Source organism: Arachis hypogaea, chromosome 6, assembly GCF_003086295.3.
Source record: "Arachis hypogaea cultivar Tifrunner chromosome 6, arahy.Tifrunner.gnm2.J5K5, whole genome shotgun sequence".
Taxonomy (NCBI): Eukaryota; Viridiplantae; Streptophyta; class Magnoliopsida; order Fabales; family Fabaceae; genus Arachis; species Arachis hypogaea.
Window position 1 is genome coordinate 90,935,539 of NC_092041.1, and position 144,179 is coordinate 91,079,717.

At 35.3% G+C, this 144,179-nt stretch overlaps 5 protein-coding genes, 1 long non-coding RNA gene and 1 pseudogene across 13 annotated transcripts; 3 read left to right on the forward strand and 4 right to left on the reverse strand.

The window, feature by feature from the left end:
- Positions 1-2,302: 2,302 nt before the first annotated feature.
- LOC112696913 (uncharacterized) lies at positions 2,303-6,674 on the reverse strand. Its single transcript, XM_025749854.3, has 10 exons — positions 6,440-6,674; positions 5,443-5,665; positions 5,111-5,268; positions 4,860-5,005; positions 4,682-4,744; positions 4,483-4,575; positions 3,898-4,062; positions 3,539-3,630; positions 3,193-3,338; positions 2,303-2,847 (listed from the first exon to the last, which is right to left on the reverse strand). The coding sequence occupies exons 1-10, from the start codon at positions 6,549-6,551 to the stop codon at positions 2,525-2,527; spliced, it is 1,521 nt and encodes a 506-aa protein (XP_025605639.1). The 5' UTR covers positions 6,552-6,674; the 3' UTR covers positions 2,303-2,524.
- Positions 6,675-24,526: 17,852 nt separating this feature from the next.
- LOC112805719 (UMP-CMP kinase 3-like) lies at positions 24,527-27,625 on the forward strand (annotated as a pseudogene).
- A 550-nt stretch (positions 27,626-28,175) lies between these two features.
- Positions 28,176-30,603, reverse strand: LOC112696914 (UDP-glycosyltransferase 73C1-like). The gene is made up of 2 exons (XM_025749855.3): positions 28,869-30,603; positions 28,176-28,701 (listed from the first exon to the last, which is right to left on the reverse strand). Exon 1 carries the CDS (start codon positions 30,376-30,378, stop codon positions 28,897-28,899), a length of 1,482 nt encoding a protein of 493 aa, XP_025605640.1. The 5' UTR covers positions 30,379-30,603; the 3' UTR covers positions 28,176-28,701; positions 28,869-28,896.
- Positions 30,604-36,745: 6,142 nt separating this feature from the next.
- Positions 36,746-37,124, forward strand: LOC140173368 (uncharacterized). The gene is made up of 2 exons (XR_011861995.1): positions 36,746-36,803; positions 36,889-37,124. It is a non-coding gene; the product is annotated as an uncharacterized lncRNA (long non-coding RNA).
- Positions 37,125-45,057: 7,933 nt separating this feature from the next.
- LOC112696916 (uncharacterized) lies at positions 45,058-51,532 on the reverse strand. Of its 4 annotated transcripts, none has more exons than XM_072197282.1 (9): positions 51,393-51,532; positions 51,164-51,314; positions 50,232-50,460; positions 49,908-50,065; positions 49,668-49,810; positions 48,007-48,177; positions 47,267-47,349; positions 46,983-47,035; positions 45,058-46,099 (listed from the first exon to the last, which is right to left on the reverse strand). In XM_072197282.1, the coding sequence occupies exons 2-9, from the start codon at positions 51,273-51,275 to the stop codon at positions 45,843-45,845; spliced, it is 1,206 nt and encodes a 401-aa protein (XP_072053383.1). In that variant the 5' UTR covers positions 51,276-51,314; positions 51,393-51,532; the 3' UTR covers positions 45,058-45,842. The 4 variants fall into 4 exon arrangements, with proteins under 4 accessions (XP_072053383.1, XP_025605644.1, XP_072053384.1 ...); XM_025749859.3 differs by having other exon boundaries at positions 46,983-47,053; XM_072197283.1 differs by adding an exon at positions 50,925-51,060 and having other exon boundaries at positions 46,983-47,053; positions 49,908-50,460; positions 51,393-51,492.
- A 3,290-nt stretch (positions 51,533-54,822) lies between these two features.
- LOC112696917 (uncharacterized) lies at positions 54,823-61,526 on the reverse strand. 5 transcript variants are annotated; one of them, XM_072197285.1, is made up of 8 exons: positions 60,648-61,359; positions 60,274-60,341; positions 59,934-60,162; positions 59,624-59,781; positions 58,292-58,462; positions 57,202-57,284; positions 56,891-56,967; positions 54,823-55,884 (listed from the first exon to the last, which is right to left on the reverse strand). In XM_072197285.1, the coding sequence occupies exons 4-8, from the start codon at positions 59,663-59,665 to the stop codon at positions 55,562-55,564; spliced, it is 696 nt and encodes a 231-aa protein (XP_072053386.1). In that variant the 5' UTR covers positions 59,666-59,781; positions 59,934-60,162; positions 60,274-60,341; positions 60,648-61,359; the 3' UTR covers positions 54,823-55,561. The 5 variants fall into 5 exon arrangements, with proteins under 5 accessions (XP_072053386.1, XP_025605651.1, XP_025605649.1 ...); XM_025749866.3 differs by lacking the exons at positions 60,274-60,341; positions 60,648-61,359 and adding an exon at positions 61,366-61,526; XM_025749864.3 differs by lacking the exon at positions 60,274-60,341 and having other exon boundaries at positions 61,139-61,526.
- Positions 61,527-118,572: 57,046 nt separating this feature from the next.
- On the forward strand, positions 118,573-123,051 carry LOC112805720 (zinc finger BED domain-containing protein RICESLEEPER 2-like). The gene is made up of 5 exons (XM_025848061.1): positions 118,573-118,584; positions 118,667-118,720; positions 120,578-122,540; positions 122,653-122,694; positions 122,864-123,051. The coding sequence occupies exons 1-5, from the start codon at positions 118,573-118,575 to the stop codon at positions 123,049-123,051; spliced, it is 2,259 nt and encodes a 752-aa protein (XP_025703846.1).
- Positions 123,052-144,179: the final 21,128 nt, after the last annotated feature.

Consider the following 144,179-nt stretch of genomic DNA (forward strand, 5'->3'; position numbering starts at 1 on the left):
GGTGTTGAAATCATCCACCCCCATATTGGAAAATGGATTTATCCCATGCATCGCATCCAAATCCAATGTATGATAGTGGTTGTCACTACTTTTCATCTGACAATTGGGATACACCATCACAACAAAGAAATCACTACCACTAGATATTTTTACTAAGTTTTTTGAAGCAAAACGGAAGAGAAAAAGGATTGAGAGTTTTGTGGAAGAATACCAATAGTTTGAAGATTTTTTTATAGCTAATTGATTTTTGTCATACTATATCTCATTTACAATGTCAACATTTTAAGTTACAACTTATCTCGTTTACAGTGTAAACAAAATAAATATAGTCGTATCTTGTTTACGCGAGATACGTGAACTCTGTTCTTTTTCACGTAACACGTGTGCACATGTGATACGTTGATGTGGGTTTGTGTCTTATCTCATTTATAGTGTAAAAGAGATACGACTGTACTTATTTTATTCTCATTGTAAACGAGATAAGTAAGATTACAAAAATTGGTAAAAACTCTACAAATGATTTATTTTCATAATTAAAATATTTATTTTATTTATTTAAAAAATCCTAGATAAAGTAAAAGTTCATGTTTTTTTCTATCAAAAGCCAAAATATTTTCTATCAATAAAATAGAGTTCATCCTTAAAGTAAGTGTCTTTTACGAAATATGAGTTAATACTTAATAATCAATTTGATCCCTGAAATTGTATACGAGTTTCAATTTAGTCCCTACAATTTCAATGGCCTCTCTTTAATCTCCAAATTTTACAAACATAACTCACATTGGTCCCTGGATAATTTTCGACATAAAAACGTTAAGGAAGCGCTGACATGGACAACCAATTGCCACATTAGAACTTGTAAAACGACGTCATTTTGGTTTTAGCGCTCAAATGACTAAAAAATGACACCAAATCACTTGCTATAAATACCACTTACGATTTTTTTTGGGCTATTTGAGGGACAAAACAAAAATGACGCGTTTTACAGAATCTAACGTACCATTCAACAGTCCACATTAGCATTTTGTTAAGCTGCGTTTGTTTATGAGAACAAGATAAGACAAGACACTGAAAACAAGATAAAGGATAGAGACACAAAATTTAGTGTTTTTATATTCTATTTGGTGATAAAATAGAACAAATTATGGAAATCTAATTTATTCTTATTTTTTATTAAAAAAATTTGAGAAGAAAATATAATAATAAAAAATATAATTATTAAAAATTAACAAGAATAATAAAAGAAAAAATTAAAAATAGTTGTGTTCTTTGTTAGTGTTTTTGTGTCCTTCCTGTTAGGATGGACATAAAATACACTAATTCAATGTCTCTTGACACAATGTCTCTGTCCATGTCTCATCTCTCAAATATGATTTTATGTTTCAGTGTCCTGTCCCTGTAAACAAACGCAGCCTTAATGTTTGTTCGTCGAAAATTATCTCAGGGACTAACATGAGTCATATTCGCAAAGTTTGGAGACTAAATAGAGACAATTGAAACTTTAGGGACTAAATTGAGATTCACGTGCAAGTTGAGAGACCAAATTGAGTATTATCTCAATATAAAAGTGTTCTATTCTCGCGGTTAGAGATCGAATCTATAAGACTTAATACTCAAATTGACCCCTAAAATTTGAAGTCAGATTTAATTTGAACCTTAAAATTTCAATGGACTCAAATTGGACCCCAAAATGTATAATCGTAACTCACATTAACCCTTAAACTAATCTCCATTAACAATGTGTTAATTTGGCATATTAACTTTTGATGTAAATTCCTCACCTAAGTTCCATGTGATCAAAATTTATTAGAGCTCTAGAAGCTTTATTGTTGCTACTAAAGCCGCAAAATTTTCAAATTGAACTTGTTATGTATTTATGAGGATGTTGGAGAGCCAATCAAATTTCTAGGAGATCTAGTAAATCTTAGTCACATGAAATCTAGACGAGAAGTCCAAATTTTAGCAAGTTAACATGCAAAATCAATATACTATTTACGAAAATCAGCTCCTAAATTTGAAAGCCGAATTGAGTTCATTATAATTTTAGGGATCAATTTGAATTGGATCTCAAATATCAGGTCAAATTTCTCCATTTTGTATAGATTTGTATAAGATTAGGCTTTTTGTTCTGCGTGTGGGCGTAAGACTTGTCTAAAACTTGATCATAAAAATATTTCATTGTCACTGCTATAATTAAATTTTCATGGTAGGGGAAAAAATAGTATAATTGATCATGCACAAATCCTGTCACCATTTCTATCAAGTCCAAAACTCGAGATTAAAAATAAAATAACACACGAGAAGCAACAAATGATTGGTAATCATGCAATAACTAATGGATTCAGTAAAATTACCCAGGGTTACAATTTGGAAAATTAAGGCAACTATCAAAATTATATCTACATGCTCGTTACAATAAACATAGTACCCAACTACTTACACTACTGTCACTGCTCACTAGCTCTAACAAAAAAGAAAAAAAAAAGGTGCATGCTGATTAGTACATTCTTCTTCATACTCATAGTCACCACCAATTGAAGATTCTACATCTAGTTTCACTTCCTACTTCTGTGGAATCTGACTCGCTTCCCATTTCTTCATCTGAGCTTGCGGTCGGAAGGAGTTTGATTCTGTCTGCATGGTCAATTATCCAGTCGGTGAATTCTGGCGATGCTACCAACTCCGATATAGCTTGCCTAGTGGAATCTTGCGTGAACTCATCCCACTCATTCTTTGTGAACTTCTTTCTGTTGCGGGTCTTGTGAAAGGTGGAATAGTAATCCTGCCCAGCTCGCGACCCAGAAGAATGTGGAGTGATACTAGGCGTCGGTGATAATGATACCACACCTGAAACAGATAAGCGGATCCTTTAACATAATGTTCCAGAAACTTCACAGGTTTTGACTTACAGGAAAAGTTTATCAGAAAAAACAAGTATTTATTGTAAGCATTGGATCTTATGGCACATTTAACCGGCAAGTTGAGCCATCTTGATCTCCTCTGTTCTTATTACCACTAAATATTTACTTAATCAGTCAATTTAGTTTGATTTCTTTTAACTATTTCCCAGGAGATATTGCTTGATTCGGCAAAGACTTGCAAACAAAAGCAAAAGGAAAAGATTAGGTGAGGGGATTTGATTAAAGCATATGCAGTAAACTTACATCAGAAAAGTTTGAACATAAAACATACCTCTCACGGGAGAGTCGAACAATGGAGATCTCTTAGGGTTTCTCCAAGCTTTCCCTTTAGGGGGCGTCTTGCTAAGGAATTCAGCACGACCATGTCTTTCTCTCGCCCACTGCTTTGAATAGCTATCATTCCTTGACGTTTCATACCTGCATGAAATCATAATGTCATGTTTCATGTCGATAACTTGATGGCAATGTTTTGACATCCAAAGAAGTGGCCCACAACAAAAAAGGAAAAAAAATCTTTGGACATTCAAGCAACCAGAATAAAAAGCAAATATGTTAACAGTGTCCAGTAGAGGAGACTTTACAAGAACAAAATAACTCGCAGAAAAAGCTATACTTACCAGTCATAAACCCACATTATCAAGGAAGAAAGCTTGCAAACAGCACCGCAAGAGACCAATGCTCCTATTGCTAGAGGAAAATCAATAGTGCTCTGACAAAAATGAAAAACATAAATTCAGAATAAACATGTGAAATGAACATTCTCAAATTAATTGTATGCAAGAGTCCAAAATTCTCAGACAACAGTTCAATTTGTATTTTATCCCATTATGCATCTAGCATTATGTAACTGATTTTCAGGAAACAACAATGATAATTTACACAAGGTGATCCCACGGTGACCTAGCACTACTTGTATGGGAAAGTATTAGATAACAGCAATATTGTTCTTCCCATTATCTATTGAATAAATGCAAACCTGAAAAATGGAGGTGACTCCCATGATGTACATTGCAATTTTCACAAATTGTGCAACCCCAGCATCCACAGTGCCATCTTCTTTTGAAATAACAAATCTCCGAACAATCCAGTAGCCCAAAGCAGCTCCAGCCAAGATGACACCCAGTAGTACAAAAACAGCAACCTGTAGAAGCATTGGCAAAATATGTTACATGAGAATTTAAGATGCGATAGACTAGCCAAGTCCCATAAGGACAGAGACACACAGATGGTCAAAAATTTCAGCAAGAGTTATCCAGCATGAAATACAGGGGAAAACTAGCGATGGGGGATGATAATAATTAGACAATAACCAACTAAAAATATATGGGTTTAAAGAAGCCTACAAAAATATATTTCTCGTCTTATGTAAAAAGTAAAAAAAAATAAACAAATAACATATATGGGTTTTAAGAAGCCTCCGAATATGATTAAGAATCTTGGTCCATATAGATGTTGGCCATTAAATATGCATTCCATGACACAACATAAGTATCGCACAACATAAAAATATAGATAGGCGCCAAGCATGTCCAAAAAAGAATTAGATGGATGAAATACTTACTGGATTGTGCATATCTTCACTCAACCCAAAACTCTGAAGTATTGAATTTACAAATAGAGAGAACTGGTGCAAAAGGAATGATCCAGCTCCAAGCTGAAACAGCACATTGCAATCAATTAGAAGAATAATATAATAATTACATGAAACATGAAGAGACTAAGACTCAAGTTAACAAAGGCCAAAATTAAATCAAACTCACCACAGATCCATATATGGTAAGGTAGAAGATATTTTTTCTTCCAGTTGGCAATAATTTCATGCCCTAGATCACAATTAGGAGAGAAAAAGGTCAGTCGACATGTTAAACAAACCAAGGCAAAAATAGAATAAATAAAACAAAATGCAATCCATATATATAATGAAAATACTTGGTTTACCTGGAAAAGAATGATTATAACAACAAGAAAGATCCCTATAGCCATTGAAGTGCTATAATAAAATGGAACCCAGCTACTAATAATTGGAGCCAACCACAGCAGTGCCAACCCCAGCACAAGAAAAATGAGGCGCCACTGCTGAAAATCTGCAAAATTTTTAATAACACACATATAAGCACCAGTTTTTACAAAACTTGACAAAACACAATAATATAATCTTATTCTTTTCTTATGAGATGGAAGAACCATACCTTCTTCAAGAGCAACTGTAACAGAACCTGAAACTTGACCATTAATCCCCACATCAATGTACTTGGTGTCATAAGGTGACATAACAGAATTCCATATCCCCTTTTGGATCCTCTTCCACTCATCCTTTTGACACTGGCACAATCCAAGAGAATTATTCCTGAACATAGTTTGCAAATTAGTAAAAACACTCTTCATATAGCGTTTTGCAAGAAGTTGAAACGAGATGCATGTTTGCGTGGGTGTGTGCACCTAAGAAGTGAGATGTTTGTAACACTAAATTAATAAGAAAAGTACTACGATGATTGATGAATAATCAAAGTTATGCACATACCTGTGAAAACAAACCTGAATTTTGCTATGTAACCTCTCCGGGATTGCAGCAGAGGGGGCCACAGAAACATGGAATGAACTGGCATAGCTACCAAGTTTCAACCTTGAGATACCAGAAACTTGAACACGTTCGCATCGAAAAGTGTCTTTAGCCCCATGAGCAGCCGAATGCCCCAAAAGTGGGGCAGGGGTGATATCCAGAATCGGCTTTTCAATATCAATACCTGCAGTTGTAAAGCATTCAGATTATTATCAAATACAACAATGATGGATTAAAAATAGAAAAACAGAACAGAACAATTAGAAGACTAATGATACTATAAAATAAAGTGACCATTTCACTATAACACAATCACAATATAAAAAAAGGGGAGTGATTCTAGTTATTGTCTCAGGAAACAAGAACACAGCTCCCTAAGATTTTTCTGGAAACCCATCAACAAAAGCACCTTTGGACTAAAACAACTATATATTGCGATATCTTGAGTACGTAGTATAGTAATGGCATTTTCTCTTTTCCCAAAACCAAAAAAGAGGACTCTACCCTGTGAAACAATAGAAGTTCAGTTGCAATCAAATTTCCCCAACATAGCTACGATGATCAATGAGACTCAACACTTGACTAACCCAAACTCCACTATATCCAATCAAAGACACAGACCAAGACACGTCAATAACACCTAACCCAAAATTCATTTTCCCCTCGGGCAAGTAGAAAACCGCCCAAAAATAAGTTATGTTTCAAATTAAGAAAAACCCTAAACTCAGATACTCATTAAAAAAAATAAAAAAAGAGAAAGCTTCAATTAAATATGCTTAGAAGTTAGAACCCATTGCATTGGTGACCAGTGAAGTATGTGTGGGGTTCCCAGCGAAAACCAAAGTAGGAACAACTGAAAAGCGAGTACACCAAGTAAACAGAAAATCGAAGAATGGGAACAGAGTAATAAATAAAAAAACATATAGGAAGAAGAGGTAGAAGAAGAAGAAGAAGGGACCTGAGAGTGTAGATGGATTATGGTGATCTGGGTCGGCAAGTGAGGAAATGAAGAGCAACAGGAAGAGGAGGGTGGTTGTTACGGTGGCGGCCGCCGTGGAGAACCACCCCATGATGGCAAAAGCAAAGGAGAATTAGACCCGCGCTCTTTTTGTGCCTTGAAAATTGAAAAGCTTGAATTTTGATTAAAGACAAAGGAAGGACTGAAGGAGTGGTAGTAATAATAGTCTGGTTGCGCTACTGTGGCAGTGGCTTATTTATATTTCTATTTTTTGGGGATTTGATTTGCACCGCGTCGCGTTTGTTTAAGGCAACGATTTTTATTTTTTATTTTTTCCTTTTACGCGGGTAATGGATTTTGGAATGGGATGAAAAGTTAGGGTGTCCGGAACTTGGGATACATGTTAAGTAGAAAATAATTTTTGTAAATAATGTTAATAATGGGGTTTTAAAATTGATCAAATAAAATAAAAATATATTTTATTTTTAAATTATTTTTAAATTTTAACATTAGAATAATTATTTACACACTTAGTGAATTGAACATCTAGTTATTATTAATTGTGTATGAGTAAACCAAATCAAAATTAATAATCACCAAACAACTAAAAATCAACATAATCATCTGTATATTTATTGAATTGAACATTCAATATATCCATTATTCACATTGTTTAGTATTTTTATTGTCTCCCTATACTTTTTCTTTAGATCAAACTCAATCTTCTTGATTTTTTACTCTTGTTTTTTTTTTTTTTTTGCATTTTGCTAACTAACCACACGTTAAGAATACTATAAAAGAAAATAAATGTTATAAAAAAATCTTGGTTCACATATGTATTGATTAATTTATTGCAAGTAAACGTATACTAGTAGGAAATAGAGAAAATGAGCGGAAGAGCGAGCGGAGGAACGAGGATTTGAGGGTGAAACACGATGAAAAAGATAATAATGACGTCGGAAGAGATAAGGAAAAAAGTATGGAAGGATATATATCAAGTGACAAGGAAGATACTTCTCAAGAAGTGATTTAAAGAAACCATCGAAAGTCTTTTTCAAAGACAAGATTGTAGGTGCAACGAAGGCTAAGACTTTTGCCCTAGTAAGAACATTGTCTGGAGATGGTATTACAGTATTGAAAGGCAAGAAAGGTGATTCTCAGCCACTTAGTGTAACATTCACGAAAGAGGCAAAAAATTTTCTTGCAGAACCATACAGATCAAAATCTTGGATAAGCATTATAGTTATGCTACTCTCTCTCTCTCATAAACTTAGAATAATTTGCACATTAAAGGCGGTTTTGATCTGTTGGACGTGGGATTTGGATACTTTCTGGTGAAATTTGATGTTGCTGAGGATCGATATAAGGTCATGCTTGGAGTTCCTTGGTTGATCGAGGAACATTATGTGGCAATGAAATCATGGGATGAGGAGTTCAAACTGTGTGGACAATTTTTTGGATCAACACTGATGTGGATTAGGGTTTCAAGACTTCTAATTTAGTGCTACTAGGAGCAGGCAATGCTTCGTATTGCAGCTGTAATAGGGAACCCGATCAAAGTGGATTTAGCTACTAAATTGGCACAGAGAGGTAAATACCCCACGTTTGTGTTGAAATTAACCTAACCAGTCATAAAAAGATTATTGTGAAAAGCGTTACTCATGATGTGGAATATAAAAGTCTTAATCTTATTTGTGATTCTTATGCATGATATGGTCATGATAAATTAATGTGCAAGGAGTTATGATGCTTGGTGGTGATATAGGTGACGGTAAGGTCCATCTAAGCATACAGCCGCCGGGGAACTCAAGTCCTAAAATTCAAAAACAAGTTGAAATGAAAACTTGTGATTTAGGCAAAATTTCAAGAACAAATCATGGAACTGATTCTAGTGCAAAATCAGCGGCTGATCGTTTGCATGAAATTCATGTAGACTTGCCATGCAAAGGAGATGAGGAAGGATGGCAGCAAATAAACCATAAGGATAACTTCAAATTGTTATAGAAGCCCAATTTTAAGGCCTGAGTCAAAAGTCAAAGCAAACATTCTAAAGTATTGGGTCAAAAGCCTAAGTATCACTGATGACTAGGTGCTCGATGATGCAGTATTGCTGAACTTCCAAAAAAATTCTGTTTTGCTTAAAACTAGGTCGTCACAACTCGTGCCTCTTTCAATGAAGTTTTGAATAAGATTAGGGAAAGGCTGACCAGCTGGATACTTAACAGGGCTGGATGACTTTGCTTGGTTAACTTAGTAATAACTACTATTCCTACATACCACATGTAAGTTTTTCTCTTCCCAAAAGGAATAACAGACAAATTAGAAGCTATGATGAGGAATTTTCTTTGGAAAGAGTAGTTAAATGGTACAGGGTTAAATCCGATTTGTTGAAAAGTTTTGATCACTCTAAAGAAGTATGGAGATTTGGAGATTAGAGATCCTTATTCTACTAATATTACTTTACTTGGGAAATTAATGTGGCAATTTTTTCATCAATCGGATAAGTTATGAGTACAATTGATGGTTGCCAAATACCAATCTTCTCATGATGATAGTTTTGATTTCTCAATGGGTAAGGGCTTTCATGTTTGGAATAGCTTGTGAAAAGCTTTAGGTGTTTTGAGGAAGGGTTTTGCTTGGTGTATAGGTGATCTTAATCAGAATTTCTGGTTTGCTAAGTGGAGGAAATAAGGGCCGCTATCTAATACGATGGACTATATTCACATTTTTAATTCTAACCTCTATATTTCGAACATTTGGTCACATGGTAAGTGGCACTTTGAGAACATATATTTACCCTTTAACTCATAATTTGAAAGTCAACATGCTTTCTTCCAATTCGAATGCTCAAGCGGGTTTGGAATCAAGTTTGTATTGGTTTGGGTCAACTTTGAAGATTTGTAATACGAGTAATGGCTATTTGTGGTTGAGCGAGAAAAAGTTCGGCTAGGGCCTGAAAGGAGAGGAAAAATTGGCTTTGAGTTTGGTGTCAACTTATTCTGGAAAATTATAAATTCTTGGCTTGGCTATGTCTTAGAGATGCTCTGCCCATTACAGTTTTTAGATTCAAGAAAAGTATGCCAAATTTAGATAGGTGCCTAAGGTACCTTGCCTCCCAAGAATCAGTATTACTTTGCATTTAGGATTATCCAAAAGCTCAATTAGTTTGGTAGAATTTAAAGATTACTCAACACCCCTTGAATTTGATTGATTGGTTCTTTAAGCATAGTAAAGAACACCCATTTAGATTCTTTTTGGGGATTTGGTGAATTTGGCGAGTGAGGAATATGATATTTTTAAAGTAGACGAACCTTGATCCTGTGAGAAAGTGACAGGTATAGCTTTAGCTTCAGAGAAGGAACTTATGCATATTCGTTACAAAAAAGGTCAAAAATTGTCGAAATTACCGACAAATTCTCAAAAAAAAATTCGATGGTATAAACGTCATTGGTAATGACTTATCAACGAATCTTTGGTTACCGACACTAATTACTGTCAAAATTTTTTGATGGTAAGTGTTTGCAAGACAACCAACTTGCGGTGACGTTACTGTCAAATATTTTCTGTAATGTTGGCGCCCTTTTTAATGTTTTCCCGCCTTAACTACCATCGGAAATTTCAATTGGAAATTCTGATAGTAATATTATTTAATAAAAATATTTAAAAAAATTAAAATAAGCCATCGAATTGATTCCATGCAAAATCCAACGGTAATATTTTTTAATAAAAAATTTTATTTAGTTTTTTTAACTATGATTATCATAATTATAACCTGATTAAAACTAGTTAAAAATTAATAAAAAACAATATAATAATGTAATCTCGTCACTGAAATAACAAATAATGATGTGTAACTATACAAAATAAAACACTAGACCTTGCAGGTCCCATAATCATTGTGGTCCTCCTCCTTCTGATGGTCCCACTACTGGGTCCTAAAGTCGAATGCACAGTGGATGTAGAGGGTGACTGAGTAGTCGTCGGGGGATGAGTCACCTGCCCTCTACCCCGACCATTAGGGCAACTCTTAGCATTATGTTTCCTGGTCACGTCTACTTAAAACAAATAATTAAAATAGTTAAAAACATCATAATCCAAATTCAATATATAATATAGAGAATGATTACCACGCATATAAATCTAGCATATGACATGCAATATAATATTTGATCTAAATCGAACATATAACATAACACAATTGAACATAAGTTTACCCTCATTCAGATTCCTCTTTTTCTTCTTCTTCATCCCCAATAACCCCTTGTTTCATTATCCTCTTTGAATTTTACTTTTTGATCATCGAATTATTCTTCTTCGTCGTCCTCATCATGCCCTTCTTCTTCTTTGACGTCCTCTTCTTCTGGTAGATGAATGTCATTATCAACCCTAAGATTAATGATTTCATCAACCATAAAAGGTGACATTATGGTGATAGGATTGTTGATGTCAACCACTAACCTAGAAGGAATCAGGTCATCAACTTGGTAAGGTTGTTGGTCTTCCGTCCAAACTCGGTACGACCTCTTAGTTTAGTCTTAATTATTACCGCCCAACTAGACTTACACTTTCTGGGTAAGACAAATAGTATACTTGTCGTGCATTTTGGGGGGTAAAATGAAAGGGTCATAATGTCTATATTTCTTGGACATATTCACTTCAGCGATATTGTAATCTTTATCCTTCCATGTTCTGTATTGCAAACTTAGATCAAATCACTCACATTTAAACACAAATATTGCGTATATAGTGAAACAAAAATATTGTGGTTGAATTATATTGTGAAACATACCAAATCAATCTGAATGACCACTACTTATGTCTTCGCGGACCCAAACCCCAGTGTTATCTATTTTCTTACCCACTAACCATTTAAAAGAATGAAATCGATAACCATTGACGTTGTAAATTGGATAGCTCATCCCCTGGCCCCAACTAAGTGTGACAAGTTTAGCATCTGTTGTGTCATACAGATTCGACTAAATGTATTCCTTGAACTAAGGTGGAAACTTATCGAGTGAAGAATCAGGATTTGTTTTTTAAAATAACCTATGTTAAAGGAGTATTACACAATGATTAATTACCTAAATAAATTACACTAATCCTTGAAACATATAACAATTTATGTTAATAAGTTAGCATACTTACCTTACATATAGTGAAATTTGATCATATTTTAGCAATACATGCAGATGTGCAACCTCGACTTCCTTCTAATTTAACTAGTGTTCACTTCCTGCGCCCAGTGCATTTCCTTCTTAATCAAAGATCGAGTATTTTGGTCCACTGAATGAGGATTCTCCTCTATCATCATTCCTACCAATTCTAGTCATCCGGATTTTAACATGTGGCTAAAAATAGAAAGAATAAAATGCTAAAGTCTCTTCAGAAAGAAATGTTCTATTTTTCACAGTTCACTTGAGTGACCTTATCAATTTTTCAAAGGGATATATCCATCTAAATTGGACTAGCCTGCACATTTTTGCTTCATAAGGCAGGTAAATTAGTAAGTGTTCCATAACATTGAAAAAACTAGGGAAAAATATTCCCTTTAGCTTACACAATATCAGAGGGATGTTCTTTTCCATCAATAAAAGATCGTCAACTCTTAGTTTCATAACACACAACTCCCTAAAAAACTCACTTATCTCTGTGAGAGATTTTTAGATATTACTAGGAAGTTCTCTAAAGGCAACAAGAAGCAACGACTCCAAAAAAATATGGCAGTCATGACTCTTCAACCCAGCAAGCTTGCCTTGAAAGACATTTGCACATCTCCCCAAGTTAACGACAAAATAATCCAGAAATCTAATACCTTAATCCACATACAAATATTCTGTCTTTGTTCCTTTGTTAAAGCATACACATGCTTTGGCTTAAATCACCATTCGTTATCAAGTCTCTTTAAGTTTAAATAAGGTTGCTTGCAAATTTCTCCCAAGTCTAACCTAACATTATCATTATCCTTGTTTCGATCATCATTCATGATCGTGTGCATGATGTTATCAAACATTTTTTTCAATATGTATCACATCTAGGAAATGGCAAACTAAGTTATCCTTCCAGTAATGAAGTTCCTAAAAAATACTTTGCTTCGTCCAGTTATGCTCTTTCTCGTGGCCTTGAGTTTGAAAACCCCTTCCATTATCAATGGTTCTTGGGACACGACATTCTGCCTTGAGTAGACTAACCTGAAAATATCCTATATGTAGGAAAGTCATTGATGGTCATCAATGCAGCATGTGTTCGAAAGTTTATTTTAGTTGAAATATTGTACGTTTCTACTCCAACATTCAACAATTCATTCAGCTCATCAACCAAGCTAAGGGTTGTAGGAAAACATATATTTTGGCTTTAGGGTTGCTTAGACCAAGAATGATACAAAATAGGAATATGTATGGATCTTTCATGCATATTTTGCGAGGTAGATCATAAGGAGTCACTACAATAGGCCAACAGGAATACGGGTTACCAAAGTTAGAGTTCAGTACGAATCCATCAGAACACAATGCTAATCTTACATTTTGAGGCTCGCTGGCAAAGAGAGGGTGAACTCGATCAAAGTGTGTCCAAACTTCTCCGTGTGCTGGATACATCATAAAAATCATCATCTCTCTTATTGTTATAATAACTTATCATATGAGGTGCCAAACTCATGGACGCATACAATCTTTTTAGCCAAGGGATTAGGGATAAGTAGTGCATTTTTTTAGTAGATTTACCAATCGTCTCCGTTTCTACTAGATACCTAGGTTGACTCGCAAACTTTGGAAGTCATGAGTTCTGTATCCACTCGTAATAAAGCATGCAACCTTTTATGCAGCAATAAATTTTCACCTTATTTTAGTCCTAGCTTTGACGTTGGTTTCTTTGCCTCATAATGGTTACGGGGGGATCCCAATAGTTCCGACTGGTATTAGTTTGTTACAAAGGGTAGTCCATTTATTAAATGACTCCTGAGTGTGGTTTGACTCGAACGTAATACTCATCATTTGGGCATAGGCAGGCAATTTAGAATGAACACAACCGTCAAACATTGATTACGCGACGGACTCTAACATATGATAAAATCTAGTCGCATTTGGGTTAGAAGCTTCCTCGACACTTTTCATAGCTTGAAGAGAGACAGAGAGAAATATATATATATATATATATATATATATATATAGAGAGAGAGAGAGAGAGAGAGAGAGAGAGAACTCGCGGACAAATGGGTGCAGACTCGAACTTAATACTCATCATTTGGGCATAGGCAGGCAATTTAGAATGAACACAACCGTCAAACATTGATTACGCGACAGACTCTAACATATGATAAAATCTAGTCGCATTTGGGTTAGAAGCTTCCTCGACACTTTTCATAGCTTGAAGAGAGACAGAGAGAAATATATATATATATAGAGAGAGAGAGAGAGAGAGAACTCGCGGACAAATGGGTGCAGTGATGGTGGCCACGACAGATGTCACTGACAGCGACAATGAAAGCTGGTGATGGTGAGAAAAGAAAGAGAAGAGAGAAGAGAGGAGATAGGGGGAAGATTCAAAAATGAAGGTGAGAATTCAAATTTAATTAGGTTCACCGTCAAAGTTTTTGTTAATATGAACATCCAAAACCAAAACTAAACTAACCCTTAGAGTTCCTATAACACCCCCATTAATGAGTAGAGTTGTTACACTAGTATTTTGTGCGTATAGCTACCTTTGAAGGAAACAAGGTACGATAGAGTTAAAGTGCACTAGAACCCTCGGTCAAACTTACATATTTAAGGCTAGAGTGACCATAAAAATGTAAAAATTAAGCTGAGGCCATGGTTCTACAGAGGATGAATGAACCTAATCTGGGGTGGAACCCTGAAAGTAAATAAGAAAATAAAGTTAAGGTTCAATGAAAGATATTCAAAAAATAACAGAATAGGTTATGGTGTGCGGCAAGGTATAACCCACTTGCAAGTAGTAACTAGAGTTTCAGCATAGCCTCACGCAGAGGATGACGAGACACCCGAAGGAGGCAGAGACCGGCAACCAGAAACATAGCGTGGAGGAAGGATAATGGAGACAGGCAGCGCAAAAGGAATGCAAAAGGAGAAACAGAGGATTACAAGTGAGGGTAATTATTGGAGAGGCAGCGACATTTGAGGGAGGAGCAACGATTGAGGGCTTGCGAGAGACAGTGAACACGGCGGAGGGTTTGCAAGAGAGAGAGAGTGAGCGCTGAGATGGATGGAGCGTCGATGGAGGGAGCGCCGAAGGAGGGGTTGTGAGAAAGGGTTGCGCGATGAACTCTGTGTTTAGCGATGAAGAGGGTTAGAGGCATTGGATGCGCAGTGAAGAAGTTTGGAAGTGTGACGAAGAGGGTTTGGAAAATAAAGCCCTGTGTTAGGGTTTCGTCAGTAACTAGTTTAATGAATAGAGAAGAGTGAATAATAGTAAAGTGTTTTTCTCAATATTTTAACATAACTCTATTGGCACGCTTTAACAACATCACCGTAATGTAACTCTATTGGCATGTTTTAAAAGCGTGCCTGTTGCTCTCTATGACCACATTTAATAAGTGTGACATCAAAAAGCATGGCCAAATCTCTAATATATCACTGCCCTCATAAAAGCGTGGCCGTTGACCTTTTTAGGCCATGCTTTTGAAGCGTGATAAGAAAAAGTGTGGCCAAATTCTAAGTTGTTGATTTTAGACTAACTTGATTGAACTTGGTTAACAAAAATACTTGGATGTAAAACATTATTCGTTTCTTAATTAACCAATATGAGTAGAAATTTTACATCCTTATCTTACCTCTGTAAGAAAATCGAGTGCCAATAGAATTACGTTACGATGATGTTTTTAAAATTCTGTCGACATGTGCTTCAAAAGTGTGGCTTAAAGATATGATTAGTTGAGATAAGAAATAATAGTATTTATCTATTAATTAATATTCTTCATTTTAAAATTATATAATACTTTTTAATTTTATCTCTTAAATAATCTTGCTTGTAACAACTATTTTGGATTAAAAAATATTTTATGCCATAAAAATCATAACAAATAAATTTTCTAATTAAATGAGAGATAATTAATATTTGAAAATTATAATTAGTAGTAGAACAATTGTTTAAAAGCATAGAAGTTAGTTTTGATATATTAAAATATGTATATTTTTTTGCATAGTCATTTAATTACATTTATTCTTTTAGATAATTATTTACATAATGAAGGTAAAAGGTAGGTTTTTTAATTACAATACATAATTAAATAGATGCATAAAATCTTTAATCTGACAATATATCAAAATTAAATTAAAAAACAGATAAAAAATTTTAATTATTTTAAAAAGAAAGAAAGAAAAATTATTGTAAATTAAGTTTATGTTATTTTATATAAATATACTTTTCGTATACAAGTTTAGTTTTTTTTTATATTTTTATATAATTCTAGTTTCAAATTATAAATACTAGTGTATCAATATGTACTAACGCGCTAATTAATTTAGTCTTTTATTATCAATACGTTATCTATAATTTAATTAAAATATTTTAAGTTTAACTTTTAGAAATAAAAAATATTTTTTATAAATTATATATGATAAATAGTATTTTAAGAATAAAAGTGTTTATAACTCTTTTTAATTTTCATATTTTAATTATATTTTTAGTATAATTAATAATGTTCAACAAAATTTATTTTAGGAAAAAAGACAAATTAGTCCCTGAGCTTTTATTTCATGGACAAATTCGTCCCTACAGATCTTAAAATACAAAAATGCCCTACTATTCAAAGCGCATGACGGATCGATCCTTCGGAGACAGGTGATGTGGTAATTAGTTGGCGTTGTATTTGTCTATGTGGCGAGACGGGATGGTTGAAGAAGGTTTATGTGTCCATTGGGAAAAAAGTCTTGGACAAATAGGTCCCTGTGGCTTAAAACGGCAACGTTTGAGAACATTGCGTTTAAACGTAATTCCAAAGAAGCCCATATAAATCTCACACAATTACTTGATACCCTAGCACACATATGTATGATCTTTTCCCTCAAAAAAGAAAAACAATATTTGATCTTCTCCGGTTCTTCATTTTTTGTTAAGGTTGCATCAGTGAAGCTTCGTTGGTGGAGTTAACTGTGTCGTCTATACCGGTAAGTACCTTTATAATGAAAGTCATTGGGTTTGTGCTTTCAAACATTATTTGCTATGCATGTCGTGGGTTATGGTTTCTGTGTAATGTAGTTAGTGAGGGACATGGAAGATGGGTTGTTTGGGTTTTAGGGCTTAGGTATTTCTCTGATTTGCTAATGCTTAGTGCTGATCATGGTAGACAAGTTTGGTAAAGTGGTCCATATCTGAGTATTTTCTGCCGAACAATGTTGCAGATGGACGATATTTTTGTGGTTCCTATTTTTTTATCACGGGGGGCTATTTTTCAAGGGTCCCTACTAGTGAGTTAGTTTACCTACATGGTAAAGTTGAGAGGTTCCCACTGATGGACTTGGATTTTGTAAATTTCGGTGATTTGATAACATTGTTCAGAGGACTAAGATATCAAACTTACAAGGAGGCATACTGGTATGATCCAAAGAGTAAGGATATAGAGTCATGGCCGCATGTATTGAGGGGAGATGCAGGAATCATCCATATGCGTCAAGCTAAGATGAAAAACAAATACACTGATGAATTCTATGTATTTTTTATCACCCTATTGATGACCCAAAGCTTGCAGATGGTGCTGGTAAGGAAAATGATGAGGTAGTGAAAGATGTCGTTCGTGTTGAAATGGAGGAATTGGATCCGTCGTTGACTGAGCATGATAGTTACGAGAGTGCAGAGGATGAATTGTATGCATCTCCACCTCCCGATTATGAAAGAAACAGTGATAGTGGGGAATATGGTGTCAGTAGGACTATATCTGGCAAAGGAAAGAGGAAACAAGTGCCTGGTTCCTCTAAGAGAACCAATCAGCCCAAGAAGCAACCCAAAAAACAAGCAAGACGTGTGTCTTAGAGAATAAGGTCTAATGCAAGAAAGAGTGGGCTTGCGTCTGAGCCCGAGACAGGTAGGCCTGCAAGACAGTCCAATAGGTCTAATCCTGCAAGGGAGCCCAATAGAACTAGAGGGGCAAGGCCAGTACTAGTGGACTATATCCGTGATATAGACACAGATGATGATGATATTGTATGGGAGTATGAGTCTGAGGAGCTGCATACACCCATTTCTTCTGAGGATGAGGGAAGCAAACATCGTTGGCCTGAGTTCAATGACCAATATAGTTTCGGAGAAGGAAGATTGAAGCTTGGAACAAGATTTTCTACAGTTGAGAGGTTCAAAGAGGTTGTGAGGATACCTTTATTGTTGAAGGCAGGGAGTTGATTTGGATCAAGAATGAGAGAGAAAGAGTTAGGGTTGGGTGCAAGGATGAAGAGTGTCCTTGGATTTTCCACTTATCTTACAATAGGCAATTACAATGCTTCCAAGTCAAGACTTATAGAAATGAGCACACTTGTGCCAGGGACCTTGAAAGTAATATAGCTGATCAACACTGGATCAACATGAAGGTGGAGAAAAGGATGCTAACACACCCGCATATGACCACTCATGAAACTATTGATTTTCTGAGAGAAGACTTTGACCTTACTGCACATTCAAAGATGGTGTATAGAGCTGTGAAGGAGGCAAGAGAGAGGATGATGGATAATGAAAGGGAACAGTACGAAAAATTGCAAGACTACTTATTGGAGATACAAAGAAGTAATCATGTGTCTTCTTCATTGCTAGACCTAACTCCTCAACCTCAAGCACCCCCTACATTTGACAAGTTGTATGTTTGTTTCGAGGCCTGCAAGCTGGAATTTAAAAGTGGCTGCAAAACATTGATCTACCTAGATGGAGCATTTCTTAAAACCTACCATGGGGGGCAACTACTTTCGGCCATTGCACAAGATGCTAACAACCAGTTCTACGTAGTTGCATATGTAGTTGCAAGATATGAAAACAAAGAATCATGGAGGTGGTTCCTAACACTATTGCAAGAGGATATTGGTGATGTGAACAACCACGGTTGGAATTTTATGTCGGACCAACATAAGGTTAGTTCCCTTTTTGTCAATCCTTATTTGTTGTGTTAGTGATTTAGTAGATTAAATTTGTTTGTAAACTTGGATTAATTCATTCATTGTTATTAGGGCCTGCTACCTGCACTGAAAGAGGTAATGCCTAATGCACATGTCAGAAATTGTGTCATGCATATGTGATGAGCGGATAATTTATACGCTTTTTGGCATTATTTTTAGGTAATTCTTAGTAGGATCTAGCTACTTTTTGAGATGTTTTTATTAGTTTTTATGCAAAATTTATATTTCTGGACCTTACTATGAGTTTTTTGTGTTTTTCTATGATTTCAGATATTTTCTGGCTGAAATTGAGGGACCTGAACAAAAATCGGATTCAGAGGATGACAAAGGACTGCTGATGATGTTGGATTCTGACCTCCCTGCACTCAAAGTGGATTTTATGGAGCTACAGAACTCCAAATGGTGCGTACTTGATTGCGTTGGAAAGTAGACATCCAGAGATTTCCAGCAATATATAATAGTCTATACTTTGCTCGAGTTTTGACGACGCAAACTAGCGTTCAAACGCCCCTTCTCTGCCCTATTCTGAAGTCAAAACACCAGAACTGGTATAAAAGTTGGAGTTAAACGCCCAAACTGGCACCAAAACTGGCATTTAACTCCAAGAGAGGTCTCTACACATGTAAAGCTCAATGCTCAGCCCAAGAACACACCAAGTGGGCCCGGAAGTGGATTTCTGCATCATTTACCTATTTTTGTAAACCCTAGTAGCTAGTTTCATTATAAATAGGACCTTTTACTATTGTATTTTCATCTTTGGATCATCTTTTGATCTCTTGATCACATTTTGGGGGCTGGCCTCAAGGCCATGCCTGGACCATTATCACTTATGTATTTTTAACGGTGGAGTTTCTACACACCATAGATTAAGGTGTGGAGCTCTGCTGTTCCTCGAGTATTAATGCAAAGTACCATTGTTCTTCTATTCAAATTCATGCTTATTCTTGTTCTAAGATATTCACTTGCACTTCAACCTGATGAATGTGATGATCCGTGACACTCATCATCATTCTCACCTATGAACGCGTGACTGACAACTACTTCCGTTCTACTTAAGATTGAGCGTGTATCTCTTAGCCTCCATTCTGAAAGATCGGAGTCTTCGTGGTATAAGCTAGAATTATTGGTGGTCATTCCTGAGATCCGGAAAGTCTAAACCTTGTCTGTGGTATTTTGAGTAGGATCTGGGAAGGGATGACTCTAAAGAGCTTCAAACTCGCGAGTGTTGGGCGTAGTGACAGACGCAAAAGAATCACTGGATTCTATTCCAACACGATCGAGAACCGACAGATGATTAGTCGTGCAATGACAGCGCATTTGGACCATTTTCACTGAGAGGACGGGAGGTAGCCATTGACGCTGGTGAAACCCGAACATACAGCTTGCCATAGAAAGGAGTATGAAGGATTGGATGAAGGCAGTAGGAAAGTAGAGATTCAAAAGGAGCAAAGCATCTCCATACACTTATCTGAAATTCTCACCAATGAATTACACAAGTATATCTATCTTTATTTTATGTGTTATTTATCTTTTCACTTATTAAAACTCCATAACTATTTTTATCCGCCTGACTAAGATTTATAAGGTGACCATAGCTTGCTTCAAACCGACAATCTCCGTGGGATCGACCCTTACTCACGTAAGGTATTACTTGGACGACCCAGTGCACTTGCTGGTTAGTTGTGCGAAGTTGTGACAAAGAAGTGAGATTACAATTGTGCGACCAAGTTGTTGGCGCCATTGTGTATCACAATTTCGTGCACCAATATGTGGATGAATTTTATAAACCGATTCAAGGATTTGTATATAAGAGAAATAGTGTGGGACTGTGCAAGATGCACAACCATCTCTGAATTCAAGTCAACCATGGAAAGACTGAAATAAGTGAACAAGGATACTTGGGCCTACCACATGAAATTTTATCCTGCTACCTGGATTAGAGCATACTTTAGCCATGGTCCCAAGGTCGACAACCTAACAAACAACATATGCGAGTCATTTAACGCAAAGGTGTTGAAGTATAGATGCAAGCTGATACTTACAATGTGAGAGGTATTACGGTGCTATATGATGCGGCGAATGGTTCAACACCAGAAACTGCTGGGGACTCATGAAGGGAAACTCGCGCCAGTACAAGAGAAAAGGCTGAAGAGGCTTATCAAACCAAGCAACAAATGGACAGTGGAGTGGATTGGTGATAACGATCGCAAACGTTTTGAAGTCACGTACATGGGCTCTAAAGTTGATATGGATTTGATTAAGCATAGCTGCTGGTGTAACAAATGGCAACTCACTGGTCAGTCAAAGCCTGAAGTTTTAATCATGCTGTGAATTTCAATTTTAATCATACTGTAAATTTCAATTTTAATGATGTTGTGAATTTCAATTTTAAACATGCTGTGAATTTTAATAATGATTATGCCATTTTATTGTTGTGATACTGTTGTCTTGCTATAAAGGGATGCCGTGCATTCATGCTATAGCTGCAGTAAGAAAAAGACATGATAACCCTGATGATTATATGAATCCATGGCTATGTATGGAGTCTATTAAAAAGACATACGAACGCTTCATCCAGCCAGTAACTAGTAAGGAATACTGGACAAGGTCTGAGTATACTAAACCTGCTCCATCCGTGTTAAAAAGACTAATTGGACGTCCCAAGGTGTATAATAGACAGAAAGACCCAGCTGAGACTGTTATTGATGATGACAAGTTAAAGATGACTTTCTATGTCACGTGTAGCAAGTGTGGTAAGAGGGGACATAACTACAAGATGTGCAAAGGGGCACCATCCAACCCAAACTGGAAGCCAAAAATGAAAAAGCCAAGGAAAAAGCCCAATGAATGCCTCTCACTTGTGGTGCTTCCATTGTCACAGTCAGCCCCTCAGGAAGAGGTAGTACTTAGTTACTCAGGGATGTAACTGTCCCCGCGATAATAAATTCAGGGGTTTAGTTGTCTATTTCAAAATTACTTAGGGTTTTATCTGACTTTACATTAATTCATTAGGGTTTTAAACGTCTTATTTTATAATATGCTTCATTGAGACTGTTAATACTAAATGCCATTCCAGACTGTGGAGCAGAGTGACCCTGCTGCAACTAACCCTCCTCATGTTGAACAGAATTCTACTAACCGTTCATTTGCTGATGAGGTATCCTCTCATGGACTTTGGTGACTTTTGCTTATTGTTTTTGATGCATTCATAATTCTTTCGACCTTTTTGTAGGGTAATTCGAATACAAATGCTGCCCCGATGTCTGAACAAGAATCTGGACCCTCAGTAGCAGTGGTTACGACACCATCAAGGCCTCTCCAAGCACCATTTAGGCCTCTAACCTAGTCTTCATCATGCCCTGCTCCTAGGCCATTTAGACCTAAGCAAACCATAAAGAGAAAGCCTGTGGCAAACAAACCCTCTCAACTTGTACCACCTCCCTAGCCTGAACAACTGCTGCCTTCTCCATAACAACCAACTACATCAGGAGCCTCTCCACAGACTTTGGCAACTGTAAGTAAAGCAACTCAACGGCTTTTTAAGTTCATCCCTACTCTAGGACTAAGCAAGCCTAGTAGTTAACACTACATGTTTAAGTACATCAACATCCTTTTTGGAAATACTGTGATTTACAACACTCTTTTTGGAAACAATGTGATTGTATAGCTTGCAGGCTTAAGTTATGCCTTATTTTGGCAATAGACATGTTTAGACTTCTTTGATGACATTGATAAACCACTATTTCATGGTTTATATTGTATTTAATTGAGTGGTTTTATCAAGCTTTTCATCCACTTATTCATAAGATTTGCATGATTTTACAATTCCTTCCTAGTTTAGTTCTATGATTGAAAACATGCTTCTTTGGTCTTAATTTAGCTAATCTTAATCCTCTCCTATTACCGTTCGATGCCTTGATCTGTGTGTTAAGTGTTTCAGGCTTCATAGGGCAGGAATGGCTTAGAGAATAAAGAGGAAGCGTGCAAAAATGGAAGGAACATAAGGAATTGAGGAGATGACCAGCGAGAAGTCACGCGGTCGCATGGCTCACACGACCGCGTGAAATGGAAGAAATCAGAGTGACGCGATCGCGTGCCTGACACGACCGTGGGGATTGGAAGCTGCACGAATGACGCGAATGCGTGGATGACGCGCACGCGTGATACGAAAAACGCTGAGTGACGCGATCGCGTAGACGACGCGGACGCGTGACGTGCGCGATCTGCAGAATTACAAAAGTCACTGGCAAAGATTCTGGGCCGCATTTCAACCCAGTTTTCGGCCCAGAAACACAGATTAAAGTCAGGGAACTTGCAGAGACTCAAGAGGCTTTCATAATTCACAATTTTAAGTTTTAGATGTAGTTTTTAGAGAGAGATGTTCTCTCCTCTCTTTTAGGATTTAGGATTAGGATTTCTCTTAAAGGATTTAGGATTTATTATTATTTCAACTTACAATTCTTCTGAGCTCCAGGTTTAATATTCCTTTATTTTGACTTCTCTTATTTTTAATTATATATGTTGCCAATTTGGCTTAATGACATTCATGTTATGATTTTCTTAATTAATATTACTTGAGGTATTCCAGATATTTATGATTTCAATTTAGCTTTCCACATTCTTGGCTTTGGTTAGGAAATCAGTAACTCTTGAGTTATTAAACTCAACGTGATCGATAACCGCTATCTTTACTAATTAGCTTGAACTTCTATAATCCCAATCTTTTCCTAGGAATTAACTAGGATTTGAAGATCAAACTAATTAGCCACTTGACCTTCCTTTGCAACAGCAGAGGTTAACTAAGTGGAGTCAAGATTCAATTTTCGTCATCATTGATAAGGATAACTAGGATAGGCCTTCCAATTTCTCATACCTTGCCAAGAGTTTATTTTACAGTCATTTATTTATTTTACTTGTCATTTATTTTATTTGTTCCTCATTCTCAAAACCCCCAAATTACAAACTCATAACCAATAATAAGAACACCTCCCTGTAATTCCTTGAGAAGACGACCCGAGGTTTAAATACTTCGGTTATCAATTTATTTAGGGGTTTGTTACTTGTGACAACCAAAATATTTGTAAGAAAGGTTGATTGCTTGGTTTAGTAACTATACTTACAACGAGAGTTTACTATAACTTCTAAAACATCAATCTTCAGTTCTTCAGACATTAACATCTCTTTCATGAGATTAATATATGCTTTACTTATCTAATCATATCTCTATAGATTATGCCATTAACTTTCTTAGGGCAATAGCTTCATACACATTTTTTCTTCACTTTATTGGATATAGCATCGTTTAATACAATACTTTTGTTCGAAAAGCATACAACTCTTGGGAACTCATCCCATACCTCATTACAGCATTTTTTCTGACTTTTCTACTTGTCAGCCAATTTTGGCAATAACGGAAGCAAAAATTATACTAACCACTACAAGAATAACTAAATACACATTAACATTTTTCTTCCTCTCTAGATGCAATAGCTTCTTCTCCAAATCCATTAGTCTCTGTTCTACTACCTTCTTCCCCAAATACACTTTCAGATCATCAACCTATTTCTCAGTTATAAACTTGTCAAGGATTCTTATTGTTGAAACATGGTCATCCAGCCATAAGAAGAACTTGCAATGACTGGAATTTTTCAACTGCATGTTCATCATTCCAAAACAAAAATCACATAAACAAAGCCCGTATAATCAAACTCACTAAAACAAAATCATCAACTTACCTTAAAGAATGAACATCCAAAGAACAATCTATTAGGGTTCGTCGTCATCCTCGATTTGTACAATACGGTGTACACTCCACATTTACATGTCGGAGCAATCTCGTCTTTCTCCTCTGCAGCTTCCACGCATTTAACATTTGACGGCAGTGGAATGGGTCGTGTGCTAGATGAAGCTCCATCGCTGACCATTGAACACTGCACAATACCACCACTCTCAACCTCTCACAGAAATGACAACAGCAATGGCGACTAGGTTCCATTTGAAGACATAGGGCACATAAGCAAAATGACGTCGTCTTTCCCTCCAGGGATGCATTTGTCCCTAACATCAATCCACCTTTACACCTATATACCATTACGGTGGAGGTCACCTATCAGCGCCAACTAAGCGACACATCACCTGTCTCCGTTACGTTTGGGGGAGCATTTTGCACGGAAAGATCGATCCGTCATGCCTTTTGAATAGTAAGGGGCGATTTTATATTTTTAGATCTTCAGGGACGAATCTGTCCACGAAATAAAAGCTCAGGAACTAATTTATCCTTTTTCCTTTATTTTAATATACATATTTTTGTCTTTATTCCTAAATTTTTTTCGGTACATCACTGCTTGACTCCTTCTTTGTTCTCAGTTGGTTCTCTGAATCTCTGCATCTAGAATGCTATGAGCAACAAATGAGCAACTGAAAAGTATTAAACCAGTAATATGAAAATGTACCGATCTTTAGCTGTCCCAAATAATGGAGGTATTAATTAGTTGATTGCACTATTATTGACTTTCGTTAAAGCCAGCATCCGATTCTTTTCTACCTTTTCCTAGGGCTGCACATGGATCGAATAATACCCGCATATCCATGGTAATTATCTGTATCCGATCCAAAATTTAAGGATATTATCCGATTCGCAGAGCCATCGGATCGGATCGTATCTGATCTGTACTATGGTTGGATCGAATTGCGAATTTGGCAGTGATATCCGCAGATCCAATCCGCATATCCGCACGTCTCATATAAATATCATACTCTCATAGTTTAAGAAAGTAAACCCTAATGTGATATGAATTTTAAGTGTGTTGTTTTATGAATTTTATAATATCTTGTTTTTAATTTTTATGTTATACTTTAATTTAGAATAATTAAACTTAGATCTTGTGTTATTATTTTTCTTTTGTAATTTAAGAGAACTTTTATTGATAATATTTTAGGAGTAAATAGGCTTAAACATGTGAAAAAATAGATTTTCTAAAGCCAAAAAGGGCCTTAAAACAATGTTTTTGAATTATGCGGATATACCTAATATCCGATCGGATCGGATCAGATCCAACTTGAAATAATGTGAATATCATATCCGATCCTATCCGATGAATGCAATGCGGATCAGATAGAATTATAGGCTATATTTGATCCGATGCGTGTGTAGCCCTACTTTTTCCCCTTCCTTGTGTTGTTTTTTTTTTCTTTTAAATCATTATGTACTGTTCTAATTAATGCTCATACAACGTAATAACAATTATTCTATATTGCGACATAAACCTTCTTGTTTATTCACGTATTCATTCATGCTGTTCGCAACTTTTTTTTCAATTTCAGGATGCTTGAGAAGAGGAGTTTGAGCTATTGTGATGGCCCCATTCCTCTCCCCATGGACGAACCCTTTCTCGCCGATAATGTCCACAGAATTTGTATTTGTGAAACAGGTACTACCCTATTAATTTATTTGTCACTTCCAACATACCAACATCATTATGATGCTGGCTCTTTGTAACCATGTGTGTCAGATCTTCTCTATGTTTAACTTAACATCAGTAAGATTCTAATGGATAATAAGATTATCCATTCTTTATTCGAATTATTATAACCTACATAACATGTTGTACTGTGGGATCTGGATTGTCTTTTCAATACCTGTCTTTCATGTTTGTTGTTGCCAAACCTTTCAATGGCCTTTTTTGGTTACTTCAAATTCACACATTTATTACTCTGTGGTTGTTATGAACTTCAACTAGAGTAGGTCTTTTGATCCTTTGAAAAACTGCTTTTATTGTTGCTTTGTTTTGTTTATGAAAAGCGGCTTTGTATCCAAAACAATAGAATTTAAGAAGAAAAAAAAATTACAGCCTTCGATCTTAGTTTGACATTGCTTCCCATGGGATTGAGCAAGTTATAATAAGTATTATTTTCTACAAGTTACGAAGTCCCAACTGTGTCTATTTATCGATAACCATATATAGAGAATTACTTATCACCAGTTTATGATCTCGTGCTCATTTATGATTGACATTTTCTGACTTCTAAGTTGATTTTTGACCTGATACAGGTGGGCCAGGAAGTGGAAAGGGCACCCAATGTGCTAACATTGTGCAACACTATGGGTATACTCACCTAAGTGCTGGTGATCTTCTACAAGCAGAAATAAAATCTGGTTCTGAAAATGGATATAGTTCCTTTGCTCCGTTTGATATGATAGTGAATTAGCGTTAGGTTAATAGTTACATTGTTTTGAACTTAATCTTCTTGTCTCTTTACAAGAATAAGAGATTAGATCTGTAGGTTGAGCCTTGGCATAATGATAGTTTGTCTCCTTTTGGGGTTAAGGTTGTATATCTACACAACCAAGATCTCATCGTGTCGGGAAATGAGTTCATTGCGCTACTAGTCCTGGGATACACTTGTTATTTTATAATTTTGTGCATTTGAATAAATCTTGGTAGAATTGGAACAGAATGTGTAGAATGAGAAATAATTATAGTGAAATGGTATCTTATAATTCAACTAAAAGTTGTGACTTTTTGTCAATTCTGATGCTAGTGCCATCTCTTTTTGTTGAGTTTGTGTTGCCTACATCTCTTATCGTTTTCATATTTATTTTCTGACATTTGAAAATTGATAGTACAATGATTCAAAATACGATTAAAGAAGAAAAAATTGTTCCATCGGAAGTTTTCCTCGTAATGAGGAAAACCAAGCAGCATTTGAGAAAGTGGTAATTATTAATTCTATTAAATATCTTTTCATTTGTGATTGTTTCCAGTATGGTTGTGAAAACTTGTAACTTTGAGAATAAACTGTGGTCTGCAAACAGGAATGGAACCATCATTGTCCTATTTTTTTATTATCCAGAGGAGGAAATGAAGAGGTGACTTTTAAGTACGAACCAGGTTTGGGCTCTTTTTCCCTTTCCTTTATATATATATATATATATATTGGTTATGGTTCAGTACTAAATAGCAAATACTATCTTTTGATATTAAAGGGTAGAGAAGATGACAATATTGAAACAATAAGGAAGCGGTTCAAGGTTTTCTTGAAGTTAAAATCTTTTCTGGTTGATCTTTACTTTTAACTAATTAGCTTGGTTTGTCCACAGGGAATGAGTGGGAGGTCCTTGAGAAAACTTCCATTTTTGGCACATGCTGCGCTTGCCAATCCTTTCAATTGCAACCCTATTAAGTTTTTATGTACAATGAGAGTCCCTAGGAATTAAATTATTAGTTTTGTTATAGAATTGTAATTTTTAATTATAATTATAACATGTAAATAATTCATATAAATCAATAAAAAATCAATTCTTTTTAAATTTTCTAATTTTCTCCTTTTTTTTTAATTTGACAAAGAAATAGTCAACACTTTGAAAGCGTGGCAAAAGGTTCTAGCTGACAAGCCACAGTTTTGAAGGGTGGTTGTATGTCTTCTATTGGTACGCTTTCGAACGTAGCCAAAATCAATGCACACGTTCCTAAAAGTATGTCAACAAAAAAGCGTGCTAATAGATTAAGAAAAACGTAGCAGTAGAGTGTGTTGTAACTCAAAAAGCGTAGTGAAAATTATTGTTACGCTTTTTTCAACTTTTTGCCAAAAGCCTGGTTATCTTGTAGTGCATTCACAAGAAAAACTACATTTCAATCAATTATATAGAGCATTTGAAGAACAAAAGTTATAGTCATCAAAGAAACATAATAATGGTTGGTTTCATGCATATCACAAACCAAGCAATCAAAGTTCCAAAAAAAATGATAAAAAGGAAAATAATTAAACACTATGTAGCACTTCTAGAGATTTCCTATAATAGAACAAGCAATGAAGATTGAATTTTTATAATAATGGAGGGAACAGAAAACCAGCCACTAATAAGTGGCGACAGTTACAGTAACCCTTTAACCGCTACAATGATAATGAGCGGTGACGGCTCAAAGTAACCGTAGCCATTCCCTTGAAATGCGAAGCACCTTCCTTCTCCTGAGCAAGCACTGCTTGCCATGTTCCCTAGTTCCATTGGTCTTTTCCTCTTCCTCCTTCCCCTATTCACTACTCATCATGTACTTCTCTACAGCTTCAACCAGTCTCTCTCTTTTCATCATCACTTCAGCTTTCTCTTCATCACCGGAACACCAATGCGAATAATTCAAAAGACAGTATTTTCTACAAGATTTTAAAATAATGTTCATCAAATTATAAAAACATTCACCTAATAAAAAAAGCACTGCCTCCATGAAGCATTAATTTCTTCCAACCATTTATTATAGTACTTTGCAATTGATCTATGTAGTAATAACGGAAGAAAATTAGATGAGGGGAAAAAACTTCACTCTGCATTTGATAAATGAAGATAAATCTTCAGTCTTTCTTGGACAGTTCCATTTCCATGATATCTTGGATCAGAAGATTCACGTTTTGGTGTGAAGAACCTCCTCCTTCCACAGCACTCTTAGCCATCTCCACAAGCTCTTTTGCCCTTCTTCTTCTCTCTTCAGTCTCCGTGTTCTCTTCCATTAACTCTTTTATGGCATTCTTCACTTCTTCCTTCTTCACCAAAACCCCTGTTTCCTCTTCACCCCAATTCACAGGACTCTCCACTCCAACACTGACACCAACTCTCAATATTTCCACAACAAATATCTGATTGAAGAATTGATCGCCGAACAATGGCCATGTTAGCATTGGCACCCCGTCACATATTGCTTCTAAGGTCGAATTCCAACCACAGTGTGTTAAAAACCCTCCCACAGAAGGGTGGGACAGTATTAGTACCTGTGGAGCCCAACCTCTGATCAAGAGGCCACGACCATTAATTCTATGGTCAAAACCCGATTGCTTAATCCATTCATTCAGTTCTTCTGATTGGTTCCTTTCCCTGATGGCCCAAATGAATGGCCTATTAGATTCTTCCAAGGCCATAGCAAGCTCTATGAACTGCAAGGGAGTTAAATTGCACATGCTTCCAAGGCAGACATAAATAACAGAATTTGTTTCTTGCGAATCAAGCCACTTCATGAAACGTTCCTCGTCGATAGAGGCCCTGTTTCCTCTCCAAGCCTTGTCCGAGTGATCCTTGTTCCTAAGCGAAACCGGTCCGATGCACCACACTTTTCCGTTTTTCGCCTTCTTGAAGTCCCTTGCATAAGGTGGCTCCAACTCCTCGAAAGAATTTACCACCGTTCCATAGGCCGCCATTTCAGCCACTCCCATTTTATCAACAAACTCTTGCCACTTCCAATTCGTCGTAGCTCCCGGAAGCTGAGCTTTGGTGACCATAATTTTGTGAGGGATTCCAGGTATGGGAAAGTACTCTGAATCCTTGGCTACGCTATCTAGAATGTTGGAGGTTAGAACATTTATGTTCCACGATAAACAGAAGCAACTAACCCCGTAGAAAGAGATTCTTGGGACGTTGAATTTGGCGGCTATGTGTGAAGTATATGGCAAACCTACATCAGAGATTATGCAGTTTGGTTTTGGTGTCAATTCCCCGAACAGCTTCTCTGCTGGTTCTTGAAGTAGGTCACTTGCAGCACTGAAGAAGCTATAGGCCATGGCCATTGAAGGAAGCATGTCGAAATTCTCACAGCCTTGTGGAAATCCAGCTTTTTCCGATGGGAACTCGATCTGTTCCAAGCGGAGATTGAGGCCAGAATCCGAAGCCCGAGAGAATGTTTGCGAGACGCGAGAAGCGTTGTGAGGGGTTGTTACGACGGTTACAACAACGTTGTCTTGGTGTGATAATACTGTGGCGATGTCTATCATTGGGAGCATATGGCCTGGGGACATGAGTGGGAACACCACAAAGTGAAGCTGCTGCTTATGTGTTTGGGATGCCATTTTTTGTGTGGTTGGATACTGGAAACTATGGAAGAAGGAAATTGATGATTGTTCCACCTTATAATGTTTCCAGAAAGCAAGATGGTAGTGGGTGAAGACTAAAACAAGAAGTACTCATCCGATTGAAGACTGAAGCAGCTTCCTAGCTGTTTCGGACGTCAACAACTTTTTTTTTTTAATTATAGAGTAAATAGCCAATTTGGATTCAGTTTTGAAAAAATAGACTTTAACATTTGTTTATGATAGAATAACTCCCAATAAATAGGGAATGGATCTCTCAATTATTGAAAAAATTGAGGAAGTAAAATGTGATCTATAATTTTTTAATATATTCTCTCTTATATTTTTTTTAATTCCACATATAATAATTAATAGTGAAAGATTATACTTCACTTTTTCAATTGTTAAAAAACAATTGAGAAGATTCATTTTTCAAAAAATATATTTCATTTGATAAAATAACCTAAACGTTTGGTTAATAGTTAATTTATTATAAAATTTTTACTATTCTCTCTCTCCACTTTTCAGTTTATTACTATCCCATCATATTACTATTGTAACAGTTTCTATCAACAACCTAATATTGACACTTGTTTCTTCTATCGCAGCTGCCATGACCTTTTTCTCTCTCTCCTACAGCCAACCACAACCACTACAAAAGGACTTTCACTTTATCTATTGTTGACATGGTCGATTCTACAAAAGGACCTCCACTTCATTGGTAGCCTCGCCTCGTGACTCATCGTCGCCTCTCTCTAATCATCAGACGCTATCGTCATTCTTTGTTGTCACCTTGTGTTTCATCATCTCCCTCTATTCTTTTGAGAAAATTATAGAATAAACTTGATTGAAACTAAATTCTCTAAAACCCACACCTTTTTCATTTTCTATTCTAAAACAACTTTTTTTTCTTTCTTATCAAGTATTTCTCCCTTGTTTTATTATTTTTCATCATCATCTTCAAATTGTTCATTTTTTTTTATTAAAATTTTGGGTTAAGATTTATTCTTGGTTTCTCCATAGCCTACAATTATGAATGTCTAATTTAACAATCGGGCCTGCTACACATACAAGTTTACAAGCTTACAAGTTGGCCCAACCCAAATAGAACTCACGCGCATGAAGAGAGATAACATGGCGCATCAAAATCACGCGCTCAACACTCAAACGGTTACGTATGGCAGACTCTTCCACTTCTTCCACTTCTCAAAGCACGAAAACAAGGAAACCCTCCCATTTTCGAGCGAAAATCAAAGTTCAAAATATACAAATCGTTGTTCGAAACCTCCATCAAACTCTCCGTGAAGAATCTGAAGAGAAAACAAAGCAACAATACTCAACGTAAGTTCATTAAGATTCCTGTATAGTTTACTTTTCTTCTACATCGTTCTTCTAGGGTTTACTATTATTCTTGCTTCTTTGTTACACTATTCTAAGTTCTACGTCGTTCGTCTAAGTTCTACGTCGTTCTACGTTGTTGTTCTAACTTCTCCTGCTATTGTTGTTGATTATTGGGGGGTTTATTCCGTAGATTGGGGGGTGTATACTGCTTAACCTTGTAATGTGGCTTGATATTGAAGCATGGTTGAGTGATATCTGACTAATATCTATATGGATGTATCTGAATAATATCTATGGGTGTATCTCACTGTTATCAATAGGTGTATCTTGCTGATATCTTTGGGTGTATCTGACTCATATATACGGGTGTATCTTACTGTTATCAATGGGTGTATCTTATTGTTATTGATGTGTGTATCTGACTCATATATATGGGTGTATCTTACTGATATCTTTGGGTGTATTTTTTGTTTCAGAGAAAATGGCAGCAAGAAACCAAACAAAAGACCTTAAGTGTGCCACACATCTCCTGAGTGATAAGTTCAGAAACATGACTGAGGAGAAGAAGGCGATTGTGAGGGATCTCGGATTCGGTGGGTTGATGCACATCCCACCACTAAGGGTGGATCACCAACTCTTAAGGGAGCTGGCAAACAACTTCAAACTTGGGGAGAACAGACTGAAGACAGGATATGGTTCTTTCCAAATAACACAAAAAAAAATAGGTCATGCGCTTGGCATCAATGCAACAGGTAACTAGCTTAAAATTATAGGTGTATATTAAGTTGATGCTTGGGTGTATTTAAACCGACTTGGATACTTTGTTGTCTTCCTTTTTGTAGGAGATCTATTTCCTGAGAAAGTTGAGTATAAGAAACTTTCTGATGATGACAAAATAATTTATAGAAGATTCCAGGGTAAGACCCTCAAAAGTCTTACCGATGAAATGATGGAAATCGGCGTTTGCAACGAAGAGGAACGCCTGATGTTCAAGAGGATATTCATCCTCTACATACAGATGGCGTTCCTTTTGCCAACGACGATAAACAAAATATCGCCCGTGCACCTGGCCCCAATTTTTAAGATGGACGGCATATGGGAGAGAAACTGAGGGGGCATGTTTTGACCTTCATGGTCAAGGGCATCACAGACTACCAGGAGAAGAAGAAGAAGGCAATTAATGGCTGCCTCTTCGCCCTGATGATAATCTACTTTCATCTTTCAAAAAACAAAGGTAAGAACAGGACTGAAAGACCACCAAAGCCCTGGATTGCCAACTGGACTAAGGAGTAGTTAGTGGAAAGAATGACTACAGAAAGAGAGGAAATTTTGGTAAGTAAACATAATAAGTTGGGTGTATTTTATTTACCAGAATGCTGCTAACTAAAATATCTCATGTTTCAGGGGATTGTGAAGATGGCAGAGACAAGAGAAAAAATGAAAAAAAAAAGAAAAAAAAGAAAAAAACAAGAAATAAAAAAAAACAAAAAAAGGAAGGCGAGTCCAACATCGTCTTCGGAGACAGAAATTACTGACAGTGACACTTCTACCTCTGAGTCTGAGGCTCAAGAAGACTCAGAGGATTCAGGAAGAAAACACCCCAGCAAAAAGGGGAAAAAGTAAGTACCATACTTGGGTGTAATTTTTTTTTCGAGTTGGGTGTATTTTGTTTGATCACGTTGGGTGTATGTAGCTTATTAAGCAGGGTGTGTTTCGTTTGCTGCGTTGGGTGTATCTCGTGAATCCATTTGGGTGTATCTCGTGAATTCATTTGGGTGTATTTTTAGTATGTTCTAAATGACAATTGTTTGCCTTCCAGAATGGACTCCAAAAAAAGAAAGCAGAGGTAAGAGGAGTCAGATTCTGATTCAGAATCTGAATTTGAACCAAGTGATGAGTAATGTCCTGAAATTATTACTCCTTTCTTTTGGCTTCATTATAAAGATTTCGTGTATTAACTGAAGTGTCTATTATTAACTTATAGGAGCAAAGAATCATCACCTGCGGAGAAGGAGAAGAAAAAGAAAAAAACAAAAATAACACCAAAAAAGTAAGCACTTCTTTGGATAATATTATGTGATAAAATTAATTTTTTATTTCTGATTGTACTCTTTTTTTCCACCCAGAACACAACAAAAAAAGAAAAAAGTTGTTGTGGAGGATTCACCTCCTGAAGAAGATCAATACTTTGACGGGTACAGTACTTCGTAAGCTATATTACGGTCTATCATCGTAATTATTTTTGTTAACATCTTATTTTATGAATGTAGTGAGAGATATGAAATATCAAGTGACGAACTCGATGAATTGCTAAGGAAAAACGTTGATAAATCTGCTGCAGAGGGGTATGTCTTGCTGGGCTGTGTATTTGAGATTTTGGTGTGTTTTGTTTGCTAATAATTGTATCTTGTTTCGCAGGGAGAACCAAGCTGACCTGCGATTAACAGAAGGTCGCTATGTGTCCTCTGAAACGTAAGAAGCTTTATTATTTAATAAAATCTTGTTATTATTTGAGATTTGGATGTATTTTGTGAACCATTTGGGTGTATTTTGTGGATCAAGTTGGGTGTATGTTGTTTACTAAGTTGGTATATTTCGTTTGTTTTGTTGGGTGTATATTGTCCATTCGGTTGGTTGTATCTCGTGCATTCATTTGGGTGTATTTTATACCTGTATCTTATTTTGTCTGAATAACATGAAATCTGTTTAGACTACCGGCTGTGAACTTGGGAAGTGATGATCCTTCCTCTCAAGGACGCACAGAACAGAGTAGTGTAAACCATCCGTCACAGAGCATGTAATTTCTCTTTTAAATAACCGTTACTTTTGTTCTTCTATTACCTTCTACTTCTAATTCTGTATATATTTTTTTAGAAAAAAAAGCCCTTTATTATTTTATTCAAGAAAAAAAGGCAGCAAAAAAAAGCAAAAACTGCAAGTATGTAAGTTCTCAAAAAACAAAGCCCGTCTTCTTTTTGAATTGTTCGGGTGTATTTTTTGACCTTCTTTGGGTGTATTTTAGGTTGATTCCGACTGATTCGAATATGATGGTTGTGAGGGAACAAACACCGTCGGAAGCGCTTGCAGTGTGAGTTTTCCAAGAATATTTCAACCTTATAACCTTATTATTTTCAAATACGTTGTTAACCTTTCATTTTTTTTCTTGTTTAGAGTCCCGATCCAGGTTTTTGTGCCGGCATCCCAAACAATCACTGACACAGATTTCGAACCAACCCCTATGCTACGGATTGAAGGGACTACAGAAACGTAAGAAATAGTATTGGGTGTATATTTGTTTAGAGTTTGGGTGTATATTTGCTAACAGTTTGGGTGTATATTGTTCCTGATCAATTTTTTTTACGCCATGATTAATTTTGTGTAACTGTGCAGCACTCCTGAACCCCCCAAACAACTTCAAGAAACCACACCCATGCTTCCCCCAACTCCAACTAAAATGTAAGTTCATCAGACTAAAATCAATCTTTGCTTATCATCCGTATATTCTTATTCTTACTCTTATTCTTATACATCATGACGCAGTCATCCAGCCACAGAAGACGCTGCTGCCTTGTTGATGATGGCACGGACAGCAACCTATGTTCCTAAAACAGATCCAGGGATGCCATCATTCAGCCTTGGATTGACTGATTCAAGCCAGGAGGGGGCGTCAACACAGGAGACAGAAAGGGAAAAATCTCCAGAAACTGCAAGTATGCTAGAACAATTAGACAGTTTGGTGCAAAAATTAGCAAGCAGTGCGGCGAAGGGAAAAGACGAAAGTCCACAAATTCAGAGGGAGACTGGGGGAGAAAGTTCTGCAAAGTTTGAAACTCCTGGGGGAATAAATCGAATTCCAGATGATATGAAACAAAAGTGCTACATTTGGGGACGAGACTGAAGGAAGACGCAGATGGCAATACTAACGAGTATGAGGAGATGTGCACTCTGATCGGCCAAGGAGAATACATTTTGATAAGAATGCACCTTGCATCCCTCCAGGCAAAAAGTGATATAGAATCTCAGGTAATATTAGACTAACATTAATGTTTTTACACCAAAGTCAACTGCAATGTTTATTAATTTAAAATTGATTTCGGCATATATTTCTAGATTGTATCTGCCATCTGCCTCATCCTAAACCAGAAAATGAAAAGAGGTTTCAGGAACAAATATACTGTCTCCCCCCATATTGTGGTAAGTGTTACTTCTACGAACTTTGGGTGTATTTTCTGTATTGATTTGGGTGTATTTTTTAGGTTCGATTGGGTGTAAGTTGTGTATTTTCAGTATTTCATTTCTTGTTTCGCAATTCTTGCAGAGCATGGCACTTTCGGATCACCCAAAGGGGGAATTCATATCCCCGAAAACGAAAAAGGAATTCAGGGTGGAAGCCTACCCGAGTTTCATTCCCTTCATAGATAGAAAAAAATTAACTTCGCATCCATATGTAAGTTTTCGTTTGCTAAATTTGTTAGTTCGCTTATTTACTTATATGCCAAATAAAATAACACACTGTTGAAATGTGGCAATCCTTCAGATTTTTGCTCCTGTTTGCCACTCGGGGCATTGGTGGTTATGGCTGATAAATAGAACAAAGCGGAAATGTCAAATACTTGACCCGCTACACAAAAAAGCTCAAAGCGATGAGAGAAAGGACATTAATAAATTCACTGTAAGTTGCCTCTGTCTTCATTACTTTAATAGATAGGTCTATTTCGTTAGTTGTGTTGGTTGTATATTGTGCATTCAGTTGGGTGTATCTTGTCCATTCATTCGGGTGTATTACTGATTTGTTTTGGTATTTAAGGGATATGTATTTTCAAGATTGATAACATATGCCGGCGGGGAACCTCTGGAGAAAGGGGATAACGAGAAGAAAATTAAAGCATCATATGTTAAAATATCAGGCCAAAAAACAAGGTATAAATTTGTGACTCTGAACATTAAACTTTCCTAAATGAGATTTGTAATTTATTTTCTTCGTTTTCAGCTATGACTGCGCTATCTACGTAATGAAGTGGTTTGAGTTAATTGAGCCGGAAAACATTAAAAAGGGGAAGTATGAATGGGATAATTGGCCACAGGTAACTGTCTTTAGAACTATATAACTCTGTATTACTTTACTGAATTAATATTTCTGTTTAAACATAACATACTTTTTAATTGTAGGAGGAGGTGGACCACTATAGAGTGGAGTATGCTTCCCGGATACTATTCAGTGAGATGAATAAACAGAGAGATCGGGCAATTAGAGAGAGTAGTGCTATAAGGCTGTCGAAGCCATCCTCTGTATTATTGAGTCCGTTTTGTCAGATTAATTCTGCTGATATAGAAACTGGGTAATCCAACTGCTGGGTAGTTTGTAAATTGAACAAATGATGTAAATATTTGCCATTTATCAACAACTTCTATTCCATGTATATTTTTTCCCATAGTTAAACTATCTGTGCTGGTAAACTGCCTGTGATGTATTCAAAAGCTGTATTACAGGTGGTAAAATATGAAGCAAAAAATCAAGGCATATATAAACGTAAATTATAAACTGTTACACCCAACACAAGTCTAATAATACACCCAAGATTGAATAAAATATACACCCAACTGTCTGTGCTGTATTCAAAATGTATGAATTACATGTACTAAAATATGAAGAAAAACATCAAATGAAATATACGCCCATAACCTGCGAATTTTTACAGCTTTTGTTCTATATGTATCTATATATGTGTCTATATGTAAATTGTGAATTAACAAAAATACACCCAAAAAGAACAGTGCTTTTACACCCATATTCTATAAAACTATACACCCAAAGAGTTATCCCCTGCTGCTGGTACCCTGAACTGATAATTTATAACGTGTCCTTGATATTGACTGCAATTTGAATGCGCCGCTGATGCAGCATCAAACAGGTTTATCTGAATATAACACTCACACATTAGCTAAACTATTAACGAGAAAAATAAACTCAATTGCCACAAATTTAAAGAACATTACGTTTACCTCGCTTAAAACTTTCGTCTTCTTCTTTGTGGCATTTGCAATTTGTTTCTCCAGCTTTGAACCTAGCCTGTTTTTTGGACGTCCTCTTGTTCGAATCCTTGGCGGGCTTTGAAGCTCGTTAACGGATTCCAAGTTGGCATCTTCGTGGGATAAAGAAGATGTCCCCTTCCTTTTGGCTTTTAATGCTTCCATCTCGGCCATGGTGTTATCGTACGCACGGTGCAGAATTGCAGTCAGCTCCTCCGATTCGGAGGCAAATTCGCAAATATTTTGCGAACGAAAAACCAATTGGTCGAACCTCTTGCTTCTTGGCTCCATCAGTGGCTCGTCGTGGCTGCTCTTGATGTGTGTGTGTCGCCTCTTTACCTTCTTGCTCCATCGTTCCAGTATATATCTAGGGGACACTTAGCTTACTTGTTCGAAGCTTAACACGCTTAGTGCGTGATGGCACAGTATCCCTCTCAACTCGAATAATAAGCATTGGCATTTTACCTCGGCTGCAACTGAGTCGTAGGTAACCGCGAACTTGTTGAATATTGAGCTGGAAACTTGTTCTACGACTTCGTATACTGAATAGCCTAGAGCGGAATTCTTTAATCTGGTGATGCAATTCGCTTTTCCTCTGAATTGCGCTTGGACTTCCCTAAACTTTGCATGAGTGTACGCATCTTGAAACTGAGCTTCAATGGAGGATTTGGTTGCACACGGTATGACCGTATAAAAATCTGCAGCATCTGATTCTCTCTCTGCTTGCTCCCTGCTTCCGAGGCAATTATCGTATTGTTTGACGAACTGAATAAGCGAGCTGTTCCGGGTGATGTACTTGTTAAAAAATGAATGCATGCTCTCGCTCCTTTGTGTGCTTCTCATCCCTTCCCAGAAGTGGTGATCCAGATAGATAGGAACCCATATGTGACGGTCTTCGTACAGATCTGCATAATACACCCAAACACAGACTGTAAAATACACCCGAGAAAACGTACAATTTACACCTCTGCTGCAGATTTTAAAAACACATTACCTGAAAGCCACTTGTTGTCCGCAAGACCAAAATTCAGCAGAAAATCGTTCCAATTCCTATCGAATGAGTCTTTGCTATGAGAGTTCCAAACAACATGGCTCATTTCTTGTTCGATATCGGCATGTCCCTTGTACCCGTTTAATTTGCTTGGAATCTTCTTCATGATGTGCCAAATACACCAGCGGTGAACTGTTGTTGGCATACAGGCCTCTAAAGCCCTTTTCATTGATACGCACTGATCGGTGAGAAACCCTTTCGGAGCGTTTCCTCCCATGCAATGAAGCCAGCATTGAAATAACCATTTGAATGATTCAATTTCTTCGTTCTTCATCAAAGAGCATCCGAGAAGTGTTGACTGACCGTGGTGATTCACCCCGACAAAAGAACCATAGACCAAATTATACCTGAAACAAATTACCATGGTCCAGAATGCAAAATCATTAGGTACACCCCCAACAAATGCTTAGAATACACCCAACGAAACAGCCAATATACACCTCTGCCGCGGATTCGTAAAAATAAATTAATTTAGCATCATAAACAGGGACAGTTTGTTACCTGTTTGTATTGTAGGTGGTGTCGAATGAAATGACGTCTCCGAAATACTCAAAGGCGGCTCTGCTTCTTGCATCGGCCCAAAAAGCCAGCTTAATCGATTGATCCTCCTCGAGTTCGAGCTCAAAAAAGAAATTCGGATTCTTCTCTTTCATTCTTAAGAAATATTTCCCGAATTCCTTTGCATCTTCTTGTTCGGAAACATTCCGCACTTCCCTGGTAATGTAATTCCTCACGTCCTTTTCGATAAAATTTAACTCGCGGTGACCCCCGGCAGCCGCAACAAATGATTGGTAGGTTTTGCTTGGTCTGATACCGGCCTCATTGTTATTCTCTATCGTACGACGAATGGACATGCTTAGTTCCCTGTGCTGTTTGAGCATCTCTGCTTTGCTTGGACAGCAGGGGTGTGAATGATCCAGCACAACCTTTGAAATGATCCAAGCACCGACATCCTTCAATGTGTGTATATAAATTCTTGCAGGACAGTTTACACCGGCTGTCGGATTAGTCTTCTCGGTTGGAGAAATTTTAGATTTCCATTTTCCCTCTCTGCTACATGTAATCAGTTGATTCTTAATTTCGTTTCCCTTCCTATTTGTGCACCGAACTCTTGTAGAGAAACCTGCAGCCTTGGCGTAGTTCCTGTAAAATTTTCCAGCATCTTCAAGGGTGGTAAAGGTCATTCCGACCTTTGGAACAAGCTCGTCATCAACAACCGAGAGAGGCTGCACAATACACCGTGTCAGAACTGTGAATACACCCATAGATATGATTCAAATACACCCAATCATGTCTAATATGATACATCCGAACCGCAACAACTCAACTACAGAATGACCTTTAAAGCCATAAACTGTCAATACATAGGCTGCAGAAACACCATGTCAAAAACTAAAAACACACCCAATCATGTCTGATATAATACACCTGAACAACAACAACTCAATTAAAAATAACAAAAAACCAGTAAAGTATAGATACACCCACACTTCTAGCTAAAATACACCCAAAGAAGAATTGATCTACACCCGAGCGTCTGCTATAAATTCCAGGTAATTAATCACAACTAATACATTGAATCGACAGATTCATGTTAACGTGTTACTTTCACAGTCAATGTTCAGCAATTTTTAAACTACACAATGCTATACAAATTACTGAAAGAAAATTCATACTAATCCTATGTAAATCAAACCTCAGGAACTTCGTTAGATTCAAATTCATAATCCACTTCGCCTGGATTCAGCTGACAATCTGAGGTTGAATGATCCATTATCTTCAAAACGAGTTCAAACTTTGATTTCAGAAAACAACAAATCAAAATAGAAAACGAAGCTCGAGTTGCAGAGAGAGAAAAAGGTAACGTAAACGAAGAACATACCAGTGAGAAAAGGAGAGGAAAAGATCGATGGAGAAGAATGAGGGAAGACGCGCGAGAAGAAGAACAACCAAATCTCAAAATAACAAAAACGAAGAAGGAAACAAATATTTTAAATTTGGTAGTTAGATATACGCGGGATGTTATATAGCGCGTGTAATCAACGTACGTGGAGCAGCGCGTATTTTGATTTTATTGTTTAATAAACTTGTAAAGCATACAAGCCCTAATGGCTTGTATGCAGAGCTTTTCCGTTTAACAATATCTCACACTACTCTTTATTGTTAGAATTTATTGTGTTTTGTCCCTATTTGATTATTGAATTAGATTTGATAATCTATTATTTAATTATTGTGAAATCAATTTTTGAGATTGTGTTTTGTTCCTTTGTTCATTGCTATTTGGGGATTTTCTAGTTGATTTAGAGGTGATTATTAGGTTAATATTTTACTCATTTTGGTTGATGCATTAGAGAATTGGAGATTGATTAGGTAGTGACGAAAGTAGAAGTGAGGGCAGGGAAAGGATGTACAGTGATGTGGATGAAGTGTAACACTCTTATTACTAGAATGTCACGCTTCTGGCTATACCATTTTGATAGTTAGGATATTATGATGACTATGATATACTCAATAATTAAAATATGAGCATTTTTAATCTCGAATCCTTATAAACTTTTGTTTTAAAAAATCGGAAATATTTTTTCTTAAAAACGTACATACATACATGCAAACTAATTACAACACTTCATATATATATATATATATATATATATATATATATATATATATATATATATATATGTGTGTGTGTGTGTGTGTGTGTGTGTGTGTGTGTGTGTGCAGTAAGAACCAGAGTTTCCTATATAACAACTTATAAACATTAAACATTACAATCAGGACTCCTATCTCTCATTATAAAAATATAATATTAAAGGTGAGAAAAAAATAATAAATAAGCTAATACAATAATATCATATAAGCAAAATAAACTATTCATGAGCTTTTTTGTCCATTTCCTAAAAAGACAAGGTTGTAGGGGGTGAGAACCTAGTCACACGGTCTCATTGTAGGAGTTTCAAAATTGTCATAATAAGATATTTAAAAGAAAACTAGTTTCAACTGCAGTGATCATCGCTCGTCTTATGCATCTTTCTGAAAACCAACAGTTTAACATCCAAAAATTCAAAACCTTTTCAAAAACCATCAATTAATTATCCAAAATCCAAAACTCATATTTTTCTTATACAAATCTTAAAAGTTACCTAGACATTATGAATGACCAACCTGTTCCAAGCATAGGTTCATTAAGTCTATGCTGAACCGGCTTTTTCATACTCTGCTAAAACTCAAACACAAATCAATCACGGCCTCCGACCCATGACATAATCAATCACGGCCTCCGTCCCATGAAACTCAATCAACACCCAATTCACCATAATCCAACCAATCAGGCACAATCACAAATAATGAAATTTAAACACAAACAAGAGCACTTATATCAAGTATAGCAATTAGCAGTTAAATAGAATTATTCACGTAGGCAAACCAAATACAATATGCACACTAAAATAATGTCACATAGATGCATATGATGCATTCCTATCCTAATGGCCATGAGCTCACGTGTCGGTTAAACTGTCATAACCCGACACATCCGGTAGCTAACCCAAACATTGTCTCTCTGCCGTGCATCTCCGTAAGGAATATAATAATTTTGACTTCATCAAGCCGGTCTAAAAATGGTAGTGCCTGCCCTTGAACCTCTCACCAAAGGCAACGCTATCTGGGATGCGTGCTCGGCTACCCTTACAACCAGAGAGAACCACAAAAAAGAGGGATTAACCAAACAGACATTCTTCGAGTTGTCATACTTATCCAGGAAGAATTAGGAATAGGATCCTAACCTTCCACCATGTCTCTGGAGGCGACCTTGCATTTTCAGGAGGAGTAAAGAAGGGGATCCTCTCCTTCCACCATCTCACTTGGGTCGCATTTCTGACATATACAACTGGGATATAATGTCTATGTACACTCTTGGGATATAGTGCCCGACACACTCTTCAATCTCAATCAAACTCAAATTCATACTCAACTCAATTCATAAACAAAATCAAACCATAAATCTTTATACTCATCTTTATTTCGGTTCAAAAATCATTCTTGGTCCATTCACTTTCAAATAACAAAATCCATTTAATTCATTTCACACCAAGAATCCCTTTTTTCTCAAATCGTCTTCCTTTAAAACAATACCACTTTTGCAATATTTTTCAAAACATTCAAAACAACTTCAATCTAAACCAGTTCAATGTTAAACCTCTTTTAAAAGACTTAAAAATCACCTATTCTTAAATTAATCACTTTAAATCAGAATTTATTAATAAAATTCCATGGCAGAGTCTCAAGATTTTAGGGGAGAACAACCAATCTCATTTTTATAAATGCATTAAAAATCCTTAAAATCGTAGCTTCTTAATTTGAATCAATCAAAATAAAATTTAAACTAGAACTAACTTATTTAAACCAAAACCAACTCATTTAAACAAAAACCAAATCATTTAAATTAAAACCAGATCATTTAAACCAAAATTTTCAAACCAAATTCAAAACCATTCTAAGCTTTAAAACCCCTTTTCAACAAGGTTCAAGGCCATACAAATTGAAAACTCCAAAAGCATTTATCTTCAAATCCATTACTTTAATTACTCTAAAATCTTTAAAAGTACTCAAAGCATATCTCTTTTGATAAAACTAATCAAACCAAACTCATTTTTCTTTAACCAAAACTTCCAATCTATTTTCAAAATCATAGATGAATCTTTATTATTGTTATTGTTGAGCTTTAATTTAGTGAGAGTCAACTGCTATATTGATTATTTGTAGAGTTGCTAATTACTACTTGCAATCAGAATATCAATGACTATTAGAATTAAAGGAAGGGAATGAAATGCACTTTTTTGAACAATTTAAAATATGAAAATCAGTATCAAGTCGTTTATGCAATGACTTAATTCTCAATTATGGTTTGAAATCCACACTGAGGTGTAAATAGAAAAGAGATGGTAACAACATTCTTATCCATGCTTGGACAAGGAACTTCTTATACAATATTGTAGGAAAAATTTCAACATTCAGATGAAATCATATTTCGTCAATTTCATCATGTCCTATCATGTATGAAGAAATTGTCAAAAAATATAATTAGACCTATTGACCCTAATTTTGAGAACACACTTAAATATGTTATAGACAATGATAGATATTGGCCATATTTCAAATATTATATTGGAGCTATAGATGGCACGCATATACCAATTCATATTCATCAAGATGAGTACGTGCGATTTATTGGTAGGAAAGAAAATACTATAACAGATGTAATGATTGTGTGTGATTTAAATGTGTTTTACATTTATATGGCTGGTTGAAAAGACTTTGCACATAATACAAGAATTTTTATGAAAGTTGTTCGAACAAAAAAAGCTAAAGTTTTTCCATCCACGAGAAAGTTAGTTGTATCATTTAAGTTTATTTTGAGGTATATTAATTTTCATGCTAATATGTGACTTGATTTTTGTATATATTTTAATGTATTTTAGGTAAATATTACTCAGTTGATACTAGTTATTCAACATTTAAAAAACTTTTAGGACCTTATTATCATACAAAGTATCATATTTTATGATTGAGACTAACACCAAACTTATGAAAAATTCAAGTATTGTCATTCAAGTTTAAAGATAGTAATTGAAAGAACTTTTAGATAGAAGATACTATAAAATATGTCATTATAAGCTAAATTTAAAACCCAACATAATATCATTATTGCATGTTTCACTTTTTATAATTTTATAAAAATAATGGATTCTAATGACAAATATTTTACAAAAATTTAAAAATATTATTCCATTACATATCAATAAAATTATGGTACTATTATAAATAATAGATCAACAAATGGGTAATAAAAAAAATAAAAAACAATATAAAAAATTAATTATCAGATCAAACGAATTAGTATAATTAATTTTTTTAATTATTATTAATAAATTTTTTTATGATTGAATATTCTTTTAAGTGATTTTATTATTATAAAAATACTTTAATATTTTTGTATTCAATTTCTCTTAAATAAGTACTTTTAAATAAAATATTTAAATATAAAATTATTTTTATTTTTGTAAAAAATCTGTTAAAAAAATATTATTAAAAAAGGATATTTTTTTAAAAAACTCAATCAAACAATTTCTAATTGACATTTTGTCACTTTTTGTCAAATTTTTAAATTTTTTAAAGACTATTTTAACATTTACATCTTTTAAGATTATTTTTGTCTACCACTAAAATTTGAGGTAATGATTTACAAAAAACACCCACACACAAAAAAGATTATTTATTCAATTAATAAATAGAGAAAATATATAATCTTATCCATGTATCACAAAGACAGCTTACACAATTACAAGATACACTACATATATTGACATGTGTGGTATCCTTCCACCTCCACTTTATCATTCTATTCATTTCTTTAGCTCTCCAATTCCAAGGTGCGGCTACATGAGGCAGAGAAACTGTCAAGACAACAGTAATAATGTATACATCCCCTAACCCCAGAAACACATTCTCACTGCTATTCCCCTTCCTTCAAAACCCAACCTTTTCCCAGACAGTTCCATCATCTCATCAGCGTTATGTGGTGCAGATGCATAAGCAGAAAACTATAACAATGCATGTGTTGGACAATAGAAGGTGACCAAGTCTTGAACAATGTGGCAGTGGAAAACATAGGCTGCTGTGTGGGTGGTCTGATCACTTTGTACAGAAGAATCTCAACCAAAACCAGACCAACATAACCAACGATAAAACAAAATTGAGCAACTCATAATGAACACAACATTATTCAGCCCAAAATGATGACCTATGCAACTGCAAATCAGAACAAGAACCTATACACTAATCACAAAAGACCAAGAACCACCTCAATCTGTAAACCCATATTCAAGGAAGCGATGGAGCATCAAGTGTACGGCCATGCCAGATAAACGACAAGCATCCCATTCAAATTTTACCATCCATCAGGCTCATCAGCAGTTAATGATCCAGACCAACTCTCACAATCTTTTAACTTCTCCAATCAGAGTATTCATTTTTCTCATACTTAGATTTCTGAATCTTCTTGAAAAGGCCATGGCCATGGAAGTAAGTTCCTTAATGCTCCTAGCCTGCTAACATTCTTGGCTGGTTCATGTGGATCAACTCGTATCCGGCCTGTACTCTCAGTCAACCAGGCAATGAAAGCCGGAGATGCCATCAAGTCTGCTAAGGCTTGCTCAGTGTATCTTTGAGTCGACTCAACCCACTGATTCTCTGTGAACATCTCTCGGTTTCCCAGGTTGTGATAGGTTGAGAAATACCCTATTTGCATAGAAGGTGAAGACACGACATGAAACAGACAATGGATCAAACAATCTATCACAACATTCCAGAAGATTTACAGGTTTCAAGTGATAGAATAAACATCTGATGATCTGACTGAAAATCACTACTTTGGAGACTTCCCCAGAGTTTATTAGAGAACCATACAAAGCATGTGCATCCTTTTCTTTCCTCTTTCTTTTTTTCCTCTCGACAGGTGAAAGGAAGGCTTAAGCCCAACGAGAGCAAGGAAATAAATTAAATGCAACAAAAGCGCATAGACTCAACAATGCAAAGCATGTTCATGTGTATGGAAGCTTATTATATACACCATGGATGAAGAATATAACAAGGAGGAAGAGTAATTCTTCCCTCAATTATTTATTGCCACAAATATTTAAGAGAAAAAGCAAGAAAATATAACTAAAAACATGAATGAGATAAGTGACTGGTTGAAAGTGATGTGGAGTGCGAGTTTCTTCCACCATAGAGGAGGATAGAATAAACGTGCCAAGAATCAAAAGAACAGAAAGTGCAATACTGCAATGCATAAAAACATCCCTTGTATGACAATAATAACATGAAAAAACATGCAGAAGCAACTCATCATAGTTCTTAATTTTAATTTAGTGATTTTCGTACAATTAGTACTAAACTTTTGACAAATTTAACCATTTTCTTTCCCTCTTCAACATTAACCATAATGATCCATAAGAAATTTAACCATTTTCTTTCCGGCACATGGATCTCAAGATGCTTTAATATGCCGCATACATATAAAAGACTTAATTGTTCAAGGTATCTTATGAGCAAGTTAGCTTTGAACAAACAAGTTGGATTTTTCTCAATGGGAAGAAATCTTTTCCAGCTTAGTAAACAATACCTCTCGTGAATTCATCAGTATCAGCTGTTCTACCATTTACTGAACCTTCATTCCTGCTTGAAATGAATGGCCTGTTAACAAGTGGAGAAGGATGCAGGAAATATCTTTTACATCAAGACCAATAAATAAATAATAAATAGAAACCAAAAAGACCAAGAGAAAAATGATATGAAAACCTCTTTGGAGTGCAGTAGTAACCACAATTGAAGCAAATATAGGAGTGGTATCCAATAAAAATCATTTATCTTAATAATAATAATAAACAAAAGAGAAGTCAAACTTACCATACACTAAGACACTTAACAACAATATAAACAACTGCAAAAGAGGCCAAGGTTCCTTTTGCTAAAGGAGGATCAATAGTACTCTGACCAAAACAAGAAAAAAAGAGTGAATTCAGAATATACTAAAACATTCTTGCTAACAAGTTCTCTAAGGATACCAAATTAAAAAGTTTACATAGAATAGAAAATTCAAGTGAAATGTAACTATTTTAAGTTTTCTATGTATTAAATGCATTGAAAGAAATAAAAAATTTCTACTTTCATCCTCTTAATCAATGTCCTTAGGGCACTTTTTAGCTAAATCCAAATAGGAAAATGACCAGCATTTCTAAACTAATTGCATGTATCATACAAAAATGGTCAGGCAGCAGAGTTTTTATTTTTTATTTTTTTTGTAGTCAATTTATATTTTCATTTTATCTTTTTATTTTGCCTATGTTTAAAGTATTCTGTAATTTTTATTATTTCCCATCTAAACAATATAGTGAACAATTACAGAAATTGGATTTTTCATATATTGAACATTTAGATTCCATATACTACTTAAAAATATTTATGTGGAAAATTCAAAACAAATATTATAATGGAAAAATAATTACATAAATTGGTAAAATAATGTAAAATAAATTAAAGTCAAAAGGCAAAAGTAAACTTCAAAGCATTCAGTTAAGACAGGGTGAATTTTGATAAGGCTATAGAGTATTCCATTATATCTAAACTCTAATGACACGAATGCAAACCTGAAAAATAAAGGTGGATCCTATGATGCGCATTTCCCACTTCAGTATCACAAACCGAGCAACCCCAGCAGCCTTAGTACCATCTTGTTCTGAAAAAACAAACCTCCTAACAACTGAGTAAACTAAAGCAGCTCCAGCCAAGATGATGCTCAGGATTACAAAAATAGCAACCTGTAATAGACAATTGGAAGTGGAATCAGAAAGTGGTGTTCACAGATGAATTACAATTGTAGTGACTAGTGAGGATATTAAAGCGACCTAGCAACTCTCCTAACACTCCCAATTACTCAAATGAATAGACAAGGGACACACTGTCATCCAGCCTATCACCTCCATTTACACTAATCAATAACCAAGTGTAACTAACTAAGTACTCGTAACTAGCACATACTAATAAAAACTAGAACATAAACCTAACATAGACAACCTAAGCCAAGCCGTACAGGATGAGGAAAGCGTTGATAAAATGTCTCATAGTCAAGCAATATGGTCAACATTCTGTAGGAGTCATACAGCATGGAGTCACCTTCCTAACCCACTTTCATCTATTGTTGCTGCTGTTGCTGCATAATGCCAATGCCATCAAACTGACCTTGTGGGTCAACTATCCAACGAAGAAGGCAAGAGTAGAATCGGAAGGCTGGTTGGAAGAGTATGGCTAAGATCAGGAAGGGAAAAGGGTTGAGCATTTGAAGAAAGGGTAGAGGACGTCAACAAATAACGTGGCTACCATGTGGGATACACAATAATTTGTTAGTCACATCATCATTTTCCATAGTTGTGTTAGGGAACATATTCATCACATTTGAGGTAGAAAAAAAGGAGAGCCAGAAGCTAATAAAAATTAGCAAGGAACAAAAAATTAAGCCTTATTGATAACATAATTTATTTATTTTCAAGGTTTAAAAATTACAAAATGCTTGATTTTTCGAAAAATATAAAATTACTTGGGATCTAATGAGATCCGATGCCACCAAGGAAAACCGATGGGAAGATCGTCGGAGGGGACCATATTCTTAATCAAAATCGTGGATCTGAATCGGAGGGTGGAATTTCCACCTTTCAACGGTGAGGGCTGATCTGTGTGGCTGGCTCGTTAGAGACTTGGGTATTATGAGGTGCCCAAAGTCCTATATTGTGTAATATGGGATGCTTGATGATGTATTTAAAGGGTTTTTCCCTCTAAAAGCTAGCTTTTATAGTGTGGTTTCCTACTTTCTGAGCCTTCCTTGTCGGCACCATATAAAGTGCTACCTAGAGACTGGATTAAGGTGAATATTGAACACTAATAGTCCATAGCCTTGGCTCCATGGAAAGGGATACCTATAAGTTGGATTAAGGTGAATACTGAACTGATAGCCTATGGCCAAATGGCTATCAGTGGGTCAATGGCGATCAAGTGAAGTCGCCATAGACGTCAGGTCTCCCAAAACAGTGTATTGTTAGGAACTTGGTATTAAAGGGTGCCCAAAATCCTACATCGAATAGCATGAGATGCTTGATATTGTATTTAAATAATTAAATAGTGGTTTTTTCCCTTAATAACTAGCTTTTAAAGTATAGTTCTCTACTTTCCTTAGATACTCATTAGAGATCCATAACAAATGAACTGCTATGGTAAAATGGAACATCCATATGTTTTAGGATGGAACTTTATGCACCTCAAATAGTTGAATTACAATGACAGGAAAGATCACTGTAACCAATGAACTGCTGTGGCAAAATGGAACCCGACTGGTAATAATTGGAGCGAACAGCAATGCCAATCCAAGTAGAAGACTAGTAAGAGACCAATCCTGAAGATCTGCAACAAGATTTAATAACATGTATACATACATGAGCACCATCAGAAAATAACATTAAAACAAAAAAGGTGGTTTTATGAGATGGATGGGGCATACCTTCTTCAAGAGCAATTGTAACAGAATCTGGTATTTGACCATTGATCCTGACATCAACATATCTGGTTTCGTAGGGTGACATAACAGCACTCCAGATCCCCTTCTGCACACTCTCCCATTCATCCTTTTGGCACTCACACAATCCAAGTGAAATGTCCCTATCCATTATTAATAAGAAAAGGCAATCTTCATAGATTTTTACAGAAAGTTGAAACCATGTCCATGATAGTGTTTCTATTCCGGGAATGCACCAACAAGGAGGAATGCATTGACAGAAAATAAATATAAACATACTATGTACGTTGAAAGTTATGCACTTATCACCTATGTAGACAAACATGAGTTTGGCTATGTAACTTCTCTGAGATTGCAGCCGAGTGAGCCACAGAAATATGGAACGAACTAGCATAGCTCAGAAGATTCAATCTTGAGATGCCATAGACGGGAACACGCGCACATCTTAAAGTGTTTTGAACACCACCATCATAAGTAGCTGAATGACCAGAAAGGGGGCTAGGGGTGACCGGTAACACCGGCCTTTCAATGCTAACTCCTGCAGGTGTAATGTCTTAGATTTTTTACAATATACATTGAAGAGGAATGGAAAATATAAGAACAAAACAATTAACAATATACAAAAGAAAATTGAACGAAAGAACAAAAACAAAATAATCAATAAATAAATAAATAAGAGAGAAAGAAAGAAAGAAGTGGCTATACATGCATTGTTTCTGTTCATCCAACATAACAGCACAATACTGAAACTACCCATCAACCATGACAAACTTCATGAAGGTCAAAATAAACATAAAAGACAAAGCTTTTGAAATCCATCTACCATCATGTGCAAAAATTATTCGACATAGGGACACCAATAACATAAACCAATAAGATCTGAATAAACAACACGATACAACAATGATCATATCCAAGGACTCACCCCCACATAACTAACCTCAAACTGCACTTCCCTACAACTAAAACAAAAGCAAAGCAAATAGGAACCCCGTAACACACCTACAGGCCCAATGAGGCAATGAGCTATTAGGAATTCCTTGTGGAGTTAGCAATCGATTCCAAGAGGTAAAGTGAAAGTAAGATATGAACTGGGCGCTTGCACTTTGCAGCAGAAATTGAAAAGGGGGAAGCAAACCTAGAGATAATTGATATTGAGAAGCGAGAGAATCAACGAAACAGTAATAAATGAGGTAGTGGGAGTGGAAGGAGGAAGAGGAGAAAATATCTATTTTTGGGACCTGGGAGTGGAGGAGGATTCTGATGATCCCGGGCGACGAAAGAGGGGCAGATGAGGAAGAGAAGTAAGATAGCGACGGCGGCGACCGCGGCGGAGAAGAAGAACCACCTCATTTTGATGGCCAAATGCAATGAATCAGACGAATGCAAATTCTGCAATAATAATAATAATAATATTGGAGAACACTCTCTAGGCTTTAACTTTTATATATATCCATTCAGAAATAGTACCTTCTAGAGTAGAAAGCTTTCTGGTTTTCTGGGACCCTCCTGACGCTTTCTAGTTTTCTTAAGGAAGTACAATTGCAAAACTGAATCTTTGAATTTGGTTGTCTTCTCTGATTATTCGCATCTTCGCTTTAGAGCCAAAGTGGTGGGTCCGCCCATTTTCACTGTTAGATTAGATTAGATGATCGAAAATAAAAAGAAAATATATATATATTTTTTTATGTGCGATTGTTTAAATGAAGGAAAAATGAAAAAAATAATAAAATTAAATAAAAAATAATAAAATAAAATTATATTAATATATTTATTTATATTATATGTAAATTATAATTTAAATTTTTATTTTTTATTAATTAAAAAATAAATTAATAATTTTGTCAATATTTTTATATTTTCTCTTTGTTTTCATCTCATTTTTTAGCAGAAAAAAAATTTGATGGACTCTATACTATTTTTTTCTTTTATTTTCAGTTTTTTCTTCTAATCCAAACAACAAAAAATCTATCTTTTCATCCTGTTTTTCCCTTCATATTCCCCATATCTAAACAAACAGTTGAGGTCCTTTTCTTTCCATCTTCTTACTTACTGCTGAGCATGAATCATTGAATATCCGTTGCCCAAAACTAAACTACCACCAAATTTAATAACTCATGTCATTTAACGTATAAAATTATGATTTATAATATATAATTTGTTAAAAAAAACTTAGTATGTTTGTCATATAAATTATAATTATATAATATGTATTGTGCATTTTTAATAGTGAATATACAATATATGGTTAGCGAAATATAATATGTAATGTTCATTTTAATATCTATTGATAAAACTACAAATTTAAATCTGATTATGAATTTAAATTGAAATTAGTCAAATTTTGCAACAATATTGTAAATATTAGCTGGAATTAACTGATCTATTATTTTTTAGAATAATATTATATATTATTTAAACCCCACTCATAAACCATGATAATTTCTATACTAACTTCATCCATAGAAGTTCACGTGCCACAACTCAAAATTCAATCACGTTTTTTTATTAAGAGCATTTTTAATGTTAGTTTTAATTTTAATTTTATTTTAAATCTTACAAAAATATTTATGAAATCTTTTAATATTTAGTCTTAGTTTATTTAAAATTTTATATATTTTATCAACATAATTATATAAATAACAAAATTTTATTAATTTTTTATTGAAGTAATATTGTATTCTTAAAATAATATCAATTTCGTTTCATATATCAATTCAATGCAGATTTCAATTATAAATCAATTCATTTCTTAACAATATCAAAATTAATACTCTATAAACACTTAATTGGAGATACTCTAACCCCCTCCTCTCTTTTATTTTTTTTTTATCTTCTCTCTCTCCAAAAAAAAAAAACATACAGTATCCAGATGCCCAAACGTCTATCAATAATAGAACCTGCAAAGGTTATTTGACTCATTTAAAATTTAGGGCAAAAAACAGAAATAAGTCAAGAGAGAAAATAATTTACGTGAATCAGCCAAAATGAAAACTGCTTTATCAATCCATCAATGCATATTTATATGTAGTTCGAACCATCTTGATTCGAACTCTATTTCTACATAATTCGAACCAGTTTGGTTCGAATTATACACAAACATATGCACATACTAATTCGAACCAAGTTCGAACCAGCTTGGTTCGAATTACACCCAAACACACGCATATACTAATTCGAACCAGCTTGGTTCGAATTACATGATATAATTCGAATTATGCTGTTAAAAAATTAATAATTTATTAAAAAATGTTATTAAAAAATTAATAATTTAAAAATTAAAAAATATATTTTATTCTATACAAAATAATTTTAAAAAATAGCTTAAAAGATGTTATGAGTACTATAAAAGTTTGTAATATTCTAGTGATTTAGGTAAATACATGATAAAAATATTTTTTCTTTAATTTCTAAATTATTAGTGACTATGTGGAGTATTTCTTTAATGTCTTAAATCATTAGGACATTACAAATTTTTATAGTACTTCTAACATCTTTTAAGCTATTTTTTAAATTATTTTGCATAGAATAAAATATTTTTTATGGTATAATTTAAATAAATTTATTAAAAAATATTCATGATAATTTTTTAATAAAATTATTTAAATTATATGGTGAGATATTACATGATTTGAATTACGCATGGGGAAGTTCAAATCACTCTGATTCAAATTATATGGTGAGCAATTCGAATTCTATACAATACTCTTCTGCTCATTCTTGATAGCTCATGAATATTTTTTTAATAAATTTATTTAAATTATACCACAAAAAATATTTTATTCTATGCAAAATAATTTAAAAAATAGCTTAAAAAATATTAGAAGTACTATAAAAATTTGTAATGTCCTAATGATTTAGGACATTAAAGAAATACTTTACATAGTCACTAATAATTTAGAAATTAAAGAAAAAATATTTTTATCATGTATTTACCTAAATCACTAAAATATTATAAACTTGTATAGTACTCATAACATCTTTTAAGCCATTTTTTAAAATTATTTTTTATAGAATAAAATATATTTTTTAATTATTTTATATGGAATAAAATATTTTCTTTCATTTCTAAATTATTATTGACTATGTAGAATATTTTATTTAAAATTTGAGTACATGCATATATTTACCTAAGTTATTATAACATTACAAATTTTTATAGTACTCTTAACATTTTTTAAGCCATTTTTTAAAATTGTTTTGCATAGCATAAAATATTTTTTGTAGTATAATTTAAAAAAAAATTATTAAAAAAATTTATTAAAAAATGTTCATGAGCTATTAAAAATGGACAGAAAAGTATTGTATGGAATTTGAATTGATAGCTCATTAATATTTTAAAGAAGTCTCGTAATTAAATATTTTGTTAGCTTTTTTTTAACGTATGAAATAAAAAATATATTTTTTTAATTTTTAAATTATTATTTTTTTAATAAATTTTTTAATAAAATTTTTTAATAAATTATTAATTTTTTAACAGCATAATTCGAATTATACCATAAATTACTGTGTGTAATTCGAACCAAGCTGGTTCGAATTAGTGTGTGCGTATGTTTATGTATAATTCGAACCAAGCTGGTTTGAATTATGTAGAAATGGAATTCGAACCAAGCTGGTTCGAACTACATATAAACATGCATTGGTGAATTCATGAAGCAGTTTTTGTTTTGGCTGATTCACGTAAATTATTTTCTCTCTTGGCTTATTTCTGTTTTTTGCCCTAAAATTTAACTATGAACTTCGTGGGTATTTTTTTTAGTCTTTTTGAAATCAAATTCAAATGTGTAATATTTCATTTAGTCAAACAACATTGATTAATCATATAAGTGTATAATATTCATTGTAGATTACTAGATTGGATTGATTAGAATTTTCCATTAGATAATATGTAGACACTACATTTAAATCTAAATTTTATTTATTTTACTTTGGTTAAGAAAATATATATCAAGGCCGTGGATCTCAAACACACAGCTTACACAATTACAATATACACTACATATTGAAATGTGTGGTTTCCTTTCCCCTCCAAAATACAACTCAAAAATGCATCTCTAGCTCTGCCATTCCAATAATAATATATACATTCCCAAACCCAGAAACACATTCTCAGTGTCATTCCCCTTCCTTCAAAACCCAACCTTTTCCCAGACAGTTACATCATCTCGTCAACCTTATGTGGTGCAGATGCATGAGCAGCAAGATTGTAAACAATGGAGGTGTTCAACAATAGACGGTGACAGATGGCAACTAAGTTGTGAACATAGTGGTCGCGGAAGATACAGGTGGTTGTGTGGGTGGTTCTTGGTGCATTTGATCACATTGTACAGAAGAATCTCTGTCACACACCCAGACCAACATAACCAACAACTAAATAAAATTGAGCAAGTAAATGCTGAACTATTTCCCTCTATTCAACCCAAAATGATGACTTATGCAGATACAAATTAGAACAAAAACCTGTACACTAATCATAAAATACAAGAATCGCCTCAACCCATGAACCCATCTTCAAAGGGAGTGGTAGAGCATCAAGTGTAGAGTAGATAAGAAGTTTGAGAGTATTTTTAGAATCTGGAGACTTCTGCAGTGAGATTAAGGTCATACTGGATTAGAATGTCAAGCATGTTGTACTGGTTTTACCCTCCAGACCAAATCGCATGATCTGTAATTATTCCAATCAAAGTATTTGTTTTGCTCATACTTAGATTTATGACTCTCCTCCAATAGGCCATGGCCATAGAAGAAAGCTCCTTTAATGCTCTTAACTTGTTGACATTCTTGGCTGGTTCATGTGGATCAACTCGTATCCGGTCCGCATTCGCAATAAACCAGGCACTGAAAGCTGGAGATGCTATCAACTCTGCTAAAGCTTGATCAGTGAATTTTCGGGTTGACTCAACCCGCTCATTCTCTGTTAACCTCTTTCTGTTGTTGTAAAAGGTTGAGCTATAAACGTGCCCTACATACATAAGAAATGAAGATACAACATAAGAAACAAAAAATGGATCAGACAGCGTATCACAGCTTTGTTATTGCAAGAAAAGCTGTGCTCCAGAAACTTCACAGTTTTTGAGTAATAAATATCTGAATGAAAATCAATAATTTAGACAGACTTCTCCAAGGTTTATTAGAGAACATAATCCGTGCAAAGTATGTACATCTTTTTTTTCCTCTTTTCTTCTACTTTCTTTATTGATATAGGTGAATGAAAGGCTTAAACAAAAAATAGAGCATGAAAGCAAAAATGTAACAAAACTACGGAGACACAATAATGCAAAGCATTTCCATATGCGTGAACAGGGGACTCTTGAGAAATCAATTCAATGCAGCAAATGAAGTGATCCAGCATTCAAGTAGCTTTTAGTAGTGTCTGTTTAGTACATGCCAAATATTGAAGCACTGAGTGCAATGCATAAAACAGAGATTAACATCCCTCACATGACCCATGAGGGATCATCATGCTTGCAGAAGCAACTTATTGCAGTGCCCAACTTTTATAAATAATTAATCATACATTTAGTACTAAACTTTTAACCATTTTCTTTCCGTCAATCCTACATACGGATCTCAAAATGCTATATTATGGCACCAGAGCATACATATGAACTATAAACAACTTAATTGTTGTATATATAAAGGTATTTTATGAGAAAAATTAGCTTTCAACCAACAAGTGAGCTTTTCTCAATGGAAAGAAATCTTTTCCAGCTTAGTCAACATGAAAGCATAGCATTTCTTCCCTAAGTTGGAGCATATTGCACATTTTTACTGCTAAATATTCGCTCAATCAGTTCCACAGATTCCATACACTATTGTAAGTAAAATGTTCAATTTCTTTTATTTAATTACTAGTTTACACTTAGTAATTCCCCAAAAATATAAAAAATAGAAGCCAAAAAAAAAAAAAGTTCTGTTGCAGAATATGTAGAAATCTTACTCAAGAAAGATTAGAGCATGAAACATACCTTCCATGAAGCTGTCACTACCATCTGTTCCTCTATTCCACTGCTGAGGGGGATTACCATTCACTGAACCTTCATGCCTGCTTGAAATCAATGGCCAGTTTACAAGTGGAGAAGTTGAAAATGAAAACGATATCTTTTATCCTCCCCCCCCCCCCCCAAAAAAAGAAAAAAATTCTGCTTTTTTTATAAACGAAAACGTAAAAGGGACGAACACCCAAAAACCAGAGAAAGACAAACACTGTTTTGGACAGGATCCAATTAAAAATCATTTTATGCGATCAAAAAAATGGAGAAAGAGAAGTCAGACTTACCATGTGTGAATACACTTTATAATAAGATAAGCAGCTGCAAACGAGACCAAGGCTCCATTTGCCAAAGGCGGATCAGTCGTGCTCTGGCAGAAAAGAAAAAATTGTAAAATCAAAATATGTAGGAAAATGAACAACAATCTTAAAATAATTGCATGTGTCACTATGTAAGGAACTGGCATCTGGTAAGATGATAGAACAGTAGCCGAAACTGAAGGATGAGATACAATTAGTATGGTTTTCCCTCCCTCAGGTGTATGGCTTCCAACAGATTATTTTACCTACAGTTATTTTAAGGACAATAGAATTTTGTTGTTGTTGTCAATGTATATTTTTGTTTTTCTTTTCTTGTGTGTTTAGGGTACTTTTAAATTTTATTATTTTCATCTGAACCAACATGGTGACTGATTAAAGAAACTAAGATTTTTCATATATATTGTAATATTGTACATTTAGATTCTATAAACAGCAACATTTGCAAAGTTTGTGTGGAAAATTTTTTAAAACAAACATTATAATTGGTGAATAGTTAGATAAATAGGTAAATTAATAAAAGGCAAAAGGCGAAAATAAAATTAAGTGCAAGCCACTCTCTTGATGAACAATTACCTATTAGATTAAACAATAAAACAATATATATCAACATAATAGTAAAACTAATATTCTAAAATACTATTAAAACAGTGAAAAGTATATTAAATATTTGAAAACAGTATAAAAATAAACTGAAAATCAATAGACGGCTGGTTCACCTAATAAATAGATAATGGAAGGTTAAAAAGCTTTCCCAAAAAGTCGTTAAAAAACTTTCCCAAAAAGTGGTACAGCTTGGTAATATTTTCGAGTGACCGAGTTTCATAGAGATGCTAGACAAAAAAAGCTAGGCTATTAATTCCAGTGAAATGACGAACAAACATTAACATGTTACATACTTTCCGTGAAGAAAATTTGTTCATCTTGTCATGCATCAATAAGAAATTACACAAGGTGACATATTGACATAGCAAAATTTGTCATATACGACAGGGTGAGTTTTGGATAACAACCATAGCGTAGTTCATGTTCTCTAAACTATAATTACATAAATGCAAACCTGAAAAATGAAGGCGGATCCTATGATGCGCATTCCCCATTTCAGTATCACAAACTTAGCGACCCCAGCATGCTTAGTACCATCTTGTTTCGGGAAAACAAATTTCCTAACAATTCTATCACCTAAAGCAGCTCCAGCCAAGATGATGCTCAGTATTACAACAATAGCAACCTGTAAAACCATTATGAGAAATATTTTATGACAAAGAATGTAACATATCACTGATCGACTGTTATTACTGGAATTGGAATGCAGTGTTTTATTGATTAGTTAGAATTATAGTAAGGATATTCAAGAGACCTCTCAACTCTCCCAACATTCCCAATTACTCGAATGACTAGATACTCTTCCCTCTACCCTATCTCATCTGTTTATATTAATCAAGTGATGAGTAGCACTTACTAATGAAAACTAATTCGTATGCTAATGGATCCCTATAATAGACAAGTCATGCCAAGTCATATAGGATGAGGGAGGAATTCACAATATTTGTGATAACCAGAAAAGATGGTCCACCAACATTCAGCAGGCATTATGCAGCATGGAGGATCGACCTTTATTAAGCCACATTGCTGCTGATCCATAATGTGAATGCCAGTGCCATTAGGCTGACCTTGTGGTTCAACTGAGGAAAGAAGGAGGCAAGAGTAGAATGGGAAAGTTGGTTGAAGAGTATGGCTAAGATCAAGGAGGAGGAAAGAGTTGGAGATTTGGGAAAAAGGAAGAGGAGGTCAAAGAAGGAAAGTGATGTTGTGGCTTCCATGTAGTATGTACAAGAAAAATACCATTGATGACTCAATAATTTGACATTGTTTTACTAACTGTAGGAATCAAACTGGTGACATTTAAACAATAAGAGATTAACAGCTGAACAAAATAGAGAGGACCCAAAATTTAAGCCTTCCCAACACCATACTTTATTTAATTTCAAGGTTCATCATTAAAAATTGCCTGAATGTTTTAAAAAAAAATGTTGCTTGGAAGTTTAAAAACAAAATAATGATAAAAATCAGAATAAATATAACAAAATGAGATCTGTATATTTTAGGAAATAATTTTATACACCTGAAATAGTAGAATTATAATGACAGGAAAGATCACTATAGCCATTGAACTGCTATGGCAACATGGAACCCAACTGCTAATAATTGGAGCCAACAGCAGTGCCAATCCAAGTACAAGACTAATAAGGCACAAATTCTGAATATTTGGAACAATTTTAATAGCATGGACAAATCAGCACCATTAAAAATAGCAATAGTAATAAACAAAACACTAATAATAGAATAACTATTTGCCTTTAATCCTTTTTATGAGATAGAAGGAGCATACCTTCTTCAAGAGCAATTGTAACAGACACTGATGTTTGACCATTAATCCTCACATCAGCGTACCTCTTGTCATATGGTGACATATCGGCACTCCATACGCCCTTCGACACGCTCTTCCATTCATCCTTTTGGCACTCACACCATCCAAGTGAATTGTCCCTGTACATACTTTATTAATAAGAAAAAGCAATCTTCATAGAATTTTGCAATAAGTTGAATCCAGGAGATGCACCAATGAGGTGGAATGCGATGACAGCAAATAAATATAAATATACTATCACCATGTACATTGATCAAAGCTATACACTCACCTATGCAGACAAACCTGAACTTGGCTATGTAGCCTCTCTGGGATTGCGGCTGAGGGAGCCACAGAAATGTGGAATGAACTAGCATAGCTCAGAAGATTCAATCTTGAGATGCCATAAATGGCAACACGGGCACATCGTAAAGTGTTTTGTACATCAACACCATAAGTAGCTGAATGACCGGAAAGGGGGGCAGGGGTGACCTCTAACACCGGCCTTTCAATGCTAACTCCTGCATTTGTAGTGTCTTTAGATTCTTCACAACATAGGAACGGAAAGTATAAGAACAAAATAACTAATAATATAAAAAGCAATTTGGTTCTAATATATTTGCGAGTTGTGCCTTTTGATTTTGGAGTGGAATACCCATCCCTTCTTCCCCAGAGGACAAAGCCAGCTTTCACCCTGATTCTTTTCTTTCAAGAAAGAAAAAAGAAAAATAAAATAAAACAAAATAACATAAAGCAGAAGTGACTATGTTTCAATCATGTTCTGTTTCTGGTTATCGAACGTAATAACAGAACAGGCATTGATCATGGCAATCCCCAAGAAGGGAAAAAGGTCAAAATAAACAAAAGACAAAGCTTTTGAATTTTGATAGCTAGCTACCATCATCAGCTCCCAAAATCCTTCAACAATCAGACCACAGAAACATACTGAGGCACCAATCACACAAAAACAACACAGATCATACCCAAGACTTGCCGCATAACTAACCTGAAACTTCACTTCCCTACGAGACAGAAAGCAAAGAGAAACACCTTAAAACACGCCCAGGCCCAATAAGCTATTCACTTAGGATTGAATGGTGAATTGACTGAATTCTAGGAATTCATCGTGGAGTTAGCATCTGATTCGAACAGGTTGTACTATATCACCATAATCCCACATCCCACCAACAGTAACAACAACAATTTCTTGTTTTTTTTTTTTTTTTTTTTGCCAAATAAAAACAGCCTGAAGTCAAAGAAAATGAAATTGTCTTGAATGTGTTGTTTATAACCCTCGACATTAGTACTATCGAACCTGGGATTTGTATTTTTTTTTTAGCGGAATTTGAAAAGGGGCAAGTTTGCGAGAAACCCTAGGACCTTTTTTTGTGAGAACCCTAGGACCATTTGAATAGCGAGAGAATCAACTAAACTGTAATAAATGAAGTAGTGCATGTGGAAGTGGAAGAGGAGGAAGAGAAAATCCATTTTAGGGACCTGGGAGTTGAGGGGGTTTGTGATGATCCAGATCGACAAGTGAGGGGCTGAAGAAGACGAGGAGAGTGGCGGCCGCAGAGGCGGAGTAGAACCACGTCATCATTATCACAGGGCAATGAATGTGATGAATACAAATCGCGTAGGAGTAATAGTAATATTATTCGGTATTCGGAAACAGGGCCTCTTTTAATTGTTATATGATGATCATGATGAAAAAGTTGACATACACAAATGTCTGAAGTGGCGTGTGCTACCAGATCAGAATGCTTCCTCGGCTTCTAGAAGGTTCGGTTTCCTTAAGTAGGCAGTGCAAGTACAATGCAAAGTGCAGCTTTCTTCTTGGATGGCGCCGACTCATCATATGTTCTTTTATGACTTTATGTTTCTTAGGATTGCGATTCTTTGACTGAAATAATAAATACAGTAACAAGACAAAGATAATGCATTTATTAATGTACGTAGATAAGCCAAATTTACTCTTTAGTCCCTAGTCTATCTCCATTCTCCGGTCCTCCCGCTACCAGCCTTGAGCTTTGTTCTCACTTTCACAAATTTCGCCAACCAATCATGCCTCCCATTAGATGCGATATTTACACATCAAGGAATATTCTGTTTATCCACACATCTCTAATGTAATAACGATATAAATAAGAGTTAGTATTAAAACGGAAAGCGGGCCTGCTACACATACAAGTCTACAAGCATACAAGTTGGCCCAGCCCAAAGAGAACTCACGCGCATGAAGATAGATAACATGGCGCGTCAAAATCACGCGCTCAACACTCGAACGGTTACGTATGGCAGACTCTTCCACTTCTTCCACTTCTTCCATTTCTCAAGGCGCTTTGAAAACAAGGAAACCCTCCCATTTTCGAGCGAAAATCAAAGTTCAAAATATAGAAATCATTGTTCGAAAACTCCATCAAAACACCATCAAACTCTCCGTGAAGAATCTGAAGAAAAAACAAAGCAACAATACTCAACGTAAGCCCATTAAGATTCCTGTATATTTTACTTTTCTTCTACGTCGTTCTTCTAGGGATTACTATTATTCTTGCTTCTTTGTTACACTGTTCTAAGTTCTACGTCGTTCTTCTAAGTTCTACGTCGTTCTACGTTGTTGTTCTAAGTTCTCCTGCTATTTTTGTTGATTTTTGGGGGGTTTATTCCGTAGATTCGGGGATGTAAACTGCTTAACCTTGTAATGTGGTTTGATATTGAAGCATGGTTGAGTGATATCTGACTGATATCTATATGGATGTATCTGAATAATATCTATAGGTGTATCTCACTGTAATCAATGGGTGTATCTTGTTGATATCTTTGGGTGTATCTGACTCATATATATGGGTGTATCTTACTGTTATCAATTGGTGTATCTTGTTGATATCTTTGGGTGTATCTGACTCATATATATGGGTGTATCTTACTGTTATCAATGGGTGTATCTTATTGTTATTAATGGGTGTATCTGAGTCATATATATATGGGTGTATATTACTGATATCTTTGGGTGTATTTTTAGTTTCAGAGAAAATGGCAGCAAGAAACCAAACAAAAGACCTTAAATGTGCCACACATCTCCTGAATGATAAGTTCAGAAACATGACTGAGGAGAAGAAGGCGATTGTGAGGGATCTTGGATTCGGTGGGTTGATGCACATCCCACCACTAAGGGTGGATCACCAACTCTTAAGGGAGCTGGCAAACAACTTCAAACTTGGGGAGAACAGACTGAAGACAGGATATGGTTCTTTCCAAATAACCCAAAAAAAAATAGGTGATGCGCTTGGCATCAATGCAACAGGTAATTAGCTCAAAATTATAGGTGTATATTAAGTTGTTGCTTGGGTGTATATTAAGTTGATGCTTTGGTGTATTTGAACCGACTTGGATGCTTTGTTGTCTTCCTTTTTGTAGGAGATCTATTTCCTGAGAAAGTTGAGTATAAGAAACTTTCTGATGATGACAAAATAATTTATAGAAGATTCCAAGGTAAGACCCTCAAAAGTCTTGCCGATGAAATGATGGAAATCGGCGTTGGCAACGAAGAGGAACGCCTGATGTTCAAGAGGATATTCATCCTCTACATACAGATGGCGTTCCTTTTGCCAACGACAATAAACAAAATATCGCCCGTGCACCTGGCCCCAATTTTTAAGATGGACGGCATATCGGAGAGAAACTGGGGGGGGGGCATGTTTTGACCTTTATGGTCAAGGGCATCACAGACTACCAGGAGAAGAAGAAGAAGGCAATTAATGGCTGCCTCTTTGCCCTGATGATAATCTACTTTCATCTTTCAAAAAACAAAGGCAAGAACAGGACTGAAAGACCACCAAAGCCCTGGATTGCCAACTGGACTAAGGAGCAGTTGGTGGAAAGAATGACTGCAGAAAGAGAGGAAATTTTGGTAAGTAAACATAATAAGTTGGGTGTATTTTATTTACCCGAATGGTGCTAACTAAAATATCTCATGTTTCAGGGGATTGTGAAGATGGCAGAGACAAGAGAAAAAATGAAAAAAAAAAGAAAAAAAAGAAAAAAAACAAGAAATAAAAAAACAAAAAAAGGAAGGCGAGCCCAACATCGTCTTCGCAGACAGAAACTACTGAAAGTGACACTTCTACCTCTGAGTCTGAGGCTGAAGAAGACTCAGAGGATTCGGGAAGAAAACACCCCGACAAAAAGGGGAAAAAGTAAGTACCATACTTGGGTGTAATTTCTTTTTCGGTTTGGGTGTATTTTGTTTGTCCACGTTGGGTGTATGTAGCTTATTAAGCAGGGTGTGTTTCGTTTGCTACGTTCGGTGTATATTGTATATTTAGTTGGGTGTATCTCGTGAATTCATTTGGGTGTATTTTTAGTATGTTCTAAATAACAATTGTTTGCCTTCCAGAGTGGACTCAAGAAAAAGAAAGCAGAGGCAAGAGGAGTCAGATTCTGATTCAGAATCTGAATCTGAACCAAGTGATGAGTAATGTCCTGAAATTAATACTCCTTTCTTTTGGCTTCATTATAAAGATTTCGTGTATTAACTGAAGTGTCTATTATTAACTTATAGGAGCGAAGAATCATCACATGCGGAGAAGGAGAAGAAAAAGAATAAAACAAAAACAACTCCAAAAAAGTAAGCAATTCTTTGGATAAAATTCTGTGATAAAATTAATTTTTTATTTCTGATTGGTACTGTTTTTTTTTTCCACCCAGAACACAACAAAAAAAAGAAAAAAGTTGTTGTGGAGGATTCACCTCCTGAAGAAGATCAATACTTTGACGGGTACAGTACCTCGTAAGCTATACTACGGTCTATCATCGTAATTATTTTTGTTAACGTCTTATTTTATGAATGTAGTGAGAGATATGAAATATCAAGTGACGAACTCGATGAATGGCTAAGGGAAAACGTTGATAAATCTGCTGCAGAGGGGTATGTCTTGCTGGGCTGTGTATTTGAGATTTTGGTGTCTTTTGTTTGCTAATAATTGTATCTTGTTTCGCAGGGAGAACCAAGCTGACATGCGATCGACAGAAGGTCGCTATGTGTCCTCTGAAACGTAAGAAGCTTTATTATTTAATAAAATCTTGTTATCATGATTTGGATGTATTCTGTGAAACAATTTGGGTGTATTTTGTGGATCAAGTTGGGTGTATATTGTTTACTAAGTTGGATGTATATTTCGTTTGAATAACATGAAATCTGTTTAGACTACCGGCTGTGAACTTGGGAAGTGATGATCCTTCCTCTCAAGGACGCACAGAACAGAGTAGTGTAAACCAGCCGTCACAAAGCATGTAATTTCTCTTTCAAATAACCGTTACTTTTGTTCTTCTAATACCTTCTACTTCTAATTCTGTATATATTTTTTTTAGAAAAAAAAGCCCTTTATTATTTTATTCAAGAAAAAAAAGGCAGCAAAAAAAAGCAAAAACTGCAAGTATGTAAGTTCTCAAAAAACAAAGCCCGTCTTCTTTTTGAATTGTTCGGGTGTATTTTTTGACCTTCTTTGGGTGTATTTTAGGTTGACTCCGACTGATTCGAATATGATGGTTGTTAGGGAACAAACACCGTCGGAAGCGCTTGCAATGTGAGTTTTCCAAGAATATTTCAACCTTATAACCTTATTATTTTCAAATATGTTGTTAACCTTTCATTTTTATTCCTGTTTAGAGTCCCGATCCAGGTTTTTGTGTCGGCATCCCAACAAACAACCACTGACACAGATTTCGAACCAACCCCTATGCTACAGATTGAAGGGACTAGAGAAACGTAAGAAAATAGTATTGGGTGTATATTTATTTAGGGTTTGGGTGTATATTTGCTAACAGTTTGGGTGTATATTGTTCCTGATCAATTTTTTTTTACGCCATGATTAATTTTGTGTAACTGTGCAGCACTCCTAAAACCCCCAAACAACTTCAAGAAACCACACCCATGCTTCCCCCAGCTCCAACTAAAATGTAAGTTCATCAGACTAAAATCAATCTTTGCTTATCATCCGTATATTCTTATTCTTACTCTTATTCTTATACATCATGACGCAGTCATCCAGCCGCAGAAGACGCTGCTGCCCTGTTGATGATGGCACGGACAGCAACCTATGTTCCTAAAACAGATCCAGGGATGCCATCATTCAGCCTTGGATTGACAGATTCAAGCCAGGAGGGGGCGTCAACGTAGGAGACAGAAAGGGAAAAATCTCTAGAAACTGCAAGTATGCTAGAACAGTTAGACAGTTTGGTCCAAAAATTAGCAAGCAGTGCGGCAAAGGGAAAAGACGAAAGTCCACAAATTCAGAGGGAGACTGGGGGAGAAAGTTCTGCAAAGTTTGAAACTCCTGGGGGAATAAATCAAATTCCGGATGATATGAAACAAAAGTGCTACATCTGGGGGACGAGACCGAAGGAAGACGCAAATGGCGATACCAACGAGTATGAGGAGATATGCACTCTCATTGGCCAAGGAGAATACATTTTGATGAGAATGCACCTTGCATCCCTCCAGGCAAAAAGTGATATAGAATCTCAGGTAATTTTAGACTAACATTAATGTTTTTACACCAAAGTCAACTACAATGTTTATTAATTTAAAATTGATTTCGGCATATATTTCTAGATTGTATCTGCCATCTGCCTCATCCTAAACCAGAAAAATGAAAAGAGGTTTCAGGAACAAATATACTGTCTCCCCCCGATATTGTGGTAAGTGTTACTTCTACGAACTTTGGGTGTATTTTCTGCATTGATTTGGGTGTATTTTTTAGGTTAGATTGGGTGTAATTTGTGTATTTTCAGTATTTCATTTCTTGTTTCGCAATTCTTGCAGAGCATGGCACTTTCGGATCACCCAAGGGGGGAATTCATATCCCCGAAAACGAAAAAGGAATTCAGGGTGGAAGCCTACCCGAGTTTCATTCACTTCATAGATAGAAAAAAATTAAGTTCGCATCCATATGTAAGTTTTCGTTTGCTAAATTTGTTAGTACGCTTATTTACTTATATGCCAAATAAAATAACACACTGTTGAAATGTGGCAATCCTTCAGATTTTTGCTCCTGTTTGCCACTCAGGACATTGGTGGTTATGGCTGATAAATACAACAAAGCGGAAATGTCAAATACTTGACCCGCTACACAAAAAAGCTCCAAGTGATGAGAGAAAGGACATTAATAAATTCACTGTAAGTTGCCTCTGTCTTCTTTACTTTAATAGATAGGTCTATTTCGAAGGTTGTGTTGGGTGTATATTCCATATTCAGTTGGGTGTATCTTGTCCATTTATTCGGGTGTATTACTGATTTGTTTTGGTATTTAAGGGATATGTATTTCAAGATTGATAACATATGCCAGCGGGAAACCTCTGGAGAAAGGCGAGAAGGAGAAGGAAATTAAAGCATCATATGTTAAAATATCAGGCCAAAAAACAAGGTATAAATTTGTGACTCTGAACATTAAACTTTCCTGAATGAGATTTGTAATTTATTTTCTTCGTTTTCAGCTATGACTGCGCTATCTACGTAATGAAGTGGATTGAGTTAATTGAGCCGGAAAACATTAAAAAAGGGGAAGTATGAATGGGATAATTGGCCACAGGTAACTGTCTTTAGAACTATATAACTCTGTATTACTTTACTGAATTAATATTTCTGTTTAAACATAACATACTTTTTAATTGTAGGAGGAGGTGGACCACTATAGAGTGGAATATGCTTTCCGGATACTATTCAGTGAGATGAATAAACAGAGAGATCGGGCAATTAGAGAGAGTAGTGCTATAAGGCTGTCGAAGCCATCCTCTGTATTATTGAGTCCGTTTTGTCAGATTAATTCTGCTGATATAGAAACTGGGTAATCCAACTGTTGGGTAGTTTGTAAATTGAACAAATGATGTAAATATTTGCCATTTATCAACAACTTCTATTCCATGTATATTTTTTCCCTTAGTTAAACTATCTGTGCTGGTAAACTGCCTGTGATGTATTCAAAAGCTGTATTACAGGTGGTAAATTATAAACTGTTACACCCAACGCAAGTGTAATAATACACCCGAGATTAAATAAAATATACACCCAACTGTCTGTGCTATATTCAAAATGTATGAATTACATGTACTAAAATACGAAGAAAAACATCAAATGAAATATATGCCTATAACCTGCGAATTTTTACAGCTTTTGTTCTATATATATTTATATAACTGTTACACCCAACGCAAGTCTAATAATACACCCAAGATTGAATAAAATATACACCCAACTGTCTGTGCTGTATTCAAAATGAATGAATTACATGTACTAAAATATGAAGAAAAACATCAAATGAAATATACGCCCATAACCTGTGAATTTTTACAGCTTTTGTTCTATATGTATCTATATATGTGTCTATATATTAATTGTGAATTATAAAAATACACCCAAAAAGAACAGTGCTTTTACACCCATATTCTCTATAACTATACACCCAAAGAGTTATCCCCTGCTGCTGGTACCCTAAACTGATAATTTATAACGTGTCCTTGATATTGGCTGCAATTTGAATGCGCCGCTGATGCAGCATCAAACAGGTTTATCTGAATATAACACTCACACATTAGCTAAACTATTAACGAGAAAAATAAACTCAATCACCACAAATTTAAAGAACATTACATTTACCTCGCTTAAAACTTTTGTCTTCTTCTTCTTTGTGGCATTTGCAATCTGTTTCTCCAACTTTGAACCTAGCCTGTTTTTTGGACGTCCTCTTGTTCGAATCCTTGGCGGGCTTTGAAGCTCGTTAATGGATTCCAAGTTGGCATCTTCGTGGGATAAAGAAGATGTCCCCTTCCTTTTGGCTTTTAATGCTTCCATCTCGGCCATGACGTTATCGTACGCACGGTGCAGAATTGCAGTCAGCTCCTCCGATTCGGAGGCAAATTCGCAAATATTTTGCGAACGAAAAACCAATTGCTCGAACCTCTTGCTTCTTGGCTCCATTAGTGGCTTGTCGTGGCTGCTCTTGATGTGTGTGTGTCGCCTCTTTACCTTCTTGCTCCATCGTTCCAGTATATATCTAGGGGACACTTGACTTACTTGTTCGAAGCTTAACACGCTTAGTGCGTGACGGCACAGTATCCCTCTCGACTCGAATAATAAGCATTGGCATTTTACCTCGGCTGCAACTGAGTCGTAGGTAACCGAAAAATTGTTGAATATTGAGCTGGAAACTTGTTCCACAACTTCGTATACTGAATAGCCTAGAGCGGAATTCTTTAATCTGGTGATGCAATTCGCCTTTCCTCTGAATTGCGCTTGGACTTACCTAAACTTTGCGTGAGTGTATGCATCTTGAAACTGAGCTTCAATGGAGGATTTGGTTGCACACGGTATGACCGTATGAAAATCTGCAACATCTGATTCTCTCTCTACTTGCTCCCTGCTTCCGAGGTAATTATCGTACTGTTTGACGAACTGAATAAGCGAGCTGTTCCGGGTGATGTACTTGTTAAAAAATGAATGCATGCTCTCGCTCCTTTGTGTGCTTCTCATCCCTGCCCAGAAGTGGTGATCCAGATAGATAGAACCCATATGTGACGGTCTTCGTACAGATCTGCATAATACACCCAAACACAGACTGTAAAATACACCCGAGAGATCGTACAATTTACACCTCTGCTGCAGATTTTAAAAACACATTACCTGAAAGCCACTTGTTGTCCGCAAGACCAAAATTCAGCAGAAAATCGTTCCAATTCCTATCGAATGAGTCTTTGCTATGAGAGTTCCAAACAACATGGCTCATTTCTTGTTCGATATCGGCATGTCCCTTGTACCCGTTTAATTTGCTTGGAATCTTCTTCATGATGTGCCAAATACACCAGCAGTGAACTGTTGTTGGCATACAGGCCTCTACAGCCCTTTTCATTGATGCGCACTGATCGGTGAGAAATCCTTTCGGAGCGTTTTCTCCCATGCAACGAAGCCAGCATTGAAATAACCATTTGAATGATTCAATTTCTTCGTTCTTCATCAAAGAGCATCCGAGAAGTGTTGACTGACCGTGGTGATTCACCCCGACAAAAGAACCACAGACCAAATTATACCTGAAACAAATTACCATGGTCCAGAATGCAAAATCATTAGGTACACCCCAACAAATGCTTCTAATACACCCAATGAAACAGCCAATATACACCTCTGCTGCGGATTCGTAAAAATAAATTAATTTAGCATCATAAACAGGGACAGTTTGTTACCTGTTTGTATTGTAGGTGGTGTCGAATGAAATGACGTCTCCGAAATACTCAAAGGCGGCTCTACTTCTTGCATCGGCCCAAAAAGCCAGCTTAATCGATTGATCCTCCTCGAGTTCGAGCTCAAAAAAGAAATTCGGATTCTTCTCTTTCATTCTTAAGAAATATTTCCCGAATTTCTTTGCATCTTCTTGTTCGGAAACATTCTGCACTTCCCTGGTAATGTAATTCCTCACGTCCTTTTCGATAAAATTTAACTCGCGGTGACCCCCGTCAGCCGCAACAAATGATTGGTAGGTTTTGCTTGGTCTGATACCGGCCTCATCGTTATTCTCTATCGTACGACGAATGGACATGCTTAGTTCCCTGTGCTGTTTGAGCATCTCTGCTTTGCTTGGACAGCAGGGGTGTGAATGATCCAGCACAACCTTTGAAATGATCCAAGCACCGACATCCTTCAATGTATGTATATAAATTCTTGCAGGACAGTTTAAACCGGCTGTCGGATTGGTCTTCTCGGTTGGAGATATTTTAGATTTCCATTTTCCCTCTCTGCTACATGTAATCAGTTGATTCTTAATCTCGTTTCCCTTCCTATTTGTGCACCGAACTCTTGTAGAGAAACCTGCAGCCTTGGCGTAGTTCCTGTAAAATTTTTCGGCATCTTCAAGGGTGGTAAAGGTCATTCCGACCTTCGGAACAAGCTCGTCATCAACAACCGAGAGATGCTGCACAATACACCGTGTCAGAACTGTGAATACACCCATAGATATGATTCAAATACACCCAATCATGTCTAATATGATACACCCGAACCACAACAACTCAACTACAGAATGACCTTTAAAGCCATAAACTGTCAATACACAGGCTGCAGAATACACCATGTCAAAAACTAAAAACACACCCAATCATGTCTGATATAATACACCTGAACAACAACAACTCAATTAAAAATAACAAAAAACCAGTAAAGTGTATATACACCCACACTTCTAGCTAAAATACACCCAAAGAAGAATTGATCTACACCCGAACGTCTGCTATAAATTCCAGGTAATTAATCAATGTTCAGCAATTTTTAAACTACACAATGCTATACAAATTACTGTAAATCAAACCTCAGGAACTTCGTTAGATTCAAATTCATAATCCACTTCGCCTGGATTCAGCAGACAATCTGAGCTTGAATGATCCATTATCTTCAAAACGAGTTCAAACTTTGATTTCAGAAAACAACAAATCAAAAGAGAAAACGAAGCTCGAGTTGCAGAGAGAGAAAAAGGTAACGTAAACGAAGAACATACCAGTGAGAAAAGGAGAGGAAAAGATCGATGGAGAAGAATGAGGGAAGACGCGCGAGAAGAAGAAGAACCAAATCTTAAAATAACGAAAACGAAGAAGGAAACAAATATTTTAAATTTGGAAGTTAGATATACGCGGGATGTTATATAGCGCGTGTAATCAACGTACATGGAGCAGCGCGTATTTTGATTTTATTGTTTAATAAACTTGTAAAGCATACAAGCCCTAATGGCTAGTATGCAGAGCTTTTCCGAACGGAAAGTGTATTAATGTATTACATGGGCATAGTATAACAGATTTGTTACACATACATCTAAGTTCTCTTGACAAAAGTTTAAACAAATTGATTTAAATTTAACAAAAACAACTCTCAAATTAAAATACGTATAAACACGCACTTTAAAAATTATCAAATAACACGAATGTCATTATAAAAAACAATTTTTTACCCTCAATCAAAACTGCAACACTCAAAATTTAAATAACAATCAAAAACTCTAAAAAAATCTCTCAAAATCGTCACAAAAAATAAAAAAAATTTCAAAGCTGAAGAAATCTTAACCAACAAACACAGAAAAAAAAAAGACAAAAGATTATTGAAGATAATATTCACTAATCTTACAGTTTTCTCACTTTTCCCTTTCTCATTCTGGTCACAAAACGCTACATAGTAATATTGCAGTTTATTTTGTGTTCTTGCGTTACTGTTCTCCTTATACGCTTCATTTGGTGATAACTGTATTAGGTCGGTATAAAAATGTTACATAGTGTTGGCTGTATAGTTTAACCTATATTTGCATGTGTTTGAAGGATTTGAATGTGTTTTTGTACATGTTTCGAAATAAGTGTCTATAGTGCTTCTGGTATCATTGTATTCATGTTTGTGTTTCAGCCTATTTAGTTTGTCTTTCGGTGTATTTAGTCTGTCTTTTTGTGTATTTTATCAGAATTTAGGTGCAATTGGTGGTGTATTATTTATGCTATAACAAGAAAATATAATATTCTTATGCTTCTGATGTTATTATGTACATATTTAAGTGATTTGCAACTATTTTTGTCTGTTTATCAAAAGTTTTGTTTATCGATTTCTTGTAACAAACCATCGAATTTTATTCTAATGCTTCTGGTATTATTTTATGCATGTTTGATTCAATTGTATGTCTTTTTAATCTCACATTGTATGATATAATCGAAAAACAATAGCGGCGTATTTAGTTTGTATTTCAGCGTATTTGGTTTCTTTCAATATATTAACCTTTTTTTATTCCTTACAGAAAAAATAGCACCAAAATATAATGTAAGCATATATATGTTTGAACAACTCAATTTATTTTGTATAAATATAGTTTATTTACATGATTCTCGTTTATTTACAGAAAATCCATGATTTGAGATGTTCCATAAGATCAATTCATGATAAATTCCAAAACATGAGTGAGGACAAAAAAGCAATTGTTCGAGAACTGGGATTTGGTGGTTTAATGTATATCTCTCCAATGAATGTGCCACATAAGCTATTGAAATAATTGACATATTCATTTGATCTGTCCCGTAACAGACTGGACACATGGTATAGTATAATCAACATCACCCAAGAAAATATAGCAGCTGTCCTTAGCTTAAGTATAACTGGTAAAAATCCATTTCCTAATATATTCTGTGAATCAAGTTTTGGTGTATTATCAAATTAAATCTGTGTTATTGAAATATTTCTTTTCGCTTTTGCAGGGCCACGCTATCCAGCAAAAATTAACTTTCAAAAACTTAGTGAGAAGAATAAGAAAGTTGTTAGAAGCTTCCAAGGTAAGACCTTGTCACAATTATCAACCTCTATGATGGAGATGAATGTCGATGGAGAGAAAAACCAGATAAAATTCAAGAGGACATTCATCCTATACATTCAGATGTCCTTCTTGTTGTAGACAATGGTAAACAAAATTTCTCCGGTTCACATGCCGCTCATTCTTCACGTGGATGCAATATTTCAATGAAATTGGACTGATCATGTGCTTGATGAGCGGATAATTTATACGCTTTTTGGCATTATTTTTAGTATGTTTTTAGTATATTTTAGTTAGTTTTATTATATTTTTATTAGTTTTTAGTTAAAATTCACTTTTCTGGACTTTACTATGAGTTTGTGTATTTTTCTGAGATTTCAGGTATTTTCTGGCTGAAATTGAGGGTCCTGAGCAAAAATTTGATTCAGAGGCTGAAAAGGACTGCAAATGCTGTTGGATTCTGACCTCCCTGTACTCGAAGTTGATTTTCTGGAGTTACAGAAGCCCAATTGGTGCGCTCTCAATGGCATTGGAAAGTAGACATTTTGGGCTTTCCAGCAATGTATAATAGTCCACACTTTGCCCGAGATTTGATGGCCCAAACCGGCGTTGCAAATCAGCTTCAGAATTCCCAGCGTTTAACGCCGGAACTGGCATAAAAATTGGAGTTAAACGCCCAAACTGGCATAAAAGCTGTCGTTTAACTCCAGAAAAAGTCTCTACACATGAAAGCTTCAATGCTCAGCCCAAGCACACACTAAGTGGACCCCGAAAGTGGATTTTTACGTCATTTACTCATTTATGTATACCTTAGGTTACTAGTTCACTATTAATAGAATCTTTTGACATTGTATCTACACCTCATGACACTTTACACGTTTCTCATTGTATCTTCTACAGCATGAGTCTCTAAACCCCATGGTTGGGGGTGAGGAGCTCTGCTGTGTCTTGATGGATTAATGCAATTACTACTGTTTTTCATTCAATCATGCTTGCTTCTATTCTAAGATATCACTTGTTCCTAAACCTGATGAATGTGATGATCTGTGACACTCATCATCATTCTCACCTATGAACGTGTGCCTGACAACCACCTCCGTTCTACCTTAGATTGAGTAGATATCTCTTGGATTCCTTAATCAGAATCTTCGTGGTATAAGCTAGAATTGATGGCGGCATTCAAGAGAATCCGGAAGGTCTAAACCTTGTCTGTGGTATTCTGAGTAGGATTCAAGGATTGAATGATTGTGATGAGCTTCAAACTCCTGAAGGCTGGGCGTTAGTGACAGACGCAAAAGAATCACTGGATTCTATTCCAACCTGATTGAGAACCGACAGATGATTAGCCGTGCTGTGACAGAGCGCGTTGAACATTTTCACTGAGAGGATGGGAGGTAGCCATTGACAACAGTGAAACCCTACATACAGCTTGCCATGGAAGGAGTCTTGCGTGCTTGAAGAAGAAGACAGTAGGAAAGCAGAGATTCAGAAGATAGAGCATCTCCAAAACCTCAACCTGTTCTCCATTACTGCAAAACAAGTACTTATTTCATGTTCTTTTACTTTTTACAATCAACCCTGATAATTATTGATATCTTGACTAAGAGTTACAAGATAACCATAGCTTGCTTCAAGCCGACAATCTCCGTGGGATCGACCCTTACTCACGTAAGGTATTACTTGGACGACCCAGTGCACTTGCTGGTTAGTTATGCGGAATTGCAAATGTGTGATTGCAATTTCGTGCACCAAGTTTTTGGCGCCGTTGCCGGGGATTGTTTGAGTTTGGACAACTGACGGTTTATCTTGTTGCTTAGATTAGGACTGTTTTATTTTTGTTAGTTTAGAGTCTTTTATTTGAGTTTAGTTTCATATTTTAAGTTTGGTGTCTTCTTTGTGTTTTCCTTTAGATTTTGGAAAATTTGTGTTTGATTTTCTAAAAATTTTAAGTTTGGTGTCATTTTGTTGTTTTTCTCTTTCCTCACTTCAAAAAAAAATTCAAATCTTTTTCAAAATCATATCATTTTTTTTAGTCAAGTCAAAATTCTAATTTCAAAAATTGATCTTTTCAAATCTTTTTCAAAAATCAAATCTTTTTAATTTTTCAATCATATCTTTTTAATTGCTAATTTCAAAATCTTTTTAATTAATTAATTAATTTAGTTTTCAATTTGCTTTGATTTTATTTTCTTTTCCATTTATTTTATTTTATTATTTTCGGTCACTTAAAAAAAATTCTACTTGCAATCCATATTATCTCCCTTTCTCCATCATGGACCTAAGTGGAATTGAGCAGTCTAGAAGGACTCTGGGGTCATATGCTAACCCTATTACAGCTGCATATGGGAGTAGTATCTGTATACCTCCCATTAAAATAAGCAGCTTTGAGCTAAACCCTCAACTCATTATCATGGTGCAGCAAAATTTCCAGTATTCCGGTCTTCCACAGGAAGAACCTACTGAGTTTCTGGCACAGTTCTTACAAATTGCTGACACAGTACGTGATAAAGAGGTGGATCAAGATGTCTATAGATTATTACTGTTTCCATTTGCTGTAAAAGATCAAGCTAAGAGGTGGTTGAATAACCAACCTACAGCAAGCATAAAGACATGGAAACAGTTATCAGACAAATTCCTGAATCAATTTTACCCTCCAAAAAGGATGACACAGCTAAGGCTGGACATCCAAGGCTTTAAACAAGAGGATAATGAATCCTTTTATAATGCCTGGGAGAGGTATAGAGGTATGCTAAGAAAATGCCCCTCTGAAATGTTTTCAGAGTGGGTACAGTTAGACATCTTCTACTATGGGCTTACAGAAAAAGCTCAGATGTCTCTAGACCACTCAGCTGGTGGATCTATACATATGAGGAAGACGATTGAAGAGGCTCAAGATCTTATAGATACTGTTGCTAGAAATCAACATTTGTACTCTAGCAATGAGTCCTCTACAAAAGAAGAAGTTATGGCAGTAGCCACTGATCCTAATCCTCAAGAACAGATGGTTGAGCTTAATCAGCAACTACACCTGATGACAAAACAGTTAGCAGAATTTAAAGAGATGCTCCAAGAAACTAAAATTGCTAACAAGAACATAGAATCACAGTTGAATCAGACAAAACAGCAGTTATCTAAACAGATAACAGAAGAATGCCAAGCAGTTCAACTGAGAAGTGGGAAGACATTGAATAACACTGCTCAAAGTAGCAAAAAGCCAAGAAAGGAACAGTTAACAGAGGATAACCAAACCACTGCTCAAAATTCCTCTGAGGACAGTAAGAGCCCAGAGAGGAGTACTCCTGGCGTTCAAACGCCAGAAAAGGGGGAAAAGCTGGCGTTAAACGCCCATTCCCTGCCCAGTTCTGGCATTCAAACGCTAGAAAAAGGGGAAAAAGTGGGCGTTAAACGCCCATTCTTCACCCAATCCTGGCGTTCAAACGCCAATGAGGAATCAGACATCTGAGAGTGCTGATAGTAACCCCTCTAAAAAGGCTTCTCCAACCACTTCTGTAAGGAATAAACCTGCAGCAACTAAGGTTGAAGAATATAAAGCCAAGATGCCTTATCCTCAGAAACTCCGCCAAGCGGAACAGGATAAGCAATTTGCCCACTTTGCAGACTATCTAAGGACTCTTGAAATAAAGATTTCGTTTGCAGAGGCACTTGAGCAAATACCCTCTTATGCTAAGTTCATGAAAGAGATCTTAAGTCATAAGAAGGATTGGAGAGAAACTGAAAAAGTGTTTCTCACTGAAGAATGCAGTGCAGTCATTCTGAAAAGCTTACCAGAAAAGCTTCAAGATCTAGGAAGCTTTATGATACCATGCACATTAGAAGGTGCTTGCACCAAGACAGCCCTGTGTGACCTTGGAGCAAGTATCAATCTAATACCTGCATCCACTATCAGAAAGCTTGGGTTGACTGAAGAAGTCAAACCAACCCGGATATGTCTCCAACTTGCTGATGGCTCCTTTAAATACCCATCAGGCATAATTGAGGACATGATTGTCAAGGTTGAGCCATTTGCCTTTCCCACTGATTTTGTAGTGCTGGAAATGGAGGAGCACAAGAGTGAAACTCTTATTCTAGGAAGACCTTTCCTAGCAACTGGACGAACCCTCATTGACGTCCAAAAAGGGGAATTAACCCTGAGAGTCAATGAGGATGAGTTCAAGTTGAATGTTGTCAAAGCTATGCAGCATCCAGACACATCAAATGACTGCATGAGCGCTGATATTATTGACTATTTGGTGGAGGAGGTCAATATGACTGAAAGTTTTGAATCAGAGCTAGAGGACATCTTTAAAGATGTTCAGCCTGATCTGGAGGAACTAAAGGAAATAAAAGAAATTCTGAAAATTCCTCAAGAAGAAGATAAGCCTCCTAAACCCGAGCTCAAGCCACTACCACCATCCCTGAAATATGCATTTCTGGGAGAAGGTGACACTTTTCCAGTGATCATAAGCTCTACTTTAAATCCACAGGAAGAGGAAGCACTAATTCAAGTGCTAAGGACACACAAGACAGCTCTTGGGTGGTCCATAAGTGATCTTAAGGGCATTAGCCCAGCAAGATGCATGCACAAGATCCTATTGGAGGATGATGCTAAGCCAGTGGTTCAACCACAAAGGCGGCTAAATCCAGCCATGAAGGAGGTGGTACAGAAAGAGGTCACTAAGTTACTAGAGGCTGAGATTATTTATCCTATTTCTGATAGCCCCTAGGTAAGTCCTGTCCACATTGTCCCCAAGAAGGGAGGCATAACAGTGGTTCATAATGAAAAGAATGAACTGGTTCCTACAAGAATAGTTACAGGGTGGCGTATGTGTATTGACTACAGAAGGCTCAACACAGCCACCAGGAAGGATCATTTTCCTTTACCATTCATAGACCAGATGCTAGAGAGACTAGCAGGTCATGAATATTACTGCTTTTTGGATAGGTTACAACCAAATTGCAGTAGATTCTCAGGACCAAGAGAAAACAGCATTTACATGTCCTTCTGGAGTATTTGCCTACAGAAGGATGCCTTTTGGTCTGTGCAATGCACCTGCAACCTTTCAGAGGTGCATGCTATCCATCTTCTCTGATATGATGGAGAAATTTTTGGAAGTTTTCATGGATGACTTCTCAGTATATGGAGACTCATTCAGCTCCTGTCTTAACCACCTAGCACTTGTTCTGAAAAGGTGCCAAGAGACTAACCTGGTTTTAAACTGGGAGAAATGTCACTTTATGGTGACTGAAGGAATTGTCCTTGGGCACAAAATTTCAAGCAAGGGAATAGAGGTGGATAAGGCAAAGGTAGAGGTAATTGAAAAATTACCACCACCTGCCAATGTTAAGGCAATCAGAAGCTTTATGGGGCATGCAGGATTCTACAGAAGGTTTATAAAGGATTTTTCGAAAATTGCAAAATCTCTGAGCAACCTGCTAGCTGCTGACACACCATTTGTGTTTGACACATAGTGTCTGCAGGCATTTGAGACCCTGAAAGCCAAGCTGGTCACAGCACTAGTCATCTCTGCACCAGACTGGACATTACCATTCGAATTAATGTGTGATGCCAGTGACCATGCCATTGGTGCAGTGTTGGGACAAAGGCATGGTAAGCTTCTGCACGTCATTTATTATGGAAGCCGTATTCTAAATGATGCACAGAAAAACTACACAACCACAGAAAAGGAGTTACATGCAGTGGTTTATGCCATTGACAAGTTCAGATCTTATTTAGTAGGATCAAAAGTGATTGTGTACACTGACCATGCTGCTCTTAAATATCTACTCACAAAGCAGGATTCAAAACCCAGGCTCATAAGATGGGTGTTGCTTCTGCAAGAGTTTGATATAGAAATAAGAGACAAAAAAGGGACAGAGAATCAAGTAGCTGATCACCTGTCCCAGATAAAACCAGTAGCAGGAGCATCCCTCCCTCCTACTGAGATCTCTGAAACCTTTCCGGATGAGCAATTATTTGCTATTCAGGAAGCTCCGTGGCTTGCAGACAGTGCAAACTATAAGACTCAAGGTTCTCCTTCTGTAACCATGGAAAGGAAGCATGAAGAGCTTCTCTCAAAACAGAGTCAAACAGAGCCCCCACAGTCAAACTCTAAGTTTGGTGTTGGGAGACCACAACCAACTTCTAAGTTTGGTGTTGAACCCTCACATTCAAACTCTAAGTTTGGTGTTGGGAGGTTCCAACATGGCTCTGAGTATCTGTGAGGCTCCATGAGATCCCACTGTCAAGCTACTGACATTAAAGAAGCGCTTGTTGGGAGGCAACCCAATGTTATATTTATCTATTTTCCTTTGTTATTTTATGTTTTCTGTAGGTTGATGATCAAGGGAAGTCACAAAATCAATTGAAAAAGTAAAAACAGAATGAAAAACAGAAAGAAAAATAGCACACCCTGGAGGAAAACCTTGCTGGCGTTTAAACGCCAGTAAGGGCAGCAAATGGGCGTTTAACGCCCAGTCTGGCACCATTCTGGGCGTTTAACGCCAGAAAGGGGCACCAGACTGGCATTAAACGCCAGGAAAGGGCAAGCAGCTGGCGTTAAACACCAGAAATGGGCACCAACCCGGCGTTTAACGCCAGAATTGGCATAAAGAGCATTTTTGCTCGCCACTTGGTGCAGGGATGAATTTTCCTTGACACCTAGGGATCTGTGGACCCCACAGGATCCCCACCTACCCCACCACTCTCTCTCTTCTTTCTTCTTTTGCTCGAGGACGAGCAAACCTTCTAAGTTTGGTGTGGTAAAAGCGTTGCTTTTTGTTTCTCTATAACCATTTATGGCACCTAAGGCCGGAGAAACCTCTAGAAAGAGGAAAGGGAAGGCAAAAGCTTCCACCTCCAAGCCATGGAAGATGGAGAGATTCATCTCAAGGGATGCACTTTCCTCCACAAAACTATTGGGAGCAAATCAACACCTCCCTAGGAGAATTGAGTTCCAACATGGGACAACTAAGGGTGGAGCACCAAGAACATTCCATCCTCCTCCATGAAATTAAAGAAAATCATAGAATCATGAGAGAGGAGCAAAAAAGGCAAGGAAGAGACATTGAGGAGCTCAAGCACTCCATAAGATCTTCAAGAGGAAGAACAAGCCGCCATCACTAAGGTGGACCCGTTCTTTAATCTCCTTGTTCTTTATTTTCTATTTTTCGAATTTTTATGCTTATGTTTATCTATGTTTGTGTCTTATTACATGATCATTAGTATCTTAGTGTCTATGCCTTAAAGCTATGAATGTCCTATGAATCCATCACCTTTCTTAAAATGAAAAATGTTTTTATTACAAAAGAACAAGAAGTACAGGATTTCGAATTTATCTCTGAAACTAGTTGAATTAGTTTGATGTGGTGACAATACTTTTTGTTTTCTGAATGAATGCTTGAACAGTACATATGTCTTTTGAATTTGTTGTTTTAAGAATGTTAAAATTGTTGGCTCTTGAAAGAATGATGGAAAAGGAGAACTGTTATTGAGAATCTGAAAAATCATCAAATTGATTATTGAAGCAAGAAAAAACAGTGAATACAAAAAAAAATTATACATGTATATATATATATATAATAAATAAATAATAAAGTTGTGATCCAAGGCAAAAAGAGTGTGCTTAAGAACCCTGGACACCTTTAATTGGGGACTCTAGCAAAGCTGAGTCACAATCTGAAAAGGTTCACCCAAGTATGTGTCTGTGGCATGTATGTATCCGGTGGTAATACTGGAAGACAGAGTGCTTTGGGCCACAGCCAAGACTCATAAAGTAGCTATGTTCAAGAATCATCATACTTAACTAGGAGAATCAATAACACTATCTGAGTTCTGAGTTCCTATGGATGCCAATCATTCTTGACTTCAAAGGATAAAATGAGATGCCAAAACTGTTCAGAAGCAAAAAGTTACTAGTCCCGCTCATCTAATTGGAGCTAAGTTTCTTTGATATTTTGGAGTCTATAGTATATTTTCTTCTTTTTATTCTATCTTGATTTTCAGTTGCTTGGGAACAAGCAACAATTTAAATTTGGTGTTGTGATGAGCGGATAATTTATACGCTTTTTGGCATTATTTTTAGTATGTTTTTAGTATATTTTAGTTAGTTTTTTTTATATTTTTATTAGTTTTTAGTTAAAATTCACTTTTCTGGACTTTACTATGAGTTTGTGTGTTTTTCTGAGATTTCAGGTATTTTCTGGCTGAAATTGAGGGTCCTGAGCAAAAATCTGATTCAGAGGCTGAAAAGGACTGCAGATGCTGTTGGAATTTGACCTCCCTGTACTCGAAGTTGATTTTCTGGAGCTACAGAAGCCCAATTGGTACGCTCTTAACGGCATTGGAAAGTAGACATTTTGGGCTTTCCAGCAATGTATAATAGTTCACACTTTGCCCGAGATTTGATGGCCCAAACCGGCGTTGCAAATCAGCTTCAGAATTCCCAGCGTTTAACGCCGGAACTGGCATAAAAATTGGAGTTAAACGCCCAAACTGGCATAAAAGCTGGCGTTTAACTCCAGAAAAAGTCTCTACACATGAAAGCTTCAATGCTCAGCCCAAGCACACACTAAGTGGACCCCGGAAGTGGATTTTTATGTCATTTACTCATTTATGTATACCCTAGGTTACTAGTTCACTATTAATAGGATCTTTTGACATTGTATCTACACCTCATGACACTTTACACGTTTCTCATTGTATCTTCTACATCATGAGTCTCTAAACCCCATGGTTGGGGGTGAGGAGCTCTGCTGTGTCTTGATGGATTAATGCAATTACTACTGTTTTTCATTCAATCATGCTTGCTTCTATTCTAAGATATCACTTGTTCCTAAACCTGATGAATGTGATGATCTGTGACACTCATCATCATTCTCACCTATGAACGTGTGCCTGACAACCACCTCCGTTCTACCTTAGATTGAGTAGATATCTCTTGGATTCCTTAATCAGAATCTGCGTGGTATAAGCTAGAATTGATGGCGGCATTCAAGAGAATCCGGAAGGTCTAAACCTTGTCTGTGGTATTCTGAGTAGGATTCAAGGATTGAATGACTGTGACGAGCTTCAAACTCCTGAAGGCTGGGCGTTAGTGACAGGCGCAAAAGAATCACTGGATTCTATTCCAACCTAATTGAGAACCGACAGATGATTAGCCGTGCTGTGACAGAGCGCGTTGAACATTTTCACTGAGAGGATGGGAGGTAGCCATTGACAACGGTGAAACCCTACATACAGCTTGCCATGGAAGGAGTCTTGCGTGCTTGAAGAAGAAGACAGTAGGAAAGCAGAGATTCAGAAGATAGAGCATCTCTAAAACCTCAACCTGTTCTCCATTACTGCAAAACAAGTACTTATTTCATGTTCTTTTACTTTTTACAATCAACCCTGATAATTATTGATATCCTGACTAAGAGTTACAAGATAACTATAGCTTGCTTCAAGCCGACAATCTCCGTGGGATCGACCCTTACTCATGTAAGGTATTACTTGGACAACCCAGTGCACTTGCTGGTTAGTTGTGCGGAATTGCAAAAGTGTGATTGCAATTTCGTGCACCAGTGCTCAACTTCCTAATAAAAGGCATTAAAGAGCACATATTGGAAAAGAAATATGTTGTTAATGACTGCCTCTATACTCTAATGATTGTATATTTTTACGAATCGACATACAAAGATAGTCCGGTAGATGAAATTCCTGGACCACCATGGGTCCAACATTGGACCAAGGAGTTGCTGGTACAAAAAAATAAATACTAAGATCAATAATAAGATGGTAACTCAACAGAATTCCTTTTTTATATTCGGTGTATTTCTTATAAATATATTATGTAAAGAAATATTTTTTCTGTTTTAGGGAATCATGAAAACAGCACAACTGAAAAAACAACTAAAAGAAGGAAAAAAGAAGGAAAAAAAAAAGAAGGAAGGAAAGAAGGAAAAGAAGAAGAAGAGTATTTCTTCAGAAGGTGAAAGTCTTGCTGAATCCGAGTCCGATTCTGAAGATGACTCAGAGGAGATACCAAAAAGAAGAAAGCAATCTAAAAGAGTGGCAAAGAAGTAAGTATTCTTTTTCGGTTTATTTTTTGCTATTTTATTATGTTTTCTTGCCTGATGATTGTTTCTTTTTTCAGGATGGAGTCCAAAAAAAGAAAGCACGTTATTGAGGATTCATCTTCCGAAAAAGAAGTGAATCTGATAATATATAAGGTTCATCAACTATAATTGAAAATACTATGTTTTACTTTTTCGTCAAAAGTTTATTTATTAACAAAATTTTTTAATGTATTAACAGAAGTGAAGAAAGTGAGGAATTAAGAAAACAAAGATTTAAGAAAAAATTCAAAAGCCTGCAAAAATGTAAGTATTATTTTTTGGTTATTTTATCAATTTTATTGTGTTTGCCTGATGATTGTTTGCTTTTCCAAGATGCAATCAAAAAAAAAGAAACAAATTATTGAAGATTTATCTTCTGAAAAAGAAACCAAATCTGAGAATGAGTAAGATTCTAAAACTATTATTGTAATGCTATCTTTGTGTTCATTTGCCTAAGAATTGTTCGCTTTTGCATAACTAAATCCAAAAAAAGAAAACAAGTTGTTGATGACTCATCCTTACAAAAAGAAAGTAAGATTCAAAAACTATCATTGTAAAATGCTATGCTTGTCAATTTTCCAGAAACTGGGCTTCATTCCATGGAAGCTCACTATGATCCTTCACCAACATAAGATTCATTGTCTGAAGTTCTTTTTTTGCTAAATTTTCCTTAAATCTAATATAATTATTCTAGTTTTACTGAATAATATTTATTTTGTCCTTAGAATACCACATGTAAATTTGGTAAGTAAAAATGATGCTGTGTTTCTGACATAGACAAGCAATCAGAGCAGTGTAAATCAACCAATTGACAAAATGCAAATTTTTCTCTTACTGTTTCTTTCATTCTTGCGCTACCATGTTCTGCTTCTGATTTCATATTTTTTTTAGAAAAAAAATTCCTATAAGATTTTATGCAAAAAAAATTGCAACTATGTAACTTTTCATGCAACAGAAGTTATGTTTTTATTGAATGCTTGTGGTGTAGTTTTGATGTGATTTCAGTGTATTTTAGGTTCATCGAACAAGAGGAATCATTGAATGAACCAGCTCCTGTTCAGAAATGAATAATAAATGATAATCTGAAAGGATAAATCATTGTTCTTTCGAAACAAACTCATTCTCAATCAGAATCACTGGACATGTGATGATTGGATTTTTGATAGTATAGAATTTCACAAATAAATTCTCGTTGAAAGTATAGTTTCTAAACCAACAATAATCCTTTCATACAAAAGATTGTTTGTCACAAGTAACAAACCCCTAATTTTATAAACCGAAGTATTCAAACCTCGGGTCGTTCTCCCTAGGAATTACAATAAAATGTCTTGTTATTGGTTATGAGTTATTTTGGGGTTTTGGATAAGAAGCATGAAAAGTAAATGGCAATGAAAATAAACTAACAACTATAAAAAGCTCTTGGCAAGGTATGAAAATTAGAAGTCCTATCCTATTTATCCTTCTCAATTGTGATGAGAATTGTTCATTGCTACCACTTAGTTAACCCTTACTAAATAAAGGAAAGTCAAGTGAATGAATTGACTTGAGCCACAAGTCCTAGCCAACTCCCAAGGAAAGACTAGCTTTAGTGCACTCCAAACCAATTGGCAATCTCTCCAATTATCAATCAACAAAGGAATTAGATAACTCAAGTGTCACTAATTACTCTACCTAGGCCAAGAGGAACAAAATCTACACTAAAACTAAAAGAGACATTTCAACAAACACATAGAGTGCAATAGAAGTAATCATTATTAAATGCAATAATTAAATGAATCTACAACTACAAAAACAAGAGATCAACAATAGAAAAGCAAAGAAGACAAATTTATTATGAATTACCTCTTATTGAATTGAAAGAAAATGGAAGGAACAATAGTAGATCTACAACAAAGTATAGGAACAACATAAAGAAAATTACAATAAAAGAATGGAAGAAGAAGGAATGTAACAACAAGGAATTGAAAAGGTAGAAGTAGAAGAAGATGAATTAAAATCTAGATCTAAGAACTAAACCTAATCCTAATCCTAATCCTAGAGAGAAGTGAGAGCTTCTCTCTCTAGAAACTACTTCTAAAACTAAACTATGACTAATGGTAACTAACTTGTGTTTCCCTCTTCATTCCTTGGGTTAAATAGCATCAGAAATGAGTTGGATTGGGCCCACACGGCTTTAGAATTCGCTGGCCACGTTTTGCTTTAAGTGAACCAGGTGGCAGCAACGGCGCGTGCGCGTACTATGCGCGTGCGTGCCACCATACGTGTAGCAACTATGGCAAATATTATATTGTTTTGAAGCCCCGGATGTTAGCTTTCTAACCCAACTGGAACCGCATCATTTGGACCTCTGTAGCTCAAGTTATGGTCGTTTAAGTGCAAAGAGGTCGGCTTGACAACTTTCCGGTTCTTTCATTTCTTCATGAGTTCTCCAACTTTTCATGCTTTCTTTCTTCATTCCCTTGATCCAATCTTTGCCTCCTAAACCTTAAATCACTTAACAAACATATCAAGGCATCTAATGGAATCAAGGTGAATTAAATTTAGTTATTTTAAGTCGTAAAAAGCATGTTTTCACTCTTAAGCACAATTAAAGGAGAATATACAAAACCATGCTATTTCATTGAATAAATGTGGGTAAAAGGTGATAAAATCCCCTAAAATCAATACAAGATAAACTGTCAAAACGGGGTTTATCAACCTCCCCACACTTAAACCAAGCATGTCCTCATGCTTAAACCAAGAATGAAGTAAGGGTATGACATATTCAATGGAATTAACTAAATGCAATCTACCTATATGCAACTATCTACATAAATGCAATTGCTTGGTCAAAATAAATCAATTTCCAAGAAGCATATATGCACAAGGGCTAAGGACTAGCAAGTCTAATCCACAATTGAATTGAGTTATTAAATATTTTTACAAACTTGCATGAAAAGAGATGATCATAGGTGGAAACATGTAATTGAGCATCAAACCCTCACCGGTAGTGTTTGCACTCTATTCGCTCAAGTGTTTAGGGTTGATTCTCTCAATTCTCTCCTAATCATGCTTTCTAAGGTTTGTTTTTCTTCTAACAATCGACATATATTTCATGCATGCATACAAGTATCATGAGGTCTTTTCTTTGGTTGTAATGGGGCTAGGGTCAAGGTATGATGCATATATGGTTAAGTGAGCTTGAAATTTGAATATTTGATAAGCTTAAACTTCCCACCTAACCTATGACATCCTATACAATTAAGTTCTAACCTAACTACCCATTTTTCACTTTTTCACATACTCATGCAATTTCTTTTCATTTCACAACACTCATGCATTGATTTTATTGAGCTACACTTTGCTTTGGGGCATTTTTGTCCCCTTTTTATTTCTTTCTTTTTCTTTTTTTTTTTCTTTCTTTTTCTATTTTTTTTCTTTTCCTTTTCCATATTATTTTTCTTTTCTTTTTCTTTTGTTTTTCTCATTTTTTTCTTTCTATATACAAGAACCTCAATGCATAAGGTTTTACATTTGATCAATACATGAGTATGTACCCAATTCCCAATATTTCCAATAATAATACAAAATTACCCTTTTATTCACCCAATGTCCCAAGGTTCCGACACTTAAATGATACTCACACACACTAGCCTAAGCTAATCAAAGATCCAAATAAGGACATTTATTGTTTTCCGTTTTAAGCTTGTAATGTGCTAAAATAAGAACGAAGTGGGTTAATCGTAGGCTCAAATTGGCTAACAAAGGAATATAAAAGGTAAGGCTATTTGGGTAAGTGAGTTAAATGAAATGATGGCCTCAATCATATAAATGCATGAATACACAAAATAATGGACATAAAGAATCAAACAAATCAAAGATTACAATTATAGAAAGAGAATAATGCACACAAGAAGGAAAATAAGTGGTTATAAGATGTAACCACACCATTAGGCTCAAAACTCACTTGCTTGTGTTCTTAGCTCAAAAACATGATCCACATGATATATAATTCAAGCAAGCTCTATAAAAAGTTTTCACTCAAATCAATTGGTGTCCTATAGATAGAATTCTTGAAACATCTCATTATTTTGACTAAGCTTATTTTGTATATATATGCAAAATTAAGAAAAATGCAAGTAAAAATCCTAAAAACCTAAAATGAAATGTAAAAGTGTTGGAATTAGAAACTTGTCACCCAAAATCGCCAATCGGTCGGACGACCTCCCCACACTTAAAAGTTTGCGCCTGCATTCAAGGATGAGCAAGGGGGTGCGGCGACTCTCCGGATTGCTGCGTGTTCTTTCTTCCACTTCCATGTTTGCTTGTGGTGCATCATTCATGAAAAACAAAAGTATAACACCATAAGATGAGAAGATATAAAAGCAAGGAAGAATACATTGTTGGAATGAGGTAAATCACTAGAATTGAGTGAGTGAATTAGTGTGACATTAAGAAATATTAGGTGTGTGAATTTTAAATTGCGCGGTTTAGAACACACATTAGCATAAAAGTTATGTCACAAAAGAAGCATGCACTTCACTTATCCTAGTGTGCTTGAGATGCTTTAAGTAAACTTGTAAGGTAAAACAAGCATTAAAGAAGCATGGGAGCATTCAAGCTAAAACATATGGATGCATATGATCATGAAATACAATGCATTAAGGTAAATGCTCAACATCATCCATCAAGAGGTTGCCTAGTCACAGAATAAGGAATCAAATCACATGGTGGCCAAATCATGTAATTCAAGAAGAGTTACAAGCTTGAAGGCAATTCTCATCACTTGGTATTCGCATCAAAATCAAGTAGCAAAATATAACCTCAACAATAGAATCCAACAAAGATTATCTAAAAACATTCATGCTAAAATAGCATTTAGGCAATAAGGAGCAGCAATGTATAGTAAACAAAGTCAATAATCCAACACTTATAATGAAAAGAGAGAAAATAAAATGAAAACTAAACTAAAACTAACTAAAATAAATGGTTATCCATGGTGTTTGGAAGTGTTGGATGAGGGGTAGAAAGAGGAAAGAAGAAAGGAGAAGGAAAGAAATAGAAAAATGAGAAGAACAGAAATGTAGTGAAGGAAGGGCATCCACGCGTACGCGCACATGGCGCGCCCGCGTCGATGGCTTATTTCGAGAGTGGCGCGTACGCGTCATGTGCGCGTACGCGCAAGTGGGTTTGTGCCTCAGGCCCAATTTCCGCACAGTGCAGGCCTAACTCTCGGGTCAAGGTATGGAAGGTGGAACTTCTCAATTCACGCGTACGCGTGCATAGCGCGCTCGCGTGGATGGTCCAAAATGCTTGATGCACGCGTACGCGCTCTGTTTTTTCAAAAAATTTTGCTATGTTTTTGCACCAATCCAAGCATTCCAAACCTCCAAACAGCTACCAAAATACCATAAAACCTTATTTAACATACTAAACTACCAATTATACTCAACTAACTAAACAAAACACGAAATTAAACTAATTTTACCAATATTTACAAAAAGAGAAAATGAAAAGAAGTTACCATGGTGGGTTGTCTCCCACCTAGCACTTTTGTTTATTGTCCTTAAGTTGGACTTATGGGGAGCTTCTCTCAAGGTGGCTTGTGCTTGTACTCATCTTGGAACTTCCACCAATGCTTGGACTTCTAATGAGCTCCATCATTCAAGATCAATATCTCCAAGCTTTGATGGAGTTCTTCACAAACCATGGGCTCCCAATGTTGATTCTCATGTGTTCCCGGATCCCATATTTTGTCTTCACACCCATCTCTAAGTTGATTATCATTAATCCATGTGGGTGGTGAGCAAGGTGAATTCTCAACAAAGTGACCAAACATCCTTCTAGACCCATGTACTCTAGTTATACACCAACCTTTGCTATCAAGCTTTGGACATGTGACCATAATGAACCTAGGATGATGCTTCCAACCACTAACCATCTCCTTTTTACTCTTAAAGCCACAAATATATCTAAGTTGACCATCCGTTTCAAGCAAACCATATTCAAGGGGAATAATAAAGCTTGAGTATAAGGAATTTACCCACTTGAATGAGAGAGTGGATGGTGGTGGCTTGGGGAGAGGTATTTCCAATGTGCTAGTAAGCTCCACTCCTTTGTTTTCGTCCTTGATTGCCTCCACCTCCTCAACGCTTTCAAATCCAACCGGAGAAGGTTCTTCATGCTCAAAGGATTCTTCACCACTAAGACTTGATGCTTGATCTTCATCACCAAGGGAACTCAATTCTTTCTCTATCCCATCCAAGTCTTCATATGGAATATGCATTGGGAGGTGTGCACTTTCCTCCCTAGCATCAATTTCTATCATCTTGGAGGGATTTTCTTCAACTCTATGTTCCCATGGAGGCTCCGCATCTCCTAAGTCTTCTACCACTTCTTCCGTGTCTTCAACAATTAAAGCTTCCTCCAATTGTTCCAATACAAAGCAACTTCCCTCATTTCCCACCGGAATTTCCAATCTCTCCTTCATGCTATGTTCTTCATTTGATTCTCCACATGTAGCCATGGGAGTTCCTTGAGTGTTCAGGCATTGGGAGGCTAATTGATTTGTTACCGCATCCAAGGCGGCCATGAAATTTTGCACGTCCCTTTTCATCTCTTTTTGCCCTTGAACAAGAACACCAAGGGTTTCATCCATTAGAGATTGGGGTGGGTGGAAGGGTTCATCATTTTGGGAAAAGGATTCATAATAGGAAGGTGGTTCTTCTTGGTAGAATTGTAGTGGTTCAATGTTTTCCATTCTTTCCACTTGTTGCACAACACACTCCATGGTTGCTTGAAATTGATCCAATGCTTCCTTGAGATGATCCCTTGACTCTTGTTCCTCTTGGATAATATGATTAGGATCATGTGGCTCTTGGATCAATGGATATGAGTATTCTTCCATGGGAGGTTGTGGTGGAAAGTAGTATTCATCTTGTGGTTGAAAATTTTCATTTATTGGAGGTGGTTCATCTTGGTAATAATATGGAGGGGGTGGCTCTTGAAAATGTTGATGTTGGAGTGGTGGTGGCTCTATGTGTGGTTCATATGGCTCAAAAGTTGGTTGGTGTGATGGATATGGATTAGGGTCATATGAAGGTGGTTGGTAAGAAGGGGCTTATGAGTATGGTTGAGAGTTATGTTGAGGGTATGGATCATAGGCATATGGTGGTGGTTCTTGAAAGTCACAAGGAGATTCACCATAGCCATTTAATTGGTATGCATCATAGAATGGCTCTTCTTCATAGTGCATTGGTGGAGGTTGTTGCCATGAAGATTGATCATATGCATATGGCTCCTCCCACCTTAGGTTATCCCATCCTTGATACACATTCTCATTATAGTTCTCATCACCTACAATATAATTGTAACTACACTCATAGCCAAAGTGAGAATTCATGATAGTAAGAGAGGGCAAAAACAAAAAATAGTAACAAATAAAGAGAACAAACTAAAAACTAACAAAGAAGCAAAAAACAAACATATTCACAATATTCACATATATACAATAACCAATAACATAACACCATTGCAACTCCCAAGCAACGGCGCCATTTTGATGATTGGATTTTTGATGGTATAGAATTTCACAAATGAATTCTCGTTGAAAGTATAGTTTCTAAACCAACAATAATCCTTTCAAACAAAAGATTGTTTGTCACAAGTAACAAACCCCTAATTTTATAAACCGAAGTATTCAAACCTCGGGTCGTTCTCCCTAGGAATTACAATAAAGTGTCTTGTTATTGGTTATGAGTTATTTTGGGGTTTTGGATAAGAAGCATGAAAAGTAAATGACAATGAAAATAAACTAACAACTATAAAAAGCTCTTGGCAAGGTATGAAAATTAGAAGTCCTATCCTAGTTATCCTTCTCAATTGTGATGAGAATTGTTCATTGCTACCACTTAGTTAACTCTTACTAAATAAAGGAAAGTCAAGTGGATGAATTGACTTGAGCCACAAGTCCTAGCCAACTCCCAAGGAAAGACTAGCTTTAGCGGACTCCAAACCAATTGGCAATCTCTCCAATTATCAATCAACAAAGGAATTAGATAACTCAAGTGTCACTAATTACTCTACCTAGGCCAAGAGGAACAAAATCTACACTAAAACTAAAAGAGACATTTCAACAAACACATAGAGTGCAATAGAAGTAATCATTATTAAATGCAAGAATTAAAGGAATCTACAACTACAAAAACAAGAGATCAACAATAGAAAAGCAAAGAAGACAAATTTATTATGAATTACCTCTTATTGAATTGAAAGAAAATGGAAGGAACAATAGTAGATCTACAACAAAGTATAGGAACAACATAAAGAAAATTACAATAAAAGAATGGAAGAAGAATGAATGTAACAACAAGGAATTGAAAAGGTAGAAGTAGAAGAAGATGAATTAAAATCTAGATCTAAGAACTAAACCTAATCCTAATCCTAATCCTAGAGAGAAGTGAGAGCTTCTCTCTCTAGAAACTACTTCTAAAACTAAACTATGACTAATGGTAACTAACTTGTGTTTCCTTCTTCATTCCTTGGGTTAAATAGCATCATAAATGAGTTGGATTGGGCCCACAAGGCTTTAGAATTCGCTGGCCACGTTTTGCTTTAAGTGAACCAGGTGGCAGCAACGGCGCATGCGCGTACTATGCACGTGCGCGCCACCATACGTGTAGCAACTATGACAAATATTATATTGTTTCGAAGCCCCGGATGTTAGCTTTCTAACCCAACTGGAACCGCATCATTTGGACCTCTGTAGCTCAAGTTATAGTCGTTTAAGTGCGAAGAGGTCGGCTTGACAATTTTCCGGTTCTTTCATTTCTTCATGAGTTCTCCAACTTTTCATGCTTTCTTTCTTCATTCCCTTGTTCCAATATTTGCCTCCTAAACCTTAAATCACTTAACAAACATATCAAGGCATCTAATGGAATCAAGGTGAATTAAATTTAGCTATTTTAAGTCCTAAAAAGCATGTTTTCACTCTTAAGCACAATTAAAGGAGAATATACAAAACCATGCTATTTCATTGAATAAATGTGGGTAAAAGGTGATAAAATCCCCTAAAATCAATACAAGATAAACCATCAAAACGGGGTTTATCAACATGTGAGTTTTCCAACTCACCTTCAATGTTCTATTTCATTGAGTTAATCATTTGCACCTGAATGTTTATGCCATAATAACTTTTTCATTTTTCTTTTCTTTAGAGTTCCACTTCAAGTATTTGCTCCTACTTCAAGCCTTCCCCAAACTCAACAAACTACTACAACGTTACTGGTGGACGAAATTGTGATTCATACTTAAATTGTTGTTCGAAATTGATTCCCCAGTAATAGCCCCAAAAACTTGGTGCTCAATACCATGGTCTAAACATAATTTCACAACTTCACTCAACTAACCAGCAAGTGCACTGGGTCGTCCAAGTAATAAACCTTACGTGAGTAAGGGTCGATCCCATGGAGATTGTTGGTATGAAGCAAGCTATGGTCATCTTGCAAATCTCAGTCAGGCGGATAATAAATGGTTATGGAGTTTTCAAATAATAATAATAAATAAACTGAAGATAAAGATAGAAATACTTATGTAGATCATCGAATGGAATTTCAGATAGGCGTATGAAGATGCTGTGCTCCTTCTGAATCTCTGCTTTCCTACTGCCTTCATCCAATCCTTCTTACTCCTTTTCATGGCAAGCTGTATGTAGGGCATCACCGTTGTCAATTGCTACATTCCATCCTCTCAGTGAAAAAGGTCCAAATGTTCTGTCACGGCACGGCTAATCATCTGTCGGTTCTCGATCATGTCGGAATAGAATCCCTTGATTCTTTTGCGTTTGTCATCACGCCCAACAATCTCGAGTTTGAAGCTCGTCACAGTCATTCAATCCCAGAATCCTACTCAGAATACCACAGACAAGGTTTAGACTTTCCGGATTCTCATGAATGCCGGCATCAATTCTAGCTTATACCACGAAGATTCTGATCTCACAGAATGGAAGGCTCGGTTGTCAGGCGAAGGCAACCATGCGTCGTTCATCAGGAATCCAAGAGATACACACTCTAGCTTTTGCTTGCAGAACGGAAGTGGTTGTCAGGCACGCGTTCATAAGGACGGAAGATGATGAGTGTCACGGATCATCACATCCATCAGGTTGAAGTACGAGTAGTATCTTAGAACAGAAATAAGATTGAAATTGAATAAAAGATAGTAGTAATTGCATTAAAACTCGAGGTACAGCAAAACTCCACACCCTTAATCTATGGTATGTAGAAATTCCACCGTTGAAAATACATAAGTGATGAAGGTTCAGGCATGGCCGAATGGCCAGCCCCCAAAACGTGATCACATGATTAAAAATACAATTCAGGATCCAGGATTGATCAAAAAGACTCTGAATACAATAGTAAAATGTCATATTTATACTAGACTAGCTACTAGGGTTTACAGAAGTAAGTAATTGATGCAGAAATCCACTTCCGGGGCCCACTTGGTGTGTGCTTGGACTGAGCTTGAGCTTTACACATTCAGAGGCTTTTTTTGAAGTTGAACACCAAGTTGTAACGTGTTTTTGGTGTTCAACTCTGGTTCGTGACGTGTTTCTGGCGTTTGACTCCAAAATGCAGCATGGAACTGGTGTTGAGCGCCAGTTCACGTTGTCTAATCACGAATAAAGTATAGACTATTATATATTGCTGGAAATCTCTGGATGTCTACTTTCCAACATCGTTGAGAGCGCGCCATTTGGAGTTCTATAGCTCCAAAAAATCTATTTCGAGTGCAGGGAGGTCAGAATCCAACAGCATCAGCAGTCCTTTGTCAGCCTTTTATCAGAGTTTTGCTCAGGTCCCTCAATTTCAGCCAGAAAGTACCTGAAATCACAGAAAAACACACAAACTCATAGTAAAGTCTAGAAATATGAATTTATCATGAAAACTAACGAAAACATCCCTAAAAGTAGCTAGATTATACTAAAAACTATCTAAAAACAATGCCAAAAAGCGTATAAATTATCCGCTCATTAGTTACCCAGAGAAGAAGATATAGAAAAAGAAACTATTAATGTGTAAGTATTACTTAAATTCCTTTTCTAATAGTTTTAGTTTATTTGGTTTGTATTTTGGTGTATTTCTTGTTATTTGAGGTGTACTTGGTGTTGTTGTCCTCTTTTTATTAATGTTGTAACTAGTCCATAGAAATTTATTGTAGTGCTTATACTGTCATTTTGTGCTTATTTTATTGAGTTGCATATCTTTTTAAATTTTGATGTATTTGATTTATATTTATTTGTATTTCATGTGAATTAAGGTGCACTTGGTTTGATTGTATTAATTAAATTCCTTTTCTGTAATCCTGAAGTCTCTCCCAATCTCAACAATTTGTTGCAAAATCTCTAACAAAGAAATGTACTGAAGAAGAACCTCAACAACCACAACAAGAATCTCATAAAGAAGTTGCTCCTACTAATATGTAAGTTCTACTTCTTAAAATTCTTTTTCAATATTTTCTTTGTAATATTCAGATATTTTATGTGTCATCATGCAGTCATCCACTCCCTCAAACAGTCCTGATGCAATAATAATAGTTGCCAATGTTGCATTGAAAAATGACTTTTCTATACCATCATTTAGTCTTGGATTCACTCAATCAAGTGAGGAGACTGTACTTTCTCAAGAGGATAAACCACAAGCTGTCAAGAAAAAATCTCAGGACAGTCTAATATTGGAAGAAGATTTGAAAAATTTGGTGGAAGTTGTCATAGATACTGAGGTTGCAACAGCATTAAATTTTGGTAGAGAGAAAAGTTCCTCTCTGGAAAAGGTGCAGCCTACAATGAGCTTCCTCGACAAATTCAAAACTCCCGTGAGGCAGAAGCAAATAATAGATAAACTTAAAGAGAAATATTTTTATTGGGTGATAAATATCAAGACTTATGAAGATGAAAGCACTAATGAGTGGAAGACAATTTTTATACTGAAGCATGAAAAAATATTAAAAATAAGAAGAATACACTTTGAATCCATAAAGGTTGAATCAAATGTCGAAAATCTGATAATCCTAGAATAACGTTAATGATTTTCTTATCAGTTGTTATGCCATATATGTATTAAGTTTGGGGTTTTGGTTTTCGTATGTTGTCTCGGTAATGTGCCAAATTCTGAACATCAAAAACATTAAAAGCTTTTAAAAAACTCATATACTGTTTTCTCGTTGATATTATTATAAGTTGTAATACATTAAAATTTTGGTGTATTTTTAAAATATATTGTTTGCTGTATCTATTTCTTTCGGTGTTATACAAATTTTGTAGAATTATGCAATGTCGAGTCATGAGGGCAACTTTCTTCATCCAAAAACTAAGAAGTCTTTTCAGGTTGAAGACTATCAAGACTACCTCCCATTTTTGGACAAGAAGAAACTTGCATCCCATCCGTTTGTAAGCTTTCATTTATAAAATTTCTTAAATAATTCTTACATTAGGTGGCAATTAAGCTAAAAAGTTGTTCTCTCTAGCCAAGTTTCAAATATCTGTCTCGATTTGCTATGCGCAGCATTGGTGGTTATGGATAGTGGATGTTGAATTGACGGCTAAGCTAGAAGAAGAGCAGGCGAAGAGACAATCGATACATAAGGTCTTGGAATATCTAGTCCAACAACAAGGAGTCAATTATTTGCCAGCTGAGGTTGCTGCAGAACTGGCTTTGGGCAATACACCTGACTCGTCACGCACAGGGCCATCTTCATCTGACAATCACGACCCGCAACAAAAATTTTGAATTTCAATCAATATTCTTAGATACTTTTGCATTTAAGTTGGTTTAGTGCTTTATGCTTATTTTCTTCAAGTTAAGCATTCTTACTTTATTTTGGATGATGTTATGACAATCTCATTATATATGTTATGTTTGCATATATTTAGTTTAGTTTGTTATGTTGTTTGGCTATTTTATTTGGTTGCAGTTTCTTTAAATTAATTGAAAATAAAAAAATTAAAGTTTAATAAACAGACGTTTTCAAAAGAGACAAAATAATAAAAAACCTAAAATTTTAATGGGAATTTTGAATTTGGCGGCGGTTTTTAACCGCCGTAAAACAGTCATATTGTTCATTTTTCTGATATTTAGCGACGGTTATCACCCACCACAAAACGACTTCGTTTTCAATTCACTAGCATTTAGCGGCGGTTGCAAACCGCTGCAAAATTAGAAATATCATTTTTCACCCCATACTGCAGCGGGTAATAACAGCCGTGAAACCAATTCATATTTCGCGGCAGTTATTCCAGCGGTTAAAAAAATCGCCGCTAATCATTTGCCTACGCCCCATCTTCTGGCGTTTAATTAACTGCCACGAAATATTTTGCGGTGGTTCAAAACTGTCACAAAACGGCTCCAAAAACCGCCGCAAAATGCCGGAATTGTTGTAGTGAATAATATTTTATTTTTTATTAAATTAATTTAATATATATTTATATTATACTTTTAGATACAAATTAGAATTTAATTTTGATGTACTAACAGTGTAAAATATTTTACATAATTATCTAATTATATCTATTTTTTTAGATGATCATTTACACGAATGGAATCAATGTAAAAAGTAGTTATTTTTTATGATATGGTGTTACATAATTAAATACATATGTAAAACTATTTTACACTAAAAGTGTATAAAAATTTAATTTTAAAAATTAAAAAATATATAAAATAAATATTTTAATACAAAATTTAATAAATTTTTTAATATGAAGAAAAATATAATTTTTTAATAAAAACACACACACACATATATATATATATATATATATATATATATATATATATATATATATATATATATATATATATATATATATATATATTACATTTTTTCAAAATGCTAATGGGGCACTTACCCCACGAGTTACCACATAAATCCATCCCTCGGTCTTGGCTCCTCCGAATTTTTGTGAATAAAAGTTAATAATTTTAAGTATATAAAGTTATTATATAGTATATAATTTTATTTTTATTTAAAAAATAGAATAAATAATTATCCTATGTAAATAAATGTCTTACTCCTTAAATTAAAAAAAATTATTCCCAATCACTTTTTAATTAAATAAATTTCTAAATCTTTAAATATTTAAACTTTTTTGTTTTTAAATATTTTTTTATTTTTCTACCTATTATCATATAAAAATACTTTAATATTTAAAATAACTAAAAAAATCTTTATATATTATAACACATACATAAAAGTAAATTATTTTAAATTTATTTATTTTTTCGTAATATTAAAATTATAACATATTAAGTAATTTAATTAAAATGATTATATTTTATGTATTTTATTTGTAAATATATTTTAAATACATATAAAAAAATTATTAGAACAATTTATTTATATTATTCTATAGTATATTTTTTCATGATATAAAGCATAAAAATATAATTTACTATCACAATAATACTCAATAAAGTAAATTAATTTTAAAAATAGATAACTTTTTTATTTTATCGAATCCAAAATAAAAAATTTATAAGAACTAAGATTGTTTTTTTTATATAACAAGCATTTATTAGTATTTTTTAATTAAAAAATATTAATCATGATTATATATTACTAAATATATAAATTATATTTAATTATACAATATTTTAATTTTTGAATTCACTTTTACCAATTTTTGGATCAATCTCTATATATATATATATATATATATATATATATAATGTGTTTTAATTTTATTAACTTTAAAAATATTTTTATTTTATTTTATTAGTCACACGTATTTAAGTTTAGTTGGTTTCTTTTAAAGAAGTTTAAATTCAATTTGGATAAACAATTTAATTAAATTTTTTTAAAAATAGAGGTTAAATAATAAATATTTATATTTTAAGTAGCTTATAAATAAATTTTTATATTAAATTTTTTATTTGAAAAGTATTTATTTAAAAAAATAAAAAAATTATTATAAAATTTTTTTAGCTTATTTATAAGTATTTAAATAATTTTTTAAAAAGTTATAATTTAATTTTAAAAATTTTATCAAATACTAATACTATAACTTTTTATAAATTAAATGTTAAAAATAATATTTATAAAATCATTTAAACTGACTTTAATCCCTCTGAACTAAATTTTATTGGCCTCAAAAAATATGAAAGAACTCAATTTTATTTTCTTCCAATACTGGCTCTGCACTTTGCACTTTTTATCAGAGCAATAATATGGGGCTTTCATTTTATGACCGTGGTACATGCTCCAAGAGTGTTTATGTGTGATTATGATTTGAGTAATTTTTCAAATCCATCTCTAAGAATTTTAAAAGTAAATATTTTAGTTTTTAAAAAAAATAATATAGAGATTAATTTTTAAAGTTTTATTTCAACAGATAAATCAGTCTTTAATTCATTTTTTGGCAGAATAATTATCCAGATCAGTCTTTAAAAATTTTAAAACGGACATTTTAGTTTCTAAAAAAATTAATATACAGATTAATTCTCAACATTTTTTTTCATCAGACATAACAGTCTTTCATCCAAAAAAAATAAAATTATTATTATTATTATTAATTGCACAATAATACTGTACCATAACTTTTTGTATTTTTTGGACAATAATAATAATAATAATAATAATAATAATAATAATAATAATAATAATTAATAAAATTATTAGAGACTATTCTACAAAAAATTTAAGGTTGAAATTATTTGATATTTTTGTATTTAATATAATCAAAAGATGTCCTACTTTAAAAAACATGTTTGTATTAAAAGAAAATATTTTAATTTGAATTTCAAAGCATCATTATTAACTTAACTTTGTGTATGTGAACGACGACACTAGCATATTAATACACTCTTTTCGTTAGAAACAAGTAAGGTAAATACTGATGCTAAATATTAGTTTAAATAAATAAAAATGAATATTTATAATAATAATTTACATAAATGTAACATATTGTTATTCCTAATCATAAATAAAAAATATTTACTTATTTAAATATTATAAATAAATACATTTAATATTTATATTCAAAAATAAATAAATCTCAATAATATTTATTTTCGAAAATAAGTAAATAATATAAATAATATCTATTTTTGAAAATATATAAAATATTTAATAATATTTATATTCAAAAATAAAAAAATCTAAATAATATTTATTTTAGAAAATAAATAAATATAAATAATATTTATTTTCAACCATAAATAAATATCATTATTATTTATTTTCAAAAATAACATTGTAAATATAAATAATATTTGTTTTTGAAAATATATAAAATATTTAACAATATTTATATTCAAAAATAAAAAAATCTAAATAATATTAATTATGAAAAATAAATAAATATAAATAAAATTTTTATTTAAATATATAAAATAACAAAATTATCAACTTACATAAATTGGATGATCCAAATAATTGATGATATGTTCTTCGAGTGTCGTATAATTACGTACCATTATATTTTTTTAATTACTACAAAACTAACAATTTTTTTCTTTAAACACACCTAAATAAAATCCTAACTCTTAGTATATACTATAGGAAAGTTTTCAAATGGTCCAGGCACCTTTATTGGAACTCTGAAGATCCATGTACGGTCAGGTTAAAGGTTAACATTTTGTCTTGTAGCATCTCATGGAATATCCATTATATCCCTACAATAAATTTAAAAGTTACCATAGGGGTAGGTAGGTGGCATCAGCTGAAAGAAAAAATGAAGCCAATTTATAGTTGAGCCAGCCGATGTATAATGTTGGTGGGCTAGAGTTTTTTGGTTGACGTTTTTGGCGGGGCAGTAGTGGGCCTAAGAAGAGCAAATATTAGAGAAAATAGTGTCGGCGTCCTCGGATTGGTTAGGTCTTACCTGGGGACAAAGTTATTTGGAGTGGAGGTCGTTCGTCACCGGTGGTGGGTGAAGCTCGTCGCGGTAGGGCGTGAGGCTCTGAAGGTCAGTCGCTGCCTGCCTGCTGTTGCTTTCCCGGAAGGTCCAGCAGACAAAACCAGTAACCGGTCCGTTGGGTGGTGGTCATTGTTGTCACTTTGCTTATCCCATCAGTTTAGTTTCTCATCTACCATCGCCGTCGTTAGTCATCCGAGCAAGTAAGCGTCCCTTAGCCATGTTAATTTATTTTCAATTAATTTTCGATTTCATTAACCTATATTGAATCTGTAGCCGAATGTTTTTATCGTTGTTGAAGTAATGTTATGTGTTAGCTAAAAGGGATGCTGTTTTTGCGGTTGAAAGTTATTAGAATTAAATGTGTTGGCCAAAATGATAGTGGCCTTAATTTGTTGGTTTGAGTTGAAGTTCTAGGGTTTAGGGTGTGAGTAGACGTGGTGTTCCCATCGCACTGTGTAAGTCCGTCCACCTTTGAGACTCATTCTGGCAATTTTCATTTTGTTTTCAATTTAATTTCTCCATCGTGACTTTGTTTTTGAAAGTTTAACCTGTCACTGAAATAATGGAATTTTTACTACTGAAATCTGGTGGTGTTGTTCTTGAAAATTCTGATAAATATTTTATGATATTGTTGAAAATTTCTGTGATGTGTTAATGTTGGTTTAACCGCATTGTCGACCTCATTAGGTGTATGAGCATAAATTGTGTTGTGAAAAAAGAAGAATCTACCGAGTTTGTTGCTTAATCCCGTGACAAACCCCTGAATTTGCTGCTGCAAAGAATGCTTTATACAATTCGTTTTTTTGTGTAAAATCCTTCGGTATTTATTTTGTGACAACTTGGTTTGTAGCTGTATTGGTAGCAATGTTAGGAGGTAGTGGTGAATGTGTTTGGTTCTCTGTGACGTAGTTGTAATGCATGTGGTGTTTTTGCAAGTCTGTGTTTGTAGTTGGCAACTGGAGGCTATGAGGATGTTGGAATCATGTTGGATAGTAGATGAGTCGGTAAAGTAAGGGTTTTTTTATCTACGTAAGTGCCAAAGAAGTTTGTGCAATCCCTAGTTTATTGTTTGTTACAGTTTGACATGTTTGTCTTTTAGGTAATAATGGCATCAAGTAGCAAGTTTTGGAAGGATGTGTGTATGTGGAATGAGCCTCTTGCGGATTACTGGATGGAGGGTAACGGTGGTGGGTTGAATCCACAGGTACGATGGGTATACGTGCCATTCTATTTTTATAGTGTGTTATTGGGATCTAATTGGATGGGAATGGTGACTATGATGTGATGAGTCTCATGCGTTGAAGAAATGCTAGATTGGTGTTTTTTTGTTAAGTTAGCCGTGGCTGTAGTATTTGTTAAGTTTGCAAAATCGAACTTTCACATTTTAAAGAAAAATGCACTACTTCCATATCTGACAATGAACGTTGACAAGCAAATCCTTTATTAAATAGATTGGCATGAAGATCTTGTTGTGGCCAACCATTATGATGGTTGGGTAAACTGTATGTTAAATTATAACATGACAATGTTATAATTATATTGATTTTATAATCCTGAAAGGAGTTTTTCAGGTCAAGTTTTCAGGGTTGAATTAATAACCATGTCAGTGCCTATGAACATTGCATTTGCAAAATTTACTTTGAAACTAATTTAAAATGAAAGGCTTTGATGGGCAAGAGCGTTAATATGCATGGATATGCAATATTTAAACAGAATTCATTCCACCTAATGTAGTTGGTAGCGAAATGTTTGTCTTAATTTTTCAGGACACAATGTTTGATACGAGAGTGGAGGAAGATGCTGAGTTATCCGATTGGGAAGGAAGGGGGGCTTCAATGTTGCCCGGATTTTTGGGTTTGGATGGGTTGCGAGCAGAAGATGTTCTTGAAATGGAGTTCTCTTCACCTCAGGAGGCAGGCGGCTTCTATAACAATTACAGCCGACTAAAGGGCTTTGCATCACGGCGAGGCAAGACTGTTAGAAACACTGCCGGAGAGATCGTGCGGTACACTTTTGTTTGTAATAGGCAAGGATTTCGAGAGAAGAAATGGTTGGAAAAGGTTGATCGCAAAAGGGAGCATAAGGTAGTAACCCGATGCGGATGCATGGCGGAGATGAGGATAAAGAGGAAAGATGGTAGTGGGAGGTGGTATGTCTCGCGTTTTGTCGAGGAGCATAACCACGAACTTGCGTATGAGAAGCTTGTTGATTATCTGCGGTCACACAGGAAGATATCTGAGGTAGAAGTTGCTCAACTAACAAGCATGAGGGAGATTGGTTTTAGCATACCTAAGATTTATGAGTCTTTCGCAGCACAACTAGGGGGTTTTAATCTGGTAACATTCACAAAGCAAGATATGTATAATGAGATACGGAAACAGAGAGGCCTGCAAGGCGGAGATATAAGTGCGGCTATTAGGTACTTGGAAGGTCTGGCAGGCATGGATGGGAAAATGTTTTGGCGTTACAAGTTGGGGGCAGGGCAACACCTATGCAACTTGTTTTGGAGCGACGGTCGTTGCCAGGAAGATTATGGGATTTTTGGCGATGTGCTAGCATTCGACGCTACGTATGGCCGCAACAAGTACAACCTACCCGTTGTAGTCTTTTCCGGAGTAAACCACCACAACCAGACATGCATATTTGGAACAGCAATGGTCTCATGCGAATCGCAGGAGTCATATATTTGGGTTCTTCACCAGTTTATGGAATGCATGCAAGGTAAGGCACCGCAATCGGTCATCACGGATGGCGACCCAGCCATGCGGATAGCAATCCAGTCTGTATTTCCTGATGCACATCATCGGTTGTGTGCCTGGCATCTGCTGAGGAATGCGACTGCTAACATAAGCGACCCGAGATTCACACAAATGTTTAGACACTGCATGTTGGCAGATATGGAAATCGATGAGTTCGAAGCGCATTGGGAGGCAATGGTCAACGAGTGCGGTGTTAGGGAGGTTGAGTGGGTTAAGGACTTGTACACCAAAAAGCACGCTTGGGCCACCGCATACATCCGCGGTAGATTTTTTGCTGGAGTACGGACGACCTCTAGGTGCGAGTCACTACATGCCAAACTAGGGAGGTTTGTCGAGAGCAGGTACGGGGTGTTAGAATTTGTCAGAAATTTTCAAAGGTGTGTGGATTTTCTACGTGACACCGAGGACGAGCTAGAATTTCGTTCATGGTACGGAACACCTGTGCTACAAACAGAGTTTGTTGAGTTGGAAAAGTTCGGGTGGACGATGTTCACCCGTGAAATGTTTCTCAGATTCCGGGATAGCCTGAAACGGTGTGTTCGCGTTAGAATATGTGAAATTAATGACACTAAGAACCCTCATGCATACACTCTCCAGAAGTATCGAAGGCCTGAGATGAATTGGAAGGTTTATAGGGACCCTGTCGCGAACAGATTTACTTGCACCTGCATGCGTATGGAGTCGTTTGGTCTTCCTTGTGTGCATATCCTTTCCGTGTGTGTTAGGCTTGACTTAATGGAAATCCCTGAAAGCCTAGTGCTGCGCAGGTGGTCTAAGGCAGCCAAAATGGAGGTCCATAACCAATGTGTTGAGCAACACACTGCTGACCGAAGTATGACCTATAGGACACGATTGGGTGCTTTCTCCCAGCTATGTAAGCGTTTAGGGCGCGTTGCTTGCATGAGTGATGAAGACTTCAAGCTTTACTCAAATAAGCTTCTGAGTGATGCTTTCTTCCTTGAAATAAAGAACGGCCTCAGACCATCAACGGATGATATCACAGCAGCACAAGATTGCGGGGTGAAGGACCCGATTCGTGTTAGAACAAAAGGCACAGGTCGGATGAGTCAAGCATGTGGGTCTGCCCCGAAAACCAAAAGAAAGTGCAGCACATGCGGGAAGCTAGGGCACCGGAGGACTAAATGCCCCAACGGAGGCGCACAACCATCATCAAGGAATGATAAATCACCTGTTGGGATAAATAAACGCAAGCGATCAAAGGTTACCACGTTACTTATTCCTGCATGGACTTTTTACTATGACACGTTACCAATAAAACTAACTCTATAAATAGGTTCAATACTGATGCAATTTAATTCCTTTAACTAAATTAATACTGTTCTGGAGCAGCAGTAGTTATTTCATTATTATGTGTCTCAATGTTTTTTATCTCCATTATTCAGAAAATAAGTCTGTGGGTATAGAAAATCAACATAGTAATTAATGCACGTAGGGGATTCTTGATGTGTTATTTTTTTGTTTACCATTGAGCTGTATGTTAACAAGTAATTAGTTTTGCAGGCATATGATATGGTAACGACGATGGGGAAGAAGCAGTCCTCGTCGTAATAAAATTAGAGTCAAAACTACCTTTCTGGGCTTTTCTTAAAGCAGAATGTTACCAAATTGTTATTGCTAATTACCGAGTGCATAGTCATTACTAAGCCACTGCATTGTTCATGCCTCAATACCATCCGTTATCATTTCATTATGCTGGTGTTTACAGTTCTGTGGTTTGACATTCTTGTCAATGCAACAGGCACCCGTTGTTGTCGCAGATAAAACGCAGCCTGAAAATCCATGTCAACCCGTAGGCTACATTTGGGACCATTTTTCGAATGGAGAAGTCTGACGACGGTCGACTGATATGTGAGCTGTTATTCCAACTATGCTGTAACGAAGAACATGTTATGCTGAAACTGCATTTTATTCTGAGAACTTATGTATGCATATGGGGATATTGTTAATCATAAACTGCTAACTCTAGTTTATATGTTATTTAACGGCCAGAATGTTTGACTCTGGCCTTACTCCCTTTTATTGGTAATAACCAATGTTGCCTTGTTGATTTGAATTATAAATTCCATTATCCACAGGATTATGCTGCTAAATTGGATTTTCCCTGCAATTATCCAATGATTTTGACCTTCTGCGGTCAGAATCGATGCATGAAGCTACTGATATTGCTAAGGTAAACCGTGAGTGTTTATTATACATGTGTAGTATAACAATTCATTTAAATGTAAGTTTTCCTATATTAAAATATTTTTCTTTCCGTAAATCATAAATAATCCTAAGCTTTAGTTTGATTGCCTTGCAAAATTGATAAATGTAATATTCAGAAATAATCAAGCCCTTCAAACATATTTATAAAAAAATTTAACAATATTTTTCTCTTCATGATGACAAAAAAATCCTTTATCTTAGAGATCTTGAAGTTAAAGAATATTTTCATTACGCATACGTATAAAAATATTCCTTATATTTATTTTATATTATTAATTAAGTAATAAACAATTAATATTAAACAAAATATCTAGATTATATTGTTAGTTTCGTAATAAATAATTAATACTAAACAAAATTAGATAGCGTTATTAAGAAGTAAACTAATCTTGCTTGTTTCCTAAATTTTGTTGATATAATTAAGATTGCTAATTATTCTGTGTTCTAAAAACGAATGCTTAAAAATTTTATAAATTTTTGCAAATAGGTTTTAGGTCCTATTACAATAAACAAATCCTCATTGGTGTCAACCAAGTTCTTTAAAAGTTATAAGAACAACTTCATTGTATGCCCAGACTCTTTTTGTGATTTTCACTTCATACCATGGTAATGCTGCACAGGTTCCTTACCAACAATTGGATATCAGTCTTATAGCATTTCCTAACTAACATGGCCAAGGTCAGCTGAAAGCTTTTATCGATTTTCTTGTTCAATCAGCAGGTATCATATGGAGAGTGGGTGCAGGTACTGCTATTAATTTTAAACTAGCAATAACTTCATTACTAAATATAATTAGTTATCGTTAACATAGTTCTGAAGCAAAAGAAGCCAAACATATATGCCATGAAGGCAAAGCAAAATGTCACAACCTGGGTACAAACTCGTTTTGGCCATATACCCCCTTTCAATGACAGTTGTCGTAACTTGGGGGGTGTGGATATTATGCTCTAGTCTGTCGACAGGACCACTAGCATCCACACACAAAAGTGGCCATCATACACATATAGAAGCAGACATAGATATACTACACTAGATAATTAATAACATAACGACACCACTCAAAAGATTACTACTGGGAAAAACAGTTTCCAGGATTAAAATCATAGGATTATCTTTAACAAAATGCTCCAGAGTTGCATCGTTTGGCCACATGTGGAAAGTGTTTCACTCCTTAAAGTGAATAAGCTTCTTCCACGCTGCGTCTACCTTCGAGACCAGTGTTGCCCTGATCTCGTTACAATCCAAAAGCATAATCTTCGTTGCTGTTTTCATCCTTAATTTGAGCCGGTCCATCTGCTTGTAACAAAGGGAGAAGGTAAAAATTCATCTACTCCTTAATAGAGACACATGTTAACATAAGGCGTCACATACCTGCCAAGGAAGGTTGGAAACTTTGAATTTTCCCTCTGTTTGAATCCAGTTCAAAATCCACAAACATGAATCGTTGCTGCAAAATCGGACAATTACATTTCGATCACATTTGCTTTCGGGTTTGTGAGGTGACACATTAAGAAACAAAATTATTACCATTCAGGGTAACTTGGCACTCCATCGGGATACTTAATTGGTCCCCAAGTGGTTGGATCAGAACTAACATGGGAAAAGCTCAGCATGTTACATTCCAGTTTAAAAAACTGGCTAAGTACTAGTAGCTGCATCCAAGAAAAGCAGAATGGTCACAAGTAACGTGTGATAGTCGCATTCAGAACTGTAAAACTTGTGGCATATTGCATGGAGGTAAAATGTTGGGCAAATTCGATTACACTCACAATGGTTCGCATTTTGCGTTCCCTCCGCTCCGTGTGCTCCGGACCTCTCGTCACATCTAGAGAGTACACCCTTCCATGCTTAACGTCCACGACCATCAGATACCATGTGTATGTTGGCTCGCACACCGGGACCAAAACCTGTCAATAAAGAAAGATCAATCATAGGTTCTAAATTGAGTGAAAAACGTTAAAATGTGGAGTGTATGATCACGTTAACAACATGTTCTAGACGACTAGTCGCCGGCATCCATCTGTTCATGTATTTTCTTCTAATGACATCGAATGGCGTCATAGCAAGGACGTCGTCGGCAAACACGGAAGGTGTGTACCAAACTCGAGGAGGCAGACACTGGCAGGCTCTCATGGACGCGCTCATAAGGATTATGTTCATAATCTGTTCAGGAAGGCAAAACAAATGTGTTAGCATTCCGATCTATTTTATTTTTCTTATATGGGAGGCACAGTTAGATGCAACTCACGTCAACATTGGGCATATAAACCGGCGATAAGGAGTGGAATCCTGCTCTTGGGACTTCCAATGTTGAGAACTTGAACAGAGTTTCCCTGGTATGTATGAAACAATAATCACAATCATTATCGGGAATTTCTTCGAATAAATATACTACACATTCTAAATTTATGAATAACCAGAGTTTGTGCCTACAAATATTGATCATTTTTCCCATAAATGTAAGCGGCCATCTTGCATTCTTCAACTGTGAGGTCCATGTGAACGGTTGGCCTGAAAACCATTTGGAATCCCTGAGCCAAAACCAATTCAATGTTAGCTCTTCACTTGAAATATGGTACTAAGAAATTAAATGCGTGATGATTTATATACCAAGCATTTAGTGGTTCCAATCCTTACCAGAGGAATTAATAGCACGGGAGACTGCATTACATTCACCATTCCATAAGGTTTGAATGCACTCCCATCCCCTAAAGACGAACCATTAACATTCGCCTCGCAATTCTGCGCAGGGGTTGCCATCTTCCTACTGTCCAGCTGTTCCTCCCCGATCAAATGGTTAGAGTCAATTTTTTCCAATTTCGGAATTTTCAGTGGAATGCGGCATGTTTCCTGCACCGAGAACATGTCACACACTTTTGTTGTGCAATCAAGCGTAGACATGCTGGGTAGGTCCCTGAAAATCTGAACAGGCACACGTTTCATGCATTAGCAATTTATTTAAAACATTAACGACGGCTGATAGTGGAGCTATGAAGGCTGTTACTTACTTTTTCACAAACACCGTCATCTGAGTCATGTGTCGTGGTCCCAAAAGTGGTACTCCTCTTAGCCACACCAGAGCACCAGTACTGCGCAAGGGTTCGCTTAGGCACACCTGAACTGTTCGTGGCCTTAGTAGGCCGAGGAGTTGACAGTGACTCGTCTATGATGACATCGTCGTCGAATCCGGGAGAGTTTGGGATGATTATATCTAGCGACGACATCACATTCGACGGGGCCAAACCCTTTCCTTTTTCCAAGCTTTTCTTTGTTTCTGCTAGGGATCCAACGTCGTTACTAACTGCTGCTCTACTTTGCCTTTGAGGTGGTATGTTGGTTTCAGCCAGGAGGTTACCAACAGAAGCCATTATCACGGCAGGTGCGGATGAAATAGTGGTTGCTGCAGTTGGACTCCCCCCTTGGTTGGCCAGTGTTGACTGGATCTCAGTTACGGACTTACCCGTTTGGTACATGGGTCGCTCCAGTGCCGACATGCGCTCCTCCAAAGCCACTGTCCGAGCATCGATCTTCTGTGGACTCAGTCAACAAACCACAAAACACAAAAAAGTTTGAATATGACATTTCAATCCTAGTTATGAAGCTAACCGTCATGCTATGATGGGTCAAACTTGGGTTTGATAAGACAATTTGACGTGGCTAAACATTGTCCATTGGGTCAAACACTTGAAACAAAATTTTGTGCACGAAAACGGGATCACCGCATGTTCACCAACACAGGGCATGCCCTATAGTTATTGAGAAAGGTTCTCCCTTTGTTCCAAACCCAGGCACATTTCATGAGTATCTCTTCGTTGATAGTGTGAATAAAGCTTTTTTGAAATTTTATTCTACATACGTACCTCGAGCAGTTTCACTGCAAGGAGAAGTAGTCCATCTTGTTGGGGCTTCGGCTCTTCCGTTAGGTTTTCCCCCTGACCAGCATTAGCGCTCTGTGCCCAAAATCAATATAACAAAAACATAATTAACCACCTAGCGTTTCTAAACAACATTTAAGGGGAGACATCAGTCGAGGAAAGCGTCATTCCTACCACGTTCATTGTCAGCTCTAGATTAAGCGTCGAGGTTCCATCTGCGGCTGAGACGCTTTGGATCGTTGCCATATCTATCACGGGTACAACACTGGAAGAGAAGCTGTAGATTGTTAGTAAATGCCACAGACCGGTTAATAATGATGAAAGATGATATTTTTACATTCCGATTCGGGCGAAGAACATGGTTGCTTCTGAATACTAACATCGGAGAAGCAATTTACAGTAAAGAAAATGCTACTTACGCATCATTGTGGTCAGGATCGTTGGAGTCTTCTAGCTGATTCCCATTGTCGTCCATGCCAGCCATTTGCTGTTTGAGACTAATGTATGTCTTTCCTAATTGGTAGTTGTACCGGGGTTAGGCGTCTTTTAGCTTGTGTGTTTCCAACTTGGCTCAGCAAAGATTTGATTTTATAGAGATCCCTGGGGTTAAGCGTGGGAACGGAAAAATGATTGATGTGACCCTTTCAGGTAGACCCAACTAGTTCCGTGCTACCAACCCCAATGCGATTGTGGAAATCCTCCTTATTGTTTGTTCACGCTATACTCCTTGTATCCCTCTATGTTGTTAAGAAAACGAAAAGTCATGCCTTTCATAGGTTGGGATTTCCCACGTGGAGTTGACACACATATAAACCCTTCTTAGGACCATGGCTGCACCGAAGAGATTCCCTTGATGTTCGATACATTTAATAAGGAATGGAACTGAAACTAAAGCGCGATCTGATCTACGTAAACCTTTATAACATGGAATAATATTCATGTAATTCCTATTAGAAGGGTTCACTATATCTATGAATAAACTTTTAACAGAATAATGAAATCGTTTTTCATCAATTATGAGAAGAATAATTTTCGAAAGGAAAAGTATAGGGTACCAACATATTATCTGCCAACTTCTGCCAATTCTTATTTATATTTGTGTTTCATGGAAGTGTGTTCGTAGATGTGTCTAATAATTAATATATTTTAAATACATATATAAAGAGACACATCCATAAAATATATCTATAAAGACACTTCTATTAAATATAGTTATAAAAAAGACATTTTTATTAGACACATCCACAAACAAACTCCCATGAAATACAATTATAAATAAGAGTTGGCAGAAGTTGGCAGATATGCTGTTGGTAACGTAACGGAATCATTCCCGAAATTATCATATCCCTTTGAAAGAAATTTGGAATACATTTAATGTTTTAAGCATTCGTTACAATGCGGCTTAATAAAATCACAAGTGGATAAAAATTAATACTTCTTGTTTGGGTACGATAATACATTTAAACCTGCCGATACAACTATAAAGTATAAAATAGAAAAACGATGTCAATAATTTGCGAAGATTTCCATCTTGAGAGATAAAAATTCTTTCTTTTTTTTTTCCGCTACCATTATTTAGCAAAACCATCCTTATAATTTAGGAAGCGTTTCAGGTGTGACATTGTACTTTATTGGAGTTTCAGATTTCCACTCATTTTTACCATTCAGATTTAATATAAAATATATGAAGGGTTTAGATTAAGAAAACAAGTTTGATATGGACATATCTCAAGAGAGTGCACGGAAGAAGTGCAACCGATTTATTCGTTGTGCGGTATTTACACATTGAAAATGTCAATTTTGTTCAAGTAAACACAAAATAACCGATTTATTTGGGCGCTCTCTCTGTGTCTCATTTCTCTCCTTTGATGTGATGTAGTGTCCTCCCTCAGAATTTTATTGTCTATTTATTTTAAGGGATATTATTATTATTATTATTATTATTATTGTTGTTGTTGTTGTTGTTGTTGTTGTTGTTGTTGTTGTTGTTATATGAGATCATACTATTTGTAATTTAATTTTTTTCTCTTGTATATATATAGGACGAACTTATTTATCTATTTTTTCAACTATATTGGAAACATATTATTTTATTAAATGCATATTATTTTTTAAAATTTTAAATATTAATTATTTTAAATATTAAATCTAGTTTTATTTAAATTATTTAAAAAGAGATAAATTTAAAAAAGAATGAAAAAAAAGAAAAAAAATAAGTGTCATTCATAAAAGATTTATTTAACACTCATGACCATTTTCTTTCTTTTATTTCTGTTTGCTTTTTCATATTTAAAATAATTTCGAGAGAGAAAAATTTTAATAATAGATCATAAAAATATTTTAAATGTGATATATTATGCTATATTTAAGTGCTATAATATAAGAAAGAAATTAAATCACATCACATATAGTGTAATTATGATTTCTTTTAGTTTATTTATAATTATTAAAGAGAAATAATATTAACATTAAAGATTAATAAGCTAAAAAAAGAAAATTAATAACAAAATTTTAAAGTCTAATAATTCTTGAATAAAGATAGTGAAATTAAAAATTATATAATTAACGGTGATTATTTTTTTACTATTATTACTTTACAATTCTCTTCATTTTAAAAGATATTTTTCTAGCAATTAATATATTGAATAACTTAAAAGAATAAGTGTTTGGTAAGATTAACTTTTAAATTTTTTTTTTGAATTATAAAATACTTTTATTAAATTTTAAACATATTTAAATACATCTTTTAAAAAACTATTTTTATTAAAAATTAATTATATTTTTTAACAAACCAATATTACTTTACATTTGAAATCATTAGAAGCAAAAACAAGGAATTTTTAAATTTTTTACCAAAATAATAAAAATTAGAATAATTTAAATTAAATAATTTTATTTGAACAATAGGATAGTGAATTGTCAGGTTTTCAATATTAGGTTTTAAGTCTTTATAAATTTAAGAGTAAGTGAATGTTTGTGCGCCATTATAAATTTAAGAGTAAGTGAATGTTTGTGCGCCATTATAAATTTAAGAGTAAGTGAATGTTTGTGCGCCATTATACCCAAACATCATTGATAAATAAAAGGACCTTTTTACATGAGATATCCAAACATAAAATAACTTTTACTTCTCTATAAGATCTTTTAAAAAAAATAACTCGAAAAAAAGATCTTTTTTTAAAAACTCACCCAAAAGGCCTTAAATCGTTTATCTAAAATGAATATCATTTAAAATTATCTGTTTGTTCTTAATTGATTTTTGTTACTAATATGTCTTATACAAATCGTTTTGAATTAGAACGATTTAGTAGTAATTATTACTAAATTTATATTAATATTTTTAAATTATAAACAATTAGGATTAAAATAAAGTTTTTTCAATAATTATTGAAATAACATATTATATATATATATATATAAAATACTACTGCTGTTTTTTATATTTGTATATTTATTTTTTCTCCTTAAAAAATAAAACATGTAGGTATTCTTTTGTTTTATTTATATCGTATTTACTATGTTTTATTGGTAGTCAAATATATAAGTTTTCAATAAAATAACTTTAGTAAGTATTTTTTCTGAACAATAATATTTACTTATTAATAAAATTAAATGATATGATTGTATTAAAATTAATAGTTCATAATTTATAAAACTAATCTCGATAAAATATATTTAAATATAAGGATTAATTATATTTTTTATAAGTATAGTTCTTTTTTCATGTTTCTATAACTGTAATTTTTATTTGGCTATTTATCTATTATTATATAGAAAAATAGACTATTATTACACCTCAATTAACTCAAATTTTACTTAATCATCTTAAATGATATTCTTTTCAATTTTATAGCTAAATTAATAATTTAATAAGTAAAAATTTAATATTACCCTAACTTATTATCACTAACACTATAAAATTAAATTAATGTTATTTTTTAATAATGTAACAATAGTCATGTGCATCTATATATGACATGGCATTATTACATGATAATAAAATACAATCCGTAGCTACTGTGTGCTAATTTTTTATAATAAAATAATTCTATTAAATCGAAATTATATTTGTAACTATAAAACCAAAAACAAAAAATAGATTTTTTAAATCTTCTTCATCATTTTACAAATGTCAAACTTGAATTGTCGTCCTTTTACCCGTTCTGATCTCTCCGTAGAAATGTTCCCAACTGAATACAAAATTGGATAAAATAAATACATTATATATTATAACTAAGAAATTCACGCGGTAAAAATTGAAACTTCATATACCTGGGACATTCACAACTGTTGGGTCGTTGTTGTCTTCTATGATAGGTACGGTTGATTTCGAACCATCTCGTCTATACATTCTGCAAATTCTTCATTGTTGTTGATATTATGTGGTTACCATAGTTCTGCTCAAGGGCTTCTGTTGAAGATAAATCGGCTCAAAAAACCAAAATCACAACAATGAAGAAAGAAAAAAATCAGTATTTTGAGTTTGGAGGATGTCCCATTACATAATAGAGTTCATATAGTGTGGTTAAAGAAGGCGCTTTCAAGTGCTGCAATAAAGTAGGTTTTAAAGAACCGACTGAATGATGGGAAGTTATATTGTCTGTGATTACTTTAACTTTCTGCCAAAAGCTACCTCATGTATTTAAGCGCACAGTCAAATTTTTAATATAAAAAATATCCTTTTGGTCGTTGTTGTTAAGATCGTAACTTAAGTTTCTTTAATCTAAATTTTTTTTTCCATAACACTTTTATTATCTATTAAATTTACTCCGAATGATTTTATCTTTGACACAAAATAATTAATTACTATTTCATGTTCAAATATGATTAAAAATTTACATTTAAATTTTAAATTTTGAGTCTGTAATATTTTAACTATAAATTAAATTATAATAACAATAAATAACCAAAAAAACTAATCAAATAAATATATAAATTTCACAATTCATGCGGTTGATAGTTGATGCGTTATTGAAATTTTTAATAAAAACTGAAAAATAATATTATTCTTAAAAAGTGGAAAAAAATAAATTTTTTTCCATAAAAACGGGATAGAATTTTATACTTAAAAAACATTGAAATTTTTCTAATGTATTGAAATTATATTATTTTAGCTAAATTAATTCAAATATTAGAATATTAGCTTTATTTTTATAATTTTGTATGTTATCTAAATTTATTTTTTATATTTTTAGAGTTTATTTTATGAAAACGTTCTAATGTCAGACTATTTAAAAAAATGCTAGACATCGATAAATTATTTTAGAAGAAATTAATTTAATCAAGATAGAATAAGTATTATTGACACGTTAACGTAAGTAGGTCTAACAGGTACGAAATATTGTTTGTGGCAAAAGATTAAATTTTAGTGACTGTGACTATGTTCCGTAGTAAATAGAAGACACACTTACGTATTTTTATTACGATTTAATACTTGTTGTTAAAAAATGGTGGCTAATCCCCGTTTTCCTAGTAGTGTACGTGCTCAAGTGGTAACACTTTAAAGTTGCTTACATTATAAAAATGAAGATAATTTCTGATTCAATTAAAATTACACTAAACCCTCCTAATAGTGTAACTAAAAATAAGTTTAATTCGGCAATGTCTTAAGAGTAAAGGCTATAAAAATTTCTATAACATACAACTCATACAACAAAATTCGCTTGACAACAACATGCTTTCACCCAGGATTTCATTATGTAATTGGAAAATCGTTGGTCAAAAGTTTTACTGTAGACGTGTTCCAGTGGATACACGAGTACGCTATCCGCATGTCACATCCTTATATTACCAATGACGAAGTGGTTCCTGACGTCTTTCCATTAACGGGACTTGAACCCAAATCCCTTCCCCCCATAGCTGGAGTCCGTGGGCCACTTATGCTCATGGCTTTGCAAGCAAACTGCGTGGGTACACACGTATATCCTTGCGTAATCTTTGATGATCCGGAAAGGGCAAGTTTGTCGAATAACAGCAGACCTATAATTCAACCACAAAAATTTTGACGTGACGTGCTTGAAGAGACATTACACTGGCTTCATGCTTTTTTGGGTGTTGTTATCGAAAATATAATTTTCAAAGCTTCCCCAGGAAGTCTCGTTAACCATACAAATAAATTATTTGCGCTGCGTGGGACGGTAGCAAAACCGCTCAAAATATCATTCCCCACATCATCCTACCCACAATACTCCAGAAAGACTAACTGATCTACGCTTGTCGGGCCCCAATGGAGCGGAGCATGCAGCAGTTCAGATTTTTTGTTGTAACGAAGGGACACAACACGGGGGTATACGTCTCCTTTGAAGAAGCCAACAGGCAGATCGTCAACCACCCCGCATCGGAGTACACCGGGTTCAATAGTTACGTCCTCGCAATTCACGCCTATGAAGCAAGGATGGAAACACTGCGGGAGGACAAAGAGGCCACTTTGGAAATTATGGCAGAGACAGGCACAGCAGAATCGCCCCCGCGGCCACCCCGAACGCTCCCAACATCCGACGGACGTGTTGCATCTGTTGTTGGTGGTAAATCTCTGATATACCTTTCCATAAATGTATCCATATTTACCATTTAACATCTTAGTAACAACGTTTTCATAGATTTATGAGAGACCAAACACTACCTTAGGTTCATTGTGTTTTGTTATCATTCCCAGGAGCACCATTGATTCCAGCAGATGAGTGTGCGTCGCATCACTTCGCCCTTAGCAACAGCATGGAGCTCTGGCTATTGATGTATTGCTACGACGCTAAAATCCCCAGCCATTGTTTCTTCCGTGAGGAAAAATTCCATCGCCATCTCGGACCCATATATGCATTCAATGTTATAATCCCTGGAAACCCATTTGGACCAGACGTCCGGGCGAAGGGTCGGTACACGTTCCTGGAGGATGACGCGCGGGAGGACACTGCGTTCAGCATGTTGCGGGTCCTTTTGGCAGACACTGAAACTCAGATCAGAGACTTCAACTACCTTCTTGCTAAGTCTTTACAGAGGGAAAACGCGCATCTTCAGGACGAGATAGCGAGGCTGGAGTCTAAGATTCACATGCTGGAATCTATCTGCGACAATAGCCTTGAATGCATCACCCCGTAGACTGAACTTAAAATAATGCCAACTACCCAGACCTACACGTTTCATTGTTGCAACTTAGTATGGTTCTCTAGTATTTGTAATTTGCGAGTATCTTTTGACTTGGTCCTAGTAGAGAAGATCAATGTTATGTTTGAAGTATTTTGTGTCTCATTATACATCTTAAGTTGTCCTGATGAAATGAGACTGGGAAACAGCTCATGGCGCTAGTTACTTTGAAAATACTTGCGTGAGCTTAAATAATCAAACGATTATGTTGTCAAGCATGATAAAATGGCAACAACCCAGACATAAACGTATATTTCTTGCTTCAAATCACTTGGTTTTCTAAAATCTGTAACTTCCGTGTCTCTGTGACACCGTTTAGGGAGAGGTGTAAACACTTTTTGAGTGAAATATTTTTGCTTCTCATTACATATCAGCTATGTCCTGATGAAATGAAATCAGAACATCGATAAACAATAAATATATGAAGAGAAACATGGATTCCAGCCAACCGAGCCAACCATCTGTGTTCGTTCTAGTAAACAAATCACAAAACACATGTTCTATTTTCCAGTGGAAAAATGGTGACAGAATCACAAGCAATAACCGAAGTTGCACCTTCGAGTAATGCAAAAGAATAAGTTCCCACTGATTAGAATGAAAAGATTCCTCTTTTACCTATGTTTCATACTAATAGTCAAGGACCATGCATGGTGCAGTGTGAGTTGAAAAGGCTAATAACTGTAGAGAGTAACCAGTGGTGCTGTGCGAATTGAAATTGTAAAGTAATATAAGGAACATAGATTGTGTGAAAACTAATTAGCTAACGGACAGAACATTGGAACATGAACAAAAGGAGTTAAGTGTAGCTGTTGCAACACATCAGCACTCACAACACAGCACATCAAGTTTTTGACAAATCGAAATGGACAATCAAAAATAACATAGTCAGCATGTTATTCAACCCAGTAGGCTTCATTCAAAATCAACAAATTGGACCAACAGCTCCACCTCTGGGTGGGTACTGGAGATCTCAAACACGCTGAGCTTGGGCACAGTTACGTTGCACTTGTGCAAGAATTCCGCCCACCCTTGGCTAATGCTGCCACAATTGCGCCTTCTTTGGCCGACGTATCTTCCGTAGACGGCCCGGACGGAGATCTCCCCCGATCTCAGAGTGACCATGACAGCATCGTTGACGTCCTCTCCAAAGTGCGGCACATTTGGCTGGGCAAACAAAAATAGAGAATGATAAGGAGTTAAGGTGATGTGTCACAATTTGTTGCGATGTGCATGAAGTCAAACAGATTGAAACCACTACTACTAAAGAAGACATTATGAACAATGAATATGCATTGCGCTGCCTCTTTCCCTAAACAATGCAATTTAAGGTTTTAACAATAACAGACATTACCAACATATTTCTGTAATGAATATAAGTATTTAACAACAACAGACAATGGCAGCAAATACCCGTAAGGAATTTGAAGACAAAAACTGCTCCAGCAGATAGCCAACAATTAACAACAAAGACACAGCAGACGACACAACATATGGCCCACGTAGAATGGCACATTGGCAAACAAAGTAAGAACCAGCGAAATAAGCACAGTTTATGCGGACCAGGTTGGCCGCCAGATAACATTCAAGAGAGGGAACAGCGGGGGAACAAAACAGATAATGTGGACCCCAAAGCTCGACAAAGAAACAGGTGTATATATCGTGGAGGGGGAAAGCCATTACCAGGAAGTGGATGCCCAAGAGCCTTTTTGTGATGTGCATGATGAAGAAGGGGTGCTCGGAGTTAAATGTCTGCTCCACCTCAGCTGCAGCGGCGCTCCTAGGGACATTGATACACCCCTTTCGACGCCGGGTACCTTCAGTAGCGGGTGTACGTTTCCTTGGCACTTGGGGGGTGTGACGTCGCCGGAGTCATCACCGGACGTATCATACGTCCTTTCCACACCCGGTGACTGAAATATGCGAACGCTGAAGTCGTCCCTGCCCTTGTGCTTGAACAGAAGAATGTAGGGGTGTGCAAAAAAAAACCAAAATGTGGTTAACCGGTTAAAAAACCATAACTACATTTTGGTTAACCAGTTTTATAAAACAATTTTAAAAACCATATCCATATTTTTCAAAATAGGTTAACCAAAACCAAATAAAAAAAAGCCGGTTTTTAATCGGTTAAAACCGGTTAACCAAATTAAAATAAAACCTAATTTCACTTCTTCTCCTCTTCGACAAATCCTCTTCAACAAAAACAAATCCACTCTTCGCCAATCGCGGAATCGCCACCGTCAACATTTCTTCTTCTCTGCCTCTCGTCGGAGCTCGCCGGTGGTTCGTCGGCCTCTACCTCTTCGAGTTCGAGTCTTCCGTCTTCACTTTGATTCGAGACTCTGTCTCTCTGCCTCGACCTCCATTCGCGACTTTGTCTTCTCTCTTTTCGGTTCTCTTCTTCTTTTGTTGGTGGCTCGTCGGAGCTCATGCTCATCAATTGAGGTAAGCCTCATCCTTGCCCTTGGTTCTGAATTCTGAGTTTTATCTGGGTTATTTGTTATCTGGGTATTTTCTTTTTTGTTGATTTGTTCTGTTTTGTTCCTTCATGAGTATACTGACTTCTTCACTTCAATGGATTGAATGTGCAGAGTTTAAAATCTCTCAGTATTGAACATTTGAACTCTCCATTTCAATGGATCCTGCTGTAAGTTTCTTCTTCACTGTGGTTCACTTTTTGTTGAAAAATATCTAATTAGAATATGGTTACTGAGGTTATATCTAATTAGAATATGGTTTCAAAAGAATATGGCTTAAATCTACTTGCTGATTTAAGCCAATACGTATGTTCTATATGTATTGTGCTACTTGGTTATATATATATATATATATATATATATATATATATATATATATATATATATATATATATAACAGAATATGGTTACTGAGGCTAACTATAATCACTAACTAACTAATCAATAAAACCAACAACCAATCTCCTAATCTTTTATAGGAATTAGAATTAGATAGACTAGTAGTTGAAGTTGCAGGGATGAATGATGAATTTGAACAATGCTGCATAAGAGGGATAATAAAAACACTTCAAATGGTGACATTGATTCAAGAACTTTAGTAAGAAGTGTATTAACTCTGGTTCAATTAGCAATCATATGAAAAATCATTATTTAGTTGAAGAAAACTAACTTATCTTATACATGTTTCTGGCTTTGTTGTTCTGATTTTTGTTGTAAATAGAATTTTGTTCTGAAAATCATTAACTGTGTTCTGCCTTGGCCTTCTTTTTCTTATCATTATTTACTGCCTTGAATCTTTCGCTCTAGCAAGTAGCAACTATAGTATAGGCAATGGAAACAACTCAATTTAGGAGTATAGTATAGTATAGGACTTAGGAGTGCTTGCTTTCACTAGTCCCCACCTTAATTTGTCCACAAAATCCTATTTCTGGATTAGAAGTAGCCATATGTTTTGTTCCTGAATTTCCAGAAAAGCTATACTTGGTTGCTTGAATGAAGAAAAAAAGAAAAGCTTTGCTTCTTGTGGTCTTATGAGGAAAATAAAGAGACAGATCAATGTAGTGATTAGCAAAAAAACACAATGACAATAGATGATTTCAACAGTATTTTAGAATGTGGGCCCTTGGTGCGATGTGATGTTTTTATTTCAGTGACAAAAGTGATATTTATCAGCAGTTTCTTGCAATGAGTAAGAAAGAAACTAAAGTGTAAGTGTCAAACTAGAAGAGAATATTTTCAAAGATTTAGTAGATGAAATAATCTTCACATGAAAAATTTTCAAGAGAAAGAGTGGATGCACTACTTATTTTAAAATGCCTGCTTGGTTCTTAATTTCTTGAAGTGTTATAGGATTCTGTGAGTTCATGTAAATAGTGTAGATGTTATGTAAGGGTTTGACAATGGAGTTTTATTTATTGTGGATTGATTTTCATGTAACTTACATGTGAGTGTATATTACTACCAGTGTACATGTTGTTTCTATCTTAATTTCTCCAACTTTAATTCACTATCTATGTTTCTACGTAGAAGATAGCAACAGGGAGAAGAATATATTGGTGACATTCTTATTTGCTTTGTCTTTAAGGCTTATATATCTATGTATATATATTGATAGCTCTTTTTAAATCAAGTTCTGGACCAAGAAAAAGAAATGGAATGATAAGGTTGTACGACTCTGATGATAAACAAGAACAAAATGGATTGTTAGGGTTTAGGAAATCATGATGAATTCAAATGATTCATTACTATGTATATGTATGTGATCTAAGAATGCAAGTTGCATCGGTTGTTGCCCTTCTATTCATCAATGCAGCTCCTATGTTCCTTCAATTTTTCCCCTTTTATCCTATTCTTCATTTATGCAGTAGGTTTTTACCACACAAGAATCGAAACTTTGATCAAATCAGTAGATATCTGATGATGCATGACTGGCTGGTGTACCATATAACAAGTTGATTGTTAACTTCTATGTATTTACAGTTTTAGTTTCCTGACTTTTATATCCTATGTAATTTTTTTCTTCATGTGTATAAAGGATTCTTACCATTATGCAGCAAAGTATTATTTTCTCCAACTTATCCTATGTCCTTTTAATTTGTATATATTTACAGATTTAATATTGTTAAAGTATTTAATAATTAGATTTTATGGCTTCTTTTTCAGAATGAGGTAGCCGATCGTGATGTTCCCATTTCAGAGTCTGCAGAGCATTCGACTTCTACATTACCTCCTCTCCCAACCACATCATCTGAGCGCAAAAATCGATCAATAGTTTGGGAGCACTTTAAGAGAACCCCTGATGATGAAAGTAAGGCTCAATGTCAACACTGTTTAAAAGTGATCAAGTGCGGGAATGGAACAAGTGCAATGAGATCACATTTAAAGATTTGCATAAGCAATCCCGGTTCAGATAGAGGCAAACGACAGAAAACAGGCACATCGCCTAGCCCAGAAGCACAAGTGGGTAGGTTTGATGCAGAATATGCTCGAGAAAAATTGATATCAATGTTTGTTCGCGAGGAGCTTCCTTTTCGATTTGTAGAAAGTCAAGGTTTTAAAGAATATTCAGCGGCCTTGCAACCAGGATTCAATACTCTTTCACGTTTTACATTGGCACGTGACATCTTGGTGCTCCATGAAACAAAGAAGGTTCAACTTCAAAAATACTTTTCCAAATACGGAGGAAGAGTTTGTCTTACAACTGATAACTGGAGTTCGTGTCAGAATATGGCGTATATGTGTTTGACTGCTCATTTCATCGATGTGGACTGGAAGTTGCAAAAAAAAATACTAAATTTTTGCCAAGTCACCGGCCACACGGGAGAGATTATGGCTCAAAATGTTGAAGCTTGCTTGAATAGCTGGAAGTTGAACAAGATTTTGAGTTTGACAGTTGATAATGCATCGTCTAACGATGTAGGAGTTATGTATTTACAAAGAAGACTAAATTCTTGGAAGAGTTCAGTTTTGAATGGAGAGTATCTCCATATGCGGTGTTGTGCGCATATTTTAAACCTGATTGTGAAGGATGGATTGAAGGAGATTGATGATTCAGTCGCCAAAATTCGAGATGCTGTGAAGTATGTCAGATCTTCAAATTCAAGATTAACTAGGTTTAAGGCATGTATTGCACAAGAGAATATTCCACATAAGACTCTTGTTTTCCTAGATGTTGAAACGCGATGGAACTCTACATACTTAATGTTAGTAGCAGCCTTAAAGCATCAGAAGGCATTTGAGCTATTAGAGATGCAAGACAAAAAATTTGTTGAAGAATTAAACAAGGGAAGAGGGGTACCTTCATTTCAAGATTGGGATTATGCTAAGTCCGTCTTACCATTTTTAGAGATGTTTTACGATGCTACACTTCGCATCTCTGGATCCTCTTATGTCACTAGTAACTTATACATGAAAGAAGTGTTTGCTCTTGGAAGGAGGATTCAACAATATCGTGATGATGATGATTTGAGCATAAGTCTTATGGCAAGTAAGATGAAAGCAAAATACAACAAGTATTGGGGAAATGCAAAAACTATTAACATGTTGTTGTTAATTGCCGTAGTTCTAGATCCCTGCCATACGTTGGATTATGTTGAGTGGTGCCTAGTTAATTCTTTTGGTGTGGAAGTAGGCGGTGAATTGAAGACAAAGTTGTCTTCTTGTCTTCATTCACTTTATAATTTATATCAAGGTGCAGATGAAGGAAACCAAGATGATACCCTCTCCCAACCGAGTGCAAGTGATAAAGCCAAAGACATTTATGATATGGGGTTATATCGTCGATCAACCGGTCGCAAATCCAATCTTAAATCTGAGCTTGATCGTTATTTGAATGAAGACTGTGAGCCAGATGATAAGCCTTTGGATATTCTAGGATGGTGGAAGGCTAACTCGAATCGGTTTTCCATCCTAGCAAATATGGCACGGGACATATTGGCTATACCAGTTTCAACAGTAGCTTCCGAGTCTGCTTTTAGTATGGGGGGAAGAATCATCGATCAATATCGTAGCTCATTGACTCCTAAGATGATAGAAGCCCTTGTATGTACCGAAGATTGGCTTAAAGGAGATTTTTTCTCTTCTCTTGCACCTGAGAATTTCGAAGAGCTTGAAAAGGTCGAGCAAGGTAAATTGAATAAAATTAATTATGTAGATTCAAATGATGAATAAAATTAATTAAATTATTCCATTAGTCTTTATAAATTTTTTAAATTTATAATTATAGTTTTTTTTTACAGATTTGATTTTATCAGAGGACATTACTTGTTCAGTGGGTCCAGGTTCAATTGCACTTGAAGATGACTAGAAAGTTTGGATTGTTTATGTTTTCTTTAGTTATGTTCTAAACACTTAGGTGGTAAAGATATTAGACTTGCTTTTCCATATATGATTAGACTTGCTTATGTTTATGTTTATGTTTATGCTTATGTTTACGTTGGTTTGTTTGAGACTTTGAGGCACAACTTATAGCAGTTGCAATGTCAATTTTGGATGGGGACATTGGTATCAACAATTATAGCAGTTGGAATGTCATTTTTGTGAATAAGATGAAGGTCTTAGTTGCAGTGGCTTTGAAATGTGTAGAGGAAGACAAAGATGCAAGACCAACTATGAGCCAAGTGGTTGAGATGCTTTAGAGCCATGACACAGATCCTTAGTGTTGAAGCTATACTCACCAAAACTTGCTAGTCTGGGTCTTTTGAGCTTGATTTTTCACTTTCTTTTTTGCATCAAGAGTATTGTACATAAACTATATCCAATTCTTGAGTTGCACTTGTTTCTTTCTTAGGCAGTTAGGCTACAGGGGAAGGGCGAAGGGAGTTGCATTTGAAAGAAAAAATTATTTAGAAAGAAAAAAAATTAATTTAGATTACAAAAATTAATTTAAAAAAAAGTAAAAAAATTTGGGTTTTTGTATGTGAAAAAATTAATTTTTGTGTAAAAAATGGTTTTTAGGTGTAAAAATAACTTTTTTGTGTGTAAAAACCGGTTTTTTGATATAAAAATCGGTTTTTTAATGTAAAAACCGGTTTTTTGGTAAAAAAAAACCAGTTTTTTGGTAAAAACCGGTTTTTTTATGTAAAAACTGGTTATTTTTTGAAAACCGGTTTTTTAAAAAATAACCGGTTAAAAACCGGTTTTGAATTTTATTAACCGGTTAATAACCACTTTTTTAATGTAAAACCAATTTGGTTAATAACCAAGACTATATTTTTGGTTAACCAAAAAACTGGTTTGGTTTTTGGATTAACCAAACCATGAACACCCCTAGAAGAATGTTAGATGGTTGTAGCTTGTATTCATGATAGAACCTTTGCCATCCCCTGCCGAGAGTGATCTCTTTCTACCCCCTGGGGCTGCATGCAATCTTGTAAGTACGGTTGGACCCATCGGCGACCATGACGTACAGATGGTTGCTATTTTTGGGGAGGAGCCCATTCGGTACTGGCAAACGCTGCAAATAAGGGCACACGAGGGGTCGGCGTAAGAGATAAAACAAATTGCGGAGAGTAGATTGACAAATAATCGCAATAAAAGAAGCGAAATCGTTAACCTACTATGGGCCGCACGGCTCGCCTGCCGCTTTGATAACCCTAAGGGTGTCACCTTTGGCGTAATCTCCGGCCATTTGTTCGTAAGGGAACAAACACAGACGAAAAAAGGGGATTTTCTGAGGTTGAAGAACCCGTACAGAGTGGATAGCGTCTGAATCAAGCGGATATCAACGATGAGGTAATGTACTTAGAGTTGCACTGCCTAGAAGAATGTGCCTTCAGCCTTGAATGAAGTCTTCTTGTAGAAGCCATTCGGTTTCGTGTGTCATGCGCCACTAAACTTTATTTAGGAGTTGCCACTCCGATTTTTAAAAATGTTATCGATCAATTTGAAATTATTATTGGATGATATGACAAATTTTTTGAATTTTGAAATACGCTTTATTAGCAAACTAGTGGTTCAAGAGCCACTGCCGTGCGTTTTAATCCGCTTTTCTACTAAATTTAAATAATTTTTATATAATTTTTTTTAAATTATAAATTTAATATTAGTATTTAAGAAGAGATAAAAAAAACACAATATTCTAAGTGATTTAATATATGTAAAAAAGTATTAAATAAATAAACTTTCATTAAAAATGAAAAAAAATTATGTTGTTATTATGTGTAACAAAAACAGGATAAAGATTTACTAGTATTATTTATAAATTAGTTATTTATATATTAATCTTACTTATTTTCGAAATCATATTTAATTTTGAATAAAGTGATAATTTAATTTCATATTCAAAACACTCAATTAGAAGGCACACAATTCTAATAAATTAAAAATTATTATTTTAATCTTATATTAAAGATCTTTAATTATTTTCATAGATAGGTGCACACATATTTAAAAAAATAAATAATACATGTGAGATGACAAAATTAGGTCTTCCTAGGTAAGAGAAAAAAATAGAGCATTAACTTTCTACGTTAAGATAGTGTGGACAAATTAAAAAGGGTTAAAAGAATGATGAAACTATTTAGTACAGGGACGGACCTAGGGGGGACGAGTGGAGGCCTCGGCCCCCAAATTTTTTAAAAAAAGCTTAATAGTAATAAGTTATTAAGTATGATTTAATTTTTTAAAAAATAATTTAGTATTTAGTCTAATATAAATAAAAGTCTAGCGTAACTTAGTCTTTAATGATTTCTAAAATCTAAAAAAAAAAGTAACAATATAAAAAAAATCTGAAAAGATATTATTACTAATATTTTTTAATGAAATAAAATTTTTCAAATCCTATAAAGTGGAGCTAAAGTAGGAGCTAAAGTACTGTTAGCATACGTCAAAAGTAGGGAAAAATCAAGAAAGCATCGAAATCACTGAAAATATAGATTAGATTAGTAAACCAAAGAGAAGAAGAGATATAAGTGAATGTTATGCGTAAAAAGTAGTAACTGAAAGAAATTTTCAAATGCAATGGATGAATCCAACGGAAGAGGACGGAGGCGAGTGTGTTGAAGATAGGAGAAGAACAGAACAGCAAGAAAAATACAGTAAAGTCAATTTCAAACTGCAGTGAAACCCCATAATGGAAGATGTGTTACTATAGTTACAGAAGTAAAAAAACTGTTTTGATTTGAGTGGGAAGTTAATAGAAGTGACAAAACTGTTTTCATTTAAGTGGGAAGTTATTAGATTTTTCGAAACAAATTTTATGTCTGTTTTGTCCATATAATTTGCTTTATTAAATGGTTTATTGTAGGGTTAAAATACTTAAAAAATAAGGGGACATCATTGTCATGGTCAACTCTCTGAATTGGCTTTATATTTTGCAATAGATTAGGAATTGAATTTTGTTGTATTATTGAATTAATTAAATAACTCATATATAAATTATTTAATTATGTTGGTAATTTGTAATTTTTTAAATTATAACTACATTTAACTCTTATTATATAATAAATAACCTTTTATTTGAAGAAAAGACAAATAAATCATAATTATCCAAGAAATTAAATTTACGGAATAACTATTATAGATTTAACTCGTCGTACCAATATGCACATATCTTGGGAATCCTTAACTATTCTACAATCAAGATTTAACTTTCTGGGTTTTGACACTCGCAATACTCATCGGTTTGATTACACCTATTTGGTTTCTAGGTTTGTTGTTTTAACTATTTAGAGAAAATAACGTCAGTCATAGATTTTGTTATATCATCAAATTTTTTTTAGCAAACTTATGGACAACAAAATCTTAAACTTAATTTGCGTTATTTACGTAGGTTGTAAGTTTTATAAATTTGAGTTATCTGCAGGTTATTCTTTAAAATTATCATCAATTTTTTTGTAGCTTGTTATTTTTAAATTTGAAGTTATTTGGTTAAGTTGGTAATTTTCTAAATTTGAAGTAATCTACTCCAGCCGTGACTTTTTAAAATTTTAAAGCCACTATCTAACGATGTTCGATATTTAATTTTGAAGGTTGTTTACCTAATTTAAACATTTAAATTTAAATTATTTAGTTCGATTGCTAGTTATTCAAAATTTAAATCATAGTTATATTTTGTTCCTGTTACAATAATATTACTTTTTTATTAATCTTGGAAATAAATTTTATATTTTCGAAAAAACTAGGTTCAAGATTAACATACTTTAAATGTACTATTATTATTATGAATATTCCCATTGTTATGATTATCATGATTAATATTATTAATATTATTAATATGATTGTTATTATTATTATTACTATAGCTGCGAAGATTTTATAAAAAAAAATCATTATTTCTTTATTTTTTTTATGGATACGAAATATAAACTATCAATACTATCCATCTTTTTAAAATAATTATAAATCAAATAACAAGAAAGCACACAAACCCAGTCATTCTCATTAGGCTAACACATTCTTCACTATTAAATATCAAACAAGGACATTAGCCGAAGCTTCGATATTTATTTGCAGCAGCCGTGATGCCTAACCAAGGATGTGATAAAATTATGTTTCATAAGAACTCTTTGCAATACTGTCAGGTGGAGTTTTTTTTAAAACCAATTTTCTGGTTATCAGCAAGCCTATTACTAACTTTAGAAAATTAATAATAGAAAAATTATTGTCTTTTGACTACATCAACGCCAAAAACGAAACACCAAATCGCATGAACTATGACCCATGCCTTTAGTCTTCTCCCTCTCCATTCCAATTGGAACTGCCTAATGACACCAGTTCCCGAGGTACTTAATTAAATTCCATAACCAATACATTAATATCCATATTTCGGTTGCACAACCTTCCAGCAATCACTTTATACCCTTTCGGCTACCACATTTACGATAGAAACGTGTGTGCTCTTCGCTTACCTCCGTATTAAATGTAACACTTCTATGTCCAAAAAACTTGCAACCACACGTGAAAAGACTTTAAAAGTAACTTCAATTGCATGCAATGCACTCTAATTTAGAACAAAATAACGCATAGCCTCATGACTATTTATGCAATGAAAATCATATATCATATTCGAAGCTGTGTGTAACGAAATTTTTCAAATTTTTTTTTTGTGCCAAACCTTGTAAACCACACAAAAAGAAATAGATAGTTAGTATTCCATCAAAACGTAAAAAATAAGATAATCGTTAGAGTAACGAGCCAAAAAGATGCATAATAAACCTTTCACCACAGACCCTCAAAACCGTCAACCATGAACCCTAAACCAACAAACCCCAAACCCCAGAAACACTAAACCGTCAGCCCAAGACCAAAGAATTCCATTATCCACGGCCGTGCAAGGTGTCCCAAGATGCCAGACGACTCCTAAGCCTAGCGTTCTCAGCCTCCAGTTCAGCGACACAGGAGTCGACGGACAGACTAGATATCCGCTCCAACTCAAGAAGTCGTTCCCTGCAACTGTGAGCCACGTAGTAATTATAGTCGAGGGTCTCCTTCCCAGACTCTCCAACAACAACTTGCAGGGATGATAAAGCGGCATCTTGCCTGGCCAGGCGTTCGTCGGATGAGAACCTGCCGTAGGCAACAAAGTTTACTCTGTCCCGTGGGCCCCCCACACGAACCACAAACCCATAGTAGCGGTGGCCCTGGACGTGTACACAATCACGGGGCTCAAACACTGGAGGCTCTGTCTTTAGGGCGTCACATGCCCTGCGCAACATCTGCTCAAGGTCCTCCATGATGACAAATTGGTTAGGATTCACGGCGGGGACAACCTTTAGACATTCAAACCCAGAAAAAACAATAAAAAAGAGTGAACGTCAAGGATAACCGGGAAAAAAGATAGTGTGAAACCGCCTACCGTCGTCGCGGAGAGGGGCGCCAGGGCGAGTTCCTCCGGAAGAACAACTTCCATCACCCACGCTGAGGCTCGTCATTCTTCCAACCCAATGAACAGCGATCCAGTCACAAAAGGATGTAACAAACTTCAAATCTTATTAACAAAATCATCAGCGAAGTAATCTCAAACATGAAACTTATTTATATTTATATAAGACATGCCTCATCACATTCTCCAATCCAATTATGTATACATAGTTATCTCACTGGACAGTCACACCGCTTCCCTGGGGCTTTAAATTCGGTAATAAATGCATTAACCTCACCTATCCGTTTTTCGCACCCTCCACCATATGTTCAACGCTTTTTCATTTTCACATTAAACGCGTCACATTATCTCCCCTCTATGTGATACACGAAACAAATTTCAAAAACACAAAATTCACATCCATGGTATTAAACTACCCTAAACTTTTCAGATTACATAAAAAATTAACTATTAACTATTCATATATTAAACGGCTAAGTATCTGTCCAAACCTTTAACATTCTGCTGACTGCACGTGGAATAATATGTACTACTACATGTCTAGAAAAGTATAGCTAAGTAACAACTTTTGTTTAACAACGTCTGAACAATGTATTATAATAACATTAATAGAGTGAATTTAATTAGGAGAGTGCTAGGGGAACATTCTTGAAAAATCTTCTTGGTCATCTATTCTTTTCCAATAATTAATACCATTCCCCATACAGTTTTCAGTTTTCACCATAATATAGTTACGCTTACTTTAACGTTTAATATTACGCATGCATTACTGAGAACGTATCTGCTACACTCAAGTTCAGGTTTCCAACAGGGTCGGTGGACTTATAAATATGGAGGATACACTCTTATGCCACACTCCAAACCCTATACTCTAAACACGTATCCCCATCCCCATCGAAATAGGAACCAACAGGAACAAACTAAAAATGACAATCGACTGTTTCTCAAATATCGCTTTCATTCTCAACGACATCTATGTAGCAATTACCATTAAAGTTGCCTCAGACTCCATTCGAGACCTGTGCAGTCTCAGAATGACCTGTAAGGCTGCATGCGATGCGGGAGATTTCAATATTGTTCACCGGAGTGTTTCCATCCCACCACCGCATGCCACACCGTGGTGGTGGTGCCTCAGTCCGGAGGCAAAGAGATTCTTTGATCGATGCATGGTAGCTGGCCATCCAGAGCTTTTGTTTCGGGAGGCACTTCGGGAACTCTTCATCAGACATAACGAAAATGTTGGCCTCCAGATGATGAATAGTGCAACAAGTACAGGCCATGCAGCAGCCAAATACGCACTGACCATGACGTTGCTGCTTCGCACGGACGACAACGACGAAAAACAAAAAGGGCTGGAACTGTATCGCGAGCTTGATGCGGCTGGTTCACTCGCTGATTGTAAGGCAAGGTGCTTTTCAATTCTGACAATCTCGTGGCCAGGTGAGGTCCAAATGCCCCATATAGAAGAACAACACACCGTCTGTGCCACACCTAGGTGCTCGACCAGGGGCCATATGCCTCTTCTGTATGACTATCGCAGATGTGCAGCAGAGCGAAACTCCGTCCATGCTTTCGGAGGGGCCGCTCATATCCCCTGCATCCAGTGTCGCGCAGACTACGACCTGCAAGCCTTCGTCAACCTCCCATGAGTTAATACAATTTAATTACAACCTGTATATTAAACGTTAAATAAATGAGTCGATACAATTTAATTACATACTTGTTTTATCTTTCATTTGTTATAATTAAGTATTGAAATTTATATGTTATTTAATAATATTTTATTTCAACCGGAACCCTGTCCTTTATCAAACCAAAAGTTAGGCTAGTTTATTCTCCTTGCAAAACGACACATGTCAGCCCCACAGTCGATAAATTTCCAACCGTTGGAAATATTACAGTTGCACAATTTCAATTTCCTGCTCAAATCACAGGAGCCATCGTCGTTGCCTTTAAAAACCACCGAAACCAACATCCCATCTTAAACATACTCAACACAACTCTCCCTTGGAATCTCAACATGGTCCGTGCCAAGAAGAAATACTATGTTGTTTTCATAGGGAGGGTCCCTGGTATCTATAGTTCTTGGCCGGCCTGTCATAGCCAAGTTAACGAATTTAGCGGCAACCTCCATAAGTCTTACGAAACCATCTATGAAGCTCGTATGGCGTTCGAACAATTCCTATCTGGTAGACGATCACAGACTCAGCTCACCAACAATAGTCCTCTACTGCATCAAATTGATGCAACATCCATTCGGCACCACCCATCACCGATTCCTGACCAACTACTCCCTTTCGACGAAGGCATACAGGAGCAACGTCAAATTGAAGGAGGGGACAACCACTCAACTGTCCGTCAAACCAACCGATCCAACCAGAGGCACCGGCAACAAAATCCCTACCAGTGTATCCTATTTATAATCGTTACCATCTTCGTCCTATACTTAACTCTGGTTAGGAAGTAGGCTCGTCTTAACCTTAGTTATAACAGCACCTACCACCATGTGTTACCTGCTTTGTAGCAGTCTAACATTTCACTGTCTTCCGTGGTTTACTTTTTAACGTATATTCTATTGTATTAATTAGTCTAATGTTCACTTCGCGCATAACATCAGCTTATTATTCCAACATAACTGTTATTAACTCAGCGAAGTATAATTATTCATACGTGATTTTAGCACTTTAATCCGTTAATCCATTTACCCTCCTCCTCTGTTTACGTCATCTGAACACATATGGTACATACAGCCTAAGATTTTTAGATATAGACAATTTTAATGTGAAATGCGATAATTTTTGTTCGTTTTGATATTTGACATTCCTGTTATGATAGTACATAACGTTACTGCGGTTTTGTAAAACAAATATATTTTTAAAGTAAAATATAAAAAGAGAAAACGTCGTTTTTGAATAATATTTTTTTTATTATACAGAGACAAAACGTCATACACGTTTTGTAAAAAAAAAACATTTGTTTTTACCCTAAACAAAATAACGACCCCAATGTAAGTCACAAGAAAAAACGACAAGGATCTTGAGATCTGCTTCCTTTGGGGATTGAGAATGATACACATTTAATTAATGATAATAATTTGACGAAACACATACAGCTACAAAATTTCATTATAAACTGAAAACTGATAGAGGAAATGCAAAATGCATAAAAAATAATTTCATTGTACAATGCAACGGTGCAAGTAAGGCGAATTTATCCCTACTAAATTCTGTACCGACTCTCTGACACCTACAACTAATAAGCAGAGATTATTATCTGCATAATAAAATGAACACAGCAAAACGATAAACAACTTCCGTGACAAACATAATTGCTTCACTTGCTAAAAGATACATGAAAATGTATAGCACAAAGTACATTAAGAAGTTTAATTCATCTCTCAGCCCTACTAGGAAGTAGAAAACGAGACTTGATGAAATGGACATGAGGAAAAGGAATGGCATGACAAGAATTGTCCAAGTTAAAATACTAGTGCACTTCAATGATGGTTAGATTATTGACATTCATGCATCCAATTGAGACTGTATTTCTTCCTTGAAGCGAATTCTAAATATATATAAACTTTTGTACAACCCGGTTGTTACATTTATAGGAAACAGACATTTCTTTTATAGATTCAATATTCTGTGATGAATTAAAGAACTTCTTTCAGCAACCACCTGTCATGCAAGTGACACAATTGAGTTGAAAGTGTTAAAATTTAAGTCAACTTTGGAAATCTAAAAAAATATCAACCCAAAAGAACAATACAGTTGGCAAAAACAAAGTACAAAACAGCTAAAGTGGTTCATCGTCTTTTCTATTTTCTTCATCAAATGAGAACAAAAGTATTTAAAGGGACAATAGAAAGTAAAGTGAGCCTCTTTAAACGATTCAAAAAAATATTTAAAATTTCAATACAAGGGAAGAAGAAACAGTGTCAGAACAATGGGAAAAACAACAAACAAAAACAAGAACAAAACAGAAGCATACCTGAACCGGATAAGCTTAGAAGACAAACATGGGTTCCAGCCAAGAGAGCAAAGCGTGTCTTTTCCATCCACTAAACAAAACACAAAACCCATGTTTTGTTTTCCATAGCAAAACGGAGAGAACCGAACTTGCACCTTCCAACAATGTAAAAGAACAGAAACCACCGAACATATGTTACATACTAAAACTGAAGAACCAAGACCAAACAATGGAGAAAGATGCAACATTACTCTTATGCTAATAAAGCTTTCAGTGCAAATAACACGGAAGAACAGAACAAAAAATCGCGCCAAAACAAGATACACAATCTAAAGAAATGTAGAGTAACGTTAAATTCAATAAGTTTCTTTCTAACAAGGGAAAAATGCTGAATATATGCAGCCTCATGTGGCCAACGAAGTGAAAAAACACAATCACGTGTACGCCATGTCATGCTTTGAAATTTATAAGGTAGCAAAACTGAAACAAGCTGTCAACAACATATATGTACCTCTCCAACAAAAGCCCCTTTTCATGTTGCGCAGAATGTGTCTCCCGTTTGTGAGATTTGGTCACTTTAAATTGCTTCACGTGCCCCTCCCTCCTGACGAAAACATGATTTCTAGCCAAGGACCAAGGTACATGTCGGCATAACCTTTGTATTCTTCCACGTCTCTTCCAATGTGCGCACGCAGCCTTTTCTTATCCCCCCTTCTGGGCCTCGACCTCAGGAAGTCAGCAACAAAGACGTACACATTAAAAAAAAGTTACTGCATTTTTTATTTCTATTGCGTAATAATTCGACGGCAAAAGAGATCATAAATCATATCAGTTTCAATTTCCTGCATTCCTATTGGATATCGTGCTAACAACAATCATTATAGACCGTGTTGCCACCATCACGAGGTAGCATCGAATTTCTTAAAATAGAAATTTTCGAATAGCCTGCGGAAACAAATATTGTTAGAGCTACCAACCGGGATGAAATAGAAGTAAAATGGAGCAAGAAAAAAAAATGATAGTGTTTGAATGAACGAAGGCTGAGACAGAGTTGTAGAGTTATCAGAACTAAAGCAAGAGTTTCTCGTGGCATTTAAGTACAAAGCAGAATCTAAATTTAAATCCGCGACGATTCGTTTGACTGCTTCCGAAATTTATTACTCAAGTTTCAGAGGTTTCCATATTGATCACCATCATATGAATAGGAAAATTGTTTCCCATACGGCGGTCATCTTCATGGAAACTTATCAAACTTGAATAATCAATATCGGAGTCACCCCAAATGAATCACCGGGAATTTAAATTTAAATTCCCCGTTATACTCAAAAACAACGAAATAATCTTGCTTTAACGCCGATAAGTATACAATTCCGTAACAACCTTCATTCAAACAAACGCTAAAATCTTCTCTCTACCTCCATTTTACTTCTATTCCGTCCCCAGCTGGTAGGTCCAACAATATTCAAGTTTTCAAATTACATTACAATAATTCTTTGATCTCTAACTGGCAAAATAAACCATAACCAAAAAGCCAGCAACTTCTGATGCAACATGAAACAAACCGAATCATCAACTTATTCACCATTTTCGGGCACCAAACAACTATTTGTGAATTTATTTACCAACACTAATCCCCTTCTTAATTAATTATTTAATAATTCTAAGGCAATCATCAACTGATTAAAAAATATAAATGACACAAGGACAAACTTCAACGTCACTTACCTCGCCAATTGATACACACTAACTGAATGGCCTATGGCAGAACAATATTGGTTTTGCATCCAGATCTCTCATCCCATACATTCCGGCAGTATTCTATAACCAAAAATTTATATAAAATAGATTCAACGAACGAATAACCTCTTTCATAATCAAAATTAGAACATCAGGATCTCCGAATACAGGTGGTTATACTTACAGTTTTTCCAAGATCTGGGTGTGCTTCCCACACTTGTCCCACCACACTGCACACTCGATCGGTAATCGCTGACATAAACACTCAGGATTTCATCCACCTAATACAACCGACTTTCAGATCCGTCGGAAGGCATCTCTCTCAGCCTCTATCAAACAGATTTCAGATTAACCAATTTTAAACGAAGTTTGACATCAACAAAGAAAAATATCACACACCTGAATAGGAGAAGATGGGCCCCACCACTTAGGTATCAAACAACAAAGGCAACCCATTTCTATCCCTATGATGCATGCAGCTGGAACTACTGGATCTGCCAGGTATTAAGTTTCAATTACAAACACTGTTAATGACAATCAATCGGCTATTTGAAACAAAATAAAATGACAAATTCAAAGAAATGCAAAAATTCAAATACAATGATATCAATAACAATTACTGGGAAATTCAAAGAAAACTACACTGCATTACACAGCAAAGAAAAGAAATCGTTCAAATTAATACCTAAGTTGGAGCCTCCATATCTGGAGTCGAAGGGATAAGGTTCGCCGGTATGCCACTGTTGGGAGGGGATGGTCCACGCTGCTTCTTGGCTCTCCGGAGCTGCTTGGAGGCGGTTCTTCAACGGGACTCGCATGGGGTTAGGGGGCGTTGGTTCCTGGGACTGGGAGTGGCTGTGAGGTGCTGCTTCCACGCGACTTCGACAGTTTGCGAGGTCCTGGGAGGACTGCGTGGGGTTGGGTATCGCGTTTAGAGAGCGGGGTTTCTAGTTTCTTCTACGATGGCTGTGCTAGGTTACGAATAATGATATTCAGGCAATCAAATGGGGGTGGGACATGGTTTTTAAAACTTACCCGATCCAACATAAACAACCAGGCCCATGTTAGTCCACAAAAAAACCAACTCCATGCTACCACTCCACTACCGCGCTGGCTTAATAGCTGCGGCTCAATAATTTAACAACACACCACAGCTGCCCCCAATCTCAATAAATTCCTGTAGGTTTTTCTTGTCACCTTTTCAATAGATTTTGGGAACACCTTGCACCCTTTTTCTATGATTCTACACCATAATAATCCTAATAAATCTGCACCCTCAACATTTTTAATAATATATCTCAAAGGTACTGCACCCTGGATTACCAAAGATCCAAAAAAGTTGACTGGAGCATTGGAAAACCTTCCTATACTATATAACACACACTTCACAACACGGTCAGCTTTTTATTTTACGCCTTTCAACTTATCTTCTTCTTCTTTGTCAGTATCACACACAACACATATTTCAGATGTTCCACTAAGAATCAAGAAGCTCAATTTATAGAGTTTGAAAATGAGATTCGTTTGTTATCGAGGTGGGACTGTCCCCTGCATGTAGACCACCTACAACACGCTTCCTGTGTTGCTACTGTATCCTTGGAACCAAGCAAAAATCTGCAATGCTGTCAGGATTCAGAGGCAACACACTTTTTGTATGTTGCCACCCATTCCTGTCTATCACCTCACCACACCTCTTGCGTGTTGTTCGAAAACTGCCAAACTTTCGATTGGCGCTGTCACCACGCCTCCTACGTGTTAAACTAACATCCACAATGCGGTAAAATATTTCCTTCTCTAATATTGAACAAATACACTATTGGATATTCCATATGAAAAATAATTTATGTACATAAGAATTTAATGAATAAATTTATCATTATTTTTGTCCAAAAAATATAAAAAATTATAATATAATATTATTGTGTAATTAATAATAATAAATAATTATTTTATTTTATTTTTTTTGGATGAAGGACTGTTATATCTGACGGAGAAAAATGTTGAGAATTAATCTGTATATTAAATTTTTTTGGATTAAAATATCCATTTTTAAAATCCTTAGGACTAATCTAGATAATTACTCTGCCGAAAAATGAACTAGGAACTGATTTGCCTGTCAGAGTAAAATCTTGGAAATTAATCTGTGTATTAATTTTTCTTGAGAACTAAAATGTCCACTTTTAAAGTTCTTAGAGACTAATTTGAATAATTATTCTTATAATTTTTTATTTTCTACTTATATATGTATATAAACTAAACTAAATACAAATATTTGGAAGCTGTTTGGAACGCCTGTTATCTCTACCAATAAGTCAATAACCAATTTTCTATTAAACGAAAGCAAATAAATTTTATCTAAATAAATATTAAGAAGATAAAAAAAATTTAAATTTATTTTATTTAATTTTTATTAATTATTGATATAATTAATAAATAATAAATATGATAAGTTAAAATTATTTTAGTTTATTTTTTATTGTTTTTATTCATTATTGTTACTTAAATTTGTCTGAAAATTTGGATAAGATAGTAGGATAAAATTTGAATTTAATTCTGATTCTACTTACGGGTTAAGATTTTTATATAAATTCAACTCTATTCTATTTGTGGGTTGAGAATATCCCAAGCTTAATTCTACCCGTTTTTAACTCGCCGGTATCCGATTCTATTCACAAATTACCAAAAAGATGCAACATTATTATATAACTTGATGATAATTTAAAATAAAACAGACTTTTATGTAAAAAAAAATATTAAATATCAATTAATAATATTCTCTAAGCGGCTAAAGATCTTGAGAAGTGCTTAATTCAATATCCATTATATATATAAGATGCAGGTTGATCGGGTAGAATTGAGACTTAATCTGCATGAGAATTCTACACGCAATCTACCCCATCCGCTGGGGATTGGATTGGCAACCCTACTCGTAGTGATGGAACTTGAAAAAAATTTAGGAGGCCCACTAAAAAATGTTAATATAAAATTTATATAATAATATTTATATTTATATTAAAATAAAATTTATAAATAAAATTATTTTTAAAGTTTTTAAGAAATATGATAAGAAATAAATAATTTTACAACTAAAAAAAATTTAAAATAATATTCTTCAAATATTATGTGACTTGAAATTTTTAATGATTAATTCAAAATAAAAAAATTAATAATTTTTTAATATAAATAACTAAACTATTATTAAAAAAATCATCTTTTAATTTTTTTTTCACCATGTCTATGTTTACTTCAAAATATTTAATTTATTGTTATTTTTTTTATAGAAGTCTTTAGCTTTTTTTTTTCTTTCTAAGAAGTGACATTGAGAATGTGTAAAAATTTTGTTAGTCTTCAATTAATTAGATATTATTATTTATTAGAAATATTGAATTTTGTGTAAGTATAATTATCATTATATCTTCTTATTTCTTAATAATATTTTTTTGGATTATGCTAATTCTAATTAGCCAACCACAATTTGTGCCAAACGGTATATATTTGACATAGAATATTTGTAGTTTTGATTCAGACACCTAGTAGTTTATGTCTCTATGAATAGCATAATTTTTTACCGTCGCAATCATAGTTTCTCGAAAACTAAATTTCATGCCTACGACAATTTATTATCAACCACAAAGGAGACTCTGTTACAATAACACCATTATATAAACTTAAAAGTGTACATATACGTAAATAAATATATATTTTAAATTTATATATATATATATACTTAGATTTTAAATTTTAAATACTTAGTATAAAATACATAATATATAGGATAAAATACCCAATTAAATCAAACTCAACTCAATATTACACAATTCACCCAAATAAAAAAATGTTAATGAATTTTTCCGATCACCTCTCTATGTAAATCGAATGAGTCAGATTAGATTTAGCTATTCTCTATGTAAATTGAAACACACTGGTTCAATTTATGCATGTATGCATCCTGTCCTAATAAATCTAATCAGATTGTTTCGATTTAGTCATACCTAGTAATTCGAAACAAGTCGTTTCGATTTAGCCCTAATATTGTCCTTATATAATTCGAAACACACTGATTAGATTTACCATGCATATATAAATCGAACTAGGAAAATTCGATTATGTTATGTGTTCATTAAAATTAACTACCAGTATAAATACATATTAGAATATAAATACATATTAAAAATAAATTAAATCACACACGTATTTATACACAAATATATTGATAACTAATTTTAGTGGCTGATTTTGGTATACAAATAATATTTTTAATGATATATATATATATATATATATATATATATATATATATATATATATATATATATATATATATATATTGAAAGCTAAGTTTCAAGTAATTGGTTTATTCAATCCCTTAAAAATAAGTATTGAAAATTTGAATCTTAACTTGTATATGTAACTAGTTCATTAAATGAAGTTTAAATTTATTATAAATTAGTTCTTAATCCGTCCAATTAAACATTATGGAAGGTAAAAAAATTATGAATGCTATTTAATAATAAAAGTGACATTTGAGATATTTGGTTTGATTTTGAATATTTTTTATTAATTAATTTTTAAACTTAATCTTGTAATCATTTAGTTTGAGAATGAATATTGGAGCCAAATTAGTAAGAGATAAATAAATTAAGGAATAAATTACTAAAATAAATTGTTTGTTTTTTTAATATGATCAGAATATAACACCTATACATTGAAGACACAAATGCATTTTTTTTATTTTTATAGAAATCGCAATAGGGGCATGATGGATTATGATTTGGACATAAATCGTGGTACGCTGGGTTGCGTGTGAGAAGAAATTGCTACACTTTTTTAACAGTTTCTAATCGAATGCTTAAAAGGTATGAATCCCAGTGTCTTTGTAGTAATTTATGCTTGCCTATATATCCCCTAAAAAATGATATGTTATTGTCAATATAAAAACTCATAACAGTTTTCAGATTCATTGAACTTAATTTCTTCCATTTATACTGACATTGAATCTAATTTGAATTTTTTTTCTATTATTTAAGTAATCTTTTAAATTAAAGTTGAATTCTTATGATATGTAACTCATACAAAACTTGGTAAGTAGAGTTTTGTTTGAGTGCTATAAGTTAAATTGGTCTTTTGAAATTAACAATATAAAATTTATATTGAAATACTGTAAAAGTTTTTAATACTATGTGACTTATTATGATGCATTAAGTACACATGTAGGAGTGGTTGAAGTCTTTATATATTTTGATGTTATTTATATGAAATGTATCATGCTTTTTTTTGTTGAGTTTAATACAATACTATTTATGAAAACTTATATTATTTTTATACCCTTTCGTCAACATCGGGTTGTAATAAATCTAGAACGGTACACCAAAAAAATCTAGAACGATACACCAAAAAAAAAATGAATATTAAGTTAATTAACTCATGATAGTCGGAATGATATGCATACAACACATCATTCTTTATTTTATATATTTTTAAGTTCTATTTTAGGTAAATGAAAAAGGTTTTTATTTTATACGAATACAAGTTTAAAACTCAAAACTCAAAACTCAAAAACATGTGTAGAGTATAGACTCAATCCAAATAATCGTATAAATTTTTAGGATGTGTTGTTCATGGGTACAGGGAATTTGTATATTTTTAATTAGAGCAATGCTATGGTGCTGAAATGAGTTGACCATGCTATATGATAAACGCATGTTGCTATTGATGTGATAGGTGAAAATAGCAAAATATAGTAATTGGTCAGGATAGTGTCGATAATTAAACCAAAAAATTTGTATAAATTGAGGTGATTATAGCTTGTTAATTTTTATTATAATTGGGTTTTTTCTTTTTAAGTTACAGTTGAAATTTTTTGGTAAGTAGATAGAGTAATTGAGGTGATTAGACTTACATTGTATAATTGTGTAAGAATGATCTAATATTTTAAAAATAAAAATTTTAATACTAATACATTAACTAATACTCATACATAAATTAACTTAGTTCATAAATTTAAGAAAAAAAAACTTACTTCATAAATTCTTATTTAATAATAAATGGTTGAATTGTTATCAAATAAACTAAATATTTTATTTTTCAAAATATCAACTAAAATAATATATTTACAAATCAAATTTTTTATTTTTTTAATAATATAAAATATTTTTTTATTATTTTAAATTGGTTATCCTCTAATACATATTGAATCAACCTGTTAACAATGATTTAATACGGTTAATTAAATAATAACATTCTTACTCATTTAATGAAACACAATCTAATTTATTTTATTTTTAAATTACAAAATTAATTTTTTTACAGTATTTATTTTTAAATCATTTAATTTATACTCAAATTTTTCTAATTTTAAATTAATATTCATTAATTTTAAAAATTATAAAGTAATTGTTTTTTCTAAAACCAAATATACATAACTAGCAATATAAATACATTGTATGACTATGTTTATTTTCATATTGCGTATTTACTGCATATTACTAGTTTTAAATATTTATTTTTTATTTAATTGAATAAAAATAAAACATAACAAATATACATCACTAACAATACAAGCATATTGTATGTCTACATTTATTTTCATCTTGCACTTCCATTACACTATAATATTATACACACTAAATGTGTTTGAAGGATTACGAGAACAACGTGAATGGCTTGTAAGTATATATGCCATATGCTCCACTTTTTAACACCGCTTTTTATTTTTGTTATGGAGGAGGGATTGGGGTAGGACGGAGATATGGGGTGTGGGTGAGCTTTACCAGTTTGTGGGATTAGTTATAGACAAATCGGACGGTCCGAAATCTCGAAGCCAAATCGGAGGGTCTGCATTGTTGTAACAAATCGGAGGGTCCGATCTGTCCCTCTCCCACCACATGTTGCGTTGATGTTGCTCCCCGCAACAGTGCCCCATAACCCAGCATAAGGCTTTGCGTAGTCACACCCTCCGATTTAGTATTTGAGAGTTATAATAGTAGTTGTTGTTGCTGTTAGTACTACTAACTCAACGTGGAAACTGTTCATACCCTGGCCCAATAATAAAGGCCCTGATCCAAATAAAAGGCCTAAACCGAAGAATTAAGCCTAGCTAAGCACCGACCTTCATATAAGAAGTCGGTGTTGACTACACTTACTCTAAAGAAGTCGGACATGAGATTAGCTGGCAGATAAACACTCATTCAAATGAGTAACCGCCCCTAAAATCTCTCTAACCGCTTCATCAAGCCATATCCTAACCTCCCTAAGATAATGCGACGGTTAACACCCAAAAGATACGGCACTACTCCAACGATGGTTATTGGCTCACCACTATAAATACACTGACACCCCTCAGGTATCTCCAAGCCCAATACTCTCTAAACCTGCTCACACCCTTGCTAACTTAGGCATCGGAGTGTCTTTGCAGGTACCACCCCCATCTCCTCGCACAAACAAGTCGGACGGAGCCTCCCGAGTTGCAGATCCGTTCGGAGCCCTCCTCCTTCATACGTTTGGGCCAACCAATTTCATCCAGCCCATCAATCTCCGGTTACCCACCGTAACATTGGCGCCGTTGCCGGGGAACCGAGAGATCATCCATAGATGGCGGACAGATCCCACGAAGAAGGTCATGTGGAGACAGATTCTGAACAAGAGAATCTGGATACAGGCAATAACGATGTGGATTTCACCCTCCACCAGGAAATCGATAATCAACACAGGGAAGGCACCTCCGGAGTAAAAAACCCAAAGGTAAACTCCTCAGAAGGGCGCGAGTCAGAAAAAGAAGGACCACCCCATGTAACTGAGTTCATGGGATTAGTCCACAGCCGCCTGGAGCAGTTAGAGCAGGAGCGAGAGCGGCAAAAGAAAACTGAAAAGCGCCTAAAAGAGGAGATGGAACGACGAAAAGAGTTAGAAAGAAAACTCTTAAAGTTGGAATCCTCCCTCAAAAGTCGCAACTCCCGTGACGAACAAGAAGAGCCACCCTTAGGAGGGGAAGATCCCTTTAGTGAGGACATAATAAGGGCTAAAGTTCCGAGGAACTTCAAAAGCCCTGATATGGACCTCTACGACGGAACCACGGATCCAAAGCATCACCTGAGCAACTTCAAAAGTCGGATGTACCTAGCTGATGCCTCCGATGATACGCGATGCAAAGCCTTCCCGACCACTCTATCGAAAGCAGCGATGAAGTGGTTCGATAGCCTCCCCCCAAGGTCGGTTACCAGTTTTGAAGACCTCTCAAGGAAGTTTTTGATGAGGTTCTCAATCCAGAAAGACAACGTGAAACATGCACCGAGCCTCCTGGGAATAAAACAGGAGGTCGGAGAATCTTTACGAGCCTATATGGAAAGGTTCAACAAAGCATGTTTGGAGATCCAAGACCTGCCCACAGAGGCAGTCATAATGGGATTAGTCAATGGACTTAGAGAAGGTCCCTTCTCGCAGTCCATATCTAAAAGACATCCCGTTTCTCTAAGTGATGTACAGGAAAGAGCCGAAAAGTACATCAACATGGAAGAAAACGCCAAATTAAGAGACCTGAGTTGGCGACCTGGGCCCCCTCCCTCAACAAAAGAGAGGGAAAGGGAAACCAAGAAAAAGGAAGAACTCGGTCTCGAAAGGCCAAGAAAATATCACTCTTATACTCCTCTGAAAGTTTCTATAGTGGATGTATACAGAGAGATTTGCAATACTGAGAGACTGCCACCCCCTAGACCCATTAAAAATAAAAAAGGGGGGAGCCGCAGCGATTACTGCGAGTACTATAAAATATATGGTCACTCCACAAATGACTGCTACGACCTTAAAAATGTGATAGAAAAGCTGGCTAGAGAAGGTCGGCTTGATAGATATCTCATAGAAAGGTCGGACAGTCATGGAAAGAGAAAACGAGATGATATGGATAGAAGAGACCCACCACCGCAGACCCCAGAGAGACATATCCATATGATCTCAGGAGGGTTTGCGGGAGGGGGACTTACCAAATCCTCTCGCAAAAGACATCTCAAAAGAGTTTACCAGGTCGGGGAGGAGTCACCCGACCTTCCTACCATTTCATTTACAAAAGAAGATGGGCAAGGAATAATCCCTGGACACGATGATCCAGTAGTAATAACTATGATCCTGGCAAATGCCCATCTCCACAGAACCCTAGTAGACCAAGGAAGCTCGGCAGACATTCTCTTCAAGCCTGCTTTCGACAAGCTAGGGTTAGATGAGAAAGAGTTAAGGGCCTATCCCGACACCCTATACGGATTAGGGGACACGGCAATAAAATCACTAGGATTTTTGCCCCTTCACACCACTTTTGGAAAAGGGAAAAAATCAAAGACTCTGAGCATAGACTTCATAGTCGTTGACATGGGGTCAGCATATAATGCTTTAATCGGCAGAGCTACCCTTAATCGACTCGGAGCTGTGGTATCCACTCCCCACCTCTGCATGAAATTCCCGACCTCAGCGGGGATAGCAACGGTACGGGGAGACCAAAAATCGGCAAGGAAATGCTACAATGAAAGCCTAAATTGAGAGGAAAGAACAGAGAAGTTCACACAATAGAGCTCGGCGGTACAAGAGTCAGAGAAGAACTGGGACCACAACCGGGAGGAAAAACCGAGGAGATACAGGTCGGTAAAGAGGAAGGGAAAAACACTTATATAGGAGCCAACCTAGGGGAAACTCTAAAACAAGAGTTGGCTAAACTCCTAAGAGATAATTCCGACCTCTTCGCCTGGAAGGCCTCTGACATGCCTGGGATTGACCCCGAGCTCATGTCCCATAAGCTCTCGGTTTATCTAGGGTCCCGACCCGTACAACAAAGAAGACGCAAGCTCGGCCCAGAACGAGCCCTAATAGTAGAAAAGCAAGTACAGGCGCTCCTGGAAGCCGGCTTTATTAGAGAGGTCAAGTACCCAACATGGCTAGCCAATGTAGTGCTAGTCAAAAAATAGAATGGCAAATGGAGAATGTGTGTCGACTATACCGACCTAAATAAGGCATGTCCCAAGGACCCTTATCCCCTACCAAGTATTGATACCCTAGTGGATTCCAGCTCGAGGTACCAATACTTATCATTCATGGACGCCTACTCGGGATATAATCAAATCCTGATGTATGAGCCAGACCAGGAGAAAACATCATTCATCACACCCAGAGCTAACTTTTGCTACGTGGTCATGCCATTCGGATTGAAGAATGCAGGAGCCACATATCAAAGGCTGATGAATAAAGTGTTTTCCCCTC

Excerpts from the sequence above, each read along its gene's own strand:
- LOC112696913 (XM_025749854.3), bottom strand. The coding sequence starts at position 6,551 with ATGGGGTGGTTCTCCACGGCGGCCGCCACCGTAACAACCACCCTCCTC. Across the intron at positions 5,269-5,442 it reads ATTCAGGTTTGTTTTCACAG|GAATAATTCTCTTGGATTGT; the intron begins GTATGTGCATAA and ends AACTATGTTCAG. Across the intron at positions 3,631-3,897 it reads GAGTCACCTCCATTTTTCAG|AGCACTATTGATTTTCCTCT; the intron begins GTTTGCATTTAT and ends CATTTTTGTCAG.
- LOC112696914 (XM_025749855.3), bottom strand. The coding sequence starts at position 30,378 with ATGGCATCCCAAACACATAAGCAGCAGCTTCACTTTGTGGTGTTCCCA.
- LOC112696916 (XM_025749859.3), bottom strand. The coding sequence starts at position 51,275 with ATGAGGTGGTTCTTCTTCTCCGCCGCGGTCGCCGCCGTCGCTATCTTA. Across the intron at positions 50,461-51,163 it reads GAATCCTCCTCCACTCCCAG|GAGTTAGCATTGAAAGGCCG; the intron begins GTCCCAAAAATA and ends TTACACCTGCAG. Across the intron at positions 47,054-47,266 it reads GTTAAGTGTCTTAGTGTATG|GCCATTCATTTCAAGCAGGA; the intron begins GTAAGTTTGACT and ends ACTTGTTAACAG.
- LOC112696917 (XM_025749863.3), bottom strand. The coding sequence starts at position 59,401 with ATGGCTATAGTGATCTTTCCTGTCATTATAATTCTACTATTTCAG. Across the intron at positions 57,285-58,291 it reads GATCCGCCTTCATTTTTCAG|AGCACGACTGATCCGCCTTT; the intron begins GTTTGCATTTAT and ends CTTTTCTGCCAG. Across the intron at positions 56,968-57,201 it reads ATAAAGTGTATTCACACATG|GCATGAAGGTTCAGTGAATG; the intron begins GTAAGTCTGACT and ends GATTTCAAGCAG.
- LOC112805720 (XM_025848061.1), top strand. Across the intron at positions 118,721-120,577 it reads TTGCTGATTTAAGCCAATAC|AATGAGGTAGCCGATCGTGA; the intron begins GTATGTTCTATA and ends CTTCTTTTTCAG. Across the intron at positions 122,541-122,652 it reads GCTTGAAAAGGTCGAGCAAG|ATTTGATTTTATCAGAGGAC; the intron begins GTAAATTGAATA and ends TTTTTTTTACAG.